The sequence below is a fragment of the Biomphalaria glabrata genome, chromosome 4, assembly GCF_947242115.1.
Source record: "Biomphalaria glabrata chromosome 4, xgBioGlab47.1, whole genome shotgun sequence".
Lineage (NCBI taxonomy): Eukaryota > Metazoa > Mollusca > Gastropoda > Planorbidae > Biomphalaria > Biomphalaria glabrata.
The window spans coordinates 15,582,524-15,687,206 of NC_074714.1; the positions used below are offsets into that span (position 1 = coordinate 15,582,524).

General features: G+C 35.5%; 4 protein-coding genes across 12 annotated transcripts; all 4 read left to right on the forward strand.

Annotated features, from left to right (window-relative positions):
* The first annotated feature begins 6,174 nt into the window (after positions 1-6,174).
* On the forward strand, positions 6,175-28,749 carry LOC106058653 (uncharacterized). The gene is made up of 10 exons (XM_056027764.1): positions 6,175-6,193; positions 6,865-6,967; positions 7,985-8,069; positions 9,172-9,284; positions 13,112-13,138; positions 15,768-15,824; positions 16,920-17,004; positions 21,925-22,037; positions 24,546-24,572; positions 28,470-28,749. The coding sequence occupies exons 2-10, from the start codon at positions 6,913-6,915 to the stop codon at positions 28,565-28,567; spliced, it is 660 nt and encodes a 219-aa protein (XP_055883739.1). The 5' UTR covers positions 6,175-6,193; positions 6,865-6,912; the 3' UTR covers positions 28,568-28,749.
* Positions 28,750-33,817: 5,068 nt separating this feature from the next.
* Positions 33,818-40,638, forward strand: LOC106078991 (uncharacterized). The gene is made up of 5 exons (XM_013240092.2): positions 33,818-33,979; positions 34,285-34,378; positions 35,809-35,921; positions 38,328-38,354; positions 40,491-40,638. Exons 1-5 carry the CDS (start codon positions 33,928-33,930, stop codon positions 40,595-40,597), a joined length of 393 nt encoding a protein of 130 aa, XP_013095546.2. The 5' UTR covers positions 33,818-33,927; the 3' UTR covers positions 40,598-40,638.
* Positions 40,639-41,706: 1,068 nt separating this feature from the next.
* LOC129925622 (uncharacterized) lies at positions 41,707-59,877 on the forward strand. 3 transcript variants are annotated; one of them, XM_056025214.1, is made up of 6 exons: positions 41,707-41,967; positions 49,103-49,196; positions 49,875-49,987; positions 54,129-54,155; positions 55,332-55,388; positions 59,154-59,877. In XM_056025214.1, the coding sequence occupies exons 1-6, from the start codon at positions 41,913-41,915 to the stop codon at positions 59,234-59,236; spliced, it is 429 nt and encodes a 142-aa protein (XP_055881189.1). In that variant the 5' UTR covers positions 41,707-41,912; the 3' UTR covers positions 59,237-59,877. The 3 variants fall into 3 exon arrangements, with proteins under 3 accessions (XP_055881189.1, XP_055881187.1, XP_055881188.1); XM_056025212.1 differs by having other exon boundaries at positions 41,754-41,967; positions 55,332-55,400; XM_056025213.1 differs by lacking the exon at positions 41,707-41,967 and adding an exon at positions 48,445-48,543 and having other exon boundaries at positions 55,332-55,400.
* Positions 59,878-67,489: 7,612 nt separating this feature from the next.
* LOC106076326 (uncharacterized) lies at positions 67,490-96,542 on the forward strand. 7 transcript variants are annotated; one of them, XM_056026627.1, is made up of 9 exons: positions 67,490-67,670; positions 69,963-70,050; positions 70,592-70,655; positions 73,325-73,440; positions 74,001-74,027; positions 77,664-77,775; positions 80,283-80,398; positions 93,821-93,847; positions 94,563-96,542. In XM_056026627.1, exons 2-9 carry the CDS (start codon positions 69,996-69,998, stop codon positions 94,643-94,645), a joined length of 600 nt encoding a protein of 199 aa, XP_055882602.1. In that variant the 5' UTR covers positions 67,490-67,670; positions 69,963-69,995; the 3' UTR covers positions 94,646-96,542. The 7 variants fall into 7 exon arrangements, with proteins under 7 accessions (XP_055882602.1, XP_055882600.1, XP_055882596.1 ...); XM_056026625.1 differs by lacking the exon at positions 67,490-67,670 and adding an exon at positions 67,707-68,402; XM_056026621.1 differs by lacking the exon at positions 67,490-67,670 and adding an exon at positions 69,163-69,304.
* The last annotated feature ends 8,141 nt before the right edge of the window (positions 96,543-104,683 follow it).

Consider the following 104,683-nt stretch of genomic DNA (forward strand, 5'->3'; position numbering starts at 1 on the left):
CTCACATCCTTGTTTATGTGTGTAGCCTCTACTATAGACAATAAAAATTGCTTATCACTGTGTTTGACCTAGTTTCGTCTCGGCTGATTGACTTAGTTTTTTTTCCCGTTACACATGAGCGCACACACTTCACTACTTCACGGCCTTATTGGTCCTTGACCTTTTAGCAATGGCGAACCGCAGTTCTGCCTAATGTCTTTCAAAACTAAGTCAATATCTAGATAATCGAGCCTCCAAAAATGTTACAGCTTTTCTAATATATAGTCATTTGAGTTTATTTAATTCGGACACTACTTAAGCTTGGACATGCGCTGTTTTTGTGGTCATTACATAATTATTTTAATATTTATTATAAAACTAGCGTGTTGTATAATGTGCTTGTCCATTTTCCAATGATTCTGGCCCAATTTCCTTCCATTTAGCTGTCTTTTTATGTAAGAAAAACGAATTTCAAATTTGTTAGTCAGGTTTTTGTTTTTTCCTGCTACCCGGATGATTTTACCTCTTCCTAGGGTTAAGACTATATTTTTTGATTGGCTAAGTCTATACTAATGAGCCCGGCAATATTCTGTTTTTAGAGCTGATTTATTTGATTCATAAGCCAAGTTGTTTAATTCCATACAAAAAAAAAAAAATTAATAGGGTGTCCGAATTAAATTACGATTTTCTTACTAACATTTTATTCGGACATCCAGTTTTGGACAACAATGTTAATGATCTTATATTATATTTGTTTGTTTGTTGTTGTTTTTTAAATAGAGATAAATGGGCAAATGTTTGGAGTGAGCTTGGTACATTGAATGAAGTTAAATGCTTAGATCTAGACCTACTAGATCTAGATTATATAAAGAGAATATAGAGGATTAAGTTAGGTAAGAATGGCTATCCCTACATGTTCTATACTACAAAAGATCATCTGTATTAGAAATTATTAAATTAATAAACAAAAAACACAAACATTCAACACACATCTTATCATGCAAACATAAAGTAAGTCTAAAAGTCGGTGCAGAAGTCACTATGCCTGGGGATCTTAAAGTTTAGCCAATGTTAATATAGAATTAAAATCTGATGCCTAAATATAGAGACTGTCCGAAATAAATTATGGTGTCCGGAATCAAATAATTTGGGTCAAATTTGTCCGAATAAAATGAAAACACACGGCCTCTTTGACTTTAAAAATAATAACAAATATAGGTTAGGGGTACAAATATAAGTAGTCATTCTTATTCTCCTTTAACTAAAGAAGATTTTGATACTTCATTTTCTTTTCTATGTCCAACCATTGTCAAATAATGCGCTGTCAAAGTCAAACTTTGAAATTTGGGCCTATAGGTGTCCGAATAGCATAAACTACTCTATATCTACTTATAATTCTCTGGCAACTACATTCATGAGAGGTCTATGTTTTCCGAGGTTCCACTGTAGTTATCGAAATAAACAATAAAATCACTAGATCTAAACACAGAAACTTTAATGGTCTTTTTCGATATATATTACACGCTGGACTCCCCTATCGATAACAAACACACTTCCGGTCATTCGCGCATTAGTAAAAATAGATTATACACAATAATAATAATAATAATAATAATAATAATAATAATAATTTTATTTACAAAGCGCAGTTAACAAACAAAATGTCAGTTCAAGGCGCTGTAATAACATTACAAACACAAACACGACAGCTAAAATGACAATTAATCTACAAAATGTTTAAACAGATAGGTCTTAATGTTCTCCTTAAAAGTGGTGTAGCATGTTGTCTGTCAGAGTTCCAAACCTTTGGTCCTTGCTTTGAAAAAGCCCGCAAACCGTAGTTGAGTCCATTGAGCGCAGGACTCTTTGGGGGACATATGGAGTAATCAGTTAGTTAAGGTACAAGGGCATCTCATTGTTATATATACAATGATGAGAAAGTGTGGCGACCTTGTAATCGATTCTCGCTTTCACGGGAAGCCAATGGAGCGTGCTTAAGAGCGTAGTAGCAGAATCTCATATTGTTTTTCTAAGGACTATTCGTGCGGCATTGTTCTGAATACGTTGCAGCTTGGCTATTTTGTCATCAGGCATACCTGCTAGCACGTCATTACAGTAGTCAAGGCGGGAGAGTATGAATGCCACAGCTAGCGTTTTTGTTGACTCCGTTGTTAAATATGGTCGGATCTGGCCTAATCTGCGTAGCTGCAGATAAAGACCCTTGCAGAGCTGACTTATGTGTGGGTCGAAAGATAGTGTTGAGTTGAAGAAAACTCCAAGATTCCGCACTACATGGACATAAGGAACCTGGCACTACATGAACATAAGGAACCTGGCACTACATGAACATAAGGAACCTGGCACTACATGGACATAAGGAACCTGGCAGTTCGTGATAAAAAGAGAATCTGAGTTTTCGACTTTTGAGACTTTGTTCCGAGTGCCATTCCGAGTGTCATTCCGAGTGCCATTCCGAGTGTCATTCCGAGTGCCATTCCGAGTGTCATTCCGAGTGCCATTCCGAGTGCCATTCCGAGTGTCATTCCGAGTGCCATTCCGAGTGCCATTCCGAGTGCCATTCCGAGTGCCATTCCGAGTGCCATTCCGAGTGCCATTCCGAGTGCCATTCCGAGTGCCATTCCGAGTGCCATTCCGAGTGCCATTCCGAGTGCCATTCCGAGTGCCAATCTTAATTATTTCTGTCTTGTCTTCGTTCATCTTGAGTTTATTCTCAACCATCCAATCGCTCACCCTTGCAACTGTTCCACTGATTTTCTCTGCCAGATGCGACACCTCTGAGCGTACCGACGAATCGTAAAACTTGAGTCATCGGCAAAGAAATGGTATAAGATGCCGGTTGGCCGTATGACACCGCTGAGTGGATATGTATACATAGTAAACAGTACTGGGCCTAGAACTGATACCTGGGGTACTCCGTACTTCAAGAGTAAGCTTGTTGATTCTGTCCTGTTAACAACGACACTTTGGGTGCGTTCAATCAGGTAGGATCCAAGCCACTTTAGGACGACTCCTGCTAAACCAAAAGTTGCAGAGAATCTGGCCATCAAAATTTCATGGTCAAGCGTATCAAAGTCCAGCATGGAAAGAATTGATATGTGGCCTATGTCGGAATTGTGAAGTAAGTCGTTTAGTACCCTGACCACTGCTGTCTCTGTGCTACGGCACTTCCTATATGCAGATTGAAATTCTTCCAAGAGACAGTACTGTTCAAGATGAGAATGAATTTGCGCTAACAAAATGCTCTCCAGAAGCTTTGAAAGGAAGGGAAGATTTGATACTGGGCGATATTTTTTTAGACATTCCGGGTCAAGACTGTTTTTTTTAATAATGACCTGACAAGTGCGTGGTTAAATTGCTGTGGTAAGATGCCTAGAGTCAGTGAAGAGTTCACAATGTTAGTAATTGTGGGTACAAGCTCATCTAAACATTCAAGGAGCAAGGAGGTTGGAATGGGATCAAGGTCACATGACTTATTTGGCATCTTAGTACTTTTGACATAATCTTCAGATACACTTTGAAACTCGCAAAAAAAAAAAGAATTTTGAAAGATTGGAGAGTGGTCAAGATGTAATGAGAGGGATGGCATGTCATTTCTGATCCTCTCAATCTTGCCAATGAAGAATCTATTGACGGAATAAGGGAGTTCAGATACTGGGATAGATGACGGCAAACGTTTTTCAAGCTAGAATTGTAATTGCTGAGAACGTCTGTGTTGCTCTGTTGCAACAGCAAAAAGGTCACGTCCATTTTGAAAGAGGCAATATCTATGGCTTTAAGTTTACGTTTTTCTTTGGCATTTTTGCTTTTGATAGGCGCATTTCAAAGTGTACAAGAAAATGATCTGACAAGCCATGGTCTAAAGAGGTGATTCCCAAAGTGGTCTATATAGACCCCCAGGGGTCTACGAAGACTTCCAAGGGGTCTACAAAAGTGAAAATACAAATTGGAGGTCTATGAGATTTCCAAGGGGGTCTATGACAATAGATTTCATATAAGCAGGTCGTGACTTTAATTTTTACATCCCATTAATGTAATTCTTCACACTAGAAATAATATGTACCTAAGTTAATCATTTGAATATTTATCCTTCAAACAAAAAATTGTTGTATTTAATTTTAATACTTATTAAAATAACTTAATTTTGTCTACATGTAAATAATATTTAACAAAAAGAAATGTAGACTGTACAGCGTTGATTATTTAAAATTGTTTATTCTTTCCTTATATAAGTTTGAGCTCAGCAGCGTCACAGGTTCTGACAGGATCTAGTGGTGTATGCTGCAAACTGCATAAGAGTCGCGGCTCCTTATTTTTCCTCAGGGTTGACCCACCCACAAAACCTTTCCCATGTTTGAGTTGCAAGGCTGGAGAGTTTTGAATTCAGTTTTACTTCTGCTAGGTGAGTAGCCAACCAAGACTAATGAGCCCTTCCTTCTCGAAGCTTACTGGTTTAGACATACACGAGAAACTTCTCTTTGCGAAAACTTTTACAATGATACTTAAGGCCAGTGTGTTTGGAGATTCCAGCAATACTTATTGCTATTTTACTTGGTTTTGAATTTTTGAATTTTATCAATAAAAAAGAGAGATATCTAAAATCTCAATGTAGCTTCAAATTACTTTTACACTTTTCAACTCTCTACAGATAGAAAGTAGGAAGCGTTTTGGCTGAGCTGTAAAGTGCTTGGCTTCTGAACCGGGGGTCCCGAGTTGGAATCCTGTTGAAGACTTGGATTTTTAATTTCGGGATCTTTTTGGGCGCCTCTGAGGCCACCCAGCTCTAATAGGTACCTGACATTAGTTGAGGAAAAGTAAAGGTGGTTTGTCGTTGTGTTGGACACATGGCACCCTCGATAATCGTAGTCCACAGAAACAGATGACCTTTACTTCATCTGCCCTATTGACCACAAGGTCTGAGAGGGGGAACTTTACTTTTTGTACAGAAAGAAAGTTGAATTTGCAAAAATGTGAAAGTTAAGCAAGGGGTGTATCGACAACCAGAAAATATGGCAAGGGGTCTACTTGAAAAAAAAAGTTTGGGAACCACTGGTTTAAAGTCTAAGACATTTGATTTTGGCTATAAGCTCACTTGCTATTGTAACAATCCAGTCATGCCTTTGACGTGTGTCGGAACATTTATCAGTTGGTCTAAGTTGCGATCCCTTAGCGCATTTTTTCAGCGACACCGCGTATGTCTCATTTTCACTGTCAAAATGCAAGTTCACATCGCCTATGACAAATAGATCTTTTGTTGCTACGTGACTGTCAAGGAGGTCTTGAAATTCTTCGATAAAAACTTTTGTTGTCAATTTATTTCTCTTGCTTGGTAGTGGGCGGTACAAGAAAATAAAAGTCAGTGTACTACTGTGGTGGGAGAGGCGAAACTCGCACATCTCAAAGGTGGTGTACGTTGAGCTGTCAGGTCTTATTGTTACATACTTGGCTAGACTATCTTTGTACAGTATTGCTAGACCCCCTCCGCTGCCTGTTTTTCGAGGTAGACTCTTTAAAATAAAGCATTGTGGCGTTAGCACAATGGTTTTTGACTCATCACCAACTTCTTTAAACCATGTCTCACTAAGGAAAACGATGTCGTAGCTATCATCAGTGATGGTGTCTTCAAGCTCAAGAGCTTTGTTACTGCATGACTGGGCGTTTAGGTGCATTATTTGAAGCAGACTGGAGGATATAGTTACCAGAGTCATAGCACTTTTTGAAGACACCGGAGGAGTAATATCACGAATTATAGGTTTTTGATGGGGACTTCTGACCTCTGTCGTGTGAGGAGTAATAGGGGGGTGGTGGTTAGCAACACAGTTTTGTAGGGAACTGCTGAACTCTGTCGTTGAAGAAATGACAGGGTTGGGGGGTCAACATCACAGTTAAGAGTCCTGGAAACTGTGTGACATGTATCCGTTGAGTTGAATTGTGGTAGGTTATAACATAGGCGAATAAGAAGCCCAGCCCTAGACATAAGTGCATTCATCGGTGACAAAAAACTAAGCTTGGAGACTAAGCGACTATAGAAGTTATCTAAATAAACAATAAACCCTGTTGTTAAATTTGTTGTTTTATTCTATTTTTCTTTTTCTTTACTAGTTTTTAGTTTAATTTGCTGCCTGCACGTGAGTTTGTCGGCAAAGGAAGTTAACTAAACTATCATCAAAACCTGTCTATTGATGTATTCACTGCTGTAGGTATTCTCTTCACGAAAATCTAATTTAAATCACTTTTCGCCGTCTCCAACAGATCTCGAGAAATACAGGTCAAAAGAATGTAACACTGACATATTCGCAAGAACAGGTCTCGACAATCCTTCTGCATTAGCTTGGTCATATCCTAGGAATGGAGGATGAATGTATCCCTAAATTCATTATTTATTGCAACATTTCAATGGGAACAATAAAAACTGATAGCTTTTTATTTTTAAAGTAGACACTGCAATGAATTGAAAGTTTGAGAAATTTTAGAACTACGAAAGACAAACATAGCGTTCATATTAAAGGCTACTATTAATAATTTCCAGTTGTAGCATTTTACATTTAGACTGCCTTCACGCATTTGCAACAGGCGACGAAGGTATCAGACAAGTTTTTATCGGCCATAAATGGCTGTGTATTTCTTTAAGATATATAAAAAAAAAAAAAAAACATGTTTCCAGCATGAACAGTTGATTATTTTCACCGCGTCTTTCTGGCGCCAGTTCCAAATGCCATACCCGGCATTTTAAATTTATCTCGTAATACCCATTTCATATGCAAAATACCCAGCTTTTTAACTTGAAATCACCAGAGCGTGTCTCATGTTACGTAGCACCAGTATCCTTACTCTAGAACTTTCAAAATATTCATTTCGCTTTGACAGGTCACAATTTCCAAGGAATCGTTCCACCTTAGTCAACAAACAGTAGCCATGGGCCTTGTCTTTATTCTCTTGTTTCTTCTCCTTGTTACTACCGTGGATGCAGGTATTATTATTATTATTTATTATATGTTGCTTGTATTTTTGTTTTCGTATTTCTATGATAGTTAATTAATTTGACATACAAGTAACTAGAACTACTTAACAATTGACCTATAGAATTTTGAAAGTGTAAAAATACTATAACTATGGTCATCTTTCTGGGTTTACATAAAATGCGAACTGCCTAGTGTGTTTGAAAAAAAAAAGCATTGAAAATTAAAATACTTGATTTTTATTATAACATGTTACATAGAGCGATGCAGCTTATTATTCTTAGAAAATGTTATCTTTGAAGATATTGTACTAATGTTAATATTGGTATTATTTTTCGTTTCAAGTACCGTTCTTTTATTTTCAGTTCATAATTTCAGAAAGTGTAAGATCAACGCCACTTACGTCCCTATTTACTAACAACTGTATGCGCTATTAAAAGTTATATTTTTAGTAGATCTAGAATTTTTCTAGATCAACAGTGATATTATTTACAAAAAGTAATTTTAGTTTTTAAGTCTATTTGCAAAAAAAAAAAAAAAAAAGCTCAGCGCTTTACTCTTGAATTGTAGCCAACAATCAGCTATTCACTACTGCGCCATCTCTATGTCACAAGAAGAGGGTGGCGCGAAATTAAAAAATGCCGCGCCATTTTTCTCTACAAAACAAATTTCTCTAGACTATGAGCTGGACCAAGACTATAAACACTTGTGACGCCGCAACCCGTGGGTAGTTTTCGACGTATAGTTCGTTGCCACATCACAGTTCTACGACTGGTCACGGCTGGACATGGTAGTAAAAGCGCTCTAACATTGCAATGTATTTTTTCTAGACCATTCATCTTTTCTTTTGATATATTTAATCAACTAAATTTAACAAACGTATGGATAATGCTATATTAACCAATGAAACATTTAAGTTTTTATGTACATATATTCCAATGCATTGCTCTAAATTATACATTACATGCATTAGTTTAAGAAAAAAATATTAGTTAACATTTTTTTGATACATTTTTTTTTCTGTTTAGATTGCCAGAATGGTGTGTTGGCATGTCTCAGAACGTTCCAATCTAATGTAGAAGCCCATGGGTCAGACAGAACAAAACTTTGCCAGTAACTATAAAAAAACATTAAAACAAATACTGATATTAAAGATTATTAATACTTTATGTCACAATTATAATATAGTGTTGTTTTTTTCTTGAAATTTTAGAAACTTATAGCAATCTACTTACACCTTCACCTATCTCTTAGTCCGTTGGACCGTTGAGGCACGACACAAGATTTGTCGACCATCTTTCTCCATTCCACTGTATTTTGCCTTGGATAAAACCTCTTTCATTGACAGGTCCGTTCATTCTTTTAAGTTGTCTGCTTATCCCTTTTCTGTTGGCCTCTTTTTTCTTTTTCCTGGTACTGTTCGCTAAAAGAGAGCGCAACAGTCTGGTTTTGGTGTCGAGGGCTAGGCCTTTGTCTTTTCATATTGTTCTGAGTTTTGCAAGTGCTGATGTGGACAGTGCAATTCGGGTCAGTAGTTCTATTAGTCAATTAAATGATGTCCCTTTGTAATACAAAATAAAGTAGAGCCTTAATTCTATTTCCGCAAGAGGCTTCAACACTTTAATATTTTTTCTTCCATGCGATTTTATGCTTCCTCTCTTCCTAGTGTAAGGATGGTTTCTATTTTTCTTGAGTGTCTTGCTGAACACGACGAAGATCTTACGACTCCTAAGCCCAGCATAAGTTTTATTGTTCTAACTGCTTCTTTTCCTACTTCAGTATCCACCCGCCCCTCCTTAATTTAATATGTTTTACATGCCTTCTTTTTACTAAGAGATGTAGTGCGCTGTGGATGCCAGGAGAATGAATTATTGAACATCAGAAAGCCGTAAAAAGGTTTAGCGCTGTTCCTAGTAAAAGTTTGAAAAACACTGCCCCCCCCCCCCTTAAGTGATTAATCAGTAGAACAGAATATAACTAGTGATATTATATGTAAAAAAAAAAAAAAAAGAAAATGCTTCAAAACGTCATCGTTGAATGTTACATATTCGGATATTTTTTTCTTCTAATAATCTTTGAGCGTATCTTGTACTACAAAGAACTATACAAAAGTAATATTGAGTAACAAATAAAAAATGACACATATTCCAATTAAATATCCCATGTGCTACCATTTCGTATTTAACCAGCGTATTTCATCTTTCTTATTACTAAGAGATATTGACCAGTACATACAGTGTTTTTTTAGTCAAGGATGTCCTGTAAGTGAATCCGACAAACAAAAGTTAATTTACGAACAAAGCGCCCAAGTTGAAAGATTGAATTGTCGTAAGTATTTTTTTTATCTTAATATGATATTGTGTTGCCTTGTTATTAAGTAATGCATTAAAAAGTACTAGCCATTTGTTACCCGTGGCCCGCGCGTATTAATTTGCGTATCACTATCGATATAGTCACTGAGAGTGTCTTGTAAACAATTAAACGAAATAATAATGTTATAAGTAAAGCGAATGCGTGAATGTAAAAATAGTATGAAAGGAGCTATCAAAATAGCTAGTAGACCTAAATCAATTTTTTCAAATAAAAACATTCGCTTGTAGGACTACATATATTTGATTAAAATATGAAATGAATAGACTTTATTTTGTATGTTTATGTGTTAAAGTATAAAGTTATCTATCATCTTTGAATTATATCTTGAATTAGAGATAAATCTAGACCAGAGGTGGGCAAATTACGTCCCGTGGGCCACATGCGGCCCGCCGAAGTGTTTTATGCGCCCCGAGGACACCTAAAGAAATCAGGTGTGCCCACACATTACAAAATATAAACATGCAAATATATATCTTTAATATATTAAAACTTTTGATTCTTATCACTTATAATGAAGAGGCTGAAAAAACAATGTCTCTAAACGTCATTCTAAAAAGTTTAAAGTAAACGAAGATTATTCTAAATGGCGATAATTCGAAAAATTTAGTCAAAGACACAAGTTCACGGCAGTATTTATTCAATGTTATGAAGAACTGTGTTAAAAGAGTTGGATTGGCTTGTACAAGATAGCAAGGGTAACAACTGATGGAGCCCGTGCTTAGACTGAGAAAAAGAAGCTTTTTAATAAAATAAAGAACAATTTCCTAACCATAAACTAATAACTTAAAAGTTTACACAAAGATGCATTGAATATACAGTTTAAAAATGTGGAAGTATTTTAAATAGTATAGACATAGAGCCGACCTTAGACATAGGCAAACTATGCAGCTGCTTAAGGCCCACGATTGTTGATGGGCCTCGCTTAAGACTCACTATTTTATCAATTTAGAGAAGAAAGAGCGAAACTAATCCTCACTGTTCTTGTTAAAGTACACAAGGTTTTTAATAAATTGCATACTTTTAGTTTCTTCACAGTTAATTTTTATTTTTCTATTTTATTTGGTGCTACTAAATTCACTTTGCCTAGGGCCTCATATTATCTATGGCTGACCCTAACTGGCTATTTCGAAAAGTAATTTAAGATTTGGAAACAAAACATTCCGATGTTCGGTAACACAGTAGTAAACACTGGCATAGCATTAGAATGATGTGTAATCTCAGTGAAGAAATTGTTAGGTTTCTTGAAGGACATTGACTGTGACCTTTCTACTAATATTTCTAATGAAAAGTTGAAGACAGACTTCATGTTTATCATCGGAAGCATTGCAACTTTTTTTGTTTGCACATGAAATACATGTGCATCTTATATCTTTTTCAAACAAAGCTCGAGCCCATTTCTCGAGGCCAGCAATTGAAATCAGGTTTTCTCAGTTTCATTGGTGAAAGGTTGAAACTATTTCTAGTGAAATGGCTAAAAAGTAAAAGACTTATTTGGATTCCCTGATTGTGGAATTAGAAAGCAAATTTTACGACGTCAAGAACTTGGAACCAGTTTTCAATACCCTCAGCTTACCATCTAGTGCAGAAGCTGATTCAGCTCCAGAGGAAAAACCTCCAAGCAAATTATGATCTGAAAAAGAAATTCCAGCCAGTTCTTTCGCGGGAGTTAAAAAAAATACTTTTGCTGTTAAACTTTCACATTATTTGGAACCCCATTCAGCTGTGAACAAACCTTTTTTGTTTGAAAATTATCAAGTGTTAGAACAGATCGATGATGATTGTAATTGACAGCAGTAACAAGAAAAACAACTAGTTAGCTAGTTCCAAGATTCCCGAAAATTATGCACAAGAGTAAACAGTTATATACTTTATAATAAGTATCACTATACATTTGTGGTGAAATTTTGTGAGCTAAACGGCCTACTATGCAATAAAAAACGTGCGTAAAATTAGTTCAATAAATTGCTAACTCTTGATGTAATTCCTCTACTATAGTGCATATATATTATATATATATAAGTATATATATTTATATATATATATATACATATATATATATATATATATATATATATATATATATATATATATATATATATGCAGCCTCCAAGTCCCCAAATTATTTTGAATGCGGCCCTCGGTAGAAAAAGGTTGCCCACCCCTGATCTAGACTAATCTAGAGTTAAATATTGGCTTAGATAGAGTTCGTTCTGCGCGTACGTTGAAGCTTCGCTCTGTGCATGCGTGACTTTTTTTTTTTTGTTAGATGTTCTCGACTCATGAATGGAACTATTATAATGTTTGTCATAATGGCTTCGCAGCTATAGCGAACGAATGTATGAAAAATGCTTTAGAAAAACAAATTTAAATGTTAATTTGATTTAAATATGAAATGAATGGACTATAATTAGTATGTTCACGTATTAAAGTATAAAACTATCTTTGCGAAGAGAAGTTCTATCATCTTAGAGTTGAATTATAGTTTTAGACCTAGGAATAGAGAGATGTGTAATATTTCGGTCTTGTCTAATGAAAGAATGTACGTAAGGATCTTTGAATTCGCATTTATAAGGAACGAATTTATATAAACTGCTTTTGAAACACAAATTTGAAGGTTAATTTTATTAAATAATGAAATCAATAGACTATATTATTTATTTCCATGTGTCAAAGTAAAAAACTATCTGTGCAAAGTGTAGTCTAAAAAATTAGATCTAGATCTAAATCCTTTCGATCTAAACATGGTAAACATGGCCTAAATCCATGAAATACTAATACTTTCATAGAGTTGGGCAATTTTTTTTAGGGTCTTTAGTTTGTTTTAGGGCTAATATATATACGTCACGGTTTTAGTTAGTACCTACCCAAGAAACATTTATGTCAAGTTTTATGAAGATTGGTCAAACGGTTAAGATATCTATGCGGGACATACACACATACATACGCCTTACTTTCTGCTTTATAGTGTAGATAAAGTTCAAATTTCAAGTTTTTTTAATGGTATAGGTTTTTAGCCGTTACGTTACTTTCACTTCAATAAATAAAGGCACAAGGCATGTAAAGAAGATACACAGACGAGAAACTGTTGTAAATGAGATGATCTCTAATGACACAGAAAAACATGGGAGATGACGAATAAAGCCTTCAACATTTTCAACGTTTCTCTAGTTGTACAATATTCTCTTTATGATAAATTTGTTTTTGTGTGGAAGGCAGTGGCTCAGTGAGGAAATTAAGAGTAAAACATAACTCGCCGTTGTCAGAATGCAAACTGTTCACTCAGACGCATTATGGAACTTAGTGGTCTAGCGAAAATAGCGCATACGTTGTTTATGACCGAAAGTAGCCATTAGAAGACTGATTTATTGAATATTTGAAATGTATACTATTTGTAAATTGTGTGTGACATGACCTCCTAAAGTCGCAAAACGATCATGTAATAGAAATGTCATAGAATGTCTGTTCATTAACTAACATAGTTTGGTAAAATAAAACATTTTAAAAGCATTACTATTAATATCATGTTATACATTAATAAATAAATAGATGAATGTAAATATATATATATATATATATATATATATATATATATATATATATATATATATATATATATATATATATATATATTATATCTATTATATTATATCTATTATTATATATATTATATGTATATATATATTAAACAATCAATTAATAGTATATTAAAAATATGTATAACAAGAAAGAGTTTTACTTAATATAAATACTTTTTTTTTATTTACAAACATATTACCCTGCAGCCTTCAAGTTTAGTGATCTTATATACCGTAAGTACTTTAGTAGTATCTAAACGCCTATTTAGCAATAAATAAAAACATTCACATGCACAAATAAGTGCTTGAGTTATCTGTGTATGATGTTTATTTTTCCTATAAGTTTTAAGGCCAGTGACTTCTGATATTGTCTGTGGACTGCGAGCCTATGTATTATACATTCATGGATCACTGTATCATTTTTTAGAATTACGGCAGTAAATAAACTCATTTTAAGAAATAAAAACGCATATTCATATTGCCGCCAACCAAAACAAAAGTGACGGCAGCAAATAGATATTAAAGTAGTAGTGAATTTTGCATTCGTGGCTACTTCTTAGAATAGTAGATAGTAAAAGAGTAAAGTTCCCCCATTCAGGCCTTGTGGTCTATAGGGCAGATGATGTAAAGGTCATCTGTTTCTGTGACCTACGGTTAACAAGGGTGTCACGTGACCAGTACAACGATAACCGCCTTTACTTTTCCAAAACTAGAGCTGGGTGGACTCAGAGGAAGTTTATTATTGTGGGAACAAATACATGTTTACAACTATATCAAAAAATAAATAAATTTAATTTAAATTAAAACAAAATAATTAATTACCAGTAAGTCATGAACTAATTAGTTGTTTAAAAAAAATGATTCATATTTGTGACGTGAGATAACTAATTATGTACAGGTTTAACTTTATCTGAGAATGGGTGTTAGAGAAATAATGTTTTCAAAATTCTTAGCAGACAGAGAGACAGACGGACAGAGTGAGTTGACATGAGCCTTGTGAATATAAGACAAAGCAAAAGTTAGAGAGAATGAAATGACCCACTTGATAACTATCTCATACACAACAATCTTGACTCGCCCCTCCCAACCCTACCTCCCTTCCCATTTAAAGAAAAGAGAGGAAACAATAGGTTCTTGACCTGCTGGACCTGCTTGATCTGAATAGTGACACACACACATTACGCATGACAGCTAAAATGTTTGTCCAGAGCTTTTGCACGGATTTGAATGTAGTTATCTTATGAAATAAAGACATTACTTTAAAAAGGATGATTATGGTTCAGTGTTTTATGTATAATTGCTACTTTACTTTTGAGTCTTCAATTCTGTAGGCTTTCTAGATTTTGTGATTTTACTAAAGGTGTTAGTATTAGTGTTAGTAATCAAATGTAAATATTCGTTTGCTATGAATCTCACTGCTCTATTTTGTGTCTGTTCTAGTTTCTTAATATTTTCTTGAGCTAAGGGGTCCCAAACAGAGGATACATATTTTAGTATTGGCCTAACCAAGATAAAAAACATTTTAGTTTGATGTTGTTATTTGATTTGAAGAAGTTTCTTTTAAATTAACCTTAATGCATAGACTTATATCTACTACTAGACTGGAAACTGGAAATAAATTCCTATCCGCGACTGATCGCTCGTGAACATTGTGTAGAAAGTTTGATCAAGGCGTTGTTTTGTCAAGTAGTTCAAAGAAGTCAAGTTGTTGGTTTTTTTCAACCCTAACCTATGTAACATATAATTTTATTTTTTAGATCTAGATTTAGTAATTGATTATCAAAAATACACAAAAAAATCACAATATCGTGTTGCATTCAGTCTTTTGATAAAGAAGATTATGTATCTAAAAATTACAAAATAATAATTATAAGAGGAGAGTACTCTTATTTTTTCTTACGAAAGCTATGATGTCGAACTTTGTCAAAAGCCTTGGAAAAATCTAATATGATAGAATATATTTGCTCATTATTATCTAAAACTTTTAAAATGATTAATTAATTTTAGTAGCTGTGTTTTACAAAATATATAATTCCAGAGTCTATATTGATATGACGTAAGGACAGTATGTTTGTCTATGTAGTTTTGATGTCACTAAGAAACATGTGTTCTTGGATTTTACCTGTGTCAGTTAATGATACTGACTTAAGTTTCCTTGGTCAGATGTTGTCCTTTTTTAAATAGGGGAGTGACCTTAGCTTCTTTCCAGTCCCTTGGTAGTTTGCCATGGTTGAGAGATGCCAAAGTATTTTGAACTCTGGTGCTGGCTCTTTTCTTAGTTCTTTGAGTTCAATGATGATATATAAAGATTACGATTACTAAGAAAACTGTCCTCGTTTAATGTTAGCGAAAAGGCCTTGTATGTTTTTTCACGCTCACATCTGCAATATTTTAAGTTTCAATATCAATGCCTGGTATGGCAATCTAAAAATAAACTTTATATAATCCTAAATGCTTCTGGTAAAATCATTGGCAAAAAATAAACCCCATTTGGACAGTTGTTTGAGACAAACATCTATAAAAAAGCTAACAAGATCCTCGAAATAAAGAATCACCCTTTGTGTCAGGATTTTGTGATTTTACTATCACAAAAGAGATACAAGACACAGATAGCAAAGACAAACAGACACAAACATTATTTTGTTCCCCTGGCAATCAAATCATTAAATAAGAACAATCTGATATAAACTTTGTCACATGTAAATTATGAGTGAGTCTTGTGTGAATGTACACTTTGGTTTCTTATAGTTATAATGTTTTTTGTTTGGTGTAATGGACAAATTGTAAGACAAATTTCCATACGGACAATACAAATTTTTATTACTATTATTATTATTAAAATATAACATGTAATGTATTTTAGGCTACGGGAATGGATCATCTCTTATATCCACGATGGCTCCAACAGATAATCAGCTAAGTAAGTTATCATGTAATAGAATAGAGCTACATTAGAAAAAAAAAAACAACGTGTGTTTCAGCCTGCCTCACTAAATGTTTATCGAAAAAAAAAGTTAATATAGTGTTCAGTGTATAAACCCTAAGACATGTTCTATACACTTATACAGCAAAATTCTTGGAACAAAATCTGTTGAAAAGTTTAAATACAAAGACTAATAGCGTAGGTCTTATTCCATAACGTGTCTCTCCAACACTACTCTTCAGTGTCTATCTTTCTTGTCCGTCAAACATACCATTGCATTTACACACTTTCACACAGTCTCCGACAAGGTTTGACCTCCAGACATATGAATCGCAGGTTTATCTCAAGCAATACTCAATGTGAAAGACATAAAATTAAACGGAAATTTGTGTCTAGTTTTGCGTTTATATTATTCAGGCCCTATCAGACAACGGTCTGATGGAAATCGAGCTTGCATAGTTATAATAATAATTAATAATAATAATTTTATTTATAAAGCGCTGTTAACAAAAAAAATGTAGGCTCAATAATAACAGTAATAACATTACAAACACAAACACGACAATTGAAATCAAAAACTAATCTAAAAAAGTCCAAGACTGTGACCCTAAATGTTTTGAATCCGCGACAAACTGCCAAAATTATATTTTAGAAGCAGACGGGGGTCGTTAGCCTGGCTACCCCCCTAGAAAGGGAGAACACGAAATGCTGCATTGCCTTAACACAACCTTTGGAAGTCAACATTTTATTGGGATGTCTGGTCTTAAGGTATGCACGCTGAGCTCTCTGTCTTACCGTTTCCCTACCCCGTCCACTACCATCGTCAGACTTCTTTGCGGGAGGTTTGGTCTAGGAGGGAAGATTATCTTCTTCAATTCTGAAAGAACATTTTGAATCTATCTATCTATCTATCTATCTATCTATCTATCTATCTATCTATCTATCTATCTATCTATCTATCTTTCTAACTATATATCTTTCTATCTCCCCCACCTCTCTCTCTCTCTCTCTCTCTCTCTCTATATATATATATATATATATATATATATATATATATATATATATCAGAGTTTACTTTTTTGTTGCCAACAGAGTGTAAGAATTTGGTTGATTTATGCACTGAAGACTTGAAGCAAAGTATACAGAGACATACTGGGAATTTTAAGCTTCTTTGTGAGTAAGTAAATTCAAGAAAAGATAATACAATTATTCTGTATCATACATCTACATATTTTTAGCGGCCCCGTAAGGGGAAAAAGCCGCTATTAGGTTTGTGCAAAATGTCCTTCTGTCCGTCTGTCACACTCAGATCTCGAAAACTAGAAAAGATATAAAAAATATTATTTCACCATTAAATGCGGCTTGAAAAGATGGACAACGTTTGCGTATTTCCAGTACCACTAAGTCAAATATTTTCATAAAATGTACTAGAAATGTTTACAACAAATATAAATATTAATTAAAAGTGTTTTTTCTGGTCAACTAGCTGCTAAAATTAAAAGAAAACATTTATGTTTGTTTATAAAGGCTAAGAATGCACTTTGTATGTAAATATCAGGCACATTTTTTTAAAATGGACTTTTTATGCAGCGACTTTCGTGTAGTAGCTTAAAGCCCGGCCTTGACATGGTGCTAAACTAATTAATTAAACTTTAAAAAAAAAATCAGATTGTATTTATTTTTTGTTTAGTGCCCTCATCCGAATAAAAAAAGGTTTATTTTGTGCGTTTTATCTGTCGGTAGGTCTGTCCGTCACGATTAGATAAAAAAACAACAACTCTAAAAGCTATTGAAAATCTGATTACCCTTTAATGTTCCTCCCGTAACATCTCAATAGTTTTAAGTATCTAAAATTGATTGTTCCGAATTTTTTGTGTGCAATACTAATCAACGCCAACAAATTTTTGTTTGCTCTTTTAACTTATATTACATTCAATTTCCATGCTTAAACGTTGCAAAAACACATTATCAATAATATGTTGTTCCGTTTTTTATGTAAATAGCATATAATGCTAAATCAAAATCTCTATACTGACTTATATGTTATTAAGTATAAAAATGTTCCGGATATTGTTGTATAAAACATGAATTATGCCTAATGATTGTTTGAAATCGCATAATTTACTAATATTACACTTATATTATTTGACAAAAATCTAAATATCGTTAATATTATGTTCCGATTTTTAAGGAATACAACATCCAAACACCAACGTATGGTATGAATATCTCTCCACAAGGCTGTAGTTCTTCTAATTTTTATACGAGACCATCCAAAAAATTTAATTAACGGTATTACATTTATCTGGAATTCTCTTTTTCTTTTACTATTTTCTTTTACTATTTATACAAACATCCGGAACAATCTATTTTATAAACTTAAATCAATAGTGTTCATACCTAAAATTATTGCGATGTTTTGAAACGTAAAATAAAGGTTAATCAATTTTTAATAGTTTTTAGTTGTTGTTTTTTTATATTAAGATGACGGACAGACCGACTGACAGACAAAAAGCAAAAAAAATGCGGCTTTGATCTACTTTAAATAAATTCTATTAGAACTCAGTGCACCAATGTCTATGAATCCTCGTTAACTATCTCGTGTAAATAAATACCTTTTTTTGTGGTACTAGCCTATTGTGAGGTAATGGAATTTTTTTTCTTTGACGTCATATGAATGGTTTCTTTAAATGTAATGGTATAAGAACGCACTCGGTGCACCAATTTCTATTAACCCTCGAAAAATTGCTCGTATTGAGGAAAACATATTTTAGTCTAACTAAGCCGTGTGACGTATTGTTTTTTTTTTTAATTTGACGTCATATGGAATGAATTCTTTAAATGAAATGCTAAAAGAACGCACTCGGTGCACCAATGTTTATGAACACTCGATAAATGGCTCGTATTAATGAAGACGATTTTTAGTCTAGCTAGGCCGTGTGACGTAGTGTGTTTTTTCCCTTTGACGTTATATAGGATTAATTCTTCAAATGAAATGCTAAAAGAACTCGGTATAGTAATGTTTATTAAGCCTCGTTATGTGACTCGCATTTAAAAAAGGAATGATATCTTGATTTAGAGCTAGATTTTCAAACTAGATCTAGATTTTCATTACAGTATATCTAGATCTGAATTTATATTCTAATTAAAATTATTTTAGAGTCTAGATCTATTTCCAGACTTAAAGTGTAGATTTTGATAACGTTTTGATAATATTGCAATGTTATAATATACTAAAACTAATATACTATTTTAAAATTTAATGTTGCATTCAGTCTATAGATAGATTATCTAGGATATTTTTTTATACAAATCTTATATAAATCACAGCTACATTATTCCAATTTCATATTTTAGATCTAGATCTAGTAGATATAGATCTTAAGAGTGATAAATCTGAAGTTTAATTTAGGTAGATCTACATCCTCATTCTAGTTCCATTTAAATAAAAATGCCTAACTGTGCTGAGACATCGAAGTAAAAGCACGATATATCTGTTCTTTTCTTCTTTTGTTTTTTTAATTAAAAATCAATGCTGAAAGATTATCTAAAATCGATCGTCTGACATTGGCCTATTGTACATATCCGATAGATGTCATGCTGTAATGTGTAATATATCTCTTTATCAATAATAGGCTATTAGTTTATTATTAAGTTAATTAAGAGCAATGCCTGGTCGTGCTGTTAGCGTGCTAAACTAATTATCTCTACGGTCCCGGGTTGTTTGTTTGTTTTACATGTTTCGGATGTTCCTTCAGTGTTGAAGATAGTTTACTTCCTAGTCCAAACCTCCCGTAGGACGACGGGGGATGGGAGCATGCAGGGTTTAAACCAGGGACCATCGATAAATCCGAACGACAGTCCAGCATGCAAATTGAACGACCAGGCAGGGTTCATACCCTGCTTGTTGCCATCCTCCATCGTCCAGCGAGAAGTTAATTATTTTAAACTTAGAAGGAACACCCGAAACATGTAAAACAAAAAAAAACAACATTTTTTACAACGGCAAATGAATCTTTGAAACATTATTACTTTTAACCATCAAAATTAAATAACCTCTTGAATATTCTTTGCGAATAGGCAGATCCGACAGGGATTCGACTTCGACGGGGGCCGCCTCTAAGTTTGTGTAACACAAACTCTCTTTGTAATCTTGTTTTAATTTCTTTTATCTTGAAACATTACGCAAAATATAATCCACTAGTCGACCCACGGCGTAGCATAAGCCGTTATTTTGCAGGGCCGGCCTTAGGCCCTTATGTGGCAGCAGTGTGCCCCGCACTTTCAAAAGAAACGGCGCTAATTCGAGGTGTAAATTATTAAATTAAACCATTTTATAACTTATAACAGAATTCCGCAGCCTCCTGATTTACCAGGAGCTTCTTGAAATCTCCTGAAATTGCAAAATATATGAAAACGTCATGGGAATATTCGGAAATTATTAAAATCTTTTGAAAACTAAAAAAAAAATTATAGAAATAAAAGTTTGATCTTTCTTTTACTTCTTCCTGTCGTCCTAACTCTTCAGCGACGAAGAGAATTATACATATACTAGCTCTATACACCTAACATTAAATAAATAACTATCAAATCTGCAACATGTATAAGATCACTACTATAAGATCAAACATTATAATGAATATATACATATTTTTTTAAACAACGATTACAACAAATGTTTGAGTGTACAAACATATCAAAATAATAGTTTCCAAACACACACAGTCTGAATGTCGAAAGAGTTTGATACATAAAACATGTGACAAATTTTTAGTAATTCTGGTCTGAGTTTGATTAGCGTTGCCGAATTTGTAGCCTGTGAGATTGTAAAAAATATGTAGAAGTGGTTCGGTAGTGTTTCTATGTGTTTTTCACACGTATTGCATGCTGGGAAATTATTTGAAGAGGTAGGGGTAGTTACAAAGAAAACTTTGAGAATCTCTGATAATAATATATAGATATTTAATCCGTGTCAATGAGAAATAGTTCGCACATTCGTTATGTAAATAGTGAACAATTATTAATAGTCAACCGGCGGCGTAGCATGCGCCGCTTTTTTGCAGGGCCGGCCTTAGGTGACCGCAGTGGGCTTCGCACTTATGCGATCGCAGTGGGCCCCGCACTTTCATAGGACCCGCGCTAATTTTAGGTGTATAAATTATTAAATTATTAAATTAAACCATTGTAAAACTTATAACAGGTTTCCCGCGGCCTCCTGTCAATTAACCAGCAGCTCCTGAAAATCTCCTGAAATATACGAAAAAGTCCTGGAAATATCCTGAAATCATTAAAATCTTTAGAAAACTCATATGAATCTCCTGAAATATATAGACAAAAATTGTCATTTTGGGGTGTCATTCAATTAGGAAAATGCCTATCCTACGCGCTTTAAAAAAACTGCACTATCCCGTAATTTTGAAATCTGATAAAAGAAGCTTCTCGCGCCTCAAACAAATGAAGAATTACTTTAATTCAACAATTCTCGTAGATAGATTGAAACATTTGTTAATTGTTGCTATTGAGCGTGATCTGTGTAGGAAATATAATTTTTATGATATTCTGTAAGACTTCACTACACGCAAGGCTCGTAAAGTAATTCTCTACATAGTAAAGGATAAATACAATGCGAAGACGAATGTATTTTCTAATGTAAACTCTTAATTTTCACTTATTTAGTATTTAATATTTAACATGTTTGGATCAGTTTAGAAAGATAGGTAGGAGAAAGGGGTTTAACAAGACAGTTGGTCGTTGTGTTGGCCACATAACATTCTCGTTAACTGTAAGCCACAGAAACATATCACTTTTTCATCATCTGCTCTATAGACTACAAGGTCTGAAAGATATTAGATAGATAGATAGATAGATAGATAGATAGATAGATAGATAGATAGATAGATAGATAGATAGACAGATAGATAGATAGATAGATAGATAGATAGATAGATAGATAGATAAAATAAGAATGTTTTTTTACACCAAAAATTAAATTGTTATGTCTATTACAATTTCATTCCTTTACAAACAAAATGTACGTTTTTTGTAAAACCATTAGATATTACTATTCATTCAAAGTTGTTGTTTTTTTCTTCACTAGAGATATTGAAATCTACATTCATTGTGCGTTCAATAAAAACTGCAAAATAAGTGAGGCTGAAAAGGATTTGATTATTGAAGGTTTTGGCTCTCAAATAGACTCGTACGGCTGCCGTAAGTATTTTATGTTAACAGTACGTGATATAATTGAGGCGCGAGACTGAGTGGTATAGCGCTTGACTAGCTAAATTTCCAATTAGCATTTCGATACTTAACAGCATAAAAAACGCAGACTTAAAACGGGTCTTGTGCAATGATGTGATGAAATTAGCCAGGTCCAGATATGACACGTGGCTGGTAAACTTGGAATCCTGGGTTTTCAGGCAATTTACATGAAAAATATGTCTGACTTCGCAGACGCATGTACAGTAGTGTACTGTATTGTTTTTTTGTTTTTTTTTCGAAACAGAAGCATTTTATGCTTGTACTATTGTTTTTAATACATGTATTTCTCTATGTACAAAAGTAAATTGAAACTTCTGTCTTCAGTGCTTTTTATTTTTGCAATTGAGCAAATTGTGTAACTCTTCTCCGTTACAACAAATGTAACTATTATCTTATGAAACATAAACCTAGAATTGTCTAGATATATCTTTGATTACATTTCGAAGGCAGTAGGTCGTCCATCGTGGTTCAATGATGACCACTTTGTCCTCCAGGAGGACGCGCACTGGAGTTTTATGCCTCCTCGCTTTCTTTAACCACCTTTCCTTCGCTTTAGTTGGCCATAGTCGATTAGGGATGCGGTGGTCATCTATTCTGCAGACGTGACCTGCCAATCGCAGCTTGGACTGCATCAGGATTGTGTGGATGCTTTGCGGACCCGATCTTCGAAGGACTTTAGTATGTCTTGATGAAATGACTCCTTCTGGCTTGCAGAAACAGTCTCTGTTAGAAAATAGAAAGAAAACCTATTTAAATTGATACAATGCATCCAGAATCTGATGTTCTATTATGTTGACTTGTTGTTATCTTGTGATGAAGTCACTTCGCCAGAAGAACAAACTCAAGCATCTAGAATAGTTATGAAGGTTTTCGTAGAAATACGCATTCCACATCAGCCCCGAACATATTCTCAAACATTTTCGAGTCAAATATCAATAAAGCCTCGATTTTACAGTTTGCACTGTGGACGTTTTTTGAGAGACCTGAAAACTCAGCGCCTACCTTTTTATTGATAAGATGTTCTGAGCTCAGCACGTGTATATTTAATAATTAATATCGATATTAAACACAAAGAATAGTTTTTGGAAAGTAATAATATATATAATTAATCGACATTTATTTATATTTATATATTTAGTAAAGTTCCCCTTTCAGACCTTGTGATCTATAGGGCATCTACGGTTAACAAGGGTGTGATGTGGCCAGCACAACGACCAACCACCTTTACTTTAGAGCTGGGTGGACTCAGAGGCGGCCTAATAAACTAAAATCCCTATTTTCACCGGGATTCGAACCCCGGTCCCCGGTTCGGAAGCCAAGCTCTCTACCTCTCAGCCACCGCGTCTCCATATATATGGCGGACTGAAAAGGTTAAATGTGTGTGCGGCCTACTGATACACACGACTCAGGCCAATCACACAGGTCAACGGGTCAACGGCTGTCGATAGACAAGGGACAGTACTGCTAGTTTACGCAAAGATGACCCATGTTGTGGTCATGTGATCGAGAGCCTTCACGGACTAGAGACAGTGTGTAACAATAGACAGTTGAGTCCAGGACAGCAAAGCAGTAAGGACTTGTGGTACCTTTGAATCCTCGAAAATGTAGCTGTACGAGCTAGAGAGACTAGTAATGTTTAGTTAGCCAGTTCTGTTAAGTTCAAGAAAGCATTTGAATTTGATGTAGCCAATTGTGTTGAGTTGGCTGTCGATGTATTTGTAATTAAACCGCCACTTTGTTACTCGAAGCTCTTCTTGTCAAGTTCTTGTGTTAGATGTGCTGCTGTGTTGTTAAGTAGTGTTTGCAGAAGGCCAGGTAGAGAAGATCGTAACAATATATATATATATATATATATATATATATATATATATATATATATATATATATATATATATATATATATATATATATATATATATACATATATATATACATATATATGTGTGTGTGTGTGTGTGTGTAATACTTTGTAACTGGACTGTATGCTGGTCAGTGTAACCCTATGTGTAATCAACCGACACATGTGTAACAGGCCTGTGTACTTAAAAAGGACTGATGTAAACATTCTCCGTGTAGGTTAACAGTGTTTTTTGGTTATCTGACTATGGACTATGTGTTTTTTTTAAGAGAGGTTGGGTCATGTCTGGTGAACTGAGAGAGGAACAAGAAAGTTAAGGAAAAAGAACATTCATTGTTTACAAGTTGTGTCTAGCTGTTCTATTCAGACATTGACTTTTGCCCATTTGTAAAGTATTGGATTGCTTTCTCTTCATTATTTATTACACTCATTAAAGTGTCTCGTTATATCAGAGCCCAAGTTGTCTGGTTCTTGACTTAGCTACATTGTTTTGTCAAGGGTTGATAGAGAAACGTAACAATACAAATATATACATTTAAATTAATGATATTACAATAACTTTGACTAAATTATAACAATCTATCCCAATCTCTTTTTAGCCTTTAAATGGAAGGATCTAATTAATAGTAAGTATTGTTATGCTATAATACATATATACATATATTTCATCCCGGTCAATCCATACCCTGTCACTTCATCCCAAATTTAATATTTTTTTCTTTTTTTTTCATTGTTTAATTGTGCTTTAAGGCTTTGACTTTAAGCCCTCATTTCATCTAATATATAAAAATGATTTTTGACATCTTTTGACATTTTACTAATGCGTTTTTATAGTGTTTCCTCTTCCACTTTGCATTCTTCATGACAAATAGTATAACATATTGTACATTTGGATGTGTACTTAGCTATAGTGCTTCTATTGGATGCACTGGCGGATCCAGAACTTTGGAGAGGGGGGATTTTTTTCCAAACCCTAACACTAAGGCCCAGTAAACCCTAACCCTATACATAAACGTGCTTACGCATATATTTATATATATATATATATATATATATATATATATATATATATATATATATATATATATATATATATATATATATATATATATTCGATATATAAGAATAAAATAAGACTGTTTCTCAATCTTCGGCGAAAAAAAAACAGAAAAAAAAGTAAGTTTCCTCAGTGGGGTTCGGGGCGAAGCCCCGACGCCAAAAGCGTTTTCTTGCATTTTTACGGCTGAAACGCATTTTCTTGACATCTATAGGTCATTAATTATTAGTGGGGTTCGGGGCGAAGCCTCGACGCCAAAAGACTTTTCTTGCATTTTTTACTGCATAAAAGCATTTTCCTGACATCTACAGCTCATTATTTATCAGTGGGGTGTGTGTCGAAGCCCCGACGCTAAAAGCAATTTCTTGGATTTTTCAAGGCTGAAACGCATTCTCCTGATATCTACAGCTTATTATTTATCAGTGGGGTTCGGGCACGACGCCTAAAGCAATTTCTTGCATTTTTCACGGCTGAGACGCATTCTACTGACATCTACAGCTCATTATTTATCAGTTCGCCCAGAACGCCAAAAGCGTTTTCTTGCAATTCTCACTGCATAAACGCATTTTCCTGACATCTACAGCTCATTATTTATCAGTGGGGTGTGTGGCGAAGCCCTGACGCCAAAAGCAATTTCTTGGATTTTTCACGGCTGAAACGCATTCTCCTGATATCTACAGCTCATTATTTATCAGTGGGGTTCGGGGCTAAGCCCCGACGCCTAAAGCAATTTCTTGCATTTTTCACGGCTGAAACGCATTCTACTGACATCTACAGCTCATTATATATCAGTGGGGTTCGGGGCGCATCCCCGACGCCAAAAGCGCTTTCTTGCATTTTTTACTGCAGAAACGCATTCTCCTGACATCTACAGCTCATTATTTATCAGTTCGCCCCGAACGCCAAAAGCGTTTTCTTGCATTCTTCACTGCAGAAACGCATTCTCCTGACATCTACAGCTCATTATTTATCAGTTCGCCCCGAACGCCAAAAGCGTTTTCTTGCATTTCTCACTGCAGAAACGCATTCTCCTGACATCTACAGCTTATTATTCATCAATGAGGTACGGGGCGAAGCCTCGACGCTAAAAGCGTTTTCTGGCATTCTTTACTGCAGTAACGCATTCTCCTGACCTAGAGCTCATTATTCATTCTATTATAAAGGACCTTTTGAAAAATGTGGAAAAATATTCTAATATGAATTTATAGTCCCTTAATACATTTCAAATAAAACTGATTTGTTCTTTGAAAAGATAATATACCCCACATATTTAGATTAAGGCTTTGAGGATCGCCGCCGAAAAAAAAATTCGATTAATAATATTCAATAAAATTCAAGCATAAATTGTGAGTTATAGTCCTAAATTTATTTAACTAGAAAAATATGAGATAGAGTAAAGGTTGGAAAAAGTCGACTAGGAAAAGATTATCTGGCTTTTGAACTCATCTCAACCGTGACTGTTATATTGAAAAATTTCGTTTGAATTATAACTTTTCCAAAGTAAAGTCTTTCTTAAAATAGTTATGATAAATTCATGTGAAATTACACAAACTCTGTCTGTAAAGGGGAAGGGCGGTAAAATGAAAATGATTAATCCTCGCTCCTTTTTATAATTTCTGCTAATGATTGCATTTTGCATTAAAGAATAGGGGTTGGGCGACTCGATATAAGAATTTACTTTGTAGCATATATAAATTATATAAATGACAGATTTTTTTAAAATTTTGTAATTTCTTACTATAATACAAAAAGAAAAAGTATTGGTTTGTCCGATGGGGGGAAGGTGATTGCATGTATCGCCCTTCCACCTGTTTATATCATATAGATATTCGACTAATTTTGTTCCCATACTATGATTTTTCAATAAATGTAGGACCGCCCACCCCAACTCAAAGGGTTTAGATGGGAAGGGCAGTAGAGGTATTCGCTCCTCCCCTTCCAATCGGCCAACAGGTGAACGACATAATATAAAGACCGGTTAAAATACCAATAACAAGTTTTAATCATATAGATATTTAATTGATTCTGTTAGCAAGCTGTGATATCTATAAGTAAATAGGACCGACCCCCCCCCCCACTCGAAAGTTTATGGTGGTGGGGAGGGGGGCGGATTGATGCCATCGCCCCCCTCCTGACCCTACCAAATCGGCCAACATACTAGAAGGGGGGGGGGGGTGAAATACTATACTATAATTCGTCCGTCCCAACCCCCTTCGGGGGGGGGGGGTCGGTCGAGTGGGGGGGGGGCGATCGCCCCTACCGCCCCCCCTGGATCCGCCAATGATTGGATGTGGGGGATGTAATATTATAATATTATCCTGCGCATGACGTAATGATCAAAGGCCAAGGTTTGGTGGAAGTAGTGAAAATCATTTGAGAGATAGAAGTGTGATTAGAATAATTATGACCGTGCCGCTGATAACTTATTATCAAAGACCAAGGTGTGGTGGAATCACGACCATGTTTCACTTTATTTTATTTTTTTCAATCGCTCTTTCTTAAAATTGGGCGCTTAATTTTAGCCTTGAAATAAGGTTTTATTATTTTTTTCTAATAAAGGCTGACTTCAACCATATCAGGATAACACTTTTTTACATTACCTCTATATTTATACATGTTGAATTTTTATAGTCGATAATGGCATTTAATTTTAATTTTATTCTTATCTACTGTGTTACACTTTTTGTTATTTAAATACAAAATAAATATATTAAATATTGCTCATTTCACGATTTTTACAATTACTATTTGTTAGATAAAATGATCAGACAATGAAAATAAAAGTGGATGACCGGGGGATGAAATGACCGGGGGATGAAATGACCGGGGATGAAATGACCGGGGGATGAAATGACCGGGGGATGAAATGACCGAGGGATGAAATGACCAGGGGATGAAATGACCGGGGATGAAGTCACCGGGAACCATACATATTTTTTAATAAGATATATTCAGTTTTATAAATGAAGTGAATTTCGCAAAGACTTCAAATGCAAAACATTTTTGCATTTTATTTTCCTTACCTGCTCCATACTGAAAGGTGCATAAAGTGAATTATACATGACTATTATTATAAAATTATGTTTTAGTAAACTTTTTACCAGACAGACAGACATAGTAAATAAAATATTTTCGTGCTGTTTATTAAACGTATAGGTCAAGTTGGTCAACTATATCCAATAAAGTTGTAGGGTACTCTATTGTTTGTGCGCAATATTTGTTTATCATTTCTTTAACTAATTTAAATTTACTTTATTGTTTTGTATTAGTTTGTTATGAATTATTATTATTTTCACTAATTTATATAATATATACCTAGCCATGATAGCCAATATAAGAATATTTGTATTAACTAAAAATCTCAGTTTTTATTTTTCTTTGAACGAATATTGTAGATCTATGAAGTATCAGCTATTTATATTCCTCATTAGATACATGTATTTAATTAAAGTATAATTTGTTTCAGGCAATTATTATAACAACAACAATACTGCATCTCAAGCAACCTGGAAGTCTGGATCGCTCATGATTGTCCTATTTGCTGTACTACTAATGCTCTTATAATAAACTTCTTCTAAACGATAAGGAAATAATGGGAAAGAAATGTTTCTAAAACTATATTTTTATAATTTAGCTGCTAAACCTGTTTTGAAGCAATCACAATGGACTAGATTAAATTAAGAGTAATGATTTGTAAAAGACATAAAATATGTAGATAATATAAATTAATAAAGTTTCTAAAACTATACTGTTATAATTTTGTTATTTTACCTACTTTGATATAATTATAGTGAACTTATATTAAATTTATAATCATTATTCAAAGATTCATTTCTTTTTAACTTTTCGCTTAGTAGTTTTAAAAATGCTTAAATATTTCATTTAAATTCTAATGATTTCATTATCCTTTGAAAACTTTGGTAAAAAAAAAGGGGGGGGGGGAGGAGGACGTTGTTCGTACAATAAAAAGTTATTTTGGAAAATTTAAAAAAGAAAAGAAAAGCGGGGCGAGAGGGATTTCGTTTATTATTAGTATATTTCATTTATATTAGATCAATATTTGCAGTTAAATCTGTGAATATTTAAATAACAGTTAGGCTATATTGAGTTTATGTTTACATAAGAAGTTTGTCTAAGTTTTTTAAAGCATATTTAGTAAAAATATGAAACGCCTTCACTGGTTCAGTTGGACTAGCTGTTTGTAGCGACAAACCAACAACCAACTAACAACAAGGATAGGGCTCTGCAAAAACAGAAAGTTTTATTTTCAGTGTAGTTTATCTGAATACTAAAAACAATACAGGTTTTAAAAATTAAAACATATTAAGTAGAAGATGTCATTTTATCTTCTAATAAGACCTTGTTAAATGTAGACCGCTTTTTGCGAGGCGCGTATGTAACAATATGGGTCAATATGGGTTTTTAAGAAAACATTTTAAAACTTCTCCGCTTGTGTGATTATTTTGGATTTTTGGTGTCAGAATAGTCGAATTTGTTGTCTATTGCACTTTATTATAGTGACAAATTTTGTGTGGAAAAAAACAAACGTCCGCAACAGAGCCGTCTTAACAAGAAGAATATTTTTAAAAAGATCACGCCCATTACAAACGTCCGTACGAAATATGCTGACCTACCTAGAATGTTTCTCGCATATAACTATTGGCCAGGGCTGCCTCTTTATTATTAGATCTAATATAGCCCTCGACTTTTTAAAAATTAGGATGAATAGTGCGTTCTGAAAGAAAACACATCAATATTGGTGTTTTTTTAAATTCTCTCTTCTTACTAAGAGAACAAGGCCAGATTACGCTTAGCGCCGAATACCGCACGGAATCAAAACCTCTTGGCGACTTAAGCGAAAATCTGCCAAATCTTTTATTCTATCTCCATGAAGAAACTTTTACAAAGCCTAAAATGTATGTAGGGAACACTATTTCGGAAACAAAAACTGACCATAGACCTATTATGTATAGGTCTGTGAAACTGACTCCTTTTTGTGAATTTTCATTACCTAAATTTGGATTCTATAGACAGTGGCACAAAATATAAATGAAAAATAAAGGCTTAAAATTGTGTTATTATTAAAACTAAATTTCTTTTCTTTTTCATAACATTCTTTAAAAAAAAAACAAAAAAAAACAGCACACTGTTCGACACATGTAAAGATTCTTTCTCAACTCTTTCGTAACAGTCCAGTCTTTAGGATCGCCTATTCCCGGGTACGTTGCCACAAAGGGGCGCTCGTGAGGAAATGATCTCATAGAGGGGAAACGGGTAGTAATGCCAGACTCCTGTGAGAGTGTCTAAGCGAGAGCGAAAGCTTTTCCAATGCACAGTGTGGAGTTGTAAGAGAGCTTTCATGACCTTGTCGATAATCCATGCACCGTCCCTTAAAGAACCGTTTCATCAATTGCGTATACTGCAGGGTTAGTTTGGTAAAATAAAGAAGATAAGATCATTTTTATTGGTCCAATCAAATTGATATTTAGTTTGACTACAATTGACTATTAGGAAAATGGTGGGTGATGTCGCTGGGCTCGGCCTCCGGCCACGTATTCTACTCTGGGCGTGCGCAGTGTCCGACCCATTGAAAATAGCAGTGTTACATAAGGAAATGGCTTGGACCTCTTCCAGACAGAGCCTGGCAGAGAGCTTTCTTCAATCAGGCTTACATTATTATTACATACCTAGAATTTCAGAAATTCGGTTTATTGTGAAATGGAAAAATCATAAGTAACGCCTTTGAAAAATAAGAGTTAAAAGAGAAAATGGAAAAAAAAAACAGAGACGCCACACCAAACACATCACTATATTGTGCTTAAAAGAAGAACATTGCACATTAAAGTTACATCCACAAAATGCAATCAGGTGGTTTTGAAATGAAACATTGGCCAATACTGATGCCCCTTTTATAGCCCTGTTGGCTATTGGTCATAATTTGTTGTTTTTTTTTTTGGCATTTATTTGCATACTATATGCTGCGGAAGTCTTGTCAATGCGCATCACCAGGTCAGCTCGTTCCTCTTCTGTCCCTGCTAGGCCATCAATATCATCTGCGAAGCGCAAGTTAGTAATTCTTCTTCCTCCAATGGTAACAGTACCTTCATAGCCCTCTAGAACATCTTCCATTATCCTTTCAAGGAAGATATTGAAGAGTGTTGGTGACAGTAGGCAGGCTTGTCTTACTCCAACTGTGGTTTAGAACCAGTCCCCAATATTATTGTTGAAGTACACCGCGCTGGTGGCATTCTTGTAGAGGTTCTGGATAAGTTTTATTGTTGTTGTTTTTTTAAAGTACATTTCCATTCTTGCCCAGAGTGTCCCATGCCATACTCGATCGAAAGCTTTCTTGAAATCAAGTCTACAGAATACATTTCATTAAAATAAAAATTTCAAAATGGAAGACTATACAATTTATTCTTTAAATAAACCGATAAAATTTAGTAAAAAAAAAAAGAACTCACTGTGGTGCATTTGAACTAATATTAAAAGTATGGGTTTGATGTGCAAGTGTGTCGAAAAACGGTTCCTATGCTCGAGCGTAAAGTAAAAGTCTTGAAAATTGATTAATTGTGAACATCAGTTAACAACAGTCTGTATATTGAGAAACATTTAATATAGATTACGACTTATGTTTTTTTTTCTTTTAACTTGTATATCCTACAAACAATGGTTGCACCTGTAACCTTTGGTTTTTTTTTTTATTTTATTTTCTATGAATCATTGCCATAATGGAGTCACGTAAAATAGACTAACGACATATTCAAATAGGGAAGGTCATATCCTGTTGAGAGTTACAGTGTTTTTTTTTTTTTTTTTTTTTGTCACTTCTTTAAAATGTAATCTTGCTATTGTTTAATAGTCATTTCTTATCCTATTCAGTGAATCACATTTTTTCGTAAACCCTTGGTTTCATGTCCCTGTATGACAGTTTCTTTATAGCAACATCCATGTAGGACAAATCGAAATAACTTGATCACAGACAATTATTGCAATTGGCATTAATGTTTTTACAATAAGTAATGATGATTCAATAACTGAAAAATAAAAACATAATATGCTTTATTTCGCATACCACAAGAGGTAGTATAACAATCTAATATGAATGTGCAGTCTGCACACAACTTCAGTTCGACAAGACTAACACGGTGCAACACTCCTCATCAAGTGGCCTCGATGTTGTAGACCGTTGTTGACTTTTATCACCTAACTGCTGGTAGACAACTAAACCACTGTATGCGTAAAACTTAAAAATAACTTCTAACTTCTTTGGTGAAAAGAACTAAATATAACTTTTATTACAATAGAAACTCGTTCAACATCTGGAGACGTCTCTTCTACCTCAAACCACATTCTTTACACCTCACAAAGCTAATTTCTTCCCACCGTCACCATAGAAACACATACACTCCATAACAATCACCATAGAGAATACCACTCGACAATCCCTTCGCTAGTTCCTAGTTCCATGAAAACCAAAAGAACAATAAACAAGCTGCTCATTCCGCACAATTTTTAGTGGTGACTTTAGATAATATCAGCATGAGTCCAGCTAACCTTCTTACACTTGAAAATGAATCCCCGCACACAACTTCGTGCCTATTAGAGTGCAAGGTCATCTGGCGGGAGCTAAGAAAGCTAAGATCTGACGAGCACAGAGACTTTGACAACACCGAACAAGACTTCCGAGTGCTCTATGTGCCAGGAACTAAAGTTATAAAGGTTCTAATCAGAAAACTCATCTACGCTGAAGATGCCGCTGAAGTAAAAAAAAAAAAAAGTTCCCCTATAGTGCAGATGATGTAAAGGTCATCTGTTTCTGTAGCCTACGGTTATCGAGGGTGTCATGTGGTCAGCACAAAGAGCAACACCCTATACTTTTCCAGAACTATTGTCAAAGCTGGGTGGACTCAGAGGCGTCCAAAGTTCCCGAAATTAAAAATCCCAGTCTTCACTAGGTTTCGAACCCGGTATCACGGTATGGAAGACAAGCGCTTTAACGCTCAGCCACCACACCTCCTGATGATGCAACTTAAGTTGCTAAATCTTCTAATAAGCTTCAGACTCTGATTGCCAAACTATCTGCTGCATTCCAGAAGTTTGGCTTAAATATTAGTCAAAACAAGGCCAAAAGTTTGCACCTGTTATATCTCCAACACTAAATTTTGGATGAAACTGAGGTTTTGCATTATCATTTCTATTAACTGACTAAACAATAATCGATACACACAAAAAAAAAATTGGTAATTATTTATTTTGTTTGAAATCTCGACCAAAGGAAAGAAATTGTACTCGACTGATGTGATGGTATACGTTGAATTAGTCCCTTATATACCTTGTAGAGAAAAATAAGTAGCCGCTTCAAAGTTTGAAAATAAAAATAGATAACTATTACAACTTACGATTTCATAAGCGTTTAGCTGCCACAGTAAGTTAGTGTGTTGGATTGGGGAGATATAAGCCCTCGAGTTTAAATTCAGGTCTTTCAACTTTTTTTTTTTATAAAAAGCATTTAAACGTAATCACGATAACCTTCACTCAGATACCCCTGAGCACTAGTATAAATTACAGAGTTCTAAGTCCTGGTTTACTAACTTGAATAAAACCACCCCTTTAATCGTGTTCTTTATCATTTTGGAAGACATTATAGTACTGTTAATACAAAGTTGTATTTTCAAAACTGATAATAAGTTAGGAGATCCTATTAGATACTATCCTATCTTGTATCCATCAATAAATTAAAAAAAAAAAAAAAGGTTTGGTCTTGATTATCAACGGTAACGTTTATCAATCTATTGTTCGTTTATCTTCAAATAGCTCAAAGTTCACTTGGCCTATAAATACAATACCTGTACATATTTAACAACCAACTTGTGTCGGTGTTCTTACAATTTTCTAAGGAGAACTCGCAACAACATTTCATCATGAAAACTTTACTTGTCTTTGTTCTTGTGTTCATTGGCTCATTAGAGGCTTGTAATAACAATTTTTTTAGAGATCATTATTATTTTAAAACAAATAGACAATCTATCTATCTATCTATCTATCTATCTATCTATCTATCTATCTATCTATCTATCTATCTATCTATCTATCTATCTATCTATCTATCTATCTATCTATCTATCTATCTGTCATCTACCTATTTAACTATTTATCTAAATTGTAATAGTGTGTGTTTTTATATATTAGTCCATTCATTGTCAAACAAAGTTTTTTTCTTAATCTCTAAAAAACTTCATTTATACAAGTACTTACATAGTCTCTATTTGTACACTTAGTGGATCCTACTGAATGTTTGAATGGAATCAATACATGCGTGCAATCTTTTACCAATGACATGAAAAATGTTGACGGAACTAACGCAATATGCAAGTAAGTTGTATTGCTTTATTTAGTTAACCATTTACAATGTCAAATAATAGAGAGAATATGAAGCCATGTTTATTTATTTCTCAATGCCAAAGATTAAAGAGTTAAGCATAGTTTTCACCCCTTTGAATATCAATTTTCTTATATTTTTTATATTTTTTCAAATATGGTTTAAAATGATTATTTATCCATTTCTCTACACTAGAGTAGGCCATGGCCTATGTTTCACATCTCTACGGGGTCTTTTAAGTTATTATTTATTGGGATTATTCTTTCCCTTATATTTCATTTTTCATCATTTTAATTTAATTTTTGGTCTATTAATTTTCTGAAATTGATTCAAATTATTAAAATGTTGTATTTATATATTTGTTCATGAAACTTGGCACATATCAAGAATGCCATGTTTTGAGTAGAATACTTTGCTTTCAATTGAATGAAAAGTTTTAAAGTTATGTTCATTTATAAAATGCTATTTTGATGTTTTTGCTTACAAAAGTCCACCATAAATTAAAAATAAATATTTCAAAAAGTAATAAACTTCAGAATATAATACTTTTACTAGGGCATGTTGATAATATAAGCATGAATATATTTGCAAAGTTACAGCTCAAAATCATTTCAATTTTTTGAGAAATCTGTTCCCAAAAGCTAGTTACTATTTATAGTAATACGCAAATGTAAAATGTAAACCATTTGAACGATTTTTTAAAACGTATTTTTTATAGCATTTTATATTATGCTTTGTTTTATTTCGGGTGCGTAGTGGCTGAGTGGTTAAGCTCTTGGCTTCCAAACCTGGGGTCCTGGGTTGAAATCTCGATGAAGACTGGGATTTTGAATATAGTTTTTTTTTTTAAGGGCGCCCCTGAGTGCATAATACTCTAATGGGTACCTGCCTTTAGTAGGGAAAAGTAAAGGCGGTAGGTCGTTGAGATGGCTACTTGACACCCTTCTTGATAACCGTTGGCCAAAGAAACAGATTACCTTAACATTATCTGCTGTATAAATCGCAAGGGAAAGGGGGCCTTAATTTTCTTTTATTTTTATTTTATTGCGGTGAAACACGCTCCTTTTTGTTTAATTAGTTTGGGAAGCGTGGCCGAGAGGCTAAGTGCGCTTGAACTTGGCTTGGCTACCTAGAAGGGGGCTCGAGGTTCGACACCCGACTCGGGCAGAGTTTGTGTTTACTGAGCGCCTAGAGGCAGCACGGAAAACCAACTAGATACCCCCTCCCCCCCACTGGTCCACAAATGAGATTGGACCAAAAGCGCTCTGAGCATGCTATAAGAATGAAAGTAGCGGTATATAAAAGCTATGATAATAATTAAAAAAAATAAAACATAAATAAATAAATATATATATATATTAATTTACATAGTCCTAATTAGAATAATAATATAGTCTTATTTCTTATCTACCAATTTAATCAGTGACGTCGACTCCTATTTCAAGTGTATCTTTAGTCATGGCTGTTCTCTGGAAGGCGATATGAAACAGCTACTTCTAGGTTCTCTGAAAACAACATTTAGCGCACTAAATTGTAGTAAGTAATTAATTTTGTATTGAAAGACTCTAGGCCGTGGGTGAGCAGCCCACGATCCTAAAGCCACATGACCCGCAGGCACCTAGAGAAATCAGGTGTGACCACAGATTATACATATTAAAAATACAACTATTTTATAAACTAATAATTTTTAATGAGTAAGGGACTAGAGAAACATTGTCTCTAGATCTACATCCCATTCTAAAAAGTTTAATTATAGTGAACGAATTGTTATTATGGCAATATTTCGAAATATTCAAACAAGAAACACACCCAGGCCAGTATTTATTCAATCCAATGAATAACTGTGTTGAAAGTGTTGATTGGGCTAGGAAAAATGTGGCCTGTGTAACAACTGATGGAGCTCGACTTTGACTGAGAATAAAAAAAGGCTTTTATATATTAAAGAACAATATCCCAACCATTAACTCTAAACGGAAAAGTTTGCGTAAGCAGCATTGAATATCAAACATATTATTGACCCAATTATCTCAGTGATAGAATTTATCAGAGCTAGGGATCTCAACCACAGGCAGTTCCGAGATCTACTAGAAGATTTAAAAAAAACAAAAAACATTCCGATGTTCGGTACCACAATAGCACACTAGCAGATCCAGATCTTGTGTGTGTGTCCGTACGGGGGGCGATTTTTTTCAAAACCCTAACACCCAGTAAACCCTAACCCTTATGTATAAACGCCTATATATATATATATATATATATATATATAAATGTGGTATATATATATATACATCTAGTGTAAAAAATCTAGATTAAATCTCTAAATCTAGCCATCATGCCTTTTTCAAATACGAGTCAGATAACTAGGTTTTATAAACAATACTATACCGAGTTGTTTTAGCATTTCATTTGAAGAATTCATTCCATATGACGTCAAAGAAAAAAAATCCACTACGTCACACTGCTTAGTTAGACTAAAAATGTCTTCAATACGAGCAAGTTATCGAGATATCATAGACATTGATGCACCGAGTGAGTTATTTTAACATTTCATTTAAAGAATTATTTCCATATGACGTCAAAGGAAAAAAAAATTCACTACTTCACACGGCCTAGTTAGACTAAAAATGGCTTCATCAATACGAGCCAGTAATCGAGTGTTCATAGACATTGGTGCACCAAGGGTTTTTTAGCATTACATTTAAAGAATTCATTCATATGACATCAAGGTAAAAAAAAAAGTCAATTACATCACAATGGTGAAATGAGTTCTAATTCCATTTTATTTAAAGACATATATATATATATGTATATTGTTATAAACCTGGTGGAAGCACAGATGGGGGTAGTGGTGTGAGTGTAGTCATCCGACGCAAATCGCCCCAGGCCAGCGCTAGACGAGCGGTCAATCGTGACGAGTTACGACGGTCAGCCGAGTCGGGTGTCAACAGGACGGTTCGGGAAGGATCGCCGTCGTGAACAGAGCTCAGGGGCGTCACGAGGGATGTAATCATGTGACGAAGCTAGAAAAGTCGAGCGATGTTCCGTCCGGTTCTATAAGGCCAGTAGGGACCCTATATAAAGAGCGGAGGTGTCGCAGTCAAGACGGTGGAGAAAAGGGGCTCAATACAGCACGGTTCAGAAAGGAGGTTCACGACATGGGCTCAGAACACGGTCGACTACAGCACAGTTCAACGGTGTTGTTCTGTACGGAGCATTACGACGGTTCAGTGCGGAGTACTGTCAAGTACAGTTGAGACGACTGGCGTCTTGATCTTGGTCTGCGATCGAGTCCGACACAACGAGCCTAGTGTGTAAAGTCAGTCCTGAACTGTTGAACCCAGTGGAGACCCGGAACGAGACGGAGAGGCCAGTGCAAGAGTTGATACGGCGGAACGGTGTTATCGTAGAGATATTTGTACAGTGTACGTGTTGCCAATTGTACAGTATTGGCTGTTATTTATTCAACTATTAAAGTGTTACGTTACTTTGGAGCCCTGAGTTGTCAAGTTCTTTAAGTTGGTGGTGTATGGTGCAATTTGCAGAGAGCCTGGATAGTGAGATTCGTAACAATATATATATATTTATATTTATCCAGCAGTTCTCAATCTTTTAAGCTCGGTGACCCCTTTTTACAATCCTTTACTCTGCCGCGACCCACACACACAACATACAGCAACAGAAAAATGGACAAAAACAATCCATATTTTCGATTGTCATATGTGACCCCTGGCAAATCGTCAATCGACCCCCCAAGGGTGTATAGACTCACAGGTTGAGAACCCTTCCTTTAATCCATATGTTGGACCGATCTTTAATTAATTATTCTAATTATTATGCTGTATATTCTGGCGGTATATTAAAGTCTATTCATATTAATAACTTTCAATTTTAATATATCTACAGATTAAAAATTCACTTAATTTACATGATTCTATATTCCAGATTTCTCAGTAGAAGATAAACTAAATCGTAAGTGTCTAAATTTATGTGGGATATTATAGAACAATAGCAGTTTTTTTTTCTTTTCTTTTAATTATTTATCTACTTTAACAAATTGAAACTGTAGACACTAGTTGTTATATATAAATATATGGTAGGCGTGGTCGAGTGGCTAAGTAAGCTTGAACTTGGCTTGGCTAGGATAGACAAGTAAGCTTGAACTTGGCTTGGCTAGGATAGACAATGAAAATATTTTTTTCCAATACGATGTTCAATCTCTCTCTCTCTCTATTTCTCTGTATATATATAGCTACGGTCATAAAATTTAGTAACTGTAGTTTGCATTAGAATAATATTGAAGATAGGGGTTCTCTAATAGCCAAGCCAACTTGAACACATCCCTTATCTATGTCGAAACTTGACCATCAAGCAATTAATAACATTTACAGTTATTGTAAACTACATCAAATGTCACCAATTTCACGTAGTTATATCATAATGACCTCATGACATTATAATAAATCCACGGGTCTCTTAAGGATGTAGCTCTCTTTGACTGAGTCTAGATCTAGGAACTCTTCTTTTTGTAGTGCGACTTGTTTCCGTGAAAAAAAAATAAGGTTCAGGAATAAAAAAAAGATTCTGTATTATCTGTATTTACTTAAAATAAAATGACTCAATAATATAACATGCTTTAAAGAAACAATATTATAGAAGGTTACAAAAACCTTGTGTGGAAACACAAACTCAAAATCGGCCTAACTGATGTCTTAATATGAATATCTAATTGATCTAATTGTTTTGAAAAGGGTCAAACTCTTATTCATATCATTAAGAAAAAGAAACATTTCCGTGAAAAAGTTTTTGTTTTCTTAGTGTTACATTTTCCCGTCATGGCAGATCACGTGATAATATGAAACATACTTATTAATTGTTGTTTTAAATTATGTCAAACTTATATGCATTCTAAATAGATTTTTTCTCTTAATTTTTTATTTTTTGTGTGTAAATTTAGTAGTTAGTATGACAGAACGTTCATAATTTTAGCTTTTCACCATTTAAAAAAAATGACATAAAATCTAAAACGTTAGCATAAATGTGTTACATATATGGTGTGTAGTCATCTACATAACTCCCGCGCTTGTTACTAGTTATAGTGAATAGTTGTAAAAGTGGTGTATTTTGTATGAAAAAAACTGCTTACATAAGTGATTTAAAAAAATAGATTTTTCGCCTTCAGAGAGGAAAAAAGTAGCCGTTGCATCAGAAATTTGAATGGTCTCAAATATGAGAATTATGAAATTAAATTATGAGATCTAAACGGGACGGACGGACGGACGGACAGACATTCCAAACAAAACTAATAGCGTCTGTAAGTTCAGAAGTTGAAAAAAAAAAGAGAGATATTTACTTATTAGTATTCCTTTTTTTGATTTAAACATATGAAATACTCGAAATTTGAAGAGGGGAAAGGAATTTAAAACGTATTCTCGAACAAGGCCGGCCTTAGGCATAGATAAACTAGGCATCCGCGTAGGATCTCGCACAGAAGTCGCACAACAGCGAAACGTGTGACCTATGTTATTGTTTGTGTACACTAGGTTTTAAATAAATTGTGTTAATTTTTTTTTCGCTGTTTATTTATCTTTTTTTTTTGGTCACTAAACTCACTTCGCCTAGGGCCTCAATTTATCTAAAGCAGGGCCAGCCTTAGTCATAGGTAGACTTAGCAGCCACCTAGGGCCTCCGATTGATGGTGCCTCGCACAGGACAATTTTTTAGAGACGAAACAGTGAAACTTGTACCCATTGTTAGTATTGGAGTCACTAAGTCTTAAATGAATAGCTTAATTTTAATTTTTCGCTTTTTATTTATTTTTATTTTTCACTTGGAGCCCCTAAATTAAATTAGCCTCGGGAATCCAACCATCTAAGGCAGGCCCTGTCTAAAGCAGCCCTGTCTTGAATATCGTCATGTGGTGCTTGGCAATGTTTACAAGTAAAAAAAAAAGTAAAATGATGCAAATGTATAGTCACTCTCTTTTTACAACTATTATGGTACAAGCGAAAAACATTTCCAATGATTTTCAATGACAAAATCGTTCTGCTTCTTATAAAGAGAAATATAAAGACATTGTTTCTATGATTCTTTTCTTTTCTTTTTCAGAATATGGCAACTCAGCATCAAGCATGTCTTCCAAATATATTCCGTTGGTTGTAACATTCTCTGTTGTTGTAGTCTTCCTAAGGAGATTGACAGCCACTGTTTATTAATAAAAGTAGTTCATTCTGAAATAAATAATTTATTAAAATAAGCATAGTTTCATTTGTTCATAAAATCTATTTATCTTAAATTTCTTTACAAAGGAAAAAAATTTGATACACCTTATTTCTTCGACACTCAATCTCGGATCAAGCTGAAATGTGCACTATATATTATTATACCTGACACAAGAATAAATAAATAAATAAATAAAAATAAGCAGTTAAATTAATTATTTTGTTTGGTATCTTGAACAAGGGAAAAAAATTGTACATGACAGAAGTGTTAGTATAAGCTGAATTAGTTCCCTTTATTATCGCCACTCTGAATTGAAACAAACAATATATAACTATACACTTTTCACTAGTCATAAGTACCTAGCTAGAGTGGTCGTCGGTCGTAGGATTCGTGATCCAAACGTACAACACGTGATTGAATCAACCAATGGCATGAGCTCAATGAGAATGTCATTGTAATTAGTTCTGACCTTTCTTCGATGAATGCTCCTAACTGCTCCTGAAAGTGATAGGATCATAGCGTACTGATAAAGCTAAAGGCATGAAATAGTGCTAACAAATACCTATTAGTAAAAATATTATTAATCGTTCAGATTTATTGTTGTTGGTCCTAGATCTAGATCTATTACAAATTTAATTACATGACTGATCTATACTAATTGATGCAATTTACTGTTCGTTAAAGCTTTGTTTATTTAAAATTACCTTTTATGTTTGTCTTGCTTTTATTTCATTTTAACCTAAACAGACTGCTGCATTTATTCCTATCTACTTACGTATGTGAGGTGTTCTCGCATAAGGTTCTCAATAACTATGGCAGCCTGGTCGTGCGGTTTGCGCGCTGGACTGTCGTTCGGATTTATCGACGGTCGAGGGTTCAAACCCTGCCCGCTATCATCCCCCTGCGTGAGGTTTGGACTAGAAAGTAAACTATCTTCAACTCTGAAGGAATATCCGATTTATGTAAAACAAAACAAAACTATAACAATAGCAACACCCTCTATAAAGCTTTAAGGACCTCTCAGTACCAGGTTGAGGTTATCTGTTCAGTCGCTTACAGGATGTGAAAACCAGATTTGACGGCTTTTGAAAAATTGAATTTAAAAGACAAAACTGAAAAAAAAGAGCCCAACCCCTAGCACATCAGTGTATAGTGCTTAAAACAGAACAGGAAACGAAGAATTAAGATCAATAGCTCACCATCTGCAGTCAGATAGCTACAAAGTATTAAAGGTCTAAACGATACAGTTAGTTTAATGAATTGCGGACATCTATCTTGGGTAAAGCAGAAAATCAGCATACAACAGTCATGGACTATTTATTACTTAAACTGTTTATTTTCTTTGTTTCTTTTGTGGATGCCGGTAGAAGTATTTATTGACTTATATTTTTCTTTGTGGCTCAATACATTTTATTAAAATGGAAGACTACAATTTATAGAAATCAAGTATAACTAGCCGCTGAAAATAAAAACCAAGGAATGGGTTTAATTTGTAAAAGTATTGAAAATCTAATGAGTAGGGTAACAGTCCCTTCGATTGATAGTAAAGCAAATGTCTTGAAAAAAAATGTTATTAGTTTTGGTATATCATCATATGTTTTGAATTATTTTAGCTAGACTAGAACTTTATTTTTGTTTACCCTGCTTGGTGTACTAACGTAGTTCTGACTGTAACACCAACCGTAGTGACGCCTCTTTTCTGACTGTAACCTATTTTGCTTACTATTATCTAATCTAATTCATTGCAACAGGAATGTAATGTCAAAATTGACTAACAACATATTTAATAACAACGCCATTTCCTGTTAAGAATTTTTTTTTAACTTAAAAAAAAATTAACTTTGACATTGTTTACATTGGAGATAATATCCGGTATTGTAGACCAATTCAAGACCAACTGGACCAATGGAATTATCAGGAGAAAAAAAAGCAAATTTATATATGCAGCAAGCTGTTGGCTGAAGATTACATTTTATGTTTGAGTGCTATAAGAATAAGGATTGGTTTCCATAAACTAAATACATTTCAAAAGAAAATTACTTGTAATTATCCTTCTTTCTCCCAATAATAAAGCGCTAATGTTTGTAAAATGTTTGTTTGTAAAATGTTTTACATAATTCGGATGTTCCTTCAGAGTTGAAGATAGTTTACTTCCTAGTCCAAACCTCACGCAGGACGACGGGGGATGGGAGCGGGCAGGGTTTGAACCCTCGACCGTCGATAAATCCGAACGACAGTCCAGCGAGCAAACCGCACGACCAGGCAGCCATCCATTTGGAATGTTGAAACCTAGCAAGATGTCGTGTTTTGCAGTTTTACCTCTAAGGTTTGCGTCCAGAGCACTGGCGGATCCAGAACTTTGGAGTGGGGGGGGGGGCTGAAACGCATTCTCCTGATATCTACAGCTCATTACTTATTAGAGTTGTTCTGGGTGAAGCCCCGACGCTAAAAGCGTTTTCTGGCATTCTTCACTGCAGTAACGCATTCTCCTGACATACAGCTCATTATTCATTCTATTTTAAAGGACTTTTCGAATAATGTGAAAAAATATTCTAATATGAATTTATAGTCCCTTAATACATTGCAAATACAACCGATTTGTTCTTTGAAAAGATAAGATACCCCACATATTTAGATTAAGGCTTTGAGGATCGCCGCCGAAAAAAAATATTCGATGAATAATATTCAATTAAATTCAAGCATAAATTGTGTCCTAAATTTATTTAACTAGAAAAATATGAGATAGAGTAAAGGTTGGAAAAAGTCGACTAGGAAAAGATTATCTGGCTTTTGAACTCATCTCAACCGTGACTGTTATATTGAAAAATCTTGTTTGAATTATAAATTTTCCAAAGCAAAGTCTTTCTTAAAATAGTTATGATAAATTCATGTGAAATTACACAAACTCTGTCTGGAAAGGGGAAGGGCGGTAAAATGAAAACGATTAATCCTCGCTCCTTTTTATAATTTTGCTAATGATTGCATTTTGCATTAAAGAATAGGGGTTGGGCGACTCGATATAAGAATTTACTTTATAGCATATATAAATTATATAAGTGACAGATTTTTTAAATTTTGTAATTTCTTACTATAATACAAAAAGAAAAAGTATTGGTTTGTCCGATGGGGGGAAGGTGATTGCATGTATGCTTCCACCTGTTTATATTATATAGATATTCGACTAATTTTGTTCACATACTATGATTTCTCCATAAAAGTAGGACCGCCCCCCCCCCACTCAAAGGGCAGTAGAGGTATTCGCTCCTCCCCTTCCAATCGGCCAACAGGTGAACGACATAATATAAAGACCGGTTAAAATACCAATAACAAGTTTTAATCATATAGATATTTAATTGATTCCGTTAGCAAGCTGTGATTTCTACAAATAAATAAGACCGCCCCCCCCCCCACTCGAAAGTTTATGGTGGGGGGGAGCGGATTGATGCCATCGCGAAATAATCTAAACATAGGTTGAAATATAATTAATTAGTAAATATTATTAACATAAGTAATTAATTCGTATACAAATTGTGTGAATTCTATACTAAAATTCGTCCCTACCGCCCCCCCCCTGGATCCGCCAGTGGTCCAGAGGCCTTGACAGTTTATATTGGGGTTCAAATAAGTAACGCAAATGAAAATAACCAAAAAAAAAAAAGGATTAAAAAAATATGGAAGGAACATATCCATTATATAATGAAATGTTCATTTACGATTAGTAATTAGGATTCAATAATTGAATAACAACGGTGTGTTATTATGAAACAATTTGCGTAGTGCATAAACATCAGTGTAATCTATCAATCTAATATGCAGCTCTACACAAAACTTCCAATCGACACGGTCAACACAGCTCCCTACTACTCGCTTAATACTCGGCAAGCGGCCTTACCGTAACGAATCATATAAAATACCGCAGGACTAAGCACTGGCCATATTTCTAGCTCAATCCCTTAGCTAGTTCTTAGTTCATTGTAAACACTAAGAACTATAACATTCCAGCCCAACTCGACGGAATTTTAACACGTAGTAATTAATAAGAGTTGCTGAAACCTAATACAGCGATTACTTTGATCATGATAATAAATTATTTTATACTTTGAAAACGTGTAACGGTCAAACCCAAGTTTTCCCAGTCTGGCCATCGAGCAAGTCTTTCTTTTCCCAACGATATACATCCACTGTCAAATTACAAGGGAAGTCGTTAGAGCCGTTTTCGAGAATGGCGTACCGCACAAACCAGGCAAAAGAAAGCGATGGGTAAACAGCATAAACAATGGAAAGGCCTTTCATTGCAAAAGATTCTATCCAAATCAACAGATAGACAGGAATGCAGAAAGACTGTCAACAGATCTTGTATGGTGTCCTAACAGTTCAAAACACTAAATTATAGTTGAAGGTAATGGCAAAAGATAATCAAACTATTGTTCATTTATCTGCCAATAGTTCAAAATGTATATACTTAAAAACTTAAACACTAGAGTGATTGTGTTAACAACAGGTTTTTAATTATGAATTTTAAAGTGATAATTATTCTATCTATCTATCTATCTATCTATCTATCTATCTATCTATCTATCTATCTATCTATCTATCTATCTATCTATCTATCTATCTATCTACCTACCTACCTACCTATCTATCTATCTATCTATCTATCTATCTATCTATCTATTTACCTACCTACCTACCTACTACCTACCTACTATCTATCAATCTATCTATCTATCTATCTATCTATCTATCTATCTATCTATCTATCTATCTATCTATCTATCTATCTATCTATCTATCTATCTATCCATCTATCTATATAAATATCTATCTATCTATCTATCTATCTATCTATCTATCTATCTGTCCATCTATCTATATAACTATCTATCTATCTATCTATCTATCTATCTATCTATCTATCTATCTATCTATATTATCTTATAATCCTTATCTAGTATCTCTCTCTCTCTTTCAATCTGTCTATATCATATATTTAACTCTCAGTATTGTGTTTTTGTATTTTGTTTTTCATTACAAAGTTTAAATCGAGTCTATGCTTTTTTCTGACACTCCCATTGTCGGATCAAGTTGAAACTTAGCACAATTATTTCTTTGTAACGACAATAGATGAATAAATAAAGAAATAGAAAAAAAAATTGTTAACAGTAATTTTTTTCTAGTTAATAATTTTGTTCAATATTCATAGATATGGCTAAATATGTAGGTTTTTGTCCTGTAAGATAATTGTACACTTTATTTCTCGACCATTTTCATATTAAGTAGAAATTTTAAAAAAAATATATTGTACCTAGCAGAGCGTAAGGTAGCTAGAAAAGTAACCAATTAGTCAAATAAGTATTGGGGATTAATTGTTTGGTTTGATGTAAATGTAAATAACAGGATGCTGCCTGGTTATGCGGGCCGGACTGCCATTCGGTTATCTCCATGGACCCGGGTTCTTTCCCGGACCGCTGACATTTCTCCGTTTGGACTAGGAAGTAAATTATTTTTTACTCTGCAGTAACATCCAAAACATGTATAACATTTTAAGTGTAAAGTTATTTCCCTTGGATAAGCTTTGCGTTTTTCTTCTAAGTATTTTGATTGTTTTTTGTATCTCTGCCCAATTAAAGTTTTTATCAATATTTAATAAAATTATTGTATACTTGTATTTGTATGTTGTACTCAAGAACATGCTATTTTTTCCGCTGATGACTGACCTCTTTTCTTTGGTCTGCCAACTTTCCTCTTTCCTTGCGGGTACCGATCAAGTGTCTGCCTTGCAACATAGGCAGCTGGTTTTCGCAGGGTGAGTCTTATCCAACTCCACTTCTGCTTTTTGATATATTGGGCTTTGGGCTTTTGTCTAGTTCTCACGGGTCAGTGATAGTCACTTTTACAGTACGTGTGAACTGTGTCACGGATAACACAGGGTTAGGGTTATTTAGGTCAGGGAACAGAGCTAGCCAGAGTGCAGAAAGATCGCTCGCCTTTGTTATCATCCTGTCATCATCTGTCCCTTGACTGTCGTAGGAGTGCCGTGACAGTTCCCGATAGCTGATCCTTCCACTTTTCCAGCCAGCAGCTGTGTTTGCACGATATGATTTTCTTGTTCAATAACGTTTTATAGATATATGAAATAGCATCATGAGTTGTTCTTATTTGACAATTGCATCTATTGAAGAATTTACACAATAACTCTTAAACGCAGTGATTTCTTCTTGTTTCGTTTCTGTTTTCCGGTCCACATTCTTTGAGCAATTTAAACATTAACGTAGTAAAAGCAGAAAAAATGTAGAAGGTGAAATTTTGGCGCGATGGAAGGAAATTTAAAGAAAAAGGTAAGAAAATGAAAAAATGAGAAAGATCCTGAGGGATTCTAAAGTAAATAGAGAAACTAAACAATGTCAAGGAGGATATGATGAAAGATTTCTATTACTAACTAAAAAAAAACGGATACAAATGGAGTTCGTGATTTCAAAAAACTCTAATTTGGACCACAAAGATTACAACCATGGATCATCCGTTTTAGTCGACCGGCGGCGTCGCATACTCTGCTATTTTGAAGGGCTGTCCTTAGGCCACTGAAACCTATGTGACTGCATTGGCCCCGCACTTTCATTTGACCCGCGCTAATTCTAGGTGTACACATTATTACATCTTTTTTCGCCGCTAAATTTACGTGGGGTAGAAATAAAAAAAGAGTGATCTTTCTTGGTCACAGCGGTTAAGTCCGGCCCTGCTATTTAGTGACGGGTGAATACTACTTGTTCTCCCCCCTCTTTTTTTATTGTGGGGTAACTCTAGTCCGACTTGCAGAAGTAAAAGAGTGATCTTTCCTTTACTTCTTGTCCAAACTCTTGAGCCATGAGGAGGATCATAGATACAAGTAAACAGGAAAGTTTTAATTATTTTCCTTGCGAATATCAGTGAAGTATAAACGGTCTCACCTCTCTCCATTTAAAATAAATGTCATTTGAACATCATCTTTTTTGGATGTTTTAATACCTGACGAATGGTGGGTGAATTGATGGCTGACTGGTAGTGTGGTTTGCGAGTTGGACTGTTGTTCGGATTTATCAATGGTCCTGGGTTCAAACCCTGCCCGCTCCCATCCCCCGTCGTACTGCGGGAGGTTCGGACTAGGATGTAAATTATCTTTAACTCTGAATGAACATCCGTAACAAGTAAAACATTGTAAAACATTGTACATCTCTGCTGCAATCTTTCACTAGTCTCTGGTAGTAATATTTTTCCTTGGTTAAATAACTAAAGGGGCTTTGAAGGGTCACTTTAATAATACATAATATTATAGAGTCCCTAAAATATAGTTTGAACAAATAGATATATGCATGCAAATACAAAAGACTTTATTTAAAAAGAAACTTTTTTTCGGGTAAATTGTAAGTATCTCTTACAGCATAAAGATGTATGTATTTTTTGTCAAGTTTTTGGGGAGATGATAACACCGTACACATAATTTTAAAAAAAATAAATCACCCATTACAGAATGTAGCATCTCGTGTTGTTTTTTCTTCATTTTTACTTTAGTTAGATCTAAATAGTTTTAAAAAGTGTTTTGTTATTGAAAAATGGCTAATATAGTTGTTTTTAAAAATAAAATAGCTTTTTTTTATAAAACAAAAGTAAATTGATAAAACAAAACTTTGTCCGGGTAAACAATGATGAAATCTAAAAAGATTAAAAAAAAAAGTTTTTTCCTCTAGATAAATGAGGGCATAGTTTTGTCAATCCTTTGTTCGCTTATCATTGAATGGTTCAAAGTTCACTTGGACTATAAATACGATATTATGTCATATAACCCCCTTCTTTTATTTAAATGAATTGACTCAACTAGGAAACGTATACTAATGTTTTAAACGTTTTATCATGAAAGTTCTACTTGTTTGTGTGCTTGTGTTAATTGGTTCAATCCAGGCTTGTAATTATGAAGTTCATACTGATCTTTATTTATTTTGAAAAGAAATAGATAAAGAATAAGTTTGTCTGTATGTCTGTCTCTCTCTCTCTTTGTCTATCTATCTATCTATCTATCTATCTAACTATCTATCTATCTATCTATCTATCTATCTATCTATCTATCTATCTATCTCTCTCTTTCTCTGTATTTCTCTGTCTGTCTGTATCTCTCTGTCTTATTTTTTCTCTGACTTTCTGTATCTCTCTCTTTGTCTTTCTGTATCTCTCTGTCTTTTTTTCTTTGTCCTTATCTTTCTCTGTTTTTTTCTGTTTCTCTCTCTCTCTCTCTCTCTCTGCGGCATTTTACGCCCCTTTGCAAACTTTCATGTGACTTAAGAGGCCAATCTTTGATACAGGTTGGACATCTGTAATCCCCAGGGGCTGTTGTACTTTCACTTTTTTTCTCTACTGCTGTTGTGTACGGGATCTCCAATCCGGGATCCTTCCTTTATGCTTTTTGTTTTTAAAAGTATTTATTTATTACTTATTGTACATAACTATATTCTTTCCTCTGCCCATAGTGGATACTGCTGCATGTGCCAGTGCGATAAATGCATGTGTACAATCTCTCACGAGTTTCGTGACAAATATTGCCGCAGGTAGCGCAGCATGCAAGTAAGTTAAATTTTTTTCTTTCTATTTATTTTGAAGCGTCAAACTTTTACAAAAAACAAAAGAAGAAAAAAGAAAGTGACGTCTGGTTTACATTTTTTCCAGATACTAAAGTTTAAAGAGAAAGGGAGAAACATGAAACAAAAACATTAAACAAAAACATTAAACAAAAAAATCTAAAAATCTTGCTGAGTATTTTCTACATTTTACGATAAAATCTGAAATCGTTAAGAAATAATTGATTTTATATAAAGGAAACCATTTGACCGATTATCATTTAGTTATAAAGCATTGAAGGGGGTCCCGAGTTCAAATCCTGGTGAAGACTGTGATTTTTAATTAATTAATTCGGGATATTTTGAAGCCTCTGAGTCCACCCAGCTCAAAAGGGTGCCTGACATTGCTTGTTGAATAGTAAAGGCGGTTAGTCTCTGTTCTGGTCACATGACACCCTCGTAAACCATGGTCTACAGAGACAGATGACCAATAGATCGCAGGGTTTGAAAGGGGAACTTTACTTTTAATGATGTCTATAAGTATTTGGGCTTTGTTTAATTTGTAGTTCGATAAAGATATCCTACTTATATAAAAATGTATGACCATTTTGTTGAGCTTTCCCAGGTGGTTGCTAGATGAATGGTGCTAACTCAGTTTCTGTTCCCTATTTATCTTTTTTGTTAGGAACATCGACTCCTACTTCCAGTGCGTCATTAATCATGGCTGTTCTATGGATGCAGGGATGAAAAGAATGCTCGTAAACAGTTTGAACAAACAATATGCTTCACTGAATTGTAGTAAGTAAATTATCTTTAATAGAAACATATTTGGGGAGTTTTACTCAACTTGTACTAGTGGCATCAATCAATCAATCAATCAATCAATCAATCAATCAATCAATCAGTTTCTCTTTATATATATATCGATCTATCGACTTCTATCACTCTACCTCTTTCTTTCTATCTATCCATCAATTTCACTCTCTCTATCTCTATCTATCTATCTAATTATTTATCAATCAATCAATTTATTTCTCTCTCTCTTTCTCACCCTCTATCGATTTCTCTCTCTCTCTCTATCTCTCTATCTATTCTCTCTCTCTCTCTCTGTTTATATATATATCATGGGCGTAGCCAGGATTTTTTTGGGGGGATTTAGCTACGCTCATAACATTCTAAGTCGTAATTTTCGTTTTTTTATACCGGGTATTGAAGAGCTTCAAACCTTACTGAAGAGGGTGTGGGGGTTAACTCAAAAACCCCTATGGTTACGCTCATAGAATTTTGAATGAGTAATTTTCTTTTTTTACATTGAAGAGAGGGGTTTATCGTAAATTTTGGAGGGGGGTTAAAAATCAAAATCTTCCTTAACAATGCTCGTGAAATTTGGGGGATTGTCGTTTGCATTTTTTTTTTGTTTTGTTTTATAGAAGAGGGGAATTTAACTGCGGAAACCCCTGGTAGGGGGGTTTTAAACTCACCCCCCCCCCCCTGGTAGGGATTTTAAACTCAAAAACCCCTGGTAGGAGGTTTTAAACTAAAAACCTCCTTTGCTGTGCTGGGGCAAGTGATAGTTTAGTATTAAAATCTCACCTAAAATAAACAAAATCAAAGCGAAAAATCAGTGACTAAATTCCTTTCCCCCTGTGACGATACGAAACTTGCATGCAAAAGTTCATTTGAGTTTTTCCCAGCAAACCGTGAGAAACTTTAATTTTTAACATAAAACAATTATTTTCTTGTCCACCCACAACTAATTTCTTGTAGGATTTATCCCCCCTCACACGTTTCTCACGGGACGAATCTCGACGTAAAACATTAACTAGCCTCTCGAGGGCTAACTTTTAATTATTGAAAGCCGGACAGGTGACCAGCACACAATAAGTCGCTGCACCAGCGCTACACGCCGCGGCCTAATAACTTTTCACACCTAACTCCCCCCCCCCCCCCCCCGCAGGATACACATCGCTCTAAGAATAGCATTGCACTCGGGCTGGACAGATACATATTCGCTTAAGACTTTACTCTCACGGTAGGCAACGAATATTGACCATAAATCTGACCTGACGCCTGACGTGCGAGGGGGGATAAATCCTACAAGAAATTAGAAAGAAAAAGAATTGAAGCGGCTTTAATCAAGAGGGATAAAAAGAAAGCTGCCCTGTCCTCTAGCCTTAAATCAGAGGCATACACATGTACGAATTGTGGCAAAGTCTGCCGTTCTAGAATTGGCTTGATTAGCCACACCAGATTCTGCCCCGTCTCAAGATTAAGCCAAAACCAGTGACTCATTTGGGCGCATCCATTGCCTTTCGAGACAAAAAGGAGCCATATATATATATATAGTAAAAAATTACAAAATTAAAAAAATCTGTCACTAATATAATTTATATATGCTATAAAGTAAATTCTTATATCGAGTCGCCCAACCCCTATTCTTTAATGCAAAATGCAATCAATAGCAGAAATTATAAAAAGGAGCGAGAATTAATCGTTTTCATTTTAACGCCCTTGCCCTTTCCAGACAGAGTTTGTGTAATTTCACATGAATTTTTCATAACTATTTTAAGAAAGACTTTGCTTTGGAAAAGTTATAATTCAAACGAAATTTTTCAATATAACAGTCACGGTTGAGATGAGTTCAAAAGACAGATAATCTTTTCCTAGTCGACTTTTTCCAACCTTTACTCTATCTCATATTTTTCTAGTTAAATAAATTTAGGACTATAACTCACAATGTATGCTAGAATTTTATTGAATATTATTAATCGAATTTTTTTTTTCGGCGGCGATCCTCAAAACCTTAATCTAAATATGTGGGGTATCTAATCTTTTCAAAGAACAAATCGGTTTTATTTGCAATGTATTAAGGGACTATAAATTCATATTAGAATATTTTTCTCATTATTCAAAAGGCACTTTATAATAGAATGAAAAATGAGCTGTAGGGCACGAGAATGCGTTACTGCAGTGAAGAATGCCAGAAAACGCTTTTAGCGTCGAGGCTTCGCCCCGAACCTCACTGATGAATAATAAGCTGTAGATGTCAGGAGAATGCGTTTCTGCAGTGAGAAATGCAAGAAAACGCTTTTGGCGTCGGGGCTTCGCCCCGAACACCACTAATAAGTAATGAGCTGTAGATGTCAGGAGAATGCGTTTCAGCCGTGAAAAATGCAAGAAAACGCTTTTGGCGTCGGAGCTTTGCCCCGAACCCCACTGATAAATAATGAGCTGTAGATGTCAGGAGAATGCGTTTCAGCCGTGAAAAATGCAAGAAAACGCTTTTGGCGTCAAGGCTTCGCCACGAACCCCACTGATAAATAATGAGCTGTAGATGTCAGGAGAATGCGTTTCAGCCGTGAAAAATGCAAGAAAACGCTTTTGGCGTCAAGGCTTCGCCACGAACCCCACTGATAAATAATGAGCTGTAGATGTCAGAAGAATGCGTTTCTGCAGAGAAAAATGCAAGAAAACGCTTTTGGGCGTCAGGGCTTCGCCCAGAACCCCACTGAAGAAGCTTACAGCGCTCTCCCAGACCCCCAAGCTTGCAAGAGAAAGACTGTTTTTTTTTCTGTTTTTTTCGCCGAAGATTGAGAAACAGTCTTATTTTATTATCATATATCGTATATATATATATATATATATATATATATATATATATATATATATATATATATATATATATATATATATATATATATATGCTGTACGCACGTTTATGCATAGGGTTAGGGTTTACTGGGCGTTAGGGTTAGGGTTTGGAAAAAAATCGCCCCCCCCACTCCAAAGTTCTGGATCCGCCAGTGGTCCACAGTGCCCTATACTGCCCAGTATCATCTGCCCAGTGACGGCCCAAACTGTCCACTGCCCAATAGCTATTGCCTAATGCCGACAGATCAGAGCAACCTTCGCAACAGAAGATAAACTGGTGTTGAGTTAGCACGGCTCTCTACGAGCTAGAGATCACAGCTGAGAGATCGTCCAACTTAGTCTACAGCACCAATCCTCTCTACTGCTAAACAGGCAGCGGCCTCACCCTAGAGCCAGATTGCCTACCGCGTAGAGAATATCCCGAGCCGACGTCCTAAGACAGAGCCGGATGACTCATCCTTCTGAGTGCCAGTCCTACAACCGCCAGAAGACGACCCACGGGCTAGCAGCTAAGAAAAATAAGTAGCCAGACATAGGAACATTCTTCTCCTCCAATCACTCAATAATAAATCCATGATGAGCAGTTATTTTAGATATTAGCACCTTAATTTCATTTCTTAATTATAATTTTATTTGATCATTTATCTTTTGTAATCTTTCATTTATTAAATTATATTTATTTATAAACGTATAATATTGGTCTGTTCTTACTGTTAGTTGCGGTGTGCCTGTACAAAATCTTATATGTGAGCGGGATAAAATTAATCAAATTTCCCCTAGACTCAAATAAACGCGCCAAATATTAACTAATTAACATCTCGTCCCACCCCCCTCCCCTGCGGGGGGGATTTTATTTCGGGCGGGGGGGGGGGGCTTGAACCCCCAAAACCCCCTCCTGGCTACGCCTATGATATATATATATATATACAGTGCTCTTTTTTGTGACGGTACGCACCTGTATGGCGTACCAAATGCTTTTGAATGTGGGGAAAATTTTTTTTGGTCTTGTTATTTAACATTTGTTACTAATTTTTAGTAGCTAAAAGTTATGCAATCCATTACTGAGTACCGCCAATTAATCACCTAGAAACGCACCTATATTTTTACAAAAAAGCACTATATATGTATATATATATATATGTATATATATGTATATATGTATATATATATATATATATATATATATATATATATATATGTATATATTAGCTTAAATATGTTGTGAGATCTTGATTTCTTATTTCTATAACAATTATCAAACTTATTCTACATGATTCTAATGTTTCAGATTTCTCTGTAGAAGATGAATTAAAAAGTAAGTGCATAATTAATTGTATAGCATTAGAATCATACAAGTTATACAATGTTATTTAATCCAATGTAAAATATTGTCAGGTTTATCTTAATTAATATTTGAATTTTAATAAATAAATAATGGTGAGAATGGGACTAGAATAATGGTGTATCCAAGTATTCAATAATCACATATGTAGAGCAAAGGCTGTAAGTCCTAATATTAATTAGGATTAAATTATTAGAGCTGGATTTTAAAAAATACCAGTAAGCAACTTGCTAACGCTGGAAACTTGTCAACATGGTTTTATCGTTTACAGTACGCTGATAGTAAGAGATTTAAAAAATGACAACGGAATAATTAATTCAACTGATTCACAGCTGTCATTAATTCGTTTGTACTGGTTACTGACATTAAACGGTCTTAATTCACGTCAATCTGACAATGACACTCAAAGACTGTAACAAACATTCTGAGCAGATGATGCAACGCCGATTCTGTCAAGGAGCCTTAGTCCAGTAATATAACTCCAACACTGGCAATGAAATCTTAGTCCAGTAATATAACTCCAACACTGGCAATGAAATCTTAGTCCAGTAATATAACTCCAACACTGGCACCCTATTAGAAATAAACACAAAACTTAACGTCTACTCGAAGACTAGAAATAGTAACTGCAACCTCATTGAAAATTTAACATAGTCATAACAAAAAAAAAAACTCAATCTAAACGGGTCCAAAAATCTTATACAATTGCAAGTCCAAGGATATAAAACAAAAAAATCTCTGGCGAACCAAATACAGAGTCCCCTTAATTACTTTGGAGGGTAAACTGTTATATGAACAATGAATGACCAATAAACATCACGGACTTTGTGACGCAGCGACCAATTCAAAACAAAACTACAAGGCGCTCTTCCCCTGTACAAGGTTTAGGAGTAGGAAACAAATAAACAGAGTAGGGAGAACGAAAAAGACACTAAGTCCAAACTAGTCGTGACAAATATCTTGGTAAGAAAAAAATTAACCTCTAATCATTTGATCATTTCATCATCGGATTGTTATTATATATATATAACCAATTATATTTTTTTTACATTCCGAAATGTTATGTCTTAGGACTAAATTCTAATTAGGTGTTTTTTATTTTTCTTACTTTTACTTGGAAATTTTCCTTTTCATTTTTTTATGAACCAGGTTCGGACCTTACAACCTTGGGTAGTCCAGCGATTTTTGACACAACAAAAAATCAAGGCGAGACCAAGAGTATATGAATTTTTTTTTTGTTTACCACATAGTCCTACTTAATTTGTACAACTATAATTTAAAATAAAAACGAATTGTCTCCAATATTCACAAATCACAACCTTGCAGAAGATGACACTTGTATGTGTCATGTAGTGAGTGGTATTTTGATTACTGGATATATTGCCCTAGACGATTTATCTCTTAAAATTGATTCTAGATAAAGGGATTAATTTATCTAAAGCACCACACAATGTCATGAGAAAAAAAGATAGTATATTAACAATGTTTTTGCATTACATACTCTGTGAATTAAAAAGAACAAAACTATTTTTAAAAAACTTAGAAAAAAATACACTGAGAGAATGTGTATCAATTATTTTGAACTAGCCATATGATTCATTTTTAGTAGATCTGATCTAGACACATTTATTCCACGATTGTAGGCCTATTTGTTAGCTATTGAGCAATTCATAAACTTGTAACAGTAAAAGTTTTTATAATTCATTGTTTGGTTTATTATTTTTGTAAACGGCCATTATTTCTATACAAGGCTCATCTCCATTTAAAATATTAGGCTCTACTGTGCCTATATAAATCAACATTAATGAATAACGACTAATTGGTTAACCAATTAGTTTTTGTTTATTTTTTCATTGATTCACTCACAAGGAGGTCTACAGAAGCTAGTGAACGCCTTAGCAGCTGCTTGTCAAGAGTTTAGCCTTACTATAAGTCTCTCCAAGACCGAAATCCTGACACAAGACGTCGCAGAAATACCTATAATACAAATTGGGAACCACACCCTTTCAGTGGTGCAGGAATTTACCTACTTGGGTTCAACAATTGTCAGTAACCTAGACTTATACATCGAGCTGACAAAAAGGATAGGAAAAGCTACCACAGCATTGGCAAAACTCTCCAAGCGCGTCTGGGAAAATGGTAAATTGACCACAGCGACCAAAATCCTAGTCTACAACGCCTGTGTTGTGAGCACTCTCCTTTATGGCAGTGAAAGCTAGTCAACATACATGTACCAAGAGCACAGATTGAATAGTTTCCACTTGCGCTGCCTGAGACGCATAATGGGCATCTCTTGGAGGGACCATGTCTCCAATCAGGAAGTTTTAAGATTGGCCAATATGAACAGCATGTATGCTCTCCTGACACAAAGAAGATTACGCTGGCTCGGACATGTCACCCGCATGCCAGATGGTAGAATCCCGAAAGATATCTTATATGCTGAGCTTGTGGAAGGAGTCAGACCCAAGGGCCGCCCAAGACTAACATAGAGAGATGTCTGCAAGCTAGACATGAGAGCCTCAGGCATCAGCGAAAGTATGTGGGAAAACATAGCCAAAGACCGGAGTGCATGGAGACAGACTGTGCGTGCTCGGACAACCCTTGCTGAGAACAAAAGAATTGAAGCGGCTTTAATCAAGAGGGATAAAAAGAAAGCTGCCCTGTCTGCTAGCCCTAAATCAGAGGCATACACATGTACGAATTGTGGCAAAGTCTGCCGTTCTAGAATTGGCTTGATTAGCCACATCAGATTCTGCCCCATCTCAAGATTAAGCCAAAACCAGTGACTCATTTGGGCGCATCCATTGCCTTTCGAGACAAAAGGAGCCATATATTTTTTCATTGATTCATGCGTTGTTATGAGAGAAGTTTCAATTTCATCCGAGATTTGAAAGTGGGGGAATAAGGGGTAAAAGATTCAAATCAGACAGACAGGTAAAGTGACCTGATATAAGCTTTGTAAAATAAAACTATAATACCTGTAATTTTAAAGACACAATATTATAAATTGACTTTGAAACAAAATAAATTAAAAATCAAAATTGACTTATTAACTGATGAATGTGTAAACTTTTGTATTCCTTTCCATAATCGAAAAAATCTTTATCGTCTGGGAGATACTCGAAGCTAAAGACAAGAATTTAAATAATTTATTTCTCATTTATTGTTATGTAGAGTTTGGGAATGTTCTAATGTACTGTAATGACACAAGATGCTTGGAAGCTGAGGTTAATCGGGTTTTTCCTTAGTGACGTGACGAGTAATTAAAAAGTAGGATTACGAACTAGATAGAGGAACGGACAATACGCCTTAGAGGACGACGCTAGGCTAGCGACGACAGAGGACTGTGCTTTTTTTTTTTTTTTTAATTAAGTTGTTGAAGTTATCAGCCTGCGTTATCAAGTATATTCATTGTTATTTTGTTGTTGTGTCTTCAACGAACTCGCATGCAACATCAACATCTATAATCATCAACAAAACAGAGCATCAACAGTACACTTGTTAAGCGCTTCCGCGGTGTCGAATGCAAACAAACCCAAATGGAGGTAACACTGAAAGAACAGCAGGAACAGATAACACCGGCGAAAGGCCGAACAATCAATAGAGGTAGTTGACTCTGGTGTTGAACATCAAACACGTTTAATAATCATGAAGGGAACCGTCGAATGTCACCTACTTCTAGCCGTTTATAAAATGCTTCTTATTGCTACGTTGTTGTGAAAACATCTTGTTTAAGTCGACTTCTACTTCGTCCTGTCTCGAAAAACCCGAATCCTTATTTGAAGTCACGTCATTGTTACAGAGTAAAAACTTCCCCTATTTCCGAAACAAATAATTAATTCCTAATCGTGCCATAACAACTAATAATACAATAAAAAGATGTAAAATATATAGTTTCTTAGTGTTGTACAACTCAAAACTAAGATTAATATTATTCTTAATGTTCAGTTAGAGAAGTATATACTAGTAGTAAGGGTAATGTTTTCAGCTTTAAAATAATATATATAATTCAGTATCAGGGCCAACTAATTTAATTGGAGGCTGTCAAGACTCATTTTCATGCTAAATGTACCCAAGTCCTGGACAATACCACAATGACACATAGAACGATAAAATAAGATTCAGAATGCCACTATTCCGACATATAACATGTTTAATTACATCATTTTCACTATAATACAGAAAAAATAGTTAGAGTCCACACTTAGACTATATATATCCAAAAATCCAACTGTCCTGGACTAGGAACAAAAACACACTGCTTATCATGAGTTACATTATGTTTTACAAAACATCTCACCAAATAAAAACAACCCAAAACAATAACAGTTTTGAAATCAACAACCTGAATTGCCCCCCTTCTCCTCTACAGTAAACAGGAGACCCAGGCTGACCAGAACTCAGTCCTGACAGAGGCTCTAGGTGAAGTGAATTTAGTAACCCCAAAATAAAATAGAAAAATTATAAATAAGCACAATAGACCTAAGATAATCCAATTTCAAATTGTTTGGGTAAAACATTCAATGCTGTAGAGCAATAAAACTTAATAAAGAAACCCATAGTATTCTATGCGTTTCATTTGCGCTTTGATGCACCAGACATGAAATAACGTTATGACATTTTTACTAACAGGAAGCAACAAGGTTCTTCTAACTTAAGTAGTCTTTCAAGTAGATCTTAACATTCACGAATAAACCTAATTTATAGTAGTGACTTAGGAATAGGCTTGTGGACATAGATTTCTGTTATGTTTGAAATTTGATCAGAGTTTAGAAAATGTTTCTAAAAAAATGTCTTGTGCAAGGCCCCTACTAACTTGAAGTCTCAGGCGGCTGACTAGTTTGCCTATGGCAATGGCCGACCCTGTCAGTATTCCTTTCGTTGAAAAAAAAGTTTTAAAAGCCACAATTGTTCTGCTTCTTTTAAATAGACAGTACGATGCTTAACAAATTTCTACTTTTTGTTTTTCAGATTATGGCAATTCTGCATCAAGCATGTCATCAACATATTTTCCGTTGATTCTAGCATTCTCTGTCTTCGTAAATTTCCCTTAAGAAGTTAACAAACACAGTTTATTGAAACAAAGTTCATTACCAAATCCATTATTGATTAAAAGAAATTACATTCAGTTCATTCACAAATTCTTTACTTTTTAAAAATTATCTTTATTCATTTTTTCTTATAAAGTAGCGCAGTCTGCAGGATGAAAGACTCCCCCATTGTGACAAGAGGGACAATAATGATAGCTACTTTTATTTTCAATAAGAGTTAGTCCCCTTTAGTACTTGATTTAAGTCTGTGTTAACTGTATACAATTGCCACTCTCTCTTTGAGCTGACCAGTGTAGTTTGAACTAAATCTTTATAATGTTTAACTAAATACTTGTGTTGTTGTTTTATTACTGTGTTACTCAATAGGAGTGTGCTACTGTTATGGGAAGAGTGTTTCGATAATGAGTTAAGTAGACTTTATTTATTTGTTAGTAATAAGTTGGTTTATGTAAATTTTATATGTCTACTTCGTCTCTTATCCTCTCCTATATGTTTTTTTTTTTGTAAAAGACATCTATCACCGCGATGTTTTGAAACGTAAAATAAAGGTTAATCAATTTTTAATAACTTTTAGTTGTTTTTTTTATATCAAGATAACGGACAGACCGACTGACAGACAAAACGCAAAAACAATGTGGCTTTGATCCTTTTTAAATAATATCTATTAGAATTCAGTGCACCAATATCTATGAACCCTCGTTAAATATCTCGTGTAAATAAAGACATTTTTTTTTATGGTACCGGTACTAGCCTATTGTGAGGTAATGGAATTTTTTTTCTTTGACGTCATATGAATGGACTCTTTAAATGTAATGTTAAAAGAACGCACTCGGTGCACCAATGTCTATTAACCCTCGAAAAAATTGCTTGTATTAATGAAAACATATTTTAGTCTAACTAAGCCGTGTGACGTAGTGTTTTTTTTTCCTTTGACGTCACATGGAATGAATTCTTTAAATGAAATGCTAAAAGAACGCACTCGGTGCACCAATGTCTATGAACACTCGATAAATGGCTCTTATAGATGAAGGCGATTTTTAGTCTAGCTAGGCCGTGTGACGTAGTGTTTTTTTCCCTCTGACGTTATATGGAATTAATTCTTCAAATGAAATGAAAAAAGAACTCGGTATAGTAATGTTTATTAAGCCTCGTTATGTGACTCGCGTTTAAAAAAGGAATGATATCTTGATTTAGATCTAATCTAGATTTTTTAAACTAGATCTAGATTTTTATTACAGTATATCTAGATCTGGATTTATATTCTAATTAAAAGTCTAGATCTAGAATTTCTAGATATAGTTTAGACTAAAATAGACTAGATTAAGATGTAGAATTTCAATTTCTAAACTTAAAGTGTAAAAAAAAAAAAAGTGTAGATTTTCATTTCCAAACGTTTTGATCAATATTGTAATGTTTTAATATACTAAAACTAATCTACTATTTTTTTTATTAAATTTAAATTTAAATTTACGGCAAATGAATCTTTGAAACATTATTACTTTTAACCATCGGATGGCTGCCTGGTCGTGCGGTTTGCGCGCTGGACTGTCGTTCAGATTTATGGATGGCCCAGGGTTAAAACCCTGCCCGCTCCCATCCCCCGTCGTCCTGCGGGAGGTTTGGACTAGGAAGTAATTATCTTCAACTCTGAAGGAACATCCGAAACGTGTAAAACATTTTACATTAAAATTAAATCACCTCTTGAATATTATTTGCGAATATGCAGATCCGACAGGGATCCGACTTCGACGGGGGCCGCCTCTGAGTTTGTGTAACACAAACTCTCTTTGTAATCTTGTTTTAATTTAAAGCCAGTAGAGGAGACAAGCAATATGCAATACAAAGGCTGATTGCTGTATTAATGTAAATACCACTAGCGGATCCAGAACTTTGGAGTGGGGGGGGGGGGCGATTTTTTTCCAAACCCTAACCCTAACGCCCAGTAAACCCTAACCCTATGCATAAACGTGCGTGCAGCATATATATATATATATATATATATATATATATATATATATATATATATATATATATATATATATATATATATATATATATATATCATGGGCGTAGCCAGGATTTTTTTTCGGGGGGGGGGGGGGGTTTGGGAGGGGGATTTTTTTCTCCCCCCCCCCGACGAATTTTTTTAATATGTATTTATGTGTGTGTGTGTGTAAATAATCTTTATTGCATTCTGACCCTTCATTCTTTCGGAAGACGTTTATTTTGCCCTAGAATAGGTTCTTCCATGAGTTAGTGGAAAAATTGTAGATTCCCCGCCAATACTAGCAAGGGGGTCTAGGGGAGCGCTAGGAGCTCCCCCAGCGCGGGGCGAAGCCCCGCAGCCAAGAACTATTTCTGGTATTGAAAGCCAACAAAATGCATATTCTGAGGTATCTACAGTGCATTTTCCTGCTATTAAAAAGTTTTATTTCAAAAACGTAATGTGCTATTCTTACTGACTTAGACCCTACCGCGCCGTTCGGAGCTTTTGACGTCAAGCTGTTTCCATAAAAATCTGTCACTGGTAATGTCTGAAGCCTCTTCCCACCTGCCATGAGGACCTCAATGAATGAGTGGCGTCAAGTTGTACTAGGATATCATTGCAACTCTTCTTATGCGTAATTCATTTTGTCGGAGAACATGTCCCGCAAACCTCATGCGTCGCTCTCTCACAATCTTACTAAAGGGTCGACTCCCAGATCGGCATAGGATTTCCTTGATTTAAACCCGATCTCTATAACTGACTCCTAAAATCTGTCTTAGCCATCTTTGTTGAGCCAAATTTAGTGTTTTTCAATTTCGGCAGATGACTATTCACTACAGTTTATTAAAGGAGCCCAGCCACTGGTAGAAATGTGTAACCACTCTTGAATACGCTCTTGGAATTAAGTCACTGTAGTTTGCTTTAGATTTTATATCGAAAAGAGTAGTTTTATCGTCAAAATCATTTGTTGGGGGTTTTCCACCTCAAAATGCTCTGTAGGGGGATCTTAAACTCAAAACCATCTGGAGGGGTTTTAAACTTTTAACAAACGCCATCTGTAGAAGAGGGGTTTAAACTCAAAACCCCCGATTGGATTGGCTACGCTCAAATAATTTTAGTGTGTAATTTGCTTTTTTTCTATATTGAGGTATTTTTAGCATTAAACCGCTCTGAATGGGGATTTAAACTCAAAACCCCTTTTTGGCAACGCTCATAGCATTTTGAGTGCGTAATTTGCTTTTTTTCTTACACTGAAGATGTATTTTTTAGCCTCAAACCCCCCTGGCGGGGGGTTTAAACTCAAAACCCCTTTGGCTGCGTTCATAGATTTTAGTGTGAGTAATTTGCTTTTATTTATATTGAAGAGGTACTTTTTAGCTTCAAACTCCACTGGAGGGGAGTTTAAACTCAAAACTGCTTTGACTACACTCAAAACATTTTGAGAAGTATAATTTGCTTTGTTTTTTATTATTAAAGAGGTATTTTTAACTTCAAACCGTGCTGAAGTGGGGTTTAAACTAAAAACTAAGTCAAAACTCATTTAACTACGCTCATAACATTTTGACAGCGTAATTAACTTTTTTTATATTGAAGAGGGGGTTTTAAAATCAAAATCTCCCTTAACTGTGCTCTTGGAATTAGGGGATTTTCGTTTGCATTTTTGTTTTGTTTTGTTTTCTAGAAGAGTCGGGGGGTTAACTGCAAAAACCCCAAGTAGGGGGTTTAAAACTCAAAACCCCTGGTAGGGGTTTTTAAACTCGAACCCCATTGGTTGTGCTGGGGCAATTGATGATTTAGTATTAAAAGCTCAACTTAAATAAACAAAATCAATTTCATTTCGGGAAGGGTTTGAACCCCAAACCCCCCCCCCTGGCTACGCCCATGATATATATATATATATATATATATATATATATATATATATATATATGAGAAAAAAAAAGCGCAGCATTTCTCAACCTTCAGCGAAAAACAAAACAACTGGGGCAGCGCTATAAGGTTCCATAGTGGGTTTCGGGGCAAAGCCCCAACGCCAAAAGCGTTTTCTTGCTTTTTTCACTGAAGAAACGCATTCTCCTGACATATACAGCTCATTATTCAAAAAAGAATTCAGGGCGAAGCCCCGACGCCAAAAGCGTTTTCTTTCATTCTTCAATGCAGATACGCATTCTCCTGACATCTACAGCTCATTATCTAGCAATGGAGTTCGGGGCGAAGCCCCGTCGCCAAAAGCGTTTTTTTTTGCAATCTTTAATGCAGAAACGCATTCTCCTGACATATAGAGTTCATTATTCATAAAATGAATTCGGGGCGAATCCCCGACGCCAAAAGCGTTTTCTTGCATTCTTCAATGTAGAAACGCATTCTCCTGACATATACAGCTCATTATTCATAAAAAGAATTCGGGGCTAAGCCCCGACGCCAAAAGCGTTTTCTTGCATTCTTCAATGTAGAAACGCATTCTCCTGACATATACAGCTCATTATTCATAAAAAGAATTCGGGGCTAAGCCCCGACGCCAAAAGCTTTTTCTTGCATTCTTCACTGCAGAAACGCATTCTCCTGACATATACAGCTCATTATTCATCAGTGGGGTTCCGACGCCAAAATCCTTTTCTTGTATACTTCATAGAAGAAACGCATTCTTCTGACCTAAAGCTAATTTTTCATACTATTAAAAAAGGACCTTCCGAATAATGTTGTACTTGAAAAATATTCTAATATGAATTTATAGGCCCTTAATACATTGCAAATAAAACCGATTTGTTCCTTGAGAAGATAAGATACCCCACATATTTAGATTTGGCTTCGAGGATCGCCGCCGAAAAAAGAATTATTCGATAAATAATATTCAATAAAATTCAAGTGTAAATTGTGAGTTATAGTCCCAAATTTATTTAACTAGAAAAATTTCAGATTGAGTAAAGGTTGGGAAAAGGCGACTATGTTTAAAATTATTTGGGTTTAGAACTTCTCAATCATGACTCTTATACTAAAAATTTCGTTTTAATTCTAACTTTCTTAAAATAATTATGATAAATTCATGTGAAATTACATAAACTATGTCTGGAAATGAGAGGGGCGGTAGAGTGAAAACGATTAATCCTCTCTCCTTTAATAATTTCTGCTAAAGATTGCATTTGGCATTAAAGAATAGGGGTGGGGCGACTCAACTAATTTTGTTCACAAACTATGATTCTCCATAAAAATAGGACCGCCCCCCCCCACTCAGAGGGCTAGAGTGGGAGGGCAGTACATGCAATCACTCTCCCCCCAACTCCACCGAATCGGCCAAGATACCAGAAGGGGATTGACATAATATAAAATTTATATATTAATTGAATTAATTTTGTACACAAACTATGATTTTTCCATAAAAGTAGGACCGCCCCCCCCACTCAAAGGGTTTAGGCAGTAGAGGTATTCGCCCCCCCCCCTCCCCCAATCGGCAAACAGGGAACGACATAATATAAAGATCGGTTAAAATATTAATAACAAGTTATACTCATATATATATTTAATTGTTTCTGTTAGCAAGCTGTGATTTCTACAAATAAATTGGACCGCCCCCCCACTCGAAAGTGTATGGTTGGGGGGGGGGCGGGATTGATAAAATCGCCCCTCCCGACCCCACCAAATCGGCCAACCTACTAGAGGGGGGGGGCGAAATAATCTAAAAATAGGTTGAAATATAAATAATTAGTATATATTATTAACATAAGTAATAAATTCGTATACAAATTGTGTGAATTCTATACTAAAATTCGTCCGAGTGGGGGGGGGGGGGGGGGCGATCGCCCCTACCGCCCCCCCCCCTGGATCCGCCAGTGGTAAATACATACATTTAAAATGTTTATCTTAAAAATCTGATTTTCGAAAACTTAAGCAACGTGTTTGCGAAAAAACATTTTGTTTTCTTTTTTTTTTGTTGATTTTTTTTCGCCGAAGTCTTTATAAAATACAAAAAAAATGAAATTCCGCAAAGTCCACTTTTAAAAACCATTTTTTTTTAAAATTCTACTTAAGTGCCTTATGTGTTCCGTGCGCAAGAATATTTCCTTCTTGTTGAATAATCGTGTTTTGGCTTATGTAGTATTTTGTGTTTCGTATTTCGCGTTTTTTTTTTGTTATCAAGTTAATTGTGTGTGTTTGCAGTAACGCCGTTTGAAGTTAAAAAGTACATTTAAAAAGTCTGTTGACTTGGTTAAACTAATGAACAGAACAATGAAAATCATTGCTGTTTATAAGCAATACGCCTCTAGCTATGATGTATGTTTATAACTGGACAGATCTGAGGTTTTCGGAATTTACCTGAACCAAAGCAGAAACTTTACTGTACAAACCACAATTCAAAAATGTCTTCAGTTAGCACATTTCTATGACTTGGTGCAAAATGTGTATGTGTTGTTTTTTTTTTGTTGTTGTTGTTGTTGTTTTGTCACTGCTTAAACAGCTTGTGGATGCTTCTGCAAATTAATAGGGTGAGGAAAAAAAATAACATTCTGAAAATAAATGATGGTCAAAATGTTATGCGATTTACATATTCCGAGTGCTCAGAACTGTTATTACTGGCAGGAGAAAGGGCACAGACGAGTAACTGGCACCTAATTAATTTAACTTAAGGTAGGATGGGCTTGTCAGCCTTGGCTGGGAATAAGTAGAAAATAGAAAACTTTGAAATCAAGCATTTACTGATTTGAAGATATTCCCTAACACGTAGAAGTCTTTTGGAGTCAACTCAGACAAAAACAACAACAACTGGTGACTCGTGGTCAGCGACACTGCTGATCCCATTCTGTATTGGCCCTAGCCGTAAATTTGGTTAAGCTTCGAAGAAAGAGAGGGGAGAACGGCTTTTTAGGTGACAGCATTCTGAACATAGCAAATGCCAAGGTATTTATCGTTTCTTTGAGATGATCCTTAATCTTTTTGCGACTGAAGGAGGTCATATGGTAACACTAACAAAGCCTACTGATGGTAATCGGATACTTAGGTGTTAAGAAATGTATCGGCCTTACTTCTGAATTGCAAAGTAAAACAGTTTATATTGTAAAATATTAATAAATACTATCAGGTGACCGAGCCTCGAATAATTTGTTGAGGAAAGATATTAACTTATTTTGGAAACATTTTTGTAATGACGAAAATGATAGATTGGATAAAGACCCCCATCCGAAGAGTTGCTTTTCTGTTTTTAAGCCCCATACAGAACACGCGTAGGACGTTTTTATCCATTGGTTTGCCGGTAGAGTTTGTATTATAAAAGATAAGATACTGTTGCGAATCTCGCTATCCAGGCTCTCTGCAAACTGCACCATACACCACCAACTTAAAGAACTTGACAAGTCAGGGCTCCAAAATAACGTAAAGGTTTAATGTCCATAAATAACAACCAATACTGTACAATTGGCAGCACGTAGAACAGTACAAATAGCTCTGCGATAACAAATATCTCTCAGATAACACCGTTCCGCCGTATCAAGTCTTGCACTGGCCTCTCCGTCTCGTTTCGGGCTTGCACTGGGTTCAACAGTTCGGGACTGACTTCACACACTTGGGATCGATGTGTCGGACTCGATCACAGACCAAGATCAAGACGCCGGTCGTCTCAACTGTACTTGACAGTACTCCGCACTGAACCGTCGTAATGCTCCGTACAGAACCACACCGTTGAACTGTGCTGTAGTCGACCGTGTTCTGAACTCCTGTCGTGAACCCGCTTTTTGAACCGTCTTGACTGCGACACCTCCGCTCTTTATATAGGGTCCCTACTGGCCTTCTAGAACCGGACAGAACGCCGCTCGACGTTTCTAGGTGGTCAGATGACTACAACTCTCGTGACGCTAATGAGCTCTGTTCACGACGGCGATTCTTCCCGAACCCTCTTGTTGACACTCGTCTCGGCCGATCGTCGTAACTCGTCACGGTTGACCGCTCGTCTAGCGCTGGCCTGGGGCGATTTGCGTCGGCTGACTACACTCTCACCATCACCAGGAACTGTGCCACCACCAGGTTTATAACAATACATTCTAAAAAAACGCAGCTCATATCGAGTCGTTTAAATTGCATCTTTTGCCTAATAGTATTTGGCTATTATTGGCTAGGTCTGCTTAGTCCTGATTTATTATGTTCAACAATACTTGTACCCTGGTCTTGTTCTTTATCATTTTGGTAGACATATTTGTAAACAATGAAGACTTTCATATATGATGATTTTGTTAGGGGATTATATAAGATCTAGGTGATCTCCCCTTGTTCCTTCGTCATTATTTCTTGTGACGTAGAGTGAGTGCGTGTTATGACTTTCGTCATCAAACGTCTGCTTCATTCTCCCCATCTTGTGTTGAAGAGACAAGTCGCATTTGGAATTTCTCCTTGGATCTGATAGTGAATAGTCTGATCGTTGTTCCTTGGATATATTCTTATTGGATTATCTTGACCCCTGTTTGGGTGAGTTTTATTTTTACATTATATAGTTGTTTGTAATTGAATTCGATCGTATTTGTATTTTTATAATTAGACTGGAAGATTAGAAGAATTTATTCTTTTATCTTTCTATAGGGTCTCAGTGTCAGTCTCAGTGTTAGTCTCAGTGTCAGTCTCAGTTCCAGTCTCAGTTTCAAGTCTCAGTGTCAGTCTCAGTGTCATTCTCAGTTCCAGTCTCAGTTTCAAGTCTCAGTTTCAAGTCTCAGTGTCAGTCTCAGTTCCAGTCTCAGTTTCAAGTCTCAGATTCAGTCTCAGTGTCAGTCTCAGTTCCAGTCTCAGTTTCAAGTCTCAGTTTCAGTGTCAGTCTCAGTTCCAGTCTCAGTTTCAAGTCTCAGTTTCAAGTCTCAGTGATAGACTCAGTGTCAAGTCTCAGTGTCAAGTCTCAGTGTCAAGTCTCAGTTTCCAGTCTCAGTTTGCAGTCTCAATTTTCAATATTAAGATTTCAGCTTTAGACTACAGGACTGAGGTCTTCATCTCAGTAAGTCTGTCTGACGATGCAAGTTTTGTTTTCACGGGTCTGAGGTTCCAGATTCCAGACTGGGGGTAGCTGTGTCCAGACCTGGTGATACAGTGTGAACTATGAACTTTTGTTTGTCGTCGGTGAAGAGTATCCGGGCCAGAAGCTAGATTTACGGGGATTACCAGTTGTTGACTTTAAAGTTTATGTGGACAATTGTACTGACCCTATAATTTAAGGTGATTTTTCAGATCATATTATATGCACTTATATTTGCTTATCATTTCATAGATCAGATGTCATTATCATTTGTAAATATATTATTAGATTAAATTCATAATTTTATTTAAATCATCATACACTTCGTTTATTAATTTATGTATAACAGAGTGTGTATGGTGTGACTGTCGGGCTGAACTTAGGCCTAAAATATTACAAGTTTTAAAGTAACTACAATATAAAACACACATTTGTAATTCAAAATTACTGTAATATCTAGACACATTAATACATAATAGTAATTCAGTAATTTCATTCAACTAAGACCTGACAGTAGCGCTATATATAAGCTATAATAATAATAATGTGATGTTGTAAAATTAGCAATGGAACAGTTTCTTAAGGTTATAAACAGAAAAAAAATACCGTTAAGGTTAGCCGCATAATAAAAACGGGTAACAAAGAATTAAAATTAAATAGAAAACCTTTGTTCTATTTAACCTCAAAGCTAAAAATTCGAAACAAATATATATATGGAAAAAAGTTAAATTTATTTTTATAGGTATAGCAATTACTTTAGCTTAAAATTTTTTTGGAAGAATTAAAAACCATTATTTACTGTGTAGCAGCATACACATGATAAATAAAAAAAAAACCTTTTTTTTTTCTTCGTTTGTAACGCGTTCCAATTATTTGTTGGCAAGGAATTGTATTAGCTTTTGTGAGAAACAACTTCCTTGTCTTATCTGATTATTTATATTATCTGCTTCCTGTAGAGAATACATGTTCAATCGAACAAAGTGTAGCAAATGTCAAACAAAACTAAACAAAGAAATAGGATACTAGGGCTAGCTTAACAATACTGATTCTCAGAATTGTTAGACGAAGTTCATGCAGACATGTTCAAACATTTATATAACGAGTAAGTTCAAGTCTTTTAAAGTCTTATCAGTTCTGAAACTGTATTTTATGGTAGGTTATTGCAAACAGCAGTGCCCAATAACATAAGTTGGGCTTATTTTTTTTATAATTTACTCTTTTTTTTCCTCTTTTTTTAATCAGTTTTCATATAAATGTTGAGTTACAAACAAGTTAAACGTTAGTTAAAGTTGTTATTGTCATTTAATTAGTTTAGTCGGATTAATTTAGCAAGAATTTTTATCACATGCACATTTTATTTTTTTTTATCGTATCGTTGAATCAATCCACAGCATTTTTGTCATCAAATTGGATAATTAAAAAGAAATCTAAATATTTGCACGGAATTTTAAACAATGGAGCAACAACGTGATTATTAAAACAGGGATTTTCAAATTTGAGGTCTTTAGGGCGCCTTTGAGTCCGTCGTGCTCTAATGAATACCTGACATTAATTAGAGAAAAGTAAAGGCGGTTGGTTGTTATGCTAGCCACATGACACCCTCGTTAACGGTGAGCCACGTAAACAGATGATATTTATATCATCTGCCCTATAGACCACATTATCTGAAGGGGAATGTAGAAATAAAATTTAAAAAAAATTGGTCTATGATGATATCGAGTAAGTTGAATAATAAGAAAACTTTATACTTTTTTTCATAGATGACTCACTGCTAATATATCAACACATCAAATATGGAGCTTAAGTATCCTCTAATTTTAACACTGTTCATTGTTTCCGTGAAATCAGGTAAGTTATAGTCTCATTTTGTAAACTTTAGTTGTTGTTTTTTATATTAGCAAGTTAGGGTTCGACAATTTATGCAGTCTTATCATTACTTCTTACCTTTTCTGTCTTCTGTATTAAATTTTATTTCAAATGATGTGATGCTAGAAAAAAATATTTATTTTACATTCTAGGGCTTCATACATTTCTTCCAGTTTCAAAATAATGTTTATGAGTTGAGAGGTCCAAAAAAGAGTTTAACAATTCTAATAAGTTCCAGCTAAGGTTTGATAGATAGCACTTCATCCCTATGTCTCTTGTTTCTTTCTAAACATTTCTACCAGGTAATATAAAGCAAATTTTTAAAGGGTGGATGTAGGCATGTATGTATGTATGTCCCGAATTTAATTTTAAACCTTATGACCAATCTTGATAAAACTTTGCATAAATGTTCCTTGCATACTTATGTTTTCTTGTTAACTTCCAGGATTTCCATTTGGTATAAATTTAGCACTTTAACTTAGTTAAAAATCATGTTTTTTTTTTGTTTTTTTTTTCATTGTAGATTGTGAATCAATTATCAATTTTTGTGAAAGGGATCGTTTAAATAGGCCCGGTTTGACGTGCATGTAAGTTGTTCTTAAAGCCTCACATTTTAACTATTATTCACAAAAAAAAGTTAAATAGCTAAATGGCTAGTTTAAAAACTGGATTAAAAATAGCAATTTGTAATCATTTGGATATATTTAAACAATAATATCTACTTTTTTTTAATACACATGAAACAATAGACTCATTTACCAAACATTTTTGTGAAACTGCAGTTGAACTTTGTATGAGCTTTTGTACACAACTTTCTCGAATCTCTTGAGTGTTTTTCTAAAAAATAGGTTTTGATAAATTCCTCATAGTGTTAAGGCTTCCGCGCGGTGTTGATTCTTGGCAATATGTCTAGTGTAGATCTGACTGGAAGTAACGCTGAACTCAACTACTTCAGTAACACCGGCGAAAGGCCGAAACAATCAAATATGTAGTCGACGCTGATATGTTGTTCTACAAATATGTTTAATACTCAAGAAGGGAATCGTCCGATGTCAGTTATGTCGTAAATCCGTATATCTATTGTACTCAAGTCTACTACTCTACAAGAAGCGTGTTCTTTTTAGCGTCGCTTAGAGCGTTCTTATTTTTGAAAGATCTGTCACGTCACTTGTCGCTAATTAAAACTTTCCCCTTATTCCCGAAACAAATAACTAAATCCTAATCATGTCATAACAATAGAAATGCGAAAATGCAATACAAAAAAAAAAAGTAACTTCTTTATCATAACCATTTACATGAATGTGACGCTATTCCCCCTAAATTGAATAAGTTCATCCTCTGTCAGAGATGTTATGCCTAGGTCATCATCAATGTATCTCCTATAAAATTCGGGCATGGGACCCATGTAGGATGAACAAATGTTGAGTTCTAAGAAGCCCATAAATAGGCAAGCATAAGATGAACTGAATGCCGTACCCATAGCTACTCCGCTGATTTGGTCGAAAAATTGCCCATTAAATTCGAAAGAGTTGAGAGTTAGTACAAGCTCCGTAAGGCGAACTAGAATGTCAGTGGATATAGATTTGTGTTTGTTTTCTGGTATTTCGAAAAAGTAACGGATGGCTTTAAGGCCGTCAGCATGTGGGATGGAAGTGTAAAGGGAGCTGACATCTAGGAGGAAGAGTAAGTATTCATGCACCTTCCAACCTAACGGGATCAACAACCAGCACACTTTTATTTAATATGCGATGGGCACTAACACTACCCCCTTTTCACATTCATCTTTGCCTGTCATCTCCGCCCCTTTCCTTTTTCCCGCGCTTTTACACCAGCGTAGCTCATTCTGTTCTGCCTCGATAGAGAACAACATCGGACAGATAAGTTAACTTAGACTATTTTGTGTTAATTGTTTGTTATCTTTTGTTTGTTTTGTAGCTGATGAAGGCCTCGTGGCCCAAACGTCCTTTGTTCTACTTGGTCCGGCAGGGTTACATATATGCATGTTTTTCATATTTTCTATACAGTCGTTTACCCCTGCAGCAGTAAATCTTTGTTTTTGAGTATTTATGCAGTGGTGGATATATGTAGTTAAACTGAATTTCCATTTGTTTCGACCAATAAAATTATCTTATAAGTACAAAATAATTTACCAATTTTTAAAGCTATATTTCTGAGCTCAATAGTTAAGAACATTTATGGCATTAATTAAGAGATATCAAAATAAAGAGTGTGTTGGCAGGTGAAGGATATAGGAACTACAGATAATTTTGGGGCGGGGGTGGCATTACAATCCGCGTGATTTACATATTATTCATTAAAAGATTCTGGTTAATTTTACTGATATACTGCACCACTTTGATTTTGGGCTTATATATTTTTGCGTACATTATCTCATGTCATGATTTCCAATATCAAAATGCAAGGGGTCATTCTCCCCGGGCCCCCAAAATCCCTAGCTACGCCCCTGCCTGTTTACCGCATTTGCTCAGGGTTCTTAAGATTCCATGTACCAATTAGGATCGGTTTCTTTACATTGAAATTCCAATAATAGGTGTTTAATTCTAGACTTAGAAGACCATGGGCACAATTTTTCTGAACATTAATTTATAATACTATTGAATTAATAATGCCTTACATTCGAAAATTCCCGAACGCGATAGTTCTTTCAAATACGATCTAAGTTATTCTTATTCTAGTACTGAAGCCAAATTTACATTTAGTTTTTTTTTTATTTTGAAAAAATATAACGGACAAACTAGAGTTTTCTTCATGTGGCCAACGAGCTAGTCTTCTTTTCTAAGCGATATACATCAATCGTAAAATTTCTAGGAAAATAATTAGAGCCATTTTTGAGATCAGTGTCCACGCTGGTTATTGGCTAGTTTCAGGTTGGTTCCAGTTTCCATGAAGTTCTGACTTGAAAAGAGGTATTGTAAGGAATAGCTGATAGAATTATAGTATTGTATTTAAACGAAAATAATAAATCATTTCTGTTATTGTTTACAACTTCTTTTTTATGGTAACCCTGTTTTATTTCTAAATTGACCTAATTTTGTTTTTAATTTTCAGTTTAAGATATTGTTTCTTGGTACACTCTAACAAGAGATCTTGGAATCGCAAATAAATGTTTCATTCATTTTTCGTTTCCTCTCTATAAAAGATTCTCAAGACGATGTTTGGTGCAATAATATGACAATACATTTCTTCAATATGTTGTTTATGTGTGTATGAAATGTGTTACTTTTACTTTGACAAGGTATGTTAAAGAAGGCGTGGACTGTATCGTTAATAAAGGTTGTGATCTAAAAACTTACGACAAAATAAAAAATTTTACTGAGAGTTGGACAAAAATCCTTAAAGAGAGAAACTGTTGTAAGTAATTTCTCGATTTGTACATAACAATAAATTTTGTGTAAGTGTATGAAATTGTTATAATATATCTTATAGGCTACATTAGCTTAAGTAAATGAACACGTAGAATTTAATGAAATACATTTAAAAAAAACAAAATCTCATATTAATGTGTATCAATTAGTTTGGATCAGTTATGTTATTAAATTTCTAATTTTGTAATTTTTCTAGTACATTTGCTGGAGGTGCAGTGTTGTTAACTTTTACTTTTACACCGTTGTTTTAAAAAACTTGAATTAACAATTATAAATTATTTTAATATATTTGTTACTCTCTTTGTTAATAAGTAAGGGTAAATACAAAAAAAAATGTGCATCTAATAGAAATATAGGTTGAATGGCAGAAAAATCGATTTGAAAATTTTTTCCACTTGTTATTTGAGAATTTGTTGAAAGTATATTTACTTAATCAAAGGTGTTCAAGACTATAGATTAATATTTTCTTTTATTTATCACGACTTTAAAGAAAAATAAGATTAAAATAATACAAATTCTATGATTTATAATTTTATTTGTTTCCAGCAATTTCTCTTAAAGAACTAATGTGGAGTAAGTATATTTCTTAAATAATGTTATAAGACTTGTTTTTTTTATATAATAAAATTAAATGTTGTTTATACATATGTATATAGATAAGCAAAAAATTCTCAACTCATAGTACACTCAAAGTCAAGCTTTATATTGGTTTAAACAACTTTCATGATCATATAATTAATTTTGGCTACACATCTATACTATAAAGTAGAAAGTAAGGTGTATGTATGTATGTATGTATGTATGTATGTATGTATGTATTATGTATGTATGTATGTATGTATGTATGTATGTATGTATGTATGTATGTATGTATGTATGTATGTATGTATTGTTACGTATTTCTGAATCTTCTGGCTAAATGTACTAGTTGGCACACAAATAAAAACACAGCAAAGAACTTGACGACTAAACTTTCAGTTTCATATAACTTTAATGAATATTAACTCTAACAATTCGTTACTGTAACATGTAGCGTAGAAGACTGTACAATATCTGTCAGTTTTCAGTTAGCTATACTTCGTTGGAATTCATCTCTTCACTTCGTTGCAATTCATCTCTTCTCAACTTTCATCGAGCCGTATTCCACAGAACAGACCAACGACACACTTCCCAGTGTCGCTCCAGGTCTCCCTAAGCTGAACCAAGTCGTATTCAAGTCTACCGAATCAGAGCCGCACACGTCTTACATCGACTGTATCGACTGTAACGGCTCAAGTCCACTGTAGTTCGCTGTATAGACTTTAACGACAGTAGTCCACTCCAGTTAACTCTACCCTAGTTAACTTGCTTCGAGTCGTACACATCTCTCTTCTACTGTCTCGCACAGTAGACAACAGTACCGACGACTCACTCACGACTGACTTTAACATTAACTCTCTTGCTTATAAAGAGTCTCTAATCGCTTGTCCAAAGTTGCACAAACACGGCTAGTATCCTCTGGAATAACACGTGAGGAAACGTCACATCCTGTCTTTGTTTATTTATGTAGATTCCAGAAAACATCGGCTACAGTGTCATCTTGCCGGGGTTACACGTAGTGACCTCTATCTGTCACTGTTCATTAGTAACTGTCCCCCTGCTTAGATCTATTCGTCCCCTGGAACAACACGTGAGGACACGTCACATCCTGTCTTTGTTTGTACATGTAGATTCCAGAGAACACCCGCTGCAGTGTCATCTCGCCGGGGTCATACGTTGACCTCTACCTATCACTGTTCATTTGTAACAGTATGTATGTATGTATGTATGTATGTATGTATGTATGTATGTATGTATGTATGTATGTATGTGTATGTATGTATGTATGTATGTATGTATGTATGTATGTATGTATGTATGTATGTATGTAAGTCCCGCATAGATAATCACAACCGTTTGACCAATCTTGATAACACTTGGGTGCTAACTGAAACCGTAACGTATGTATGGTAACCTAAAACAAACTTAAGACCCTCAAAAAAAAAGTTGCCCAACTCTATGAAGGTATTAGTATCTTATAAATCTAGACCATGTTTACCATGTTTATAAGAGGAAAAGATCTAGATCTAAATCTAATTTTAAGAACTACACTTTGCACAGTTAGTTTTTTACTTTGACACATGAAAATTACAAAATATAGTCTATTGATTTCATTATTTAATAACACTAAGCTTCAAATTTGTCTTTCAAAAGCGTATTTACATAAATTCGTTCCTTATTTCTGCGAATTTAGAAGTCTTGACGTACCTAATAATCCAAATAGACAAGTTTATTAGAGACAAGAGGGAAAGGTCACGCATGCTCCACGATTGCACACAAACACCCGATGCCTAGGTCTAACTCTAACTCTTGATTTAATTCTTAGATGACAGATGTACTTATAATATGTAAACACATGAATATACCAAATATAGTCGATTCATTTCATATTTAAATCAAATTAACCTTCAAATTTGTGTTTCTAAAGCGTTCTTACATACATTCGTTCGCCATTAGTGCAACTCTATTATTGATATCACGTGCTTCTAAATATAGATCTACAAACAAACCAATGTTTTCATTAAAAATTGGATTCAGGTCAATTAATTATTGTTAGCTCCATTCATAATATTTATATATTCATGAATTCTCGCATTCGCTTAACTTATAACATTATTATTTTCTGTAACTGTTTCTAATGCACTATATCAGTGACTTTATCAACAATACGCAAGTAAAGACCAGCGGGCAGCGGGTAGTATCTGTCTAGTCTCTAATACAAAGCAGAAAGTAAAGCGTATGCATAGGTGTATGTCTGGCATAGAAATGAAAACCGTTTGACTAATCTTGGTAAAACTTGGCATAAATGTTCCTTGAGTACTAACTGAAACAGTGACGTATGTATAGTAGCCCTAAAATAAACTTAATACCCTCAACAAAAAAAAAAGTTGCCACACTCTATGAAAGTCATGGGCGTAGCCGAGTGGGGGGGGGAGGAATTCAACCCCCCCCCCCCCGAAATGAAATCCCACCCGCAAAGAGGAGGTAGGGTGGAATTTAGTGACTTATTTTTACTTTAATTTTGTTTATTTTAGGAGAGATTGTAATACTAAACCATCACTTTCCCACCGCAGTGAAGGGGGTTTTGAGTTTAAAATAATTTCCAAAACACTCTCAGTTACTATATCGAGATTGTTACGCAAATTAAGACCCGCGGGTACTATATGGCTAGTATTTCATTAATGAAAGTGTTTCCAGTGACGTCAAATAAAAAAAAAACAACTTACGTCACTAGACTTACAGCAAGAAAGTAAAAATAATTTTACACCATTTACTGCACTGGCTTACAGCAGTACAGTAAAACATTTCTTTGCAAATATGAAAAAAAAGAATAAATAAGCCTAATTAAACATTTGCGCACAATCTGTCTGTAGCCTTTTCACCAAAGAAAGACATCTCACGGCTCTCCGCAATTAAAAGCGTAAATGTTGTATAAATAACGTAAAATACAAAAGCCACACATTTTGTTTTCTTGAGTAAATCAAATTTACATAAGTGTTTGAGCGATAATTCTTTAGTGGAATCAAAATTACAATGCCCGTATACATTTCCAACAGCAAAAATAAAATAAAATAAAGATAGAAAAACTAGATTTTGGGAGAAAATTGAAAATCTATTTTTTTAAACAACGACTAATATTTATAATTTGCACTTTAATACCGGTACTAAACCGTTGAATACTCATTTTATAGCGCAACTTTCATGCTTATAACTTTCTCAGAGCGCTATGAACTAAATTTACACAGTTGTCACTGTAGTAAGGGAACTTAATTTCTCTTCTACTCGTCAATATCTGTTGGGAGGGTTTAAACTAAAAAAATCTCTGGAGGTTTTTTAGCTGCCCCCGAATTTAGAATAGATGTTATTAGTAGTTTTGTGTTGTATGTCTGTCCTCCCGTCCGTTAGTTTTTGAAATAATAGATCTTTTTGTAATCTTGTTGTTTTGTTTTAAATATTACTGTTCTGAAAAAAAAAAAGAATAGTGACTATAATTGTTTTTCTATCTTTTTGTTTGTTTGTTTGTTGGTGGTTTTTAAAACCGCAAGCCCTATACAATGCATTACCAATCATATGTGTAGAAAAACTTAGAAATCTACGTCGTAAGCAATTTTGTTTTCTTTTATTTCATAGTAAAAGAGTGTTCTGATTGTTCTCAACATTGTTTTGATTTTATTAAAGACGACATTACATTTTTAAGTCCGTACACAGCAGAGCAAAGTATCAACGACGAGAACTTTTGTCAGTAAGTTGTTTTTAAAAGAATCAAATATTGTATGTACCTGTTACTTCTGTTAGCAGAGCTTAGTTCTCTAAAATCAAAGAGCTTGAGTTTGATACATTATGTAGGTAAAAAAAAATACCAAGCCGATGGCTTAACCAGGGTATGGAGGGGGATCTGAATCTGAATCTGAAATTCGACTTCAGACTCCCAAGTAAGGGGTCTCCAAAATGAGTGTCTGAAATGTGTTTTTACATAAAATATCACGCCAATATCTCATGTCATGATGTCGAATGTCAAAATGTAGAGGCCCCTTAAAAGACCAAGCCCCCCATGTCCCCAAATCCCTAGCTACGCTACTAAAAAAAGCAAAAAAATACTTTAAAAAAATACAAAGCCTATATTAAGTGTAATTGTATGAATTAGTTTGAGTCAGTCTAATGACTTATTTTACAAAAAAATATCAAGCAAAAGGTTTTAAAATGAGAAAGTAATTTGCTACAAATAAATGTTAAAAAACAATCATTAAACTTATTTTACATTTAATTTTCTTGCTTAAACATCACACAATTTTTTTTAGCCTTAAAGAGTAATTCAATTTCTTTAAAAAGAAATGACCTATATTCTTTAATTTTCTTACCACTCGGCACCAAAATGTGTTCCGAATTTTTTATGAAAACTCTACTAATGCCAAATAACTATATAAAATCACTTGTCTAATACGTATATATATACATTCAAGTTCCATTAAAATGAAAATGCCAATAGCAGACGTTGCCGAAGTACAGGCTCGATATCTGTAATTTTTTTAAATTACAAAACAACGCCATTTAAGTTAACAGCAAACAAATAATCACATTTGACTAGGGTAACACCTTTAGTAAAATTACCAAATTTATAAAGCCTTTAAAATAGAATACTCAAAAGTAAAGTAGCATTATACGTAATACACTGAACCATATTCTTCAAATACACAAAAAATATCCTTAAAATACTCAGAAAGACACAAAGATAAAGGGACATGCCTCGTTCCATATGTTAGTATAAATTTTACTAATGTTCCTTCTTCCCTAGTGCTATTAGAGCATGGAATGGGCTGCCTGAGCCAGCTAGAAAAACCAGTGACATGGCAGAATTTAGGTCATTGGTTAATATGAATGACAAGATGACAAATTAATCTGTGAAATACTATTAATTCGGACAAACAAACAAAATCATGTCTTGTATGCTCCTTGCAAAAAGGCGGATCCATGGGGAACCGATGGGGGCCGACTATGAGTTTGTGTAATAACACAAACTCTCTTTTTAATCTTGTTATTTTTATTCTAGATCTAATAATTTCTAGATTGAATCAAAATAAAACATGTAATTTTGATTTGTTGTTTTTTAAGGTAATTTAAATATTTTTCTTGTTTAGTAATCATTTGGACCAAGTAATAAATTGCATACAAATAGAAGGAGAGGGCACTACTGATAAGTAACATAGTAGCTCATCATACATAAAAACAGGACTTTATTTGAATCTAATTACCAAAAGTAAAGTCGTTATTTGTTAAACAAGAATATATTGTGGTAAATTTGGAATAAATCGACGGTTTACGTCTTGGTATCAAGCTAGTATTAATGTACATATTAAGCTTTTTTATATTTCATATTGCATAAGTTCCTTATAGATTTGAAGTACAGCAAAATCTCTGTTTTATCTAGTACCACTCTCGTATCTGTTTTAAGTGTATTTCTGGTCATGGCTAGTTTATTTTTAGTGATATATTTTGTGTGTTAGTTTCAATAGATAAAAGTCTATGTTCTGTTTTGTTTCTCTAATATCGTAATAAATTTTCTATACTATAAAAAATATTTAGTTTTTGTAATTGTAAATATCATCTTATTTGGTCCGCCTATATTACATCTAATAGTAGCACCTCACTGTGAATGGAAGATATTAAGAAAAGAGGCCTAATGCCTAAGGATTCCTATGATGATAGAGCTAAAATTGAATAGCACAAATTATCTTATATAATACAGACGTTACTTCAAAAAAGAAGATGATTACGTCCTACGCGTCATGCATTTAGTCATGCATATTGACCAATGACTTAAATTCTGCCAAGTCACTGGTTTTCCTGGCTAACTCAGGCAACCCATTCCATGCTCTAATAGCACTAGGGAAGAAGGAGTATTTGTACAAATTTGTCCTAGCATATGGGACGAGGAATGTGCCTTTATCTTTGTGTCTTTCAGAGTATTTTATTAAATTTTGTTTTTGTATTTGAAGATTATGGTTCAGTGTTTTATGTATTATTGCTACTTTACTTTTGAGCCTTCTGTCCTGAAGGCTTTCTAAATTTAGTGATTTTACTAAAGGTGTTACTCTATTCTGAGGTTTCCTTAAAAAAAAAAATTCTCTATACAGCTGAGATAGTATATTTTCGAATTTTATTTTATTCCATGTTTTTAGATACTTACAAAAGATGGCATTTTACTAAATTCAATTATCATTTCATCGTTTTATAAATATATATTTTTTATAGAAATTTTGTTTCCTTTGAAAAATGTATTTCTGCTGAAGGCTGCTATATAAGAGATATAACCTTCCCAGAAATACCCTCTGAAATATGGAATAAACAATTTCGGGCTCAAAAATGTAGTAAGTATGTCATTAATTAATTGTTTGCGTTTTCCTTTAAGTTGTATCTGTAAGGCTTTGAAAGTCAATAATTAATCCTGCATCTGAGATAATCTATGAAGCATCTATATACTTAATTGTTCTCCAAAAAAAACTGTCGCTTTTTTTTTATAAGGCCTTTTAAATTACCTGAGGTTAAATTTTTTCAGACTGAATTTACATGTTTATATTATGTTGTCGTTGTAAAGGCGGGTCTTACTAGTTATCTAGGGGTTTACTATCTTGACCGGTTCCACACCTCAACAGCATATCAATTTAAATGATAACTGAACAGTGAATAAATAATCATTGGAACTGAACAGTGAATAATTAATGAATTATTGTTTAACAAAAACTACTACTGCTATTAGAGAATGGAATGGGTTGCCTGAGCTAGCCAGGAAAACCTGGGACTTAGGAGAATTTAGGTCATTGATTAATATGCATAACTAAATGCATGACGCTTAGGGCGTAATCATCTTCTTCTTTTTTTTTTTTTTTGAAGTAACGTCTGTATTAATAGTATTATATAAGATACGATAAGAAGAACAATATTTAATAACAAGCTAATTTAAAATAAACAATATATTTCACACATATGCAAATAAATGCAATATTGCATAGGTAATTATACAGATAACAAACCTCACACACACGAACACTCTATTTTGGCTCTACGGATCGACAGCTTCGAATACAATACCAAGGGCGGACTGGCTGTATGGGCAAACGGGCAAATGTCCGGTGGGCCGGAACGAAATGGGCCGGTCTGGTCGCGACCAATTCTGTATGAAAGACGTTCGGAACAAGGATTTGATTGAGAGAGAACTGATACATGTCTGATATTAGGGCTGTCTTTATACGGGGACCAGGCGACCTTAAAACTCACTGCTCGTATACTTTCACGTGCTCTAAGGGAGTAATTCTCAACATGGTTCGCTACCAGTGGAGTTTCTGATTCGGTCGCTGCCAAAGAAAAAAAAATCAATGCAGACTTTAGAAAAAAATCAACAGAAGCAAGAGCACGTTTCCTTGTTTTTTTTTAGCGGCCCACGAAAGGAGAAAAGTTGCTATAAGTTTTATGTGGGATGTCTGTCCGTCTGTCTGTCCGTCCCATTTAGATCTCGTACACTAGAAAAAATCCGACATCATAATATTTTAGACCATTGAAAGTTCTGATGCAACGGCTACTTTTTTTTTTCATTTTTGAAAGCGAAAAATCTAATTTTTTAAAATCACTTATGAAAGCAGTTTTTATAAAAATACACCACTTTTACTACTATTCACTATTAATAGTAACACACATGGGAGGGTCCTTAGTTGGGGAGATGACTATTTACCAAATGTTTAACACATTTATGCAAACGGTTTTAGATTTTTTGTCAAAATATTTTTTTTTTACATTTGTATTGGATTAGGGTTAATAGTAGTTAATTAGGTTCTGTTATACTAACTACTACATTTACAAAAAAAAATACATTTACTTTTTTTTTTTGAGAGAAAAAATCTATTTAGTATGGATATAAGTTGGACATAATTTCAAACAACAATTAATAAGTAGTTTTTCATATTATCGCGTAAACTGCAAGGCTGCCTCATGTCAATAGAACACTGAACTAAAGCAAATTTATTTTAATTTTTTTATTTAAGGAAATATTATTTCTTTACCAAACACTTAGAGCAATTATATATTAATTATAAGACATTAAATAGGTCAGTTTCACATCTAACTTCACACTCACTTTCACCTATTCTTTGGTCTGTGGACCGTTGGGGCACCACGCAGGATCCGTCAACCTTCTTTCCCATTCTTCTCTGTCATTTGTCTTTGATAGAATTTCATTCTGATATTCTTTCTGAAAATATTAAAACCTTTTTACTTGCCTGGGTGGACCACTTCGGGGGCCGATTTTGATTTTGTGTCTCCACACAAATTGTCTTTGTAACCTTATTTTTTATTTATTTTGGAAAATACATTTTGTTTGAAATTGTAAAAGAATATTAAAATATTTACATAATACAAACTTAATTATTATCATTTGCAAAACGTTTGACCGTACTGAGCGTACTCTTTCCCGTGTAGCAGCGGTATTGACTTCAACGCTGCTTTAATATCTTCGAGACTATGTTTGGCCGTATCATTTTGCAGGTCAGCATGAACGTTTGATGGCACTGCCATTTGTTTTTACTCCTTCCATTCCCCGTCTTTTGATGGTTTTATTGGCAAAGTTACCGAAAAAGAGTGAAGAAAAAGGTTAAATAGCAAAACACAAAACTTATTCACTGCTCGTATGGGTATAGATAGTTTCTGCATTGTGTAAATATAAAGTAAGCTTTTTGTTTTGTTTTGTTTTTTAAATAATATTATAGATCTAAAAATACCATAACCAAAAATGTTTACCGTATGTTTAAAAAAAATCTAGATTTAAATCAATTTTTCTTTTTTTTTGTGTGTGTGTAATTAATGACATAAATTCTTATTAAAATAATGATCTGGTTTTATATGTCGCTGCCACATTAGATATTAAATAAAAGGAGATTCATATTTATATTTAAAATAAGGGGTCATGGTATATTCTTATACAATTTTGGTTATTGAGAATGTACTATGATGAAACAAGAGCTGTTCACATGATTGAGTGTCTCTAACTCATCTGCATTCTCAAATCGTTTAATGGAACGGGGTGCCTGAAAAAGACTGGAAGGCTAACGACTTGGCAGAGTTTAAGTCACAGATCAACATTCATGGCTAGATTGACGCATGTAATGGGTGGGAGGTAGTTATCTTATTTTTTGAAGTGTCTGTAATCTGTAAGTAATACCAAAAAGTTTCTAAAACATTAAATGATTTAGTCATTTCAAACTCAATAATAATTGATACTATTGCACTGTTTATAGAATTCAGACTGAGATGTATAAATAAAATACATTACGTAATTCTACGCAAGAATACCTCCATTTTTCTATCGATGTGTTATCAAACTTTATATATATATATATATATATATATATATATATATATATATATATATATATATATATATATATATATATTGTTATAAACCTGGTGGTGGCACAGATGGGGGTAGTGGTGTGTGTGTAGTCAGCCGACGCAAATCGCCCCAGTCCAGCGCAGGTCGAGCGGTCAACTGTGACCAGTGACAGTACATGCCAGTTCGGCAACGACCTGTGTGTAAATATTACGCACGCAAGTCACGGTGATTGTGATCATTCTGAGTGGTCAAGAACGTTCCATCCGATATAAGAACGAGTGTGTCAGAAAGGCTGGACTTCACGTTACCTCGCAATGTGACCAGTACGAGACGAAGTTAGAAACAGTACGGTGTGTGAATTCAGGCGGAGCAAGGCTAGGTTTTTGGACAGTTTGTGTAATATTGTTGCCAACTGTACAGTGTTGTATTGTATTTGAAATTAAATTGCTACTGTTACTTTGGATCCCTGAGTTGTGAGGTTCTTTAAGTTTGTTGTGTCGTGTGGTGCAGTTTGAAGAGAGCCTGGATAGCGAGATTCGTAACAATATATATATATATATATATATATATATATATATATATATATATATATATATATATATTGTTACGACCCTATTGGCGGCGCAAAAGGGTTAACTCAGGCTCAGCTGACACACACGTGAATCACTCAGGTCAGCGGGGCCATGGACAAGGGACAGTACTACGATTACACGATTACACGCAAATATGACCAATGTTATGGTCATGTGATCGAAAGCCTGCGTGTACGAGGACACAGTGTGTAGGAAAGCGGCAGTTCAAGACCGGAGAGCGTCGAGACCGGGACTGTTAGTCGGCTATGAAGTCGGTCCTGGTTGAGTCCTCAGGCGTTGATGTACAAGTCCAGAAAGAGAGACAGTAGAGTTTTGTACGGTGATGTACATAGTGACATTTTAGTTGTTGATGTGTTTGATGCCAATCGTCTAGTATTGGCTGTCTTCTACTTATTCACTCATTATTAAAGTACCGAGTCAGAAACCCCATTGACAACGAAAAACATGCTGAGAATTACTCCCTTAGAGCACGTGAGAGGAAGCGAGCAGTGAGTCTTAAGGTTGCCTTGTCCCCGTACAAGGACAACCTCTGTGTCGTACATGAACCAGTATTTTCTCTATCTATAGCTTGTCCCAATCGTCCTTCGTGCAGAACTCTGCATTCGTAAAGAATGTGTTCTATTGTTTCATCGTCCTCCATGCAATGGCGACACCGCGTGTCGTAGTTCTCCTTCCATCGTCCGAGGTAAGCACCAATTGGACAATGGCCGACCCGGAACTGGGCTAGGACTGCCTGTTCCGCACGATTAAGTTGCCACCATGCATCCCTTCTGTCTGGTCTCCTCATTGCCCGATAAAGCTCACGCCCCTTGTCCGAAGAATCCAGCCGTCGTGCCAAAGTGTCAACATGCGCTGGTTGACTAGGGATCGTACACTTTCATATGAGTACGGTTCATCATTTTCGAGCGCCGTTGCGACCGCGGTTTTCGCGAGCTGGTCAGCCAAATCGTGGCTGACCACCCCACAATGGGCGGGCACCCATTGCAAAGTAACGTTCACGCCGAATCGTAGGAGACGCCCTCCGACCGTTAGGACGTCCCATACCCTTCTAGCACCTTCATCCAGCCGTTCTATGGCCTCCAGTGCGGCCACCGAGTCCGTGAAAAGAACTATGTCGTGCGCTGACGCAGTCCCGTTACGTACCATCGTAGCCACCCAGTCCAGTGCTTGGAACATTGCTTCGAGTTCAGCCTCGAGGCTGCTTTTCTGCTGACAGGGACCACTGAGCTCGTCACTTTCGGGATTGCCAGAGAGTCGAACTACCGCTCCGTACCCAGCTTTCACAGTTCCCTCGAGCGTCCGCACAGAACCGTCTGTGTAGATGGTGGTTACTCCGGCTGGATATGATGCGATAGTCTCTCTGGCTGCTTGTAGTAGCCGTGTGGTTGGACTCTGCTTCGTCACCACTGGGTCAAGTAGGCTCTTCCGTATCGTCGGCATGCCGAGAGCCTCCATCGGAAAGATAGAACCGGACGGGGAAAGAGCAGCCCGCTCCACCGGCAGATTCGCCTCTCTGACCAGCCCGCGTGCCACATGCATGAAACAAGGCCGGTTTTTGAGGCGTCTCCTACCCTCCCAGTTGTCGACCAGACTTCTGAGTGGGCATCCATCTTCCAGCCGCATATATCTCTCGTGAGCTAGTATGACGGCTCGTTCTCTGCGCAATTTCAACGGTGGGATGTTTGCCATAATCTCGCCAGCGGCAATTGGCGTCGTCCTAAAGGTTCCACAGATTAGTCTTAAGGCTTGGTTCTGAACAGAGTCTAGGCTTGCTAAGGTCGTTTGCGAGGCCCAGACCTGAACAGGAAGACTGTAGTCCATGTGAGAGCGTACTGCACCCATGTACAGTCCTCTCAGCACGTCAGCTCTCGCTCCCCACTTCGTTCCAGCTAGTTTCTTTACGATATTCAGCTTCTCGGAAGCTGTTTCTTTTACCTGCTGAATATGATCGCACATAGTCAGTTTCTGATCGAGAATTACTCCAAGGTACTTGGGCTTTTTATCCCATTCCAGAATCTTGCCATCCATTCTAAGCTCGACAGGTTCCTTCAATATATCACGGCCCAGCGTAAACCATGAGTAAACCGACTTCGAGTGGTTTACCTCAAGGTTCCACATTCTGGCGTAGCAGGATATAGTTGTTAATGCCTGCTGGAGAGTGTCAATGAGTTGTTGACGGTCTCTCCCTGACTCCCACAACACGATATCATCTGCAAACAACAGCTTCTGACATTTCAAAAGAGCCGGCAAGTCGTTGATAAAGACCAAAAACAGCGTACAGCTGAGTGCCGATCCCTGCGGCACCCCCTGCTCAAGTGGAAGTTTCCTCGACAAGTGCTTACCAACACGAGTCTGTACCGTTCTTTCCGTGAGGAAATTTTGGATCCACCTAAGCATATATGAACCGACACCTAAGTTCATCAGTTTCAACAACAAGCCGGGCCTCCATACTCTGTCGTAGGCCTGCTTGAGATCGATAAATACCGCTAGCGTCGACTGACCAGGTCGATTTGTGTTGCCCCACTGGAAGCCATCCGCCACTTTCTGCATGAATAACGTCACTTGATCGATCGCATTTCGTTGCCTCCTGAACCCGCCCTGTTCAGGAGCAATGAGACCCTTCGTTTCTAGAAACCATGTGAGCCTTCTGTTGACCATGCGTTCGGCCGCCTTCCCGACGTTGGACGTCAACGAGACGGGTCGGTAGCTTTCTGCACGATCTGGGATTTTCCCCTTTTTGAGCAGGGGAACAATCGTTGCCACTCGCCAAGCCTTGGGGAAATCCCCCTTAGTCCAAGTACGATTGATCAAATCCAACAGTTTCTTTCTGCCTATGGGACCGAGATGTTTCAGCATTTCGTTGCTGACCCCATCTGGCCCCGGTGCCTTTCGCAACTTGCACTTCCGAAGTGCAATGTCTAGCTCTCCGTAGGTAAAAGAGTTGATGAATGTGCTCGTCTCATCCTCACCATAGACATATCTGCGTTTCGCTTTCGCCTTCCTGATGCTGTCTAGAGCTTTCGACACTTCGCTCCTCTCACCCGTCCTAGAGATAGCCGCAAAGGCATGGTTTAGAGCGTCCGACCGTTTAGAGTCAGTGACCACCAAGCCTTGAGCCGTTAGCAGGGGCGCAGCTGCTTTTGGTTCTTTCGCCCTGGTTAGGTTGTTGAGAAGTTTCCATGCCTGTCGTCCGTCCGCAAGATCCAGGTTAGCACATGTCTTCGCCCACTTCTGTCTCGTACCCTCCGCAATGGCTTCCTTTACCTCCGCCGTTAGCTTGTTGTAAGCTCTTCTGGTTTCATCGGTTTTTCTACGACTATGCTGCCTGCGTGCAGCCCGCCTTAGTCGGATTAGGCGTGCCAGTGCGGGAGACCAAAAGTGACTAAACTTGCGCCCCCCGTAGGACCTCGGGATAGCTTTTTGAGCAGCACCTAAGATGGCTTTGACAAAGAGTCCGTAAGTCCGGTTAATGCAATCTGCTTGAATATCCAATCCGTTCAGAGCTACATCCGATGCACTCCTAAACAGATCCCAGTTAGCACGTTTATACACCCATTTTGGTTCTGTATATGGGGTACTCACATTGAGCTTTCCGAGTTCGATTGTGACCAAGACCGGCAGATGATCACTACCGACATCGTTGAGCACGTCCACTCTTGACTGTGACCTTAAGTCAGCTGACACCAGTGACAAGTCTGGCCGCGACATACCCCCATGCCCGGTGTGCAGAAAGGTCGGGGGGCTGTCTTTGCCCTGCAAAACAACCAGATTTGTTTCGTCACATATCTCAAGTAGCCGGCGCCCTCGGACATCAGAGTCCGCGCATCCCCACGCTGGGGACTTAGCGTTAAAATCACCCGCAACGATCATCCTTGTACCAAAAGGCTCTTGCAGTTTGAATTGCAACTCAGACTTAGGTGGATTGTATAGGTTTACGCATGTGAATCGCTGACCATATTTGTACACCTCCACTGTCAAAGTGTCAGTCCCACCGGGTCCCGCAGGGGCGCTGGATTCCACTACTCGGGCTGTAAGCGTATTACGTACGAACGTTACAAGTACCTGGCACCTCGAGCAGGAACACCGGTAGGCTGTGAAGCCGTAAAGAAGAGGTGGCCCCTCGTCTGAGCGTAAAGTCTCTTGGCACAGTAGGACATCTGCCTCATATTGCTCTGCTATCGTATAGACCTCAATCCGTTTCAGCGAGAACTGCCGATTCAGATTGAGGTGGATAATTCGTAGCTGTTTGCTTCGGTCGTAACCGGGTGGGGGGGCACCACTCCCCCCTGCCTTGCCTCCTGGTGCGTTCACCTTTCGGGTTCTGGTGAATGAGGGTGTACCACGTCCTCTAGCTTTGCCTCCTGGTACGGTCACCTTTCGGGTTTTCGTGGGGGGCACAACTCCCCCGTTTGTGCGTGAGGCCGTCGTGGCGCTCTGGGCTAGTGGGCTGGGCTCAGGCGTCGTGCCTGAGGGATGCTGGCCACCTGTCTCACATCCTATGGTATTGCCGGTCTTTTGGTGGGGCACGACTCCACCGTATGTGCTTGAGGCCCTCGTGGCGCTCTGTGTTAGTGGGCTGGGCTCAGGCGTCGTACCTGAGGGATGCTGGCCACCTGTCTCACATCCAGAGGAAACCGTTTCCTCCCGCGTTTTCTTGTCCGATAGTAGCACATTTTTCGACCACAAACCTATCGTTGCCGTTGTGTGGTCGGAGCCTGTTAGACCGGTAATGCTCATACCCGCGTTTTCGACACTTGACTTGACTTGCATAGATAGAGAGAAATTTTGCCCCGGGGGGGGCGGACTGGTTGCATGTATGACACACAGGCTGTCCCATCGTTGAGACAATAGCTGAATGTCCTGGACTGGTGTCCAAGACCGCTGAACCCATTGTCGGCACTGCGAGCTTGCCCTCGAGAGAGGGGAAATTTTGGAAACCGTCTCTTTCAACGTTCGTTACCAATGCCGTCGGCGTGGCGGCTTAGTGCGATGCCGGTGTCTCCGGAAACACTGGCCCCGAGGTCCCCCAACGTTTATGGCGCGCCGTATCGTAGCACGCTGGACTCCGATCTTTTCACCCCCGTACTCAGCCTTGTGGGCCGAATACAGTGGCTACTAAGTTAGCCATGCTCCCCCACTCGGTGGGAAGCGGAGACGTGTGGCTGTTTTATTTTACATTGATCACCTGGCCTTAAAAACCTGTAATCAAAAACCAGTTCCTCTTAGCCACCCCCACATGGGGTGTTCACGCGACAACCACGATGAGGTGGGATCTGGAATTGCCGCGTTATTAAAGTACCAGATTATGTGGAGCTCTTGTTGTCAAGTTCTTGATGTGTTGATGTATTGTGTTGAGTTTTAGCAGAGGTTACAGAAGGCCTGATGAGTAGGAGAGAAACGTAACAATATATATATATATATATATATATATATTAGACTTACACATATGACACATGGGCATATCCGGGAGCGGTGTTGAAGATTAACCTATCACTTGCACCAGATCTCATGGTCTATAAGGGAAACTTTACATTACTTACTGCCACTGGCGGATCCAGGGGGGGGGGGGGGGGCGGTAGGGGCGATCGCCCCCCCCACTCGGCCGATCCCCCACCCCTTCGGGGGGGGGGCGGACGAATTTTAGTATAGAATTCACACAATTTTTATACGAATTTATTACTTATGTTAGTAATATATACTAATTATTTATATTTCAACCTATTTTTAGATTATTTCGCCCCCCCTCTCTAGTATGTTGGCCGATTTGGTGGGGTCGGGAGGGGGCGATGGTATTAATCCCGCCCCCCCCCCACACATACACTTTCGAGTGGGGGGGGTGGTCCAATTTATTTGTAGAAATCACAGCTTGCTAACAGAAACAATTAAATATATATATTGTTAAAACTTGTTATTAATATTTTAACCGATCTTTATATTAAGTCGTTCCCTGTTTGCCGATTGGGGGAGGGGGGCGAATACCTCTACTGCCTAAACCCTTTGAGTGGGGGGGGGCGGTCCTACTTTTATGGAGAATCATAGTTTGTGAACAAAATTAGTTGAGTCGCCCCACCCCTATTCTTTAATGCCAAATGCAATCTTAAGCAGAAATTATTAAAGGAGCGATGATTAATCGTTTTCACTCTACCGCCCCTCTAATTTCCAGACATAGTTTATGTAATTTCACATGAATTTATCATAATTATTTTAAGAAAGTTAGAATTCAAACGAAATTTTTAGTATAAGAGAAGTTCTAAACCCAAATAATTCCAAACATAGTCGCCTTTTCCCAACCTTTACTCAATCTGAAATTTTTCTAGTTAAATAAATTTGGGACTATAACTCACAATGTATACTTCAATTTTATTGAATATTATTTATCAAATAATTCTTTTTTCGGCGGCGATCCTCAAAGCCAAATCTAAATATGTGGGGTATCTTATCTTCTCAAGGAACAAATCGGTTTTATTTGCAATGTATTAAGGGCCTATAAATTCATATTAGAATATTTTTCAAGTACAACATTTGCCCCGAAACCCACTATGGAACCTTACAGCGCTGCCCCCGTTTTTTTTTTTTTTTCGCCGAAGGTTGAGAAATGCTGCGCTTTTTTTTCTCATATATATATATATATATATATATATATATATATATATATATATATATATATATATATATATATATATATATATATATATATGCTGCACATTTATGCATAGGGTTTGGAAAAAAATCGCCCCCCCCCACTCCAAAGTTCTGGATCCGCCAGTGCTTACTGCTCCAGGGGGAGTGACCTTAATATCTCCCTCCCTGGGATTTAGAAGTTAACCCCTCCTCCCCCGTCATTAAAACAAAAACAAAAAAATAAAGCAAACGACAGTCACCAAATTACATGAGCGTAGCCAAAAGGGGGTAGTAGAAGACAAGAAAGATAACTATTAACTAAAGAAAGAGCCTATGCCAGGGTACAAAAAAAAAAAACGACCGAAATAATGAAAGGTCAGATCACGCCCAATACAAACTACTTCATGTACATAAAAACACAACTATTAAACACGAAAACAAAACTTCACGCACACACGACAATGTGTCAAATGACTATAACTAATGCTTAAAATTGTGAACGTAATGAAACTAGGCTTATTATGGAGTGTTAAATAGTCAATTGTAATACTTATAAACTAGTCTACCGGCTGCGTAGCATACGCCGCTATTTTGCAGGGTCGTCCTCAGGCCACTGCAACCTATGCGACCGCAGTGGGCTCACTTTCATAGGACGCGCACTATTTCTAGGTGTATAAATTATTAAATTAAACCATTTTATAACTTATAACAGATTTCCCGCGCCCTCCTGTCGATTTAACAGGAGCTCCTGGAAATCTCCCGAAATTAAAAAATATACGAAAAAGTCCCTAAAATATACGGAACTATATAAACAAAAATTGTCATTTTGGGGTGTCATTCAATATGGAAAATGCCAAATCTTACGTGCGATAAATAAAAATGGCATTATACATTAGCCGTAATTGTGTAATCTGGTGAAAGAAGCTTCTCGCGCCTCAAACTAATGAAGAATTTCTAGAGGTCAACAATTCTCAAAGATAGATTGAAAAATTTGGTAAATCTTGCTATTGAGTGTTATCTATGTAGGAAACAATTATTATGATTTACTGTATGACTTTGCTACACGCAAGGCTCGTAAAGTAATTCTTTATGTAGTAAAGAATGAATAAAATGCATAGACGAATTTTTTTTCAAATACAAACTCTTAAATGTCACTTATTATCCACATCCCTACCCAAACTTGGCTCCGCGAAATCCGTTTCGCATAGGGCCCCATAATGGTTAAGTCCGGCCCTGCTATTTAGTTACGGGTGAATATACATAGTAGATTACTTGTTCTCTTTCCATGACTTCTTGGTCACAATGGTTAAGTCCGGCGCTGCTATTTAGTGTTTGTAAAATGTTTGCTTGTAAAATGTTTAACATGTTTCGGATGTTCCTTCAGAGTTGAAGATAGTTTACTTCCTTGTCCAAACCTCCGGCAGGACGAAGAGGGATGGGAGCGTTCAGAGTTTGATAAACCCAAACGACAGTCCAGCACGCAAACCGCACGACCAGGCATCCATCTGTAGTGACCGGTGAATACTTGTTCTCCCCCCTCTTGTTTTTTCGTGGGGTGACTATCTGAAGAAATAAGAGAGTGATCTTTTATTTACTTCTTCTTACTTCTTCTAGTCCAAACTCTTGAGCCATGAAGAGAATTATATAGATAGATATATAGCTTGATAAGATTACTATTCTGGATCTGGATTTAGATCTGAATTCGCGTTGCCTCAAATTTGTAAAAAAAATAGTTCATCCACGTGCTCTTGTGTCTAGCCCAGCAATTCTAAATATAATCATGACAGTGACAAGCACAAATAATGTAACACGGGTAGATAAGGTGAATAGAATATCACGTTCATATTTTTCATAGACACATAATAGGCTACTGTGAAGGGCAAAAACGATTACTAATGGTGCCGCTCATAACATACACCTCATGTCGCTGGCAAGGGAGATAACTCATACTGGCCACCATAAAATGAAACGTGTTTATATTTTAATTGTGGCTTTTGTTCTAAAGCGTGTTTAGTGGGGTTCAGACTTCTTATACGTGTATACAGGACAATACAGTACAATGACAATCAGAATGCACTGATAAAGCTTACTATAGGAGACATGATGTTTAATCAAACTCTATCTATATAAAGAGCATATAGCATATGAAGATCCAGCCATGTGCCTCTCGCTACACAAGTAGTAACAATATGATCCATGTTTTAACACCATTACTAAAATATGTCAAGTTCTAAGTTACAAGTGAAAATGATATCTCATATACAGTCCACTGGCAGGAGTGGGTAACAACTACCAGAATAGCAAATTTGATTAAAGATAAATCTCTGGTGTGCACGTCTACTCTTCACTAAGCTCCAAAAGTAACTGACAATATCCAATTTTAATTATTCTCTAAAGTTCAAAGTTTTTTTTCTCGTGCTGCTACCACTCTAAAACTCACTACAAGTTGAACACGAGATCGTGACGCCCAACCCAAAATGTTCACAGATAGTGGGGAGTAAATACATAAACAAAGTAATATCTAAGGATCCACATATAAATCTATGGTCGAGGACAAGCAATGGCGTAGCTATGAAAAAAGAATCAAATTGCATGTCTGAAAATTGCCAGTTATTAAAGAGTAACAAAACAAAAATAAAAAAAAAAACACTATTCATTTATGATATATACTACATGTAGACCAAAAAATCAAAGGAACTAGGTGTAATACTAAGGTAAGTGTGCTATAAAACCGCCTTGCTGTCGAAACTATTTAAACAATCCAACAAAGATTAGGGTTTACTAAAAGAAATTTTACAAAACATTTTCAATGAAGCCGCGTGGAGGCATGCTATCTGCAACGCCACAACAGGATCTAGTCAAAGAGCAAATTATGAACTCGTGGTTTATGCGGCTACCAATTAAAGAGGCTTCGCCTTTGATTGACGTATTTAATTAATTAAAACCATGTTGTAATAATTAACTTAAAGATAATAATAGCAGACTAATAGAATCACGGGCTTCTACCGTCGGATCTTCTGAGTGTAGATTTCTGTCCTTGGAATATTTAAAAATTACCTATTTAAAAAGTTTGGCAACACTATATCTCGCAATATTCGATGCTCTTACCGTAATCTAAAGTAAGCATTAAATATATATGTCCTCTTAATGTAAATAAATATATAATTGACAACATTTTTTTTTCATTTCTTTTTTAGCTTTCACGCTTGAAGAACTGGAGAAGGGTGAGCTTATTTATGTCTTTTCCCCAATTACAGATTTAAACCTCTTTTTAATTTAAATTTTAAAACATTAACCCAAAGATGCAGAAGAATTCGGGTTACTTCAAGGATTTAAAAAAACAAAAAAACATACAACCTATAGACTAGTAAACGCTTTCTTTTTCGGTGAGTTAAACTAGTATTTACAGTATGTCAATAGTACTTAATACACTGGCAACTTGAAAAATGAATTTCGAAGTGATAGTCTTCTACGACTTCATTGGGCTTTTTCGTTTGTTTTTTTTTGGCAACACTAACATGTTTGTTTCATATATTCACTAATACTGATCAGAAGGACTCTTATAAACGTGTCAGGATATAAGTAAATATCACTGGCAGTATATGAAATGAGCATTTAGGACTATCGTTACAATGGCCCGTGTTTCAATCAACCTCTGCAGTTCGGATTCAAAGCAGAAATCTGCCTGAGGGAACATCTGAAAATAGTATGTAACTTTGCTATATAATTGGATTTTCGATACATTTTCTAGTTTTTAGATCTAAACTTGACAAAGGAGTACTGGCGAATAGAAATGATGAATAGACCACAAACAGTAATATTAATAAAGGCGGCAATATCCAGTTTCGGAGATATCTGAAAATAGAATACAATGTAAAGAAAACTGAAAATGTTTTAATTTTTTAATTATTTTTGCTTTAATATTTTAATGTTTTTCAGGCAATGGCAATACGGTCCTACGAGCTTCCTACAAATATCTGGTAGTACTGGTAACAATGATTGGTACAGTTGTGTTCTGGTGAAACCTACTTACCAAGCCATTCTAATAACGTCTAAACAAAAATTAATTGGTCATATTTTTCTTTTTAATTCCTTTATAATCTTCAATCTCACATTACTTTATGTATTTTCTACTGAATTCATTTTTGTTTTAGTATATTTATAATTAATTATTGCATAATCATTTTGATATATAATCATTTTGATATATATATATAGTATGCAAACTCAATAAAATGCTTTTCAATCCATTACCAGGGGGGTTTGGGGGGATTTTTCTCCCCCCCCCCCCCCCCGCAATAAAATCATATTTGTGTGTGTGCGTGTGTATGTGTACATAATTAATCCCTTCATTCTTTCGGAAGACGTTTATTGTACCCTAGAATAGGTTCTTCGTGGAGTTAGAGGGAAAATTGTAGACTTTCCACCATCGTAAGCAAGGGTCTGGGGGAGCGCTGTGAGCAGAGCCCCGCCGCCCGGCACTATTTCCTGTATTAAAATGCATATTCTGAGGTACCTACAGTGCATTATCCTGCTATTAAAAAGTTTTATTTCAAAAACCTTATGTGCTATTCTTACTGACTTAGATCCACTCGCGTCGTTTGGCGCATTTGGCGGCACAAAAACCTGTCACTGGCAATGTCTGAAGCCTCTTCCCACCTACTCTAAGGACCTCCATGAAAGTAGCGCCAAGTTGTACTAGGATGCCCCTGTTTGCGCTTTCCTCGTAATGGCCTCTATGTCATCGCAATTCTTACGATGCGTAATTCATTTTGTCAGAGAACATGTCCCCAAACCTCATAAGACGCTCTGTCACAACCTTACTAAGGGGTTGAATCCCAGTTCGGCATAGGAATCTTTGATTGAGACCCGATCTCTCTAACTGACAACTAAAATCCGTCTTAGCCATCTTTGTTGAGCCACATTTACACTTTTTCAGTTTCGGCAGATGATTATTCACTGCACTTTATTAATGGAGCCCAGTCACTGGGCTACGCGTTTGGAAATATGTGACTGTAGTTTGCTACGCTCATAGAATTTTGAGTGTGTAATTTGCTTTTGTTTATATAGAATGGGGGGGGGGGTTAAACTAAAAAAAAAACCTTGGCTACGATTATAGAATTTTGAGTATGTCATTTGCTTTTTTATAATGAAGAGGTGGTTTTTAGCTATAAACCATGCTAAAGGGGGATTTTAAACACAAACCAACTAAGGCTACGTTCATAGAATCTGGTGACTGATGTATGGATAGTCCTATATGAAAGGGTGGGGGGCGTAAATTTTGGAGGGGTCTTAAAATCAAAATTTTCCTTAGCTATGCTCTTGGAAATTGGGTATTCTCTTTGCATTCTTTTTTTCCGGTTTTGTATTATAGAAGAGGGGGGTTTAACTGCAAAACCCCCTTGGCTGCGCTGGGGCAAATGGTAATTTAGTATTACAATCTCACCCAAAATAAATATAATCAAAGCAAAAAATCAGTCACTAAATTCCGATCGCCACCCAGCAGGGGGGGGGATTTTATTTCCGGGGGGGGGGGCGTTGAACCCCAACCCCCCTGGCTACGTCCATAATATATAAAAATATATAAATATATATATATAATTTTGCACACAAAAAACTACAATGTTGTGTCAAGCTTAGGAAAAGGAGAACATTCACGTCTTACTTAATGCACATGTTCTTATAACCATCTAAGGGCCCCGTGTAACTCCCAGGTACCTAGGTCGCAGGTCTGATTAGAGCCTGTTCCCTTCATTTGTTATGTTTATGGTTTTAAGATGGATGTCTTTTCCCAAAGTGAATAATATGTGAGAGACTGATGTTTATAACGAGGTCTGGATCTAATTGTGCTAAATTGGATGAGTATTCCTGATAAAATAAACATTACATTTTCATTATAATAAATGTCAATACTTTTAATAACAACATATTTTGGCTTTTTTTTTCTTTTGGCACTTTATACACCTCCTAGTTCATTTCTCTTTCAATCACCATTTTCCTTTGTCTTAACTTTGTCAATTATAAATGATGATATACGATAATATATTATACCTACTTACTGAATTAAGTAAAGTCTTTCCATCGCCTAAGTACAAAGTTGTTTGCTCGTATAGAGAGAAGCGTGTGCAACAAGATCGAGTCATAAAACCTTTTTTAAAGAATACTATAGCGCGTCCTTACTTACGTCAGAATGGTCAAATTTCTTCCGAGTGAAGAACAATATCTTCTTATATAATACAGACGTTACTTCAAAAAAGAAGATGATAACGTCCTATGCGTCATGCATTTAGTCATGCATATTAACCAATGACTTAAATTCTGCTAAGTCACTGGTTTTCCTGGCTAGCTCAGGCAACCCATTCCATGCTCTAATAGCACTAGGGAAGAAGGAGTATTTGTACAAAATTGTCCTAGCATATGGGACGAGGAATGTGCCTTTATCTTTGTGTCTTTCAGAGTATTTTATTAAATTTTGTTTTTGTATTTGAAGATTATGGTTCAGTGTTTTCTGTATGATTGCTACTTTACTTTTGAGTCTTCTGTCCTGAAAGCTTTCTAAATTTAGTGATTTTACTAAAGGTGTTACTCTAGTCAAATGTGAATATTCGTTTGATTTGAATCTCACTGCTCTATTTTGTGTCTGTTCCAGTTTCTTAATGTTTTCTTGAGTTGAGGGGGTCCCAAACGGAGGATGCATTATTGGCCTAACCAAGGTTAAATAACATTTTAGTTTTATGTTCTTATTTGATTTATAGAAATTTCTTTTAATAAATCTTAATGCTTTGTTTGATTTTTTTGTAGTTTCATCAATATGTGGATTCCATGATAGTTTTTCATTTATTATAACACCTAGGTATTTTGCGTTTTTAGTCTGTGTTACTGGTTTGCCATGAATAAGAGAAGTGGAATTAATTTGTTTTAGTTTTTTTGTTACTCTTAACAACTGACATTTTTCTGGGTGGAAAGACATGCTCCAATTTGATTCCCATTTCTGTAATTCATCTAATTCTCTTTGTAAAATATCTGTGTCTTGTGTTGTTTTTATTGTTCTATATATTATGCAATCGTCTGCAAATAATCTGACTTTTGTTCCTGAACTAATGCAATTTGGTAAATCATTTATGTAAATTAAAAATAGTAGTGGACCCAAGACTGTTCCTTGAGGTACATCTGAGTTTACTGTTATCGGTGTTGATTTAGAGCCATTTATTATTACAGTTTGTTCTCTCCGTATCAGAAAATCTTTAATCCACTGATGCAGTGGACCATTAATGCCGAAATATTTTAATTTTTTAAGCAAACTATGGTGGTGAACTTTGTCAAAAGCCTTAGAAAAATCTAGTAAGATAGCATCTATTTGTTCACTATTATCTAAACCTTTTAAAAAATCATCAATTAGTCCTATTAGTTGTGTTTCACACACTGGCGGATCCAGGGGGGGGGGGCGGTAGGGGCGGACGAATTTTAGTATAGAATTCACACAATTTGTATACGAATTTATTACTTATGTTAGTAATATATACTAATTATTTATATTTCAACCTATTTTTAGATTATTTCGCCACCCCTCTCTAGTATGTTGGCCGATTTGGTGGGGTCGGGAGGGGGCGATGGTATCAATCCCGCCCCCCCCACACATACACTTTCGAGTGGGGGGGTGGTCCAATTTATTTGTAGAAATCACAGCTTGCTAACAGAAACAATTAAATATATATATATTGTTAAAACTTGTTATTAATATTTTAACCGATCTTTATATTATGTCGTTCCCTGTTTGCCGATTGGGGGAGGGGGGCGAATACCTCTACTGCCTAAACCCTTTGAGTGGGGGGGGGCGGTAGTACTTTTATGGAGAAATCATAGTTTGTGTACAAAATTAATTCAATTAATATATACATTTTATATTATGTCAATCCCCTTCTGGTATCTTGGCCGATTCAGTGGAGTTGGGGGGAGAGTGATTGCCCTCTGAGTGGGGGGGGGCGGTCCTATTTTTATGGAGAATCATAGTTTGTGAACAAAATTAGTTGAGTCGCCCCACCCCTATTCTTTAATGCCAAATGCAATCTTAAGCAGAAATTATTAAAGGAGCGATGATTAATCGTTTTCACTCTACCGCCCCTCTAATTTCCAGACATAGTTTATGTAATTTCACATGAATTTATCATAATTATTTTAAGAAAGTTAGAATTCAAACGAAATTTTTAGTATAAGAGAAGTTCTAAACCCAAATAATTCCAAACATAGTCGCCTTTTCCCAACCTTTACTCAATCTGAAATTTTTCTAGTTAAATAAATTTGGGACTATAACTCACAATTTATACTTCAATTTTATTGAATATTATTTATCGAATAATTCTTTTTTCGGCGGCGATCCTCAAAGCCAAATCTAAATATGTGGGGTATCTTATCTTCTCAAGGAAAAATCGGTTTTATTTGCAATGTATTAAGGGCCTATAAATTCATATTAGAATATTTTTCAAGTACAACATTATTCCAATGGTCCTTTTTTAATAGTATGAAAAATTAGCTTTAGGTCAGAAGAATGCGTTTCTTCTATGAAGTATGCAAGAAAAGGATTTTGGCGTCGGAACCCACTGATGAATAATGAGCTGTAGTTGTCAGAAGAATGCGTTTCTGCAGTGAAGAAAACGCTTTTGCCGAACTCCATTGATAAATAATGAGCTGTAGATGTCATGAGAATGGGTTTCTGCATTGAAGAATGCAAGAAAACGCTTTTGGCGTCGGGGCTTCGCCCCGAATTCTTTTTATGAATAATGAGCTCTATACGTCAGGAGAATGCGTTTCTGCATTGAAGATTGCAAAAAAAAAAAACGCTTTTGGCGACGGGGCTTCGCCCCGAACTCTATTGATAAATAATGAGCTGTAGATGTCAGGAGAATGCGTATCTGTATTGAAGAATGCAAGAAAACGCTTTTGGCGTCGGGGCTTCGCCCCGAATTCTTTTTATGAATAATGAGCTGTATATGTCAGGAGAATGCGTATCTGTATTGAAGAATGAAAAAAAACGCTTTTGGCGACGGGGCTTCGCCCCGAATTGTTTTTTGAATAATGAGCTGTATATGTCAGGAGAATGCGTTTCTTCAGTGAAAAAAGCAAGAAAACGCTTTTGGCGTTGGGGCTTTGCCCCGAAACCCACTATGGAACCTTATAGCGCTGCCCCAGTTGTTTTGTTTTTCGCCGAAGGTTGAGAAATGCTGCGCTTTTTTTTCTCATATATATATATATATATATATATATATATATATATATATATATATATATATATATATATATATATATATATATATATGCTGCACATTTACTGGGCGTTAGGGTTAGGGTTTGGAAAAAATCGCCCCCCCCCACTCCAAAGTTCTGGATCCGCCAGTAGTTTCACATGATCTATATTTCCTAAAGCCATGTTGGTATGGTGTGAGGACATTATGTTTATAGTCTAAGTGGTTTATGATGTTGCTACATATTATGTGTTCTAGGATTTTACATGTGATGCTGGTAAGTGATACTGGTCTGTAGTTTCCTGGGTTAGATTTTTCTCCTTTTTTTAATAGGGGGGGTGACATTAGCTTCTTTCCAGTCCTTTGGTACTCTGCCCTGGTTAAGTAAAGCCTGAAAGAGTATTTTGAACACTGGGGCTAGCTCATTGCTTAGTTCTTTGAGTAATCTAGCTGGAATACCATCAGGTCCAGACGCTTTATTTGGTTTGGTGTTGGCTAATAGTTTTTGAATTCCATTTTCTTGTACTACTATATCTTCTATGTTGTCTACTTGGTTCAAATTCAGTAATATGTCTTTGTCTCCTGGGGCTGAGAATGCTGATGCAAAGTATTTGTTTAGGATGTTTGCTTTAGTTTCATTATCATTATGTATTATGTTATGTTCATCTTTTAATGGCGCTATGCCTGTTGTTTCCATTTTCTTAGACTTAATGTATGACCATAGGTTTTTGTTGTTATCTTTAGATATTACATTGTTTATGTATTCACTCTGCAGCTGTCTGCTTACTTTTTGGGTTAAGTGTTTAATTTTTATATACTTTTTGTAAACTCTTTCTGCATTAGTTTCTTTAAATTTTCTATATAGGTTTTCCTTCTGTTTACACAGCTTCTTTAGTCTATTATTAAACCAGCATTTATTTATTTTGTTTGGTGTGTATTTAGTTGGTATGTGATTTTCTATAATGCTTTTAAGATGGTTTTTAATGAAATTCCAGAGGTCATCGACTGGTTGGTTAATGTCTTTTTCTAATAAGAATGTTTGTTGAAAGTTTAATGCAGCTTGGTGTAGTTGTGTTAGGTTACATTTATTCCAGAGTAAGATTTTTCTTTTGGGTTTTGTATTGGCTACTGCTTTTATCTGACTGTGTATTTTTATTATCTCATGGTCTGATAGACCAGGGATAATATCATAATCAACTACTAATCCCTTAGTTGACGCTTGGACGTAAAGAATAAGGACGATAACAATGTCTTTCTGAACATGAATATGAACTTTCGATCAGGACCTCTACAAAGTAACAGAGCCGAATCTAATTAAGTGGATGCCCTAGGGAATAATTTATATGAAGTCAACTACACTTTTAAAAGCTTTAATAAAAATCCAATTTTCTTATCTCTAAAAGCATACCTTATTTTAGAAGATTTAGAAGAAAGAATTAATAGAATAAATGTAAATTTAATTTAATTTTCATCCTTTAAAACATATTTGCTGCGTATATTGTAGTAAAACAATATAAATCTTTTATAGTTTGTAGAGTGTAATAAGGTCCAGGTGGCTAAGCGGTGGCTGAGCGCTTGGCTTCCGAACCGGGGATCTTTGGGTGCTTCTGAGTCTGCCCAGCACTAATTGGTATTGGACATTAGTTGAGGAAATGTAAAGGCGAGTGGTTGTTGTCTTAGTTACTTGACACCCTCGTTAAACGTGGGACACAGAAACAGATGATCTTTACTTCATGTGCACTATGGATCGCAAGGTCTGAAGGTACAATGAGATCCTAAGGGGAGGGCTCATTCAACGCCGTAAATCAGAAAGTTCGTATATATAGATATTACAATTGTACAATAATGACACTTGTTAACGACGACAGTGCTCTAAACATAAGATTTAAAGTAATTTCAGTAGAAAAATATGTTTGAATCCCTTTAAAAAAAACAAAGTTTATATAAAGGGGAAGAACTCCTCCCATACAACTATAGGCTATCTACCAATAATGTACAAGTTTTTTTCAGTATTAGATATCAAATAAATAATTGCTAAATAATTGATTAACTAATTGAGTATTTTGTTGATTGATTCATATTATGTTATTTACAATAATTGTTTAAAGTATCAGCTTGATCGGAGAATGTGAGGAGAAATAGCGTTAGCAATTATTTAAGGGGACTAAATCCAACAAATACTTAAGTATTAGTGTCCTTGGTTGCTGTTAAACCAAATAATGAATTACCAGTAATATATGGTCTATTTGGTTACTTTTTTTTTATTGATTAATGTCTTGTATATTCAATGAATAAGTGTGCGAAGTTCTTGATCTGAGAATGGGTGTTGGAGAAATAACGTGTACGCACTTTTTACCAGACAGACAGACAGACAGAGTTGATATGAAGCTTTGTAAAAAAGAACGAACAAGTATCTGACCCTGGAAATTCGGATATTCCTATTTATCTCTATTTTGGAGGCCCTTCTCATGTGGGGGCCCAGTGGCCGTAGCCCCACCTGCCCTCCATCAAATCCGGCCATGTAAACCAACATGCTTTCTTAATTTAACTTTGACTTGCACTTTTCTTACTAAGAGAAAAAGTGTGGTAGCCTTATGGTATTGACCAAAGGATAATGAATATTTCGGAACTTTACAACTCAGAAAACGTTTTGCCCCGAAGCCTAGAGACAACCTTTCGGGCGGGGGGAAGAGGAAAGCTACTATAAAAAGTTTGAGAAACATTGTTTTAGGCCTGTTATGTATGTATGTGTGCATGTGTGTATGTATGTACGTATGTATGTATGTATGTATGTATGTATGTATGTATGTATGTATGTATGTATGTATGTATGTATGGTATGTATGTATGGTATGTATGTATGTATGTATGTATGTATGTATGTATGTATGTATGTATGTATGTATGTATGTGTGTATTTATTCTTGTATGCTACGCATAGACATCATAACTGTTTGACCAATCTTGAAAAAAACTTGGCATAAATGTTTCTTGGGTACTAACTGGAACCGTGAATTATGCATAGCAGCCTTTTATCAAACTTAAGACCCTCAAAAAAAAGTTGATAAACTCTATAAAAGTATTACTATTTCATAGATTTAGGTCATGTTTACATGAGAAAAGATTGAAAGGATCCAAAGGACTACTTTGTCTCACTACTGAACACTAATACTAATAGTACTAATACTTACTAATACTAGACTACTAAATAGCTTCCGATAGTAGTAGTAACTATAAAGGTAGTTCTACACGTAAATATATTGAATTATATAGACATTAAAATAGGTCTAGGTCTATATAATAGTTAATATAGTTTTAGATATATAGATCTATAAAATATACTTCTAGTTTAGTAATACTAATACGTAATAGTTACTAAGATAGTTAGATAGGTAGATTTAAATAAATAGTTTTATTCTAAATCTAAAATTTTAATAGACTTACAATTATATATATTAAACTACCAAACTAGATCTAGATCTAGACTTATAATACCGATAAATGAACCATTGTAAACTAGCTTTCACGTAAGCCTTAGGCATTGTAAACTTTAAACTAGATTTAGACTAGACCTTTAAAAACTGCCATTCTTTAAGTCTCAGATGTGTGCCTTGAGACATTTGTAAACGATTTCTAGTAGCTCTCTAAATATTCTTATCGCATTATAAAAAAAAGTTTGTATACATGTTTTAAGCATATACAGATTGGAAAAACCATATTAATATAGTCTCCCCTGGTTTTGTTTTACTATTAAAAGTGATAAATTGTAAAAATGTTGCACTTTTAAAAAAAAATTTCTTGCCTATTTAAAAAAAAAAAAAAAAAAAACTTTTCAGTTCGCAAGAAAAAAAAAGTATACATTGCAACAGAACTTTGAACGATATAAATATTATGATTTCGGAATATCAATATCTAGTTTTTGCGAACTAAACGGTACGTACGTACGGACAGACAGACTAAACAAACCTAATAGTGGCTATTTCCCTTTCAGGGGCCGCTAAAAACAACAACAAAAGCAACACAAAAAAACTGTAGCTTTTCCTAATAAAATCAACTATTCCAAGAGAGTTGGCTTCAACTCCGCTGTTGCCATCTAAATGTTTACCAATTGAGTTTCAATCTAAAGAGCCAATAAGATTTGTGTCATTACGACACACTTTGTGCGCAATCCTTTCGGAAACCAAAGTTTTCGTAATGCAAGGGTGTTAAAAAAATAATTATAAAAAAACGTTTTAATTTCCAGTATTTAATATTTCAAAATCTGTATCCAGCTAAGTTGGGTACATAGACAAAATAAATATAGACTGGCCGATTAAAGAATTTTATGAAACGAAAATTTGTGACTTGCAATTTTGTGTACTTTATTATACAGCATTTATGAGCAGTATAAAAGTTAAGTATTCATATCTATTTTAGCCACACACCTATAGATATTGTTACGTATTTCTGAATTTTCTGGCTAGATGTATTAGTTGGCACACAAATAAAAACACAGCAAAGAACTTGACGACTAAACTTTCAGTTTCATATAACTTTAATGACTATTGACTCTAACAATTCGTTACTGTAACATGTAGCGTAGAAGACTGTACAATATCTGTCAGTTTACAGTTAGCTATACTTCGTTGCAATTCATCTCTTCACTTCGTTGCAATTCATCTCTTCTCAACTTTCCTCTAGCCGTATTCCACAGAACAGACCAACGACACACTTCCCAGTGTCGCTCCAGGTCTCCCAAAGCTGAACCAAGTCGTACTCGTCTACCGAATCAGAGCCGCACACGTCTTACATCGACTGTATCGACTGTAACGGCTCAAGTCA

Bases quoted from the DNA above. Each gene is read 5' to 3' on its own strand.
- LOC106058653 (XM_056027764.1), top strand. From the start codon at position 6,913: ATGGGCCTTGTCTTTATTCTCTTGTTTCTTCTCCTTGTTACTACCGTG. The intron at 17,005-21,924 runs GTAAGTAAATTC...TTTCTTCACTAG, and splicing joins AATTTTAAGCTTCTTTGTGA to AGATATTGAAATCTACATTC. The intron at 24,573-28,469 runs GTAAGTATTGTT...AATTTGTTTCAG, and splicing joins ATGGAAGGATCTAATTAATA to GCAATTATTATAACAACAAC.
- LOC106078991 (XM_013240092.2), top strand. From the start codon at position 33,928: ATGAAAACTTTACTTGTCTTTGTTCTTGTGTTCATTGGCTCATTAGAG. The intron at 33,980-34,284 runs GTAATAACAATT...TTGTACACTTAG, and splicing joins CATTGGCTCATTAGAGGCTT to TGGATCCTACTGAATGTTTG. The intron at 38,355-40,490 runs GTAAGTGTCTAA...TTTCTTTTTCAG, and splicing joins AGTAGAAGATAAACTAAATC to AATATGGCAACTCAGCATCA.
- LOC129925622 (XM_056025212.1), top strand. From the start codon at position 41,913: ATGGACTATTTATTACTTAAACTGTTTATTTTCTTTGTTTCTTTTGTG. The intron at 41,968-49,102 runs GTAGAAGTATTT...CTCTGCCCATAG, and splicing joins TGTTTCTTTTGTGGATGCCG to TGGATACTGCTGCATGTGCC. The intron at 54,156-55,331 runs GTAAGTGCATAA...TTTATGAACCAG, and splicing joins TGTAGAAGATGAATTAAAAA to GTTCGGACCTTACAACCTTG.
- LOC106076326 (XM_056026627.1), top strand. From the start codon at position 69,996: ATGGAGCTTAAGTATCCTCTAATTTTAACACTGTTCATTGTTTCCGTG. The intron at 70,051-70,591 runs GTAAGTTATAGT...TTTTCATTGTAG, and splicing joins CATTGTTTCCGTGAAATCAG to ATTGTGAATCAATTATCAAT. The intron at 73,441-74,000 runs GTAAGTAATTTC...ATTTGTTTCCAG, and splicing joins CCTTAAAGAGAGAAACTGTT to CAATTTCTCTTAAAGAACTA.